The sequence below is a fragment of the Coturnix japonica genome, chromosome 2 (assembly GCF_001577835.2).
Source record: "Coturnix japonica isolate 7356 chromosome 2, Coturnix japonica 2.1, whole genome shotgun sequence".
NCBI lineage: Eukaryota > Metazoa > Chordata > Aves > Galliformes > Phasianidae > Coturnix > Coturnix japonica.
The window spans coordinates 43,984,201-44,128,379 of NC_029517.1; the positions used below are offsets into that span (position 1 = coordinate 43,984,201).

At 36.0% G+C, this 144,179-nt stretch overlaps 1 protein-coding gene across 1 annotated transcript in view; it reads right to left on the reverse strand.

The window, feature by feature from the left end:
- Positions 1–142,308: 142,308 nt before the first annotated feature.
- Positions 142,309–144,179, reverse strand: part of IRX1 (iroquois homeobox 1) — a 5,245-nt gene continuing 3,374 nt past the window's right edge. Inside the window, exons 2-4 of the mRNA XM_015854286.2 lie at positions 143,897–144,179; positions 143,185–143,251; positions 142,309–142,763 (exon numbers count right to left, since the gene is read on the reverse strand). The exon at positions 143,897–144,179 is cut by the window's right edge and continues 732 nt beyond it. Coding sequence (XP_015709772.1) covers positions 142,706–142,763; positions 143,185–143,251; positions 143,897–144,179 — 408 coding nt within the window. The 3' untranslated portion in view covers positions 142,309–142,705. The remainder of the gene's footprint in view (positions 142,764–143,184; positions 143,252–143,896) is intronic.

The following is a 144,179-nucleotide window of genomic DNA, read 5'->3' on the forward strand; positions in this document are numbered from 1 at the left end:
CAGTCTGAAAGCATTCACATAAATCTTTGCTTCATACTGAATTATTATAGACAAATTCAGCCAAAACAATTTTGGCAAATGATATAGGGCAAAATATGTTGTTTTGCCTGTGCAGAGAACTCTTATGACCTTTCCTTAATTCATTGTGTATTGCAGTAAATATAGTCCTTTGAAAAGAGAAAACTTGATGGAAGGCAGACCACTTGGCAGACAGTTAGCTTTCACCAGTTTTTGATAAAAAGAAGCAATTGTGACATGAATATCTAATTAAATAAATGTGTAATAATATGCATATACTAGACGGTAAGATTAAGGCTATAAATAAACACTGACATTTTCCTAGCTGTGATAATGTTATCTCTGAAATTATATATGAAATAATCTCAAAAATGTTTTGTGTGTTTATATATCAGATTTGGGGCAACTGCTCTGAAAGTGCTTCTGAAAAAATTCCATGCAGTAGAACAATCATCCTTAGGCGTGCAAGTAGATATAGTGCTAAGATATGTGTACAATCATATGTCTTCTAGTTTTCATCCTGTTCAACTGCTCAAGACTTAAAGCTGTTCTAATCTACCTGAGATGACCTTGATGAGAATCTTTTTCCACTGTCAAATACAATCTTATAATCAGGTAAAGAATACTGTTTCTCAACTGTAATTCTTCAGTTTCTTGAGTAACAGAAAGTCTGATTGCTGAAGAACCTTATGGCAAAATCCTCAGGATGCATCAAATAAATCATATTACTCACTATAATAATAGTAATAGTACTACTACTACTACTAATAATAATAATAATAATAGTATAGAAGCATTGGGAAGGTGCTTTGCAGGAGCAAGCAGTCAAAGATGAGGAGTGCCCAAAACAGGAGTTTCCAAAACACACCATTTTATTTTTATTATTTCATGGGCATCACACTTTTCTGATTATTATAATCAAACCATGTAAGGGAAGAGTTGTTACTCAGTCTCAGTTTCTCCAGCTCTACAGGCAGTCAGACAGCACAGGAAAGGGAACTGAGAAGACTTCTTCACAGCAGCTGAAAAAGGTGTGCCATTGACTTCCTCCATATGGAAAAAAAAAATGGCATCCATTGTCATTGACTGACACTTGCTGAATATTTATTGAGAACGAACAGTGGATATGAGCACAGTCTGTGTTGAAAAATTGTGTTTTGTAGCTGAGAATTTCTGGCGTTATTGTGTTCTTTGTTGTAGTTCCCATAGAAATAAATAGGAGGCATTACTTTTGGAGTGACCTATGTATTTGTGTCCCAAGAGCACTTTCGAAACTGTATTGATTTCACACTTAATTAATAACTTGGTAATGATTAATGACAGTTGATGCATGTCAATTTTTTTAAAATGTCAAATGTTGTTTATATATATTAAAGTTATTTACTTGTACAAAAATATTTTTTTAATATCTACTAAATTGACATTGAGAATATTATTGTACTTTTGGCTAGTAAATTTTTTGCAGGAGATATGAGAAGGCAACTTTTCTTTGCCATTAGCAGCCCTTGAGATCTTCATATTTTACTTTCCTGGCAGGTAGATGTATGAGCTGTTACAGAGGACAGGGGGTTGAGCTATATGACATTGACTACACAGAAGACAGACTGCTCTGTCTCATTTTTTGTCACCAGTACAACTGTATGATTTGCCTTCCTAACACTTGACTTTGTGTCAGAGTTGAAGGAAAATTAATTGGCAGAGAACCAACTCAGATAAAGCAGTAGCATGAGGAAGGGACACAAATGCCTAGTAAGAGTGTTTCTTGCCATGTACGATGAGCAGATCTTTTCCATCTTTGTTCAACATATTATAACCATGGAAATCTGGCACACTAGACTTCTGATGGAATCTACATAAAGTCCAAACACATATATGGTTGTGGCCATATAATATATGATCCCACATATACCACTCTTTCTTTCAGGTTTTGCATTTTAAATTAGTGGAAATTAGCCACTTCAGTATTGCTTGCAAGGCACTAATACAACTTACTGCCACAAGAGAGCATTTACACTTAGAACACATTGTATTTAAAGAAACATTTCCTCATTTAAATGGAAATGAAAACAGTCATTTTTACTATGCAGACTTGAAGTGCAGACAGACTGCTTCTGCAAGAAGGCAGTACAAATCTCTCTGAATCAGGGTATAAATCTACATTTCCACCAGCTAGACATTGCTGTTGTAGGTTGAATTATCAAATCTGTTCTACACTAAGACCACTTGAAACAGCTGGCTTGTCACATGGGTGCTTCAATATTAGTCATATTATACTATCCCAGATCTCTCTCTGAAAACTGTGGTGCTTTTTTTGTTGTTGTTGTTGTTTTTTTTTTTCCAGGCACAACTGATTGTTTTGTTATTTTAACTGTATTCTCAGAACTGGCTTCTTATGTGTCACCTACTTTGTCTACCTTATTTGTGTTCCCATATGGAGAAGATCCTCTGCAAATGAATTCACCCCAATAAAGGTTAAGTAAGTGGACATTCACAGACGGTGCAGTCAATTCGTCCATGCAGTCTTTAGAATGAATTGGTTTTGAGGTTTCTGTGTGTGTTTTTATTGAAAACTAAATGTTCTCCTTGCAGAAAATAGACTCATATCTCCCAACAAGCCCCCTGCAAGCTAGCTCACTCTGCAGATACCTTGTGTTACCCACTACCCAGTACATACCAGCACTGCCCTCAGCATTTATGTATATCATTGTCCACCAGCAATGCCAGAGTTGATAGACTCATTGTCTATTTTTACCAAAGTTAGTATGCATTTTCATGCTCCTGCTTGTTATGGAATATCCTTTCAAGTTTGCAGTTTACAGTCTAATCTCAACAGAAATTCAGTTCCATTATCCCAAATAATTTTGGGATATTTTGGACAAACGTATAGACACTACTTTTGAAAGTTTGCCTTATCTCTTGTTAACTGTAGGATATAAATAAGTTTTTAATTAGTTTATGTCTTTATTTCTCTAAGGTTACACAGGAGGAAACTAGGAGGAGTTCTTATGCAACTCTGAGCTTAAATGTACTCATTGCTAGGCTGCATTTCAAATCACAAGATATCCTCTATTTCTCTCCGTTCTTGCTGCCTGTTTCCCTGCTTCTCTATTCAAATCTACCTTATCATCATTTCACATGAAAGGAAGTATCCCTTTTAGCACAGGGCTCATAAAAATAAAAGATAATACAGTGTATGAATATCACTGAGAGCCAATTTTTCCCAGCTAAGCTTTAATGCAAGTTCAGGCTACCTAGAGTGTGCTGTGACAGAAGACAGAAATAAGACTTCAGACAGCTTCCTAAAGAATGAAAAATCATTCCTCACTTGCTGTATTGTTGTTGCAAAGGGCCAGCAGGTTAATGGTAAAGGAGCTTTATAACATACAGAATGCACTGGCTTCAGAGGGCAGAGAGCCAAATGGCCTGGGATGTAGCCTATGTGCTGGTGTTAAATGTCCACAGCTGTGTTATTCTGCAGCAGAGAGTAGTGGCAGGTGTTGGTGCTAGTCTGTGCTGGAATATCACAGTATTTTGCCTCCAATAGTGGCTGTGACCAGATGTGAATTTGCTTGGCAGTTTTGGAGGAGTTTTTGTAAATTTTAGCTGTCTTTTTCTCTCTAAATTATAATACTGGATTACAGTAAAAAATAAGTCCAAAGGCTGCTACCTAATTGATTTTTATATTAGATCCAATCAATTTGTTTTTAGGTACACTAGTAAAAATTCATAACTATTACAAGCTGCCAAGTGGATATCTATTCCTCAGCACAGAATTTGTTTCATTTATTCTATTTACTCAGTGTCTTTCATAAAGAGGTATCATAGCCTCTGACTCTTCATACATACATTTTTATTTTTTTTTACTATGAATTGCAACCTGAGCCAATACCACTTTGATTTTACTCTTATCTTTCATTTCAGTGAACATTCTCACAACCTTTACCTCTCATCACACATAGCCGGGTACTCTGAGGCATGGTGTCAATCATTAGACAAAAAAAAAAAAAAAAAAAAAAAGTGCCAGTTATTTTAAAGCTGGAATATTTGTTGCAGGTTCAAAAGACAGAGATCTAATGACTTACCAGGGGCTTTGATCATAAACACGCACCTATGCTATACTCAGGGCTTGGTATTATTATTATTATTTTTATTTTTTCCATTCTCACACTTAAAGCACAAACACATTTTTTCCTAGAATATGCTGACAGCATGTCTTGGTATCTCAAGGCAGAAAGGTTGCTTTCCCCCAGGCAGTGTGCAGGCAACTTTCACATGGACACACATGACTGAGCTGCCTATAGGCACCCTTGCTTTCACTGTTTCCATAATTCAGTATGTTTAAAAACAGCCATGCTAACAAACACCAGCAAAAAGGAGTAGGAAGTGAAACTCTATGGAAGTGAACTTCAGCAATGTAGCACAGATAACTGAAGAAGGTGTTCAGAGTGAAAATACGAGAGGGATTTGTTATGCAAGAGTAAGACCTCATCTGAAGCTGAAAAATTACTACATGAAATAAAAAAGGGAAAAGTTGTGCATAACATAATAAAACAGTGATTATACTAACAATCTTTAACATGTTGTTTGAAAGAAAATTTTTAATAAATTACATATTATCACAGATAATTCACTGATTACAACCTTTTGCTTCGTCTTATTAATCCATTCTTTACCACATGTGAAAGCACTCCTGAGTGAGCTACCATAATTATTTTAAAACATTTTCTGAGCCTAAAATATGTAGCAAAATTATCTTATCTCTTAAACTAGTTTGGTCTACACGAAAAACACAAAAATAATTACACATTTCCAACCTACAAAAAGTGAAATTCAGGAAAAATTACATATATTGAAATAGTACATCCTCCTGCTTATGACAAACAAAAATTTGGACCTTGCTGTGGGAGAAAAAGTCATAATAAATATGGCACAATTCTTTTTTTTTTTTTTTTTTTTTTTTTGGTACTAACTATATTTTTTATTACTGTTTTCTTTATAGTTAGACAAGCTTTTAAAGTAAGTAAATGAACAAAGGTCAACAAAGAACATTAAGGGTCTAGAGAGCCAAATGTATGGGGAGCAGCTGAGACCCCTTGGTCAACTCAGAGCAGAGGATGCTTAGCGGGAGGCCTTGTAGTAGCCTAGAGGTCCTCATGAGGAGAGTGGAGGGACAGCACTGAGCTCTGTTCTCTGGTGAAAGTGGCAGGACCCAAGGGAACAGCACTGAACTATGTCACATGGAGGTCAGGTTTTGGGTTAGAAAAAGGTTCTTCACAAAAGTGTGGTGGGCATGGAACAGGCTGCCCAGGGCAATGGTCACAGTACCAGGCCTGCTACAGTGAAAGGAGTTCTTAGGCAAAACTCTCAGACATGGTTTGAATTTTGGATCCTATGTGGAGCCAGAAGATGAACTCAATCATCTGTGAGGGTTCCTTCCAACCTGGGATATTCCTTGATTCTATGACTATAAGTACACATTTTTAAAAGCTAGCCAAAGTCCTGTGAGATGAAAAGTGTATGGGCATAGTTCTGTACAACTCCTCAACCACTTATGAATGGACAGAGGATATGATAACACAGTGATGAACAGAGATGCAGAGACATTAGAAGCCCCTTTTTAGTATTCAGCAAGAAATGCTACCAATCCCTGAGGTGGTTTTTAAATGATTAATGATGCAGAATGGTAAAGTAAGCCATAGGAAAGTGGTGCTCCCTCTCACAATATACTTGGGTGAAGGGCCAAAGAAAATAAAAAGTTGTAGGAGATGTGAATCTTCACATATGCTTTTACTTCCACAAGACTAATACTTTTAATACCTTTTGAATGAATATGTAATATGTAGATGACCTGAACTTGAATGGACTTGCATCCAGTTTTCCTGTATCTGTATTGTTTTGCTTATAGGCAAATGTTTGAAGGCACAACAGAATCGCATTCTGGAACAATTGCAAAATTTGAGCCCAGGTTGAAAGTTGCAGCTGATTATTTATTTTATTGCAAGAGAACTTGTTCTTTTTCTTCATTGTTTGCCTGTGCAGAACATGATACTAAGACTTGACAGCCTTTCAGAGAGCTCCGTTCATCCACTGAGAAGATGAAAGATCACTAGTGTCTGTGGAATGTACTTTTCCAGAATCAACATAGAATCATAGAATTACTCAAGTTGGAAAAGACCTCAAAGATCATCAAGTCCAACCACAGCCTAACCATAGTACCCTAACTCTAACAACCCTCTGCTAAATCACATCTCTGAGCATCACATCCAAACGGCTCTTAAATACATCCAGGGACAGTGACTCAACCACCTCCCTGGGGAGCCTATTCCAGTGTTGAACTACCCTTTCTGTAAAGAAATGTTTCCTAATGTCCAACTTAAACTTATTTTGGCGCAACTTGACAATACAGATTTCTTGTTAACGTCTTAGAAAATGCAAATGGAGGAGGTCACGGAGGTTATGTACAGTGCTTTAGAACTAGCTTAACATACAGATTAATTGAAAATTGCTGTATTTTGTGAAATAACTTGAAAAAATGACTACATGGAATAACCAGTAGTATTGCTTCAGTAGGCGCTTACTGTGACAAACTCTTCTAAAATTATTTGCATTCTAGGTGAACTTAATGTAGGATATCTTATAAAAATGTCATTATAACATTAAATTTGCTGTTAAGTCTTAGTTATAATTATATATTTTGATTAAAATCTTGGTATTTTCAGAGAAAAACTGAAAAGTAGAAAGTATACATATAAATTGCATAGTAATTAAAACAAAACAAGTGACCATGAATATTTCAGACTTCCCACATCTGTACTATTTCACCATGGCTTTGCTGAGAAAGACTTATTACTGAAGACACTAATTTTTCTAAGTAAAACTTAAATATCTTAGATGCACCAAATCATTATTTCCAATGGTGAAGCAGCACTACGTGATTATAATTTTATGCATTTTTTTTCTTTGCTATCATGGAAAAAAAAATAAATTAAAAAGCTTGATAAAAAATGAACATGGTTTAGCACATAAAGTTTTAAATATAGTTTTAAACGTATCTACAGGAAATAGTAATTTATGGGAATTACAATTTGAATAGTGCAAACACCATAAACTGTAAAAAACAACACTGGTCTTGCTGTTTCTTTTGAATGACAGTTGAAAACAGGTCAGCTATGAAGAAATTTTGAGCAGTAATTATGGTATGCAAACTTTGAAGACATCATCTCATTTTTCCTGTGTAACAGCTCATTGTAGTGAGGAGAAGCTTTCAGTCGTTAGATGAGCTCAAAGTGTAACACATTTTGACTTCACTCTGCACTAGTATCAAATGTATGGATATTGTAATTTTTAGCGTGTTTGCTTGCTTTTCTCTTGGCACAGAATGTATCTAGTGATAAACAGCCCTTATATATTACTAATATACTCTAGTATAACACCAGGAGAGCATAAGACAATATTCTTTCTAATTGTTTTGATCAAACATGACATAGACTTTGTACTCACACTAGACATATTTCTGTAAGTTATAGCTTTCACAGTACCTGCTTTCATTTTTTCTGTAATCCTGTCTGTTTCAAACCCTAAAGAATGCAGCACCACTATTTCAGTTTTCAACTTGTCAAGACTCTGCACAAATGATTTGTCAAGAAAAAGTCTAATTATGTCTGGCTTAAGGCTTCCATGTTAAACAGGAACAATTGTGGTGACTGAAAGAACCGCCTCCTGGCGCTTAAGCAAACTGTGAAAGCAGCATGATTGTCCTGCCTTGTTTCTTTCCATCAACACCCTGTGGTCAGAAAAAGAAACCACCAAATACTTCACTTCCATTTCTATCAGTTTCTTGTGATTGGCAGCACCCTAGCATTTGCCTTTTACTGTATGTGAGTCATACTGTTAGAGCAACAAGAAAGCCTGTTGAATACAAAGTTTGAAGCTAAGCAGACATCTTGCCAAGAGCTGCTAGCACAGGAATCAAGCAGATTAGTTTAAGTAATTCCATTGAGCATATTTAAGCTCAAAATTAATGAGGATATTTGGAGGGAAAATATAAATCAGGCCAAGTGTAAGTGACCTAGCACTGTGAAATAGTTTATAAATACATCAATTATACTATAGATATTTTTCAAACGTTCCAACATTATCAGTAACTACTTGCCTTACTTTTTTTTTTTTTTTTCCATTTCAGAAATATATATTTTCTTTCCAGTAGGATCTACAAACAACAATGAAAATTTTATTCTTTACTGAGGACCCAATCCAACTTTTTAGTGGTGTCATTAGTATCAGTGGAAGGCTTCCAGAAACACTGTGGCCATTTGTTTTGAGGTAAAAATCCTGTAAAACAATGCTGACACATAGCAAGTAAGGAAATACATGGCAAAAACAACAACTGAGGAAGTAACAAGCAATGTTCAGACAAGTTGTACCAAACTAATAATGATATCAGTACTTGGCTTCTGTATCATCTATGCAGAACAACGAGGCTAATCATGATTAAAAAGCTAATAAAAGTCTGCATTAGTCTTTCAGTGTTATGAGTTGGTGTCTGGTGACAGATGAATAGATTTGTATGCAACCACATATATTATCCAGAAAATTTAGAAACAACCTTCATCACTGTAGCATTCTTGTTACATAATGACCAGCAAGCATGTTTGTTTCTCACCAGACCTGTTCTTCCATTTCTCTGGCTATGTATCAATTTTATTACTATGGTAAATCTGAATCGTAATCTCATTTACCCATTTAGAACACATGATAGAGCCTTCACCTAAGAGTTTCAAACCATCCTGGATAGAAATTGGTTTTGAATTAAATGGCTTTGATCTTACCTTAGGGAATTAAGATTCTGGGTTTAGATGGACCTGAGTTATTGTTTGAGGTCTAATGCATTTATGCAAAGTGCTTGACTGAAGCTCTGCTTCAGGTGATAAAGATGCAGATACATCAAATTCAGTTCTGTGCTTAGCTGCTCAAGATAAACCATTCCTAGTGTTTATTTTAGGAATAAGATAATTTGTAGTCAAGAAAGGTATCGACTTACATTGAATAAATTAATCAACATTTCCAAGTTGATTATTCACTGTGTAAAATCCACTTTAAGACTTTGTAGAATGTATTTGGTGGACTTCTTTACCTGATGTACTCTACTAATTTCCTCATGCAAGTAAGCCCTTGGGGTATAAACAGAAATAATTATTCTGGCATCAGACCTACAGTGATATCAAGGAAACATATAGATTCACATGCTGAAGATGAAGTATATATGGTAATGGCTCAGGAGAATGTTGGCTTCTTGGAAAACGAAGCAAGCAAAGCCTGTGATGGACAGGTCAATGACTGTGAAGCTACCAAGTAAAGTTCTTTGCAAGTTTGGTGTGTTAGTCAGGTATACATAGAGGGAGAAGAGTGAAGTTCATCTCTGTCTTCTGGAAAGGAAACAAGAACACTGGAATCACTGAAAGAGAACTACTGTACCTTGTTACATCTGAAGGACTGCTGAAACAAATACACTTACTACACTCAAGTCACAGTAACTAATAAAAAATCAAGATTTATTTTCTCAGAAACATTCATTCCCTTTCTAAATTTAAGTTGCAAATAGTACTGTAGTTTTTTACAGAAAAAAAGGGTTTTCCAATTTCCAGATGACTTTCAGCAAAAGTAATGTGGAGGCCCATTTATTTCCACCCCATTTAAAGACAATTTCAGGTTATTTGGCATTTTATCCATACATATAACTGAAAGTATATATATGTATAGAGAGAGATTTTTTTAATTAAAGATTATGAGTTTCTTATCTACAGTATCTTACATGATAATCATTAAAGCACATTATTTTTCATCTTTCTTTACTAAAGTGCAAACATTTAATTTTTTAAAGTTCTTGAGGGTGTTTTAGTTAAAAAAAATGGTACCTTCATGTTTAATTCAGAATTACTGGGGCTAGTAACATCATCCTTAAGAAGAAAATGTAGATGTTCTGAATTATTTCAGACTATTTGCTTGTCTCTTGATATGTTAGACTAAATAGTTGAAATAAACATAGGAACTCCTAGGAAAGAAAACCTAAAGTTCACCGAATTAATTGTGTATTTTACTTCAATTATTTTTCTCTTCTCCTACTTATGTAATAAATTAAATATATTTTAGCAACAGGAAAGACTGATAGGGGATTCACCACTGCATAGATACTAGAAAGAATGAGAGACAAACATCACAGGACACAAATCCTGATAATTATTTTATGCAGAGAAGGCAACTGCATACTGTTACTTCTCAAGTTATTCTAGGGAGCATGGGAATTTACATAGTGTGTCTTTTTAAAGCAATGTTTGTTATGAAGCATGACTTGTCTAATATGAAAAGAAAGAGAAATTGAGTTTCATATTTATTTGTGTGTTTTGTTCTTTTTTTTTTTTTAATTAATCTTGATCTATATCAAATTCCACTCTGCTCTGAATTTTCTCCCCACTGTTATGGATCTCTGGAACAGAAGGTTTGCATGCCTTTGATGTACTATTGTAACTATTCGATATCCAGAAAAGCTGATCACACTCAAAAAAAGTACTCTAAAACTAAAAAATGTTCAAATGTATATTTGAATATAATATACATCATGAAAACATTATTTTATGTGAAAATATTTAAAATTAAAATGGGAATAATTAAACTAGAGGGGAACAGTGTCTGAAGGGATAAAAAAGAATATATTATATTTTATACTGTAGGTAGTAATGTTTATCTGAATATAAATGATATTTCATGCCTAAGTAGAAGAAGAAAGTTTGGGAATTTTTTCTTAGATTTCTCATCGTTCAAGATTTATGGCCAGTTTCAAATTCACATTGCTCAGAACCTCCACTTGCAAGACCTACGAAGCTTGTGTAACATCTTCTGACCAAGATCATAAAACACAGTATTTTAATGGAATAAAATATGTTTCTTAACCTGTCATTGCATGACGGTGCCCTCAACTTTGACTTAGTTATATAAAATGTCTAAAAACATTGGAGTGAAAATGGCAAACAAGACACAACGGAAGTGGGCATAACAAGTTCCAAGGTGCAGATGTTTATCTTGGAAATGTAGTTATCTGAAAAGGTTCTTCTTAGCAACTGAAAAGATAAATGATCTTACTTGAGAGCTTTCTAGCCATTTATCATTTAGATAGTATTAGTCACCTTTTTTGAGTGAAATGAACAGCTCATGAGCATATGGTGCAGAGTCCTCAATTAAACGAGGAACTTAAGGACTTGCTTAGCTTTCAGGGTGTGAATGAAGCAAAAGATAGAGATGGCCTCTGACAAAACACACAGTTTGATCATTCTTCTTTGTCCATTGTGCATGATTCTGGTTATAATCAGAGAAGAGAGATTTAAACACTGAATTCAGTCTTACAGATGAATCAGCTATGGACGTAAGCAGTACACAGAAGTGTGGGCTCTGCAAATTTGCTCTCTTTACAATATTTCACCAAAGGTAAAAGCAGTCAATGACATTAGAAAATTTTCCCAAGACAGGGACTGCCCTTATCTATTCCCTCAAATGTGGTCTTGCCTAAGCAATGTATTTTCAAAAAGAAAACAGGCTTAATGTAGCAAAATTGTTCATGTCTCAGAAATTTTAGGCCACTGCACACTACACTCCAGTGCAATATCACTGGAGTGGCCTTGCACTCTACAGTAAGGGCTGAAGACAATTGAGAAACCTCTAAACATAGATGGGAATGGATCAGCCTAAGAATATCTTGTCCTTCAGTGTAGCATGCTGACATGTAATTTTATCAGTTTTATTGTGGATTACAATGTTACTGCATTTCAGTTGGCAAAACACAACAGTATCACAGATTTGTCCTTTGGAGAGATCCTAAGAGACTTAAAAACGACAACTAAAATTTTCCCACTGACTTCATTGCTCTGTGCAAGTTAGTGAGTTTTGACTGTGGAAAAGCTAGGATAAAATTGGGTAACCACATGAAAATTTGATTTTTATTTATTTTTTTTTTTAGTAACTACTTCATTTTGTATAACATAGACTTACATAAAGACTTGAGGTGTTACACAGAAAACACACAGTTTAAGTCAGGATAACAAAATCTGTGAAAAGCCTTGCTAGCATATATCTCTCATTCAATATTATAAAGTTTAATTATTAACTCATAATGATTTGCAAGGGAAGCCGAAGCAATTCATACTCTAAAAAATAATTTCTTTACTAACCATACATTTGTACGTAAGATATGTTTGTGTTCAGTTGATCAGTGAAAAGAAATACTGTTTGATGATGAATGTACATGTGATGATGAATGAACATGTAGAAATACTAATAACGCATTTTTAAGACTGTGCAAAACATACATCTCCATTGCTGGAGGAACTCAGCTATTGACTGTCTGCTCTGGTCCAAAATGTATACATAATATTGATATGGTCAGGACTGGATATGGAAGTGCATATGAAGAAAAGGTGTGGAAGTGAATTCCTTCTTGTGGAAAAAATTGTTCTCCTTTACCTTCATCAGTGCTTGCTGAATTTTTATGGAGACCAAACAGTGGATATGAGTATGGTTAAACATTGGGTGGTGTGTTTCAGCAGTGGTGACAGCAACGCGAAAGACAAACCATGTTCCAGATGGCCATGCAGATTTTTATGAGCATGGAATGCAGGCTTTTGTTCATCTCTGGCAAAAATGCATAGCTAATGGTGATGACTATGTTAAAAAAGTGTTTTTCAGCTGCGAATTTATCAAATATTTTGTTATTTGTATTTGTTGTAATTTCCACGGAAGTAAATAGAAGGCATTACTTTCGGAGCAACTTATGCATATATTTTTAATTTCTTCCAGGTATTCTATAAATTTCACACTCCTTGAGCACTACATTTTACTTTAAATATTGCTCTGCTGTCCCACAAAAGAACAAATATCTGTGTCAATCTGGGAAATACTGTTATTACAGCAGGAAGAAAGGTGATTTTCATTTCAATATGTATGTATTTAATGGTGGTGTTCCTTGTAATGTGGCAGTTTGGTTTCTCCTGAGATGACCAGTGTGCTGAGCCTTAGCATGCTGAAAAGCATTTTTATCATTGTGTATCTCTATTGGGATACAACATTTTTTTTAATTTTATTTTTTTATCTCCAGCTATCCTTCTCAGTAATTTGGTGAGAAAGAGGACGTTTGTGCTTAGACCTCCTTGTGTACCCATGGGGTACTGCTTGCTACAGTGGGAGCTGAGATAATATTGTCTATGAGAAATTAATTTTCAAAAATATACAATTAGAAAAGCATATTCTTTTTTGTATACTTTCTTACCAGGATCCCAATATCGTTATTTATGTTTCAGGCAGAACATACACTCTGTATTTGCTTTCTCTCTGCAGGGCAACATCCTGTGTACTTTTCTTTTTCCTTAATAGTTTAGCCCTTTGGTATCAACATCTTATGACAACATAAGAAGAAAAGAAAAGCTGATTCCTGTACAACGCAAGCTTAGCTACAATCTCCTCACCTTTGTGTAGATGTCCCTGAAGACTGCTCCATATTTGAGATATAGACATTGAAAGGAGGTTTCTCAACACACTGCATTTAATCCAGTGCTTTCCAATCAGTGTTGTTCCTTGTTTTCAGCACTTTCTTTTTGCTTCTATTGTACGTTCCAGCTCATTCCTTTTCTACCAGGTTAAATCCTTCAAAGTAGAAAAAAATAATTTTTAAGAAAGGTATTTAAACGTACATGGGAGTTTACAGCAGTAAAGGACAAATCAGTGACACATTTTATATTAATTCATGTAGCAGTCCTTAGGTCCTATCTTGCTTGTCCTGTTTGGATAACAAAGGAATTAAATACAACCCATTTTTCTGAATATTTAAGCAGAATTAGTGGTGAGCACCAACGTAAAATTACAGTCCTGAAAAAAAAAAATTTTCTTTGTAATCAGTGTGGGGGACATCATTTTATTATATCATTGTTAGCAGTCCTTAGGTCCTATTCTGTGCTTGTTCCTGTTTGGATGTAAAGACAAAGGAATTAAATACAACCCATTTCTGAATATTAAGCAGAAATTAGTGGTGAGCAACCACGTAAAATACCAGTCTGAAAAAAAAAATTCTTTGCACCACCTTTTGCATACATACATAGTGAGTTAAAATTCCCCTGGTTTTGCTTTCAGTAATATTGTGTATTTTGATCTCACTTACAATACCATGCAGTAGCAATCATTGTGATCTTTTTCATACTTAGTCATTTTTTTTTTTCATATGCTTTGAATTTCTGAACCATTTTGTCCATCATCCTTTGCTGTAATTATCATGACATACTACTGAAGCTGGCTTGGTTGCTTAGGAGAAGAATCTAATTGTTTTGCTTATCAAGAAAGTGGATATTCTTAAAAGCTGGGAAATTTCATACCTCTATGATTACTTCTAGCACTCGTATTCTTATTAAAGGAGGGAAGACCTAGTTTTGTCATCACTGGTAGGTGACCTAAAATTTGCAGACTGACTGCATCCTCAATTTATTACTTTTTTTTTTTTTTTTTTTTAATTTGTATGGAACTATGTATGTTGCAATAGTCCTCAGAATACTTTCAGGATTTCTTCTCCTGTGAGTATGTGTGAAGTGTGTCATTGTTAGTCTGTGCCTTACTTCCCTTTTAGTACCTAGGAATCATGTGCACACTATCTAAATAATCATTCTGGGTTACCTGTTGTATTTAGAAGGCCATGTTCATACCAGCCTGAGTTATATCTTTACATTGAGTTACTGGAGATATATTCCACACTCTTGATAATTCAATCAAATTCCTCAAAGTGGCGGTTTTCATGATGTCAGCTGAAACTTTCTCATAACTTAAGAGATAATGGTAATTTTGGCAAAATCAGTGCCATAACAAGAATTCATTAAAAACATATGCATGCTTTTCTGTGGTAATTCATTGAGGAAATGTAACAACAATGGGATCATTAATTTCACTATTTCATCAAACTCAGTCTAAATCATCCTGGAAGATTTGGCAGATTCTGTAAGACTTTGACATCCCCAATGTAGAATGGAAGAAATAATTGTTATGTTGCTTCTGGCACAAAAATTAATATACTTGAGAATAATTAGAACACAAAATTTCAACTTAACTTATCTTGTAATATTCTGGAATAGTAAGAGCAGTAAAGACTGAAAAAGCATAAGAACTTTTAACCAAGGAATCAAACAACTTCTGCAGTTTGAAAGTGCCTCCTGAGCTCATACAACACCTACTCAACTACTCAAAAAGGGTCAGCTTGAGCAGGTTACTCAGTCAGATTCTAAATATCTCAGAGGATATTTAGATGGGTGGACACACCACAGTCTCTCTGGACAATGTTCAGTATTTGACCACCTCAGTTAGCACATCAGTGAAAAGTTTCTGGGAAACTTATCCAAAACTATGAAGCTTTAGCCTGCTTTGAGAGAGAATTCAGGACATGACTGACTGGATATACAGATCTAAAGAGTCATTTCCAGTCCTACCTTCCTCTATCATCTAGTCTACTTGCTCATTTCTGGAGCTAAAGGACTGCTTATTTATTGTCTTCCTATTGTCCTGTCAACTTTCTGGTATTGTTGCCTGGGGCCTCCATCTGTCATTCACTCCTAGTGTGAATGAATGAATGAAACCCCTGATAAGTTTTTCAAAGAAGGGCAACAAGGTTTGTGAAGGGTTTGGAGAATATGCATATGCCCTACAAGGTGTGACTGAAGGAACTGTGGCTGTTTAGTCTGGGGAAAAGGAGGCTGAGGGGAGACCTTATTGATCTTGTCAAATGCCTGAAAGGTGACCACAGCGAGAGTAGGGCTGTTTTCTTCTCTCTGATGACAGGTGACAAGAAAGAGGGAAATGGGCTCAAGTTGCACCCGGGGAAGTTTAGGTTGGATATCAGGAAAAACTTGTTTACAGAAAGGATTGTTAAACACTGGAATAGTCTCCCCTGGGAGGTGGTTGAATTACTGTCCCTGGATGTGTTTAAAAACTGTTTGGATGCAGTGCTCATGATTTAGCAGAGGGTTGTTAGAGTTAGGGTAGTATGGTTAGACTGCAGCTGGACTTGATGATCTTTAAGGTCTTTTCCTATTTGAGCAATTCTATGATTCAGTGGTCATCTACCATGCAGTGGTTCCTCTTGTAATTTTCTACCACAAATGCATGGCACCATGCCAGACTTAATTTATCTGGGATTTTATTGATTTTCTGCTAAGTAGACTTTTGGCTCTTGAACTGATCTTTTTCTTAAGGTTTATGTTTTTCAACAGTTAGATAAAAAGTAGAAGCAAAAGATTTTGTAGTAAGAAAACTTTCATTAAGTAAGCTAGCAATTAGTTTCATCTGTACTCTTTCTATGAAAAATAAACTTACTCAAACTAGAATAACAGCTGAGAAAGTCCCTGAAAAGTTAAAGACTTCAGAACATAGGATGAGGTCTTCCTCTTTAACTCATTTTTGCAACTTTTGGATTCTGCTAAACACTAAACTATATTTTGATAACAAGTTATGGATTTCGACTATTTTGGTATTTATGTATGGAAATATTCCCCAGAGGATGAATCACTTGCTGATAAACCATTCTGAACAAGAACTGACATTCCAGTTGTTAGTCCAGTCCAGAATGTTCTTGCGTCCAAGTCTTGCCTAGATTGTCCACATAGCCTAAGTTCAGTTCACACAACTGTCAGTGGCCTAGTCTTGGTCACACAACCACATTTGTTTACAGCCTTATAATGCAGTAATTATAAAATATATTATGTTCGATATAAACACATGATTTTGCATGCACATAGGTGCATGTCTCCTGGACAAAATTTGGCAGCACACTTAGTGCAAGGATTGCAAAAGTACAGAAATAAATCTCAGAGAAGGAATACAGATGTGAGAAACTAGTATCAGAATAATAAAAATGCTACCATGGTGGTGGCAATGGAGGGTAGATAAGAAATAACTAGTTACTTTTTCTTGCTTTCTAATAATCGTATTGTCTTTCCTAGTGCATCTGTAGCCCTCTAGCAAACTTCCAAACTTTCAAGTTCTTTAGCTTGCTACCTTAATATCTCTCAAGCCCTATAAACCCTTTGGGCATTTTTGCAGTTCTTCCTTTCCTCAAGTAGTTGTGGTGCATTTGAAGATTTTTAAAAGATTTTAGAATTGGGCAAAAAAAAATCTGCTTCCAAAAGAAATCCCATCATTTCAGATGATCATTTTGATCATTTTGCTTTCTTCCTTTCCCCTCTTTCTACTTCTGCATGTGCACAGTACACAGTACCTAAAAAAAAAAAAAAAAAAAAAAAAAAAAAAAAGTCAATCCTTCAACACTGAGACATTGCTTTGAAAAAGAAGCCAGATGTGGCTGTTTGAAGACAAAGCAATGAGCATCTGCTATACTTTGGAGGACACTGGATCTGTAGACCTATATTATATCCAATTATCATCAAAGAGCTTGAGAACATATTATTTTTCTTTCATACACAAAATGGAGACAAATTTCTGAGAGAAGCTCAGTCTTTCCCACCTACATTTAATTGGCCAAAACATTTAACAAGTACTGAGCCTGTAGGCAGTAGTGCCATGCTTAGTATTTTCTTCTTTGGTCCTCAAGATAAAGGCCAAGCTCTGCACTTTTGAAAAGCAAACGAAAGAAATGGAAATACCTTCCCTTTCCAAAGATCTGCAGGTTTTAAAGGATACTGGGATTAAAAAAAAAAAAAAAAAATCCTCAAAGCTGTCTGCATGGTGGCTAAACAAGATTAGGTAAAACACATCCTCTCCAATGCACACACAGAATATAAAACATCTTAATCCCTCTCCAGTAGGGGTAGCATAAGCAGTTACTATGCAGAAGAAACCTGCATACAGTAAACAGGCCAACAAATGCATCCCCATTGGTCAGGCTTTTTTGCTCTAAAAGTGAATTGCTGGACTCCTAAAGGAACTATGTAAGACCACTGTTAACAGAATTACAGAAAGGAAAGTAGTTTACTCCTTATTCTGCTAAAATTAACATAGTCAAGAGACTTCAACTGATATCTTGTTATTAAAATGCAGATATCAGTGAGGACAGATTATATCCATCATATAATGGTAAAGATTTTCCTTTTTACCAAAGTAGCTACAAATTTTTTACCAAACTAGTTTTTAAAGAAAAAAGCCTTGGATGATGTAAACACTAAAGCTTTTGTGAAGTGAAGGAACCTGGCCAAGCCTCTTCCCAAATATGCCTGCCTCCCTATCAGCTGAATTAACAAGAGAGCTAAATCCCTTCACTGCAAGCTACCACTGTTAGTTCCCAGTGAGTACATCATTTACATGTATCACCCTGCTCTTTCTTTTATTGTGTTCTTGTTTTGGTTCACTGTTCCCCTTAATTTGAAAAGCCACTTTCCCTTGCTGTACATTTGGAGGTATTTGGTAGCAAGACAGAAAAGGCTTGTTATTGAAGTTGAATTAACCTAACAAAGAGAAAGAAAAAAAAAAAAAATAAGAGCCGCACACAGAGCCACTAAACTTCGACCACAAATTCAGTATTTAAACACCATAAACATAGAGATGCATAAGGCTTCTTTAACTTATTTGTTATTTTCCTCTGTGTACAGCATACATATGTATCTGTGGAATGGATATGTTATAGATATATGGATATTGAATGGATTAAGTTATTACAAATGTATAAAACATGTTATGAAATATTAAATTACATATTATTCTGGTTTCTTATTGCTAACTAGAAATTTGTTCTTCTATGCCTGAAAAGGCCGTTACTATCACTGTAAGGATACATCTACATTACTCCAAGTGCAAGGCTCAAATTTTACAGATTCTGCATATACAGTACGGTATTTGTTTCTTCAAAACCCACCGGGATTTCAAGTCACCAAGCACTTATTATGCTGAAACAGTCCTTTAAAATGGATTATTTTGAAAGCTTACAAGGAAGAGCTCCTCCATCTCTATTAGCAAGCTGTGGACTGGTTCCCTTTGTGAGAAGCTGCAGGGGATGGAAATACTTGGCATCACATTGCAGTTTGCTCAGGAAAATGTTCAATATCCTAGTACAAAATGCAATAAGAGAGCTATTTACTATGGTGACTATCACAATATCTGTTCAGAATCGCCAAAAAACAAGACTCTTACAACAGAGATAACAAAATAGCCAGGAAGACAAAAATCTACTCAACGCTTGGTTTAGAGAATTTCTGTGGGAATCTGTGGTTCATGCTAGAGGTTACAATGCTTCTTGTTTAACATAGTTAATGTCCATTGACTATTCTGTGCACCACTACAGTTACACACATATTGTACACAGAAATGGGACTCAAACACTGTGGATTACCACCTATGGTTTTATTAACTGAAGAATAGATTAGTGGTGAAATATAATAAAGGCTTCTGCTAGCCCACATAAATGGACTTTTTAAGAGCAGTGAGGCAAAATGAGAAGCCCTGGCACTGCAAGGTGTTACAGAAACTTAATGCATTCTGGAAAAAGAAAGTGACAATTTTCATTAGGGATCAGTTTTGTTTCCTGAAGATTAAAAACTAAAAGGAGGCAAATCTCTTAATCGTCTCATATACCAAGTTCTTTTTAAGGCTTAGTATAAGAGGTCTGAGATACCCCATCTTCAGAGCACCAACACAAGGAAATACTCCATCCCTCCCTTCCACAGACTCTCATTTAACATACATCTCCCTGTTCTTAAAATTCTGGCTTTAGTAGCAATATTTTGGAGTGAAATCAAATGGAAAGTAAATTAAAAAAATAATCCAGGTATCATTTTTTGGGATGGTGAAGAAAAATTTTGAAATATGCCCACCTCATCTTTCACATCCTCAAAAGTTGAATAAGATGGGAACTAATGCTAATACTTAATGATGGATATTTGAACATATATTGTTTGTTTCTGCATGTACCTTTTATCTTTTTTAAGAGGAGTTATCATTATCTTTCAAAAGCTCTGAGAACTCCAGCATAATAAAATGTCTTTCAGAGATTTAAGATATTTCAGGAATCATTCTATGGGAAAGGTCTCATTAGACTCACAGTTTGTACTGTGTTCTTCAGTGTTATCAAAACACCAACTGAGGTTGTGGACATTCTCATAATAGAAAATAATTAATCTAATTCCAGCTCCTCTGCTATGAACAGGCTTATAGATCTCTACATAAGGCTGCCCAGGATCCCATCCACCTCACCTTGAATGCCTTCAGATATGGAGCAGTCACAACATATTTAGGCAGTTCTTCAACGCTTCAAACCTTCTGAGCAAAAAAACTTCTTCCTAACATCTAACTAAAATTTCTTCTCTTTTAGTCTAAAGTCACTCCCTCTTATCCTGTCACTATCAGACCACGTAAAGGGTTGATGAAGGACTCGGCATAATCTCCACAAGCATATTACATCTGCTTTTGCAAGAGAAAATTCTGCTCTACTTAAAAACTTCTGTAAGCATTGTTGTGCATTATCTTCATTTGTATAATTTTATCAAATTCCTTGATTTCTATCTTCTTTTACTTTGTAGGAGCTCTCAAATGTTTCTTTTATCCTTTTCCACATATAATCAGTAAGGTAGAACTAAACTGCTTCACAGTGAATGGGCTAAACCCAGCACATATTCTGTATGACCTTACTATATATAATCCAGCTAAAGAACTTAGAAAAAAGCCAGACTCATTATTATTTAGTAGTTTGTACAAATTAGAAAGACAGGAGGTACTTCAAACTAAATTTCAAGTGATGTCTTGTAACACAAATCATTTAGTCCTGCTTATGAGTTAGTCACTACACATCTTTCTATAAAATATATGATACAGTGCAGCTCTTTGTTGTTTTTGCAGATATCTGTAGTTGATCAAAACATAGATTTTTTACAAATAAAGGCATGAAATCTATATAAAATACAAGTAATAATGGATATATTGCTCTCATGCTCTTCACCCTAGTATGTGTATAAAAATCTTCCATTTATGAATGCAAACACAACTGCCTCAGAATTCAAGCTAATGCTCAGTTTTGCCAATGAGATTTGCTACTTTAGCAACATTTGTAGCAGCCTTAAAGAAATGAATAAAACTTGAGTAGTATAAATATCTTACAGATGTGCTGTTCTCTGAGATTATATTCATCTCTTGAAGATAAGGTTTCACTCCAGTTGTCACATAAACAAAGAAGCAATTATTGTTTGTTTAAATAAAATGTATTAGCCTGAAGAATTACCTGTAAACATCACAACCTGTTAATACTGCAGTGGGCCTTGTCTTGTAGTTTTTCTTTCTGGTGATGTATAATACTGAGACATAAATAATAGTTGTAGACTGTTATAGACCGTTGTAGATGTTGTAGAATAACATGCATATTTTGTTCAGAAACACAGTCTGCAGAAATACTTTTCCCATTATATGAAAAAAAGAGTCTTCATTAGGATTATAGAAACTTTTTTCCAAGGGTCTTTGAGCATAACATCATAGTTCCCAACAAGTTTATTTTTCCTTTTCTGCTATTCTCAGTTATTCTGTGGTGTACTAAAGCTGAAGACTCTAAGCACTGTTGTGACCCATGAAATACTGATACTTCAGTTTGTCTTCCAAAGGGAAGAATTTCAGTGTTTGGGAGACAGTTACCCTAGAATTATCACCCTTTATATCACACAGAACCATCTAACCAACTTGTGAAAGCTGGGCAAATGTGAGAAATGAGGGCAAGACTCCAAAGACAAAAATATACAAATATCAGTCTTCATCTGATACAGCTTCCATTCAAGAATGGTACATCACTAGGGTCTTGGCAGATTAACTAAAAGGAAAGGTGCTCAAACTGTGTAATTTAAAAAAATTAAGGAAAAAAAAAAAAAGTGTCCCACTGTAGAAGCATGGCAGTAAACGCTGAAGTCTACCATTTCATCTTCCCTTAGTGACTACCAAGGAGCTGTCAGAAACCGGGTAGTAAATTAACAGAGCTAACCTCTATATCTTCATCTGTCTTTCACTTGTATAACGTTATATAGTCAGACTTTTAAGAATTCATGAATCACAAATATCCTAAATTGAAAAGAACACATAAAGATCATTGAATCTAACTCCTGGCTCAAAAGAGGACCACCCAAAATCATACCAAATGACTGGGAGCATTGTCCAGACACTTCTTCTTGAAATCCATCAGGCTCAGTACCATGACCACTGTCCTGGGGAGCCTGTTCTATTGCCTGACCACCCTCTGGTGAAGAACATTTTCCTGATATCCAGCCTGAGCTGGATAAAAAGTTGTGAACTGAGGAGCAGAGGTGAATCTTTTATATGTGCCAATACACAGAACTGTTTACACATAGGCTTTAGAAGTTGCTTTCCAGAGTATATATAACATAAATAGTATTTTTCTTCACTATCATTTGATTTTTTTCTCACTTCTATCAACTTTTTTAATTTTAGTTTTCCTATTTCACCTTAATTAGACATGGGCATTAGACGTTAAATTCAAACTAATCTGCCAAAGCAGTCATGACCGTACTTCCTTAACATCAGGCCAAATATACATAGAATTTTTAGTAGGTGATCAGCTTGATGTATTTAATAAAGTACATAATTATTTTGTCTTCAGGATAAATTTCAGTGAAGAATTTCAAAAAATGAGATGCAACTTTAAAATATATATATATATGCAACTGTGTTGCACTATAATTCCTATATACTTTACCTGCTGGAGAAAATCTAGGAGATAATAATTCATGAACAATATTCAGGCATGATTCAGAGACAGGCAAGGTTTCTTCAACAGAATTTGTGATGCTGCTATCAAATTATTTTCTATAGAATCTGTCATTTGTAAGCTGTTTAAAGTACACCTAAAGCTATCATTGTGGTAACAGATTATATACCATAGGTCTCTACATCTTTAATGAGGAAGGGTTTATTTTTTGTTAAAAAATAAATTCAAAAGGGGGCAGTGTGCTTTAATTAAATATACACAGTGGAGATTTTATTTTCATGGTCTCTGCAGTAAAACACACAGTGATAAAGCCACATGTGCGTGTCTTGTTTCCCCCTCCAGATTCCAGTGATAGCAAAAGTTTTTGCCCTTGATCATGCAGTTTTAGACATGAAAGGCTTCAAATCTATCCAAGCTCAAGATGAACACAGAATGCTAATTTGGGTTCACATGAAGAGCTGGACAAGTTTCCCTGTATTTGAAGTTTAAAATATTAACTGATAGAAGAAGGTATATGCTTTTACATGTGTATATTTTACTTTTCCTATCTTCTTGCAACTTTGAACTGTTAAAAAATAATTTTATACAGAACAATATAGATGAATATAACGTAAAAGGCATAACATCAAAATATAACAATATAAACCATAATTGGACAAATCTCCAAAACACATCAACTTGAAAAGGGGTATTTTGCAGAACACTGATGAAGAGAGCAAAAGGGGCCTTTGCTTAATTTATGATCTCATAAGCAACATTATATGAAGTGTTTCATAAAGTCCAAGATGAGGCATTAATTTTATTCTACATAATAGATAGGTTTACTGACAGAAGATTGATATGGTGATAATAATTTTTAAAAAGAAAATAATTTTTAAAAAATAAGTAAATAAATAAAAAGCAAACAGTGCCAGGTGAATCTCTCCAGGTCTCTAGGCAGAAAAATATCATTATTTCAATTTCAGTAACTGAGGATGTGTTGCAGGCAATTACTTCATATCTCACTGGAACACAGAGACTCTATCAGGTTTTTGTAGTGGTTCAAAACCACTGACTTTGTAAGGCAAAAAATTAACTTACTACTGCCATCTGTGAATGCTGCTCTTTTTCACCACTGAACTATTGTAAGCATGTTTGGGGAGCAAAGTAGTAAGAGGAGAGGAAGAATTAATAAAATTATTAATACTACAAGAGATCACATTTTACTATAGACTGGCTGACTTTTCTCTGCTATGTGGAAGAGAATTATTTCAACCCTTTACATGGTTGACCTCTAAATCTGGCTAGGTAAGTCTGCTTCTGAAACTGTTTCAGCCTCAAGTGAACAGAAACAAGTCTCTTTGATGCAACTGTAATTGCTCTTGCTGTTAAGCGTTGCTGATTTTGGAATCAAAAATTATTTGTTAGCTGTAGAAGGGAATGAATGGATGAATAGAAATCCAGTCCATTCAAAATGACAAAGAATGAAGGCAAGAACTGTGTCTTAGACCTTCCTGAATTCTTTGTGTGTGTGTGTGTGTGTAATTTATGAAGTTTAGTTTCCTTCGAGTATTTTGATTTTTTCCTCTTTCCTGGTGTCTCGCTCCAATTTAGGAGTGAGGCAAAGGTTCTTTTGATATGTTATGCCCGGCGTGAGATTAAGAAGAAGAGCATTCAAATGTTGATCCGACCAGTTTATTAGAAGTGATAGACAATTGAGGGGATGGGGAAGGGAGAGCGGCGAATGCCAAAATTAGGGTGATGGGGAAGGGAAAGTAGGCGATAGAAAAAGGTAGAAAAGAGCAAGAATTACGTTAAAGCGGGGAATAGTCACCTCCTGAATGCAGCAGCGTCCCGTAGCACGTTGTTAACGTTGATCCGGGGCAAAATAAGCGTAGGGGAGAGCAGCAGCGAAGTAGCAGGCCACAGATCGATGAAACGCAGAGAAGATGGTCAGAATAGCGAGGTCTCAGGAAGTGGAGTCTCGGGCAGCGAGGTCCCTCGGAGCAGAGTCTCGAGCAGCAATCCCAGAAGAGATAATAGGCAGCAGTAGGACAACGGTGGAGGAATCTGAGGTCAGATACCTAGATGCCCACAAAGGTTCTTCAGCATGCAGGCATCTTCTTCAGCATGCAGGCGCTCACGTAGAGAGGCATCTGATGACAGAAAACCTCCTTGTTTCCGTGGTGAGGCATCTGGTGTCAGAAAACCTCCCAAATTCGGGGTTTGTACGTGCCCTTTTTATCCTTCTTTCCAGCCTTCGAGAGATTTCGGGACGGCTCGGGTCAGAGTCTTGTGATTTCCTCAGAGATGTCAATCTTCCTTGAGATGGGCCAACAGGAAAGGCCACTTAAGGGCCATTAGTCCTCAGAGATGGCCATCTTCCTTGAGACAGGCCAACACAAAAGACCATTTAAGGGCCATTGATCAGTATCTTATCTCCCTTTCGTAGCTCCTGGACTTGTCCATCTCCTAAACAAAGGGATTTCTCGAACCTTGGTTCCTGTGTGTCTCAGACAAAGGGAGTCCTGGAACCTTGGCCAGGACTTGCCTGAACTTGTCCATTTCAGCAAACTTTGAGACAGTAATGTAAAAAGCATGGCCTCTTACACCTGGAAACCAGTTTAACAGGAATTTAGCACTGATGAATTATGACCTTTCAGTAACAATAAAATATCATCTCCATGTGCCCATATTACTAGCAGAAAACATAGATGGAAGTGGTATTAGAAAGTTTAAAAAAAAAAAAAAAATCAGTATCCTAACAAAAAAAAACACAAATAAAAAAAACCAACTAGAAAATGAGATTTATCCTAGACACAACTTTTTTCTGCAGCAATTCCAAATTATCATACAAAAAAAAATAAAGTCAATTAATCTGGAGAATAGAATACTGCAGTAGCTTTCATTACAGATGACAAGTCTTTTTACTTTTTCATCTACCACCCTCTATAAACTACGAAATGCCCTCCAGTGTTAATTGAATCTTTTGCACATCCTTAGAAGCTATATATTGAAGAATAGAAAAATGATCATTCAAATTTGATAACAGACATAGAAATATAATGGTAATAAACATGTAATGCATGAATCCAGTAGAAAAGAAAAAATTCCCAATAAGGATTTTGAGCAAAAGCTTTTGTTCACTCCAGCACTTTGTGAAAGCTTGTGAAACAGTCTGTAAGCAAGCCACACAATAAAACAAACCACTTTTCTTAAGGTGTCTTCAAAATATCATAAAGTCATACTAAGAAAAGATTAGGTTAATTATTTATATCATGTCTTAGAGATCTTGCCCTCAGCTTCCTTCCAAATACAAAATGAAACTGTATACTATTCTTCTAGTATGTAGCAAGATCAAGGAAAACCTGACTCATTGCTCTTATGCCACTGTCATAGTTTTATGATCATCAGTACTCCACATCATCACATCATGTAGTGTACTGGGGACTAAAGTGTTAATGCTCCAGGTCCACACAGCAAAGAGAAGAAACTACGTTGCCCAGAAGACTGTTTGCTGTGCTGATATCATCCCTGCACAGGGGGAACACATATAAGGTGGTGTTGGGTCATCTGACTCTCTCTTGCTTCCCTTCAGCTTTGCTCTTCGCCACTCTTCTGCTTCACTGCTGCACGGCTTCTATTCAGATCGTTGCTGCTGTTTTTTTCCTAATTATTTTGGGGTCCCCTGTTTTCCCTTCTCTGGAGGCGTGGGTTTTGTGAAATCCCTCGGCCCCACTAGTCACAGAACCGGGCCAAACCAACCTGTAAACCGTTAACAGCCACTGAACTAACTAACTTCAGTGCAGGCAAAAGTAAGTGACGGAACAAGCCCTAGGCTGGAGATGTCCTAGCACTTACTGCATCAACAGCAAATTTGATTCCAACTATTGAACAACAAACAGCCATAACCATTAAGCCAGTTTTACTATGATGAACTTTCAAAACCTGAAGGTAGTAATCCACCACCAAATACCATCTACTGCTAAAATGTGCATTTAGACACCTTACTACATTCTCTGCTTAACCAAGCCATGTAACAATATTTCACTAAAAATGCTTCCTTATTAAAAAAAAACAAAACAAAACAAAAAAAAAAAAAAAAACCCTTCACGTAACACTTTTAGTAATGTTGAGAGAGTGTTAAGGAGGAAAAAAATAGCATTATAGAACCAGGATAATGTTACACTTTCTTTACTTCTTTATACACTATACTATATCAAATATATATCATATACTAATGATTATATATATATATATACACATATATATCATATACTAATGACAGTCTTTAAATAATTTTTCTTTTTTTTAAAAATTTTAAGAATAATATTTTAAAGCACATTGTTAATGAATTTTGGTTAATTTCAAAGATAAAGAATCTCTTTTCATCTCATGCAAGAAGACTACAATAATCCAACAGTCCCCTACTTCTACATTCAACCAATCAAAACTACTTTAGTCAGGTATAAACTTATCACTGAAGGAATGCTATATGGTATGGTGGCCCCTAAACAATTTTTATTCTAGTAAAATTCAATGCATTGTTTATCATCTTGCTGTTTTTCCCCTAGCAAGATAGTGTGTCTATTATGTGTTTAATCATCATAGCTTCATATGCAGTTTCATTTAGCTGTATATCATGAAAGCACCTAGAAATGGAAAATTTCTTGACATCTTCACTGCCAATCAAAAGTCTATCACTTCAGCACCAATACTACCACTTGCTGAGGAATCTCACCACTCTTTCCTCATGGACAAAAATACCCTCATCAGATTCTGACTTGCTACAGAAACATCCAGTGTACAGATTCCATCTGCAAAAGTGCTGTTTCTGTTGATAAATGTGGTTAACAACTCTTGTTCTGTACCTATCTGTCAGCAGCATGATTAGCAACATGATCTAGAACCACCTCTGAAATCACCAGGTCTAAGATGATATTGTTACTTATTTTGCTTCTCCCATCACTATTATCATATCTGTACAAAACTTGTTGCCCACAAACCTATTTTACACACACAAACCAGAAAGACAATTCATGCTCCAGAAAATGTATGGGCCTACTACAATATGAAAGAATGAGTGAAAACAGAATGCTAACATGTTATAAATAAATAGTGAGACATGGATGCATTACCAAGTCCTTCAAAAGTATTCTAGCAAAAATATATCATCATGAGAAATCAAAAGATATTGATTTTTGTTGAAAATGTAGATGTTTTAAATTTTTTACTTTTTTTTTTTTTTAACAGAGAATTATGAGGACTTACATAGTAAAAAGCACAAACAAGTACTTTAAAATCTTAAAAATGGATGGTAAAGACTTGTCCAAGTGAAAATAAGTTTTAACTGTGAGCACTCCTTCCACAGTGTACACACAGATTTTTTTGACCAGGGGGGAGGAAAAGAAAAGTTTTTAAAAAAGTTTGAGGATGAGGAAGGAAGAAAAAATTTAGAATTTTATCCCCAGCAGGTGGACCTGGAGCTGGCAGGTTGTAGATAACAAGAAGATAGCAGAGAGGTAAGCCAGTACTTATTCTGGTCATAAGGAAACAGGGGTTGCTTGTCAAACATATATTGCATAATTGCTTTTTGGTTTTGGGTCTGTGGACTAGAACATCTGTAAAAGGAGAAGCGTTAGCATCCCTATCAAATCCTGTATTTATTGCTTCCACTTCATTTCCATTCCTCACTGGGATGTAACTCACAGGATGTCAAATCCCTGGGATGCACAATCAAAAAGAGCCTACACTGCCATTGAGAAAAGCAGATATTTCCCTCAGCTACCATTACTGCCACTGAAAAGCAAACAGAAGACAAGGCTCAACCATACCCTCAAAAATCTGTAGGAGGTGATAAAAACTATTCAGTTAGGAGAAGACCAATAAAAAGGGAAAATGAAAGCCAGGATAAAAATGAACTCCTGTTTTGATGCAACCTGGGATAACGTTGGCCTTCTGGGCTGCAAGAGCATGCCTGAGCCAGCAGTTCTCTCTCACAGGCCAGAAGGCCAACAGTATCCCAGGCTACATCAAAAAAAGATTGACCAGCATGGAAAGAGGGATGATTATCCTATCTATTCTGTCCTTGTGAGGTCCCATCTGGAGTTCTGTGTCGAAACTTGAGACAATTAGTGCAGGAAGGATGTTGAGCTGTTGGAGCAGGTCCAGAGGAGGTCATGAAGACAATGAAAAGGCTGGCGCACCTTTACTATGAAGATAAGTTGAAGAAGTTGGACTTCTTGGAAAAAAGATAGCTCTGGGAAGACCTCTTTATGGCTTTCCAGTAATTGAAAGGAGCTTACGAATAGAAGGAGAAGTGACTTTTTACATAGTCTGATAGTGACAGATCAAGAGGGAATAGCTTTAATGTAAAAGAGAGGTGATTTTTGTTAGCTATTAGAAGGAAATTTTTTACTCAGAGGGTGATGAGGCACTGGAACAGGTTGCCTAGAGAGCTATCCCATCTCTGGAGAAATTCAAGGCCAGGCTGAGCAGCCTGATCTAGTGACTGGCAGCCCTGTCCATGACAGGGAGGCTGGAACTAGAGGAACTTTAAGGCCCCCTCCAACCTGAGCCATTCTATGATTTCATGATAAAGCAAGGGAAGACCTGCTCGCAAAAAGAAGAAAATCAGCTAGTTCCATCAAGACAAAATGATAAACTTGTAAATATATAGTACTGCAGAATTTGGGATTAGAGAAGGCATTTAGTGAAGCAGTGTGATACCATATTGTAAAATACAACCATGGGAGGAAAAGAGAGAGAATACAGGGACTGTGTAGGAACCAGTAAGAATGAAAGGATATGACAAATGGTGTGAACATGGCTCAGGTTATTCATGTAGGTCCAGTTCTATCGGATAAGACTCCTTCATTTAGGGCAAATACAGACCTGTGAAGCAGGAGGGAGAAGAAAGATGAGTGCTTGTAAGAAGTCACAGAACAGCTGAAGATGATAGACTAAGAAAAACATTATATTAAAGATCATGTGAGTGCATCACAAAACAGTGAAGGAGAAATTAGAGGAACTGGACTTGATCAAGACCAAATCAAGTAAATAATACATGTAGGTACTGGCAAAGCTGAACCATCATTAAGGGACAACTGAAATGGAGTAATAAAAAGTCCAGCTAAGCTATCAGATGAATAAACAAATATACCCCAGTTACTGATTCCATTAAGTACAGCTAAACACCTCAGTAATGATCTGTGAATATCAGTCCTTAAAATATACATCAAATAAATATATTTAGAGTACATTTCTGATCATTCGAAGCTTACATGGAGACATATTTAAGCAAGCTAGTTTCATCCTACAATAACTATGAAAGATGCTGAAAGCATTTTAAATGGTAATTTTTTTTATTGGTGCCAATGCTGGCAATTCCATTTGTATTTACACCTCTCCCCTGTATGAGAGGGGAAAAAAAAGAAAAAAAAAAAAACAAAACAAAACAGATTAAATAGAAAAATATATAAATAAAATCATTTTGAAAGAGTATTCGAAGATTTACGGTACTGTACTTGAGTAGGAGTGATTGGCAGCACATTAAATAGAGCTTTGTGTCAGCTGCAGAGTGGACTCTGCAAAGACAGGATGTCAAGTTACGAACTGCAGACTTTGTGACTCCAACTTAACTCCTTGTTACATTTTGCGATATTAGTTGGGAGAAAGTTTATATCTACAGTGCTGGAGAAATTAAACACACACACATTGTCATGTTAGCCAAGCAAAATTTTTTACTAAAATATTAGTGAAACAAAACTAGAAAGAGAAACAAAACAATCCTGGCATTTTTTAAGTAGGTTATTTCAACAAGAACTAGATAGCTTGCCGGGGCCCTACACTAAGCTGTAACTTTGTATTTGAAATAAAACTATTAACTCTCCCTGTAGGACAGGGCCTCTTTAGTTTGACAAAATTTACTTACTTGGTTTCTAAAGATTTCTCAACAATCTGGTACTTCAGCTTTTTTCTCCATTACTGTTTGTGATTCCACAGTTACCTTATAACATCATCATTACAGATAGAAAGATCTGGTTTATATACAACTAGTCAAGTTCATTTTATTTTTCCTTACTCATTTAAAAGATTTTCCTAGGAAATACCTACTGAGATATAATTGCTCTCTGCAAACATATGGGAGCCTAAAAGATATGGACACAGAAACTAGTCACAGATATTCCCTACTGGCGAAAATAAATACCTTTAAATGCTGTGTTCCTTTTAGTGAGGATCTCAAAGTGTTTTGCAAATACTAATCACAAATTCTACATTCACAGTGGCCCCATGAGAAAAGCAAGAAGCATTTTGAGGCTGCTGTCTACAGCCTTTTTTCCACTTTTCTGGTCATAATTGTTACTATTTCTTCCAAAAACTACAGGTTTCAAGCAGACCTATACATATCTTTTAGTGTCAAATACTTATAAAAATGATTTTCAGAAGAAAGTGACTGCACTAGAGAGTTATGTTATACATGCTATTACTGCCACATGTATGGTGTAACACTTTGAAATCACATAGGGCTTTCTTTACTTTTGCTTTTGTATGCTGAATACAAATCGAGACTGCAGATAAGAACAATTTTGTCTGGGGGATTCTGTGGGAGAAAAACTTTAATATTTTCACAACACAATCTCTATACTAGTTACGTTATCCAAGATCTGACTCCTCTAAAGAAACAAAACTAATAAACTATCTGTATCAAAGTTAGCCAGTTCTCTTCAACAATCTCCCCACAAATCAGCAGAACTATTTATTTCAAACTTTACTTTGCAAAATATTTCATTATTGCTTGAAAAAGACAAATGAAGTCACACACATTTGGTACCTCTGAAGATCAGATTCTAGCATTTTTAAATGAGTGGAATGAAAAGCAATATAGATTTTCTGTCAACCTCTTCACATTATATTTTACACTGAATTTCTCATTTTCTTGTATGATTTTGCCAGCTATAGGAACAACATCTATGTTCTGCCCAGCACTGACCCCATCTTCACCATCCAACAAACACTGAGAACTAGATTTGTAGCATTAAATGTGTCCTGAAGACAATAACTCAGAGCATGAAAATAATAGAAATTTGAAAGATTACTGTTGAAATTAATAGATCAAGAGATTTTTCTACACTGAGGGGGAAAGAAAAAATAAAAAATCACTGCACAACTCTTGACTTGATATTTCATTTTTTATTTGATGTGAAGCAAAAGAAATTTTAATTAAAATTTTGATCTTCCTTCTTGTCAGTTATTTCTCTTGTTTACATCATATAATGCCTAAATATACTGACAATAGCACATCTTCATGAACATTGCAACAGTCAATGTTCAACTAAATGCATGTCTGCACATTTCTGAATATGCTAATCTATTTATTAATCTCAGACCAGTACTCAACAATGGATGTTGCCAATAAACTGTATGATACTTATTAGCATCTATCTAAAAGGAATGTCAAATATAAATGTCAATCAAATTATTGGTTGTAAACATATGACTGCTGAGACAGGCTGAGATTAGATCTCTGTAATGTTCCAAATCTCCAGTAGTTCTCCAAAAAACAAACATCTAAAAGTTATTCTTAACCATAGTATCCATATAACAACATCACATCCAATCCACAGCTGCCATTTTTCTTGTTTTTTACTTCTCATTAAATGCTCTAAAGAGTCAAATTGGTTTTTTGGCTTTGTTCTTTTTTTTTTTTTTTTTTTTTTTTTTTGTTTGTTTATAAAAAGGACAATCTTCTTTCAATTACCAAAAAGCTATTCATTACAAGTATTCATTGAGGGAATTTTACCTTCACTTTTTTTACTGAAAATTGGGTTTATGAAACCAGTTCATACCTTCTCCCACATCTTTAATACTTCAGATTATTTCAACTGTCACTTTTTTAGAGAAGAATATCTATAATATTTAACATTTTGACTAGAAGACATTTTATTCATAAGAGCAGGGTTTATACTTATATACCTATGTATATATACTTTATACACCTGGTATAATCAGGAGATCACTACAGAAAAGAATCTCCACAGAGGGTCTTTCATAGGCTATAGTCCCCTAGAATCAGGTGTGCCTTGACCTCTACAAACCACAGCTCCCACAGACAGATAATCTTCTTGCAGAAAGCACATCATCCTAAGAGTAACCCTCCAGGCATGTCCCTCATAATGCTGCCTTCAACACAACTCCTCCATTTTGTTTCTCCAAATAAATCTCTTCACATTTGCTCTGCTCACAAAGAAGGAAAATTGATTCTGAGATGTTTTTAGCACTATCAGTCAAAGTATTTGCAAGTAGACCAATAGCTGTATACAGAAAGAAGATTTGAACTTTCCCAGCTTTCTGAATATGCAGCACTCCTACTCAGGAAGCAGCCTAGGTCCAAGAGATGCTCTCTCCCTTCAGTGGCTAGATCTTATATGTGCCCAGAGTGGCTCCACTCTTCTGGTCATGTGGAGAGAAAAAATTTGCCAGTACTCTCTGGACTAACTACACCCCTTCACTAGGTGATCAGTCAGCATTTCAAGCCATGACCTAGCAGCTCCCCTACAATATTTATCTTCAAATATATCCGCTTGAGTCTCTACTTATATCTCTTTCTCGTGTCTCCTTACATCCTCATCTGACTCCTCCTTTGTTTCTTCTTATAATTCCTTTTTTACCTCTTCCTAGCCATGCAGCTTCAATTCTCTAAAATAGTTTTAGTGCCTAATGAACTGCTCCCATCCATGGCCAAGCTATGTGGAGCTGGCTGTGACTGGTGCAGGGAAGTTCCATAACCCTATCCCACAAGGTTGGTCAGGCAGGATCTGCCTGTTGGTACATTATATCAGTTTGACAGTAAGAGTCCTCAGAAGTTCTAAGTGTTCTGCAGCTGAAAATGCCAGAGATACTAAAGGTGAACTGACAGTTTCAGTCAGTGGAAATGCCTGTTATACCTACAACTATGACCGGAAATATAGAACCCTGGAGTTAACATAGTTACTCAAAATCACATATATTTTCCTATGAAAATATATTGCATTTATCTGATACAGCAGTCTCCACTTCAGGTATCACCCAAGAGCACAACCCCAACCCATCTTAATAAAGTAGTTTGCAGTTAACCCCATCCAGAGTGAACATGGCTTTTTTTTTGCTGCAAGCATTTGGACTGATATTTTCTCTGCTTCATGTGGCACCCCTGTAGCTTGGATGACATAAATATTTCAGTGTGGTGATTTGACTGTTCAAAGTGCCTGAAACAAACTGAAGTCTGTGTAGCATCTTGCTAGACTAGTATTATTACAATTAGACACAAACCTCACTATGCTATAGCCATAACACATTTTCTAGGCCATAGAATGAAAAATTTAGAGTTCATAGACTGCATAGGTTTGATAGAGTCAAAACAATCAAGCTTTGTGATGCAGCCTCTGAGTAGAGTGTAGAGTAGCACTTGTAAAAATCTGCACTGGTGAAGGCGACCCATTGCTTTACAGCTGTAGTGATGATGAGTAGCCCACACAGTCCATCTTTCATTGGCTTGAGCAGACACAGCTTTGTGTCAGAAGACACAAAATCTGCTACTGTTACTGTGTTGCAAGAGACCATGGTCTTCTTCACTGCCCTGACTCTGGAAGTTGGAGCCATCAGGCTTCTCAGTGTCTCAACATAGCAGGAAGAGTTGATAACTTGCCCAGCTTTCAGGAAACCTAGGAGGGTCACCCCTTTCCTACCCAAAAAACAGTGTTCACTTGCTGCATTTTGACCATATTCTTTGATGGATAATTCACATCATCACTCCACGGACTGTTGTTTTGACTCTGGCTCACAATGATGACACCACTCCATTCAGTATTAAAGAATGAGCATGAACATGAACAAATGCATTACAAATTAAGAACTAGAATGGAGGATGGAGTTGTGATTCAGCTCCATCTCAGTTCAGCAATGAGGGAAAGTTTAGATTACCATTTAAGTGATGTTCAACTGCACACCTTACTTAGTAGTCCCTGCAGTATATGCAAAACATGGATGTCAAATGTACACCGTTCTTTTGTGCTGAGAGAAGCTTTTAATCAGGTTCTTGGCAGAAGTGGGTGTATAACATGTCTGCCTTTGCTGTATCACAGAATCACAGAATAGCTGAGGTTGAAAGAGACCTCTGACAGTCATCTTGTCCAACTTCTTGCTAAAGTTTGAATATCTAGAGTATGTCGCTCATCAAGATTTTGAAAACTTCCAATGAAGGGGATGCCACAAACTCTTTGGAAGCCAGTATTCCACCGCCTGCACAGTGAAGAAGTACTTCCTGATATTCAGATAGAACCTTCTGTGTTCCAGCATTTGTCCATTGTCTCTTGTCCTGGCACTGGACACTACTGAAAAGAGTATGGTTCTGTCTTCTTTTCACTTTCCTTTCTGATATTTATACACATTGATTATATCTTTTCTAAGTTTCCTCTTCTCTGTTGAACGCTTTCAGTTCTCTCAGACTCTCCTCAAAAGAGAGGTGCTTCAGTGCCTTGATCATCTTGACTGTACTCTTTCCACTTTTGGAGCAGGCAGGAGCAGAACTGGATGCAGTACTTCAGGTATAGCCTCACCAAAATCTCCAATTTCTTTTCGAACTGTCAACCTCCAGACCTGCTAGATGTTTCCTTTCATAAGCCTAAAATTTAAATTTTAAAAGATGTTAAAAATAACATAAAACTCATTTAATATGTCTATTTTGTTTTCCCTTATGTATCACTAACAAGATTTTGTAATAGGATATTTTTCAGAATATTGGGAATTCACAACTTCCCTTTTTGCACATAATTGTTTAAAATTTCATTTATAAGTGCTTACTGTCTATTTTACACTAGGCATATAACATTTTTGTAATTTTGGAAGAAGAATTATGTGTGGTAACTCAATCTTTATCTAAATGATTGAAAATGTACATGATCAACTGCCACAACCTTTGTCAGATCCTATTACCATGCTAAATTCAATTGTTAGGATAATTAGTTTAATGTGCATGTATTGATCTTTTTTTAATGAGAAGAAAATAGCTTTCAGAATTTTGTACTTTGATAGATTGTTCAGGTTATTTCTGTTTTTGCTATATCTGTAAAATTCAATTGAACTCACAATCTTTCTGTAGAAGAAATATAAAAATAATACTATTTCCAAGCTGGATAAAAACATGAGAATGACTGTCATGGACAGGTACAGAAGTAAGAAGACATTCATTGGGTTCACTCTGATTTATAATCAATATTAACTGCATAATATACTGTGAAGCACAATACTCAGAGAAAAAGCATGTTTGGGACTGTTCTTTTATCCTATGAAGGTCACAATAAGATGGGTGCAATGACAAGAAAAATAGATGGAAAATAGTTTAAAGAACAATGGGAAAAAAAAAATGTTATGATGAATTCCCTCCAGAGTTCTTGCAAAAGGACTGACCTCCGCTGTAAATTTGCTTGAGAACTAGAATGGAAAGTTCAAATGAGATCTTTAGTGATTTCTGGCCTCACTGAAAGCTGCAAAATGACAATTACTCAATTTAAGAGTCTCTCTGTCTCAGAAAGGTAGGAAAAGGGCAACTTGATGGCTCAACAGAACAATGCTAGACTATGGACCCTCTAGCTTCCAAGAACTGGTGTTTTAAACACTGGTAATCATGTCAACACATTTGTTTCTTGTGTCAAGTAATGGAAGGCTTTGTGAATTGATCTTGATTTAAGTTGAAGAGGAAAGTAGGGAGAAATGTTGATAAAATTCCCTGAGGAATTTCCAGGTAGATGTATATAGGTAATTTCACCAAGTAAAATTCCCACAGAAGCTCTAATGTGCCATAATGTTTCCTCTTGTTTTTGCTCTCCTCTTTAAATGATCCCCTGTAGATTTTCTTTTGGATCAGTTTTGAAATACTCTAAGCCAAGGAAAGGCCAGTACTATTAACTTCATCATACATTTCTCAGTAGGCCATGGAAGCAAACAACACTACAGATTATCTTTATTGTTATTCTCTTTGCTATTTACTATTCTACTACTATGTGAAAATTTGTTTTCTGAAAAGTGTTGCCTCTCTTAGTTGAATGCTACTATAGCAAATATTTCTTTGTCATTCACCATGAAGCGTTCTATGCAAATTAGAGAAACATAACATTGTCCTAGTCATTTATAAAGCCAGCACTAAAAGAAGGTGGAAATATTCTTGTGTAAAGTATAAATTAAAAAAACAATACCTATTTATTTATAATTTCCAGGTGATGATTTCACAGCAAGGTGAAAGTTTCATGAAGCCCAGGTTCACAGAGAGATAAGACTACAAGCTCTCTCTGTTTTTGTTGTTTTGGTTTGTTGTTTTTTTTTTTTAAACAGGCCCCCTCTCTAGATTTTTCCTTGCTTCATAGGTTAGTTATCATTAAAATGGGTTATTCCTCTTTCCTGCCTTCTAATCTTCTTAAAATAGAATTATCAGTATTGCCTTCTCCTGCCACTCCCAAAGCATCAGTGTAGCTTCCATTACAATTTGAAATGAATCTAGACTGAAGACACAAGGAAACATGAATGATCACAGTTTGCATAATAAAGGTATCTTCTAAAACCCAATACCAAATGCTTAAAATAAAATACCAGAAATACTGTGAAATACTGCCTCTTTTCCTGCTAGAATTTATTTTAAAGATAACCTCTGGGAGCAGGTTCCCCAGGGCTCACCAAGTGATTATTTCCTTGAAAGGTCACAGTATTACTGAATAATAATTAAGAAGAAATAACAATCAACAGTAACAAGGATTTATAAAGAATCCAATCCAGTTTTTCTTTGAATACAGTTTGCATATACCTTGGAGGCAAATTCTCATAAGCATCAAACTATAAGAGGCTAGAGAAGATTATATGCTCATGTCAATTAGAAAGAAGGGTGTAAACTTCACTGGGACAGTGAAACACAATGTAGCAGCCACTTATCTTAAATTCTAATTGCTTCTATTTCCTGGTGCAGCCTAACTCTAAAAACTGCTTGTTTGAATTAAATACATTGTCTTAGCTTCATCTGGGTTGGAATTATTTTCTTTACTGTGTCTCATATGATGCTGTGTTTTGGTTCTAGGGGAAAAACAGTGTTGATAACACACCAATGGTTGCTGCTAAGCAGCGTTATACAGAGCCAATGCCATTCTCAGTGAAAAGCCTAAGGAGTTGGGAAAGAATAGAATTAGGACAACTGATTTAAACTGACCAAAGGGATATTCCATACCATATGACGTCAAGTGGAAGGGGTTTTGAAGGAGATGGGAGTTCATCTTACCCTATTCTGCTGATTGGGGATCCAGATGGGCATCAGTCAACCAGTAGTGAGCAATTGCTTCTGCATTACTTGTCATATACATTCATAGATATATCTACATGTATAGTCATGACTGTTTTACTTTTCTCTATTGTAGTAAATAGTTTTATCTCAACCCACAAGTTCTACTTTTTTTTTTTTTTCCACCAATCCTCTCCCCCATTCCACTTGGAAGAAGTAAGTGAATAACCGTGTGGTATTGAGCCAACTGTCAGGATAAATCACAACATACTTCTTGGTTTCATGCAGCCTCTTTCTTCCCTTCCTTCTTTCTTGTTTCTCCCAACTCATTTAGGTTGCATTGTTCACCTGCACTTCATATTCAAATGTAGGTGCTCAGAAAAGGAGAAGAGAGTAAATATAGCAAATGGTCTTGGACAGGTGTGTAATAATTCTCATTCAGCATTAATTTATTCAACAGGTTTTGCAAATTAAAAACTGTTGCATTTTGAAAACAAATCTTATTTCCATTGTTTTGTTTTCATATTTGGATATTAAAATACCAATCCTTTCTGCATTTTTTTTCTTATTTGTTTTCTCAAGAAAGCTTTTCATAAATTCAAATTAAACCATAAAATGAACAATGACAACAAAAATTCCACAGAAATTAACTAAATACACTAAAACTCTGGAAAATTGTTATTTCACAGCTTTGTTGCAACTCATCCTCATTTAATTTGAATGCAGCTCTAGAGCATCCAAAATGGGGTTATGGGAGCCATCAAACATCAAAAGTGTCCCAGTTGTTAGAGCTTTCTTCCCGTAGAACCAAATTTTCTGTTTGGACAACAGGTTCACAAAAACTTGTCACAAAAAAAGCAAAGAAACAACAATGACAACAGCAACAAATAAACACTGAAATGCAATGGACACATATACAAGATGTTTTCTTTTCTTTGGTACAAAAGTTTTAATGACAATTCAAGCATTTTAAATCAATAGCATAATATTTTCCATGTGTTTAGTCACTTTCCACATCATTTTCTATAGTTGTATTTACACATCTTAAATGCTTAGAAAGTTTGTTTTCAAAGTTTGCTTAAAACCATCCTTGCATCTGAGTTTCAGAGGAAATGGATTTGAGCTCAAGCACTAATTTCCATCTGTTCTATGACACTGCAACTTCAGAATGCATTTGGCACAGAACATTGAAAACATTATTCAGCAACACCCTTTATGCAACAAAAATATGCTACCAATCCAACTGTAAAGAGCCACATAGCGTCTGTCTGTGTTCCTGTAAATTACATAGCTTAGCTCTCAGAAAGGAAGATATTCAGCATTTGATCAAAATGAACTAGCAGTCTTAGTAATTCAAAGATACTTATTTTGCCTTTATGTAGCAATGACTTTTTAAGATCCAGAATTTTACAAGGCAAGATCAGCAGGTCCAAAAGAGAACATTCTTAAGATCCACTTCTCAATGACAAATCCCCACACAACACTGTCCACTTAAAAATCATAGTGTCATTTTTATGCCATTAGAAGCTCTAAAAATCTAAGAATATCATTTTCAAACTACTTTCCTAAATAGCCTTTTTAAAGGAGAATTTGTGTCCACCATACTTGCATTATTAGAGTTCATATAATACCAGATTCCTTTAACTAAATTCTAAAAAGGTGTCATACTTCCCCTCAGAATTGTATAATGTTTACTTCTTGGTGTTCTTTATCATACCTCCTGACCCAAATCTGAAAGATTGGGTTCTCTTAGAAAAAAGGAATTTAAAAGTTTTGATAAGAAAGACATAGAACAAAGCTCCTGCTGAAAAGATGTTAACCCGTTGGCAGGGCTTAATATAATTCTTCTTAGACTTCAGGTTGATAGCAAGACACTGCCCTACAACATTGTCTGCTAGCAGAGGTCACATGTCATGCAGATATACTCCCTTGTATTGAGTGGCTTTTTAATTGTCTGTCAGTTCTGTCTGCGGTCCCACCCCTGTATGCTCCAAATGCAAATACAAAAAAGCATGAAAGGTGGAGCAGAGCCTGTACTTTCATCTGTGCATCACTTTTCAGAATAACTGAAGCTAGCCTGTCATTATATTATGGCCCATGCATTAGGCACTCTTGTTACACAGTAGCACAAATCATAGTGGGAATAGGGGCCAATCTGTCAAGCAAGGCTTCCAGGCAAATTCTTTTTCAGCACAATGGGAAATAGTACAAAATTCCTTTCTTCAACCTCTCAGTAAAAAAGGTTGCAGGACCTCTACCAGTGCTGACAGTCTGGCTGAACATAATGCCCTGATGGCTCATACTATGGTGCCTGACACCATCTCAAGGACAACCTCTAAGAATTTTTTGTTTAATTTTGTAAAGGACTTTGCCCTTTGTCATTTTGCAATGTCATAAGCATAAATTGCTTTTCCATCAGTTCCATCTTTAAAAATATCTAATTGACTTTCAACTCTTAGTGCTTTTCATACATCCTCAGTAAGAAATGACAAGAGGTGATTTTTACATAGCTAAATCAATCTGTTAAGCATGCAAAAAACAAAGCAGTCCAATGCCTACCCTGTTTCATTTCTTACTCAGGGATACATCTCTACACAGCCTCCTGGAAAGAGGCTGCAAGCATGGGTGTCTGGGGAAGTATCCTGGGGGCAACAGATCATGGTAGTCTGTGCCACTACTGCTTGGTACAGGAGACACTGTTCATGAATATTCCCACTGAGGTTGAACCTGTGTATTTCAGAACTCAGTCCTATACAGGCAGCATGTGACTGTATTTGTAACCACAAAATATCACTTCACTTCTAATAGGCAGTTTTAAGCATTAATGAACAAGAAGTTACCCTTTCACTTGAAAATCTTGAGTTTGAGTAGGTTTTCTGATTACATATGCTGAAATTAAAAGAAAATAAAGCTCCGGAAGTTGTCACTTGCGACCTTTGTCTGCCCTTTTAAAAAGTGATAAAGTGAGTGTGTGTGTTTAGATTCCTCCTAATAGTACACAGATCTCTGCCATGTGAACAACTGAATGATTTCTGTGGGTAGAAATTGCTAACATGTGTGTTCACATACTCCACTATGTCTAATGAACAGCATTGTGTGATAAATATAGCTACTGATGTGTAAATTTATATATATATGCAGTCAGTATTAGGCTGCATGATAATGAACAGTTCACTTGACAAATTGTTTGGAACAAGCATTCACAAAACCATTGTCTAATGAATTTTTGTGGGTTGAACCACGTCTCCTTTTTCACTCTACTTGTTGCTAATAACTTATGTCTTTGGACTATGAATTTTGTACTTGGTTCATATCACTAAGAGGAGTCTGTCTGTTGAACTAAAATGGAAACAGCAGGACCAAGTTCTGCAGCCTTTTTTCTGCCAAACACCACAGTTATTTTAAAGGCGTTTGCCAAACCACTTATGAAAATTTCCATACAGGAAAGAAAGGATCTAGTATAGTGGTAAATCACAAGGCAAACATTCTTCATTTGACAACTTTGGTCTTCTTGTGGTCTGTAAGAGAGCAATGAGAGGTTGAAAGAAGGCATGATGGTTTGACTTTTCATTGTTCAAATCAGTTCACTGGCAGTCAAAAAATTTTCAGGAAGCTGACATTGATACATGTACAAATTCCTTTCAAATTTATGGAAAACTATCAATTAAAGAACTTTCCCATGGCTTCTCTGGGTCTAAGAATCTCCACATCCATTGCAGCATCATTATTGGTCACTTTTTGTCAATAGTTTGTGTACCTCAGCTTACCTACTAGATGGTTAATGAATTCATTCAAATAACAGTAACTTTAAAGAATGGAGGTAGTTTATCAGAATGATGATGAGAAATTACATACTGGACTAAATCAAATAGCAGTGGCTTTTAGTTTCCACAAACAGTGAACTCAGTCACTGAATGACATATTTAGAGCACATCACAAATCTTCTTGAGCATAGCACAGTTTCTAAAGAATAGACGTACAACATTCACTTACATATTTTGTTTCAGATGATAGCCTTCTGATATAAATTGAAGATGATCATAATTTTCCTTAGAAAAGGCAAGCTTGCCATCAAACATCCACCTAGCAAATTCCTCATTGGAAAGTTCCCTTATCAAGACTGTATGCAAGGGACAGAGTTGTTTTGAAAGTCAATGGTTTAAAGCTCTATTTTCCGTGTGTGTTTTTAGATGCAACCTTCAAACTGTCAGAGTTTTGTTATTGTTGATAAAACTGGCCAGGGATTGATGCCCAGAGGGGGGTCTGTGTTGAAATTATGAGTCAAAGCTTGAATTTAATTCTCTTGGTAGGACAAGCAAAGACAGTAGTGAATACAACCCTTGCTGTCTTAATAATGGCTCATCTATGATGACTGTTGGTTTCTGAATAGCATCACTTTTTAATTTAAAAGATGTGTACTCTGTTTTACAGCACAACTATAACCTTATTAGTATTTTTCATTTAGAAAAGCAACTATCAAATACAGAATGCATAATTCCTATGTCCTAAAACTTCATACTATATTCTGAGTAGAAATGGTTTCAAAAGTAAATGTTACATCATTTTGAATAGTTATTTAAAATACATTAGTATTCATTCACATATAAAATATATGTGAAATGGGTTCGTTATATTCACATTTCAAACTGATTGCAACAGAAAAAATCCTTGACAATTAGTCTTCAAAATCTCTAGGGGTGTAAAAGACACACCCTGAAAAGGTCAGAATAAATGAACTATGCCTGGACTTTCCTACAGAAAAATTTCTATAGAAAAAATACTGTGTTTCTCAGAAATGTGGACTACTCATTTATTTCGATGTGTCTTCACACATACCGTATAGGGCAGAAAAGCAGCTTCTTGGAACCAGAACCAACTGAAATGTTTTGTATTAAATGTGGCAGTTCATTGTGATGATTTCATCATGATTTTTCATTGTAAAAATATTGTGATACCTCTTCTAAAGACATGTCACAGGTTCAAACACTATGACCTCCCTGTAGAACTTGATGAGTGTTTCTTTGTCTCGGGTTATTGATCTTCCACAACAAAAATGAGCACAAATACTGAGTGAAGATCACTTCTAAAACTTTATTTTTAAAATTCCATATTTTCCAGCATTTTCAACCTCCAATTAATGTATAAAATTCCAGATCAGCTTGTACACAGCCATCTTATACTTCAGCAATTCCCCCCACATACATAAGTAGTCAGATAACGGCCTTCCTCTATTTGAGATGAGATGTGAAATTACTGAGGGAAAAAGGAAAGGAGAAATTATTTTGCCATCATACCAGCAAAGTCTTGTTCAGTGTGTACACATGAAAAGATATGCAGTATCACAGTCTGTTTTGAGAGATCAAAAGCTGGCACTCTAAAACATATAGAAGAGGAATTTTTTTGCCCAAAGTAAAATCCATCCCCAACATCCCCTGTGCTAATGTGACTCCAGCCAAAGAAAAGTTTTCATGAATAGCATAGCACTCAGTGACACTACTCATATAGATCAGTCTTCTGTTGCTTTTGGTACTGTATAAACATGCATAGAAATTGCTACACATAAATAATTTATATGTAAAATAGAAATGTCTGTGGAACAGAAGGGCCTATGTAAAACAGAGTTCATGCAAAATAGTCTCATTTTTTTTTAAAGTAATGAAAAAGCTGATATTTGGGAGCAATGGCTTCAAACCTTCAAATGCTAGGAAAAGCTAAAAATGCCCATGTAAGGAGCTTCTAATAACAAAGAATATTATAGCAACAGTGTAATTTGTTTTCTGTCTAACTAACTGGACAGCATTATCTCAGTCTTTCTAGTCAGTCAGCTAACTCAGTAGAAAAATTTACCCTCGTCATTTATGTGAGAGTAAGTATTTGAGGACTGAAAGTCAAGAGGGAACACCAAGGGCTACTACAGACCAGTTTGTTGTACACACTTTTAGATAATAGTGAAGCTCCTGAAGCCAAAGTTATGAGTAGATGGAGGTCCCAAGTGATTCTAGTCAGGCTCATTAAAGCCTTCTAGTGCAGTCATTGTCTTAAAAAGGCTACTTAGCATTCTTCACACTGGTAACTAAGAGATTACTTCCCTCCAAAAAGTCAAATACATGAGATATAAAATGGCAAAAATCTAGCCAACATTAACTTTTCAGTGATTGACTTAATCTGCATTACACATATATTTAAGATGCTAATCAAAACCACTGGATAGGGTTTATTCCAACATATGTATAAATATTGTATACACTTGATTTGTTTTCATTCATACTAAATTTATGTAATTTTCAAGAGCAAGAAATTTTATCAAAATCTCATGACTGGATTTCTAAGTATGAAATAAAAAATGAAAATAAATAAAAATATAAGAGTCTGGTACCCATTACTGTAGGATTTAATGTCACAGTTTCACTGTAACAGAGCTTACACACACAGCCAAAGATAACTGGGTGGAAATGATTTTCAAAATGTAAACAGAAAAGACTTGGTTTGTGGTTTAGTTTTTGCTCATTTGCTTATGACTTTTATTTATCTGTGTTTCTCTACAAGGGTTTAGAAAGACAGAGAAATATGAAATAAAACTCTCTTGTTTTTTAATAATTTCTAATTCCTTCTCCTGCATTTTATACACAGGAGTAAGCTCTGTCATTAGGGTAAGGACTGAGAGTTAATCAAGATTGTGTTGCGACACTCCATTATTGTAGAAAAATGTTTATTAATTTTAATAGAGGTTTAAAACACAGAAAAAGATTTGTTATATACTGAAAAATATTTTGAGATTAAAATAGTTCTACTAAACCATATGTGAATGATTAAAAGCAAAGTTTAAGACTTACTAAAATTACAAGGGAGAAATATTTTATCAGAAATAAAATCCTTAATTTGTATGTTGTTTCTATAATACTGAACTTTTGCTATTTCAGCTCCCCCTCACAATTTATAATAAGGAATTCATTTCTTTTGTAGAATATCTAATAACTTACTTATATAATTAATTTCATTAAAAAACACTCTTCTTAATTTTTACTGCATTCTTATGCTTCAACTGTCTTCAAAATGGGACATGCATTCTTTCACTTGCACAGTTGGCCAAGAAGGCCAATGGCATCCTGGCCTGTTTAAGAAATAGTGTGGCCAGCAGGAGCCGAGAGGAAATCACCCCCCTGTACTCAGCCCTGATGAGGCTGCATATCAAGTATTGTGTTCAGTTTTGGGTTCCTCACTACAAGAAAGATATTGAGGCCCTAGAACACTTCCAGAGAAGGGCAACAAAACTGATGAGGGGTCTGGAGCACAAGTCTTATGAGGAGTGGCTCAGGGAGCTTGGATTGTTTAGCCTGGAGAAGAGGAGGCTCAGGGGAGACCTCATTGCACTCTGCAACTTCCTGAAGGGAGGTTGTGATGAGGCGGGGCTTGGCCTCTTCTCCAAAGCGACAAACAGAACCCAAGTAAAAGGTCACAAGTTGTACCAGAAGAGGTTTAGATTGGATATAAGAAGGAACTTTTTTTTCTCAGACAGTGGTCAGGTACTAGAATGGCTGCCCAGGGAGGTGGTTGAGTCGCTGTCCCTGGCACTGTTCAAGAGGCGTCTGGATGAGGAGCTACGAGATATAGTTTAGTGGTTTGCTGTAGCTACAGCAATGGGAGGACAGTTGGACTAGATGATCTTGTAGGTCCTTTCCAATGTTGTGATTCTATGATTCTTTGATACTTAACTAACTTAAATTTGTTTGAATGAAAGTAAGCTACTGCAAATGGATTTTATAACAGATTTTTTGAATGACTACAAATAACAAAGTAAATTTTGTGTTTGCTAGGCATGTAAATGGTTGGAATAGAAAAGAAGTGACTTTATTAAAATATGAAGGAAAATGTGCCATGTCCTTACTACCTGAAAGTTATTTTTTTTTTTATTCTTATTCACTGAATGCTTTTGTAGAGTATTTTCTAATTACGATTGACACCATAAGATATCATGTCATAAAGTGATAATCCCAGAAATTTAATAAAAGGAAGAAAAAATCAATATCAAAATATACACAGAAGGCCTTCCTGTGGAGCTCAATTTGATGTGAGGATACACATAAGGATACACATTGGACAGCCAAGGTCCTTCCTCAGATTTCAGTGGTAGTCTCAAAGCATTGAGACATTTTATGCATCAGTTCTACAAAGTTCGAAAAGATATTTCATCCTTCACTTTAAGATTTTATAGAATTGTTCCTGCTTTCGCATTTAAGAAAATAATTCATAGGGTATTAGGAGCTTTTAATAAAATACTTTGCAGTGTAAAATTAGCAGGGTGATGGAAATTACTGAGGCAAAGAGTGAGACAATTCAGATTTCACTACTACTCTTAGCATGCTTGTTTACTCAAAGTGCAAATGGACTGTCTTGGTCATGGATGAGCGGTGGAATCTAAAATGTCTTTGGTTTATAGCAAAACAAAGTGGAACACTTTGCTTACCTGCATCTAAAGGCATCTGAAGAGCAGAACACTGGTAAATTTATTGGATTTAATGAATTAGTTTAACTTCTACCAAATTAGACACCTTACCCAATGTTTAGTAGAAGTGCTGGAGGCTCTAAACTAAAGGAGTAAGAGATCATTTCCTTACAAAAAGTTTTTATTTACCATTTCAGTGACCTCAATTAACATGTGGGCTATTTAATATGTTACAATCATGAAACTGTTCCTATTTTTAAAAACATGTCACCAGCATTTTGAATACCATAGCTAAGTTTTAGCAAAATATATCATACTGTTTGAAAATACAAAATTAGATAACTTAATATAAAAATGAGCAACCACATGAAGTTAAAACCTGCAAACTTTGAAGAGTTATCATACTATGTAAAATGGACCTTTTTATGGAAACCAAGAGCTGAGACAGGAAGTACAATGAAAAATGAAATTTAAGCAAAAAACCTAAATGAACTAAGAAATCTTTCCCTGTCTTTGTCAGAATGATCTTTAATAAAATTTTGTCCTCAAGTCATATAATGACTCCTAATTTGAAAATTTTTTTCTATAAAAGCTTAGGAAAGGTTTACCTTCCAAAAGTAGCTTTACTAGTAGAATGATCTAGAAACTATTCCAAAGTCCTTAAGTAACAAAGAATTTAGTATGCTTGTGAAGCCATCTGTGGAAGTACCATCGTGTTCTGGCTTTAATCATCTTATTATAAACATTCTTTTTACACTATTCAAATGCTACTAACCATTGTGTTTGTTATCCCATTGTGATAAGGGCACTATTCCTGTACATATAATCATGTTTTTATTTGCTTTCGGATTTTGAGGTTCCTATTTAAGTAGAAGTATTTATGAAGGTTATAGTTTAAAGCACTGTACTACTGTTTCTTCAAACAACGCTAATCAGTATATAGATTTAGCCCTTTAAAATGAATACAGCATTTTTCATGTGCAAATACTCTGCCATGTTTTAACCTTGGCAATTGATACAGCATAGTAACAAAGCTGGTGCATAAAATCTGGGATTTAAAACAACAAATATTTACTGTAGTTTCTTCAAACCTTTTTGTAAAGGGCTGACAATTACAATTTCACTTTGATGTTTTCCTAATATGATCTGAAACTTCATGCTAAAATAGTTACTCTGAAATAGAGAGACTAGTTTGTGTAAATTTACAGCAGGCAGTACAGACTGTTGAGAAACTAGAGTCATTATGACCATTCAGACAGCTTTGTATTCTGTAATTATAAATTCTATTCTTAATAACTTGAGTTCCAGTCTAGTAAAGATCTCGAGTTAAGTGTGTGTTTAGCTTTAGCTATGGATGTAGTGCTTTTCATCAACTACCTGCAGGATGGAAGTTAAAAGTGCATAAAATGATTTGCTGGATCAGGGCCATATCTATCAATCATGCAGCTCCAGGGCTACTGTCATTGAAACTTGAGGAATTTTCTATTTTTATGTCTCTACGTGATTATTTTGTAAACATTATTGTACAAATATTATAAGATCAAAGGAGAAATTTTTTTCCATCCATAGTGGTCACTCCCTATATTCACAGAAGAATAACCCAGTCTTCCAGACGTAACAGGACTTCTACATGGGCATACTGAAAAAGTTGTAGTGACATGCATTCAATTTACTAGTTTACCTTACTAATCAGTTTGGTCTTTGTATCTTGGATAGTTTACACTTAGAACTCCTGTATTCTTCATATGCTTCTCTACTATGCCTGAGCAGTCACCACTAGAGAACCAGTGTCTTTTGCTCCCGGCATAAATTAGTGGTTTCCTGCAATTAATCAAGCTTTCACTTACTTAAACAATGAACAAAATATTCAAAACAGAAGTTTACTTCCAAATAAATTTTAATTAGCTAAATACGCCTAATAATTTTTAGAGGTGCTCAAGTTCTCTCTGTATCAGTGGGAAAAACAGAATTGTACCATAGAACTCTATTGGAAATGTATCATAGAATCATAGGATGGCCTGGGTTGAAAAGGACCATAGTAATCATGTAGTTTCAACCCCCCTGCTATATGCAGGGTTGCCCACCACTAGACCAGGCTGCCCAGAGCCACATCCAGCCTGACCTGGAATACCTTCAGGAATGAGGTATCCACAACCTCCTTGGGCAACCTGTTCCAGTGCATCACCACCCTTTGTGTGAAAAAGTTCCTCCTATTACCTAATCTAGACCTCCCTGTCTTAGACTGAAACAATTAACTAAATGCAATTATATGTAATGTGAAACTAAAACCAGATGTTTTTTTCCAAAATATTTGCATAACTGTCCTTTCCAAAAAGTGTGTTCTACTTCATTAGTCAGAAAGCAGATCTTCACTGATTTATTCTGTAGAATAGGTTGACAAACACAGTTCATCAGATATTGAAGCATAATTATCACTCAATGTTTGTTTAATATTTGGCAGGAGAATATACTAAAATGTCTGAGATAAATGTTAATGAGTTTTACAGAGGAGTCATTTCCAAGAATCATAAAATGTCTTCAGTTGGAAGGGACCTCAAGGATCACTAAGTTCTAGCCTCCCTGCTACAGGCAGGGCTACCAGCCTCCAGATACGGTAATGGACAAGTTTGTCCAGGGCCCTGTTCAACCTGTCCTTGATCATTTGCAGGGACAGAACATCAACAACCTCTCTGGGCAGTCTGTTCCAGTACCTCACCACTGTTTCCACAAAAAACTTCCCCTTGACATCCATTTTTCCTTTGGGAATGTGTAACATAGTGTTTTTAAAAAAATAAATAAATAAAAAATGACAAGTTTATTTCTCTTTCCATTTGTACAAAAAGAGCATATACACATTTAGCCACAGATAGCTTGTCTAAATGAGTTCACCCAGAAAGGTGCTGAGTTCCTGTGGTCCTTGCTTAAGCTAAGTCAATGAGAATTACAGATTCTCCCTGGATTGAGCCCAGAGTATAAGAAGGAGTAACAGTGTTGTGTTTTTTTTTCCAGAAGAAAAATGAAACTGTTTGAAAGATGTACAGTAATGACACATGCCAGGCCTAAAAATCTATTCAAGTACCAGGAAATTCAGGTCTTTTTTGTGTGCTTTAAGAGTATCATGATATCAATTTCTTTTGGCAAGAAATACCTAATGGTAATCTTTTCCTGCATTCCATGAGAGTTATTAGTCAAAGTAATCGTTTATTTTTTCATCAGAAAAATAAACTATAATGCACTCAGAACTGCAGTTCACCAAACCATAATTCTGCTTTGTTTGACTTACAAAGTGCTCTATATTTTGAAAAATTGTTCCATAATGGGTGAGGGATCTGTAAAAAGTTCTACTCCACAACATTAATTTTCCAGCTCTACCAGAATTGCCACTGAATGAGACCACCAAGAGTTATCTTCCAAAACTGTACCATTGATGACATAGAATAATGTATGAAAGAATACATACTGCTTGCTTGGCTAATCATTAGTTTCAGTATGCAAGCAATACTTAGTTATAAATAAGTCTTACATAGAAATTATAGATCCTCCATTTAGTGGAAATCTGTAATGAGATACATAAGAAAGAACTGTAATCGGTTACATTTAATAGAATGTAAATAAATGTTAATAAAAGTTAAGTTTCCAAAAGGAGATATATTATGCTGTTATACAAACAAGATGGCATTCAAAACCCACCATGTTTGACATTATTAGTTGTGGCACAGATAAGAATTTAATTCAATTTGTGTAAAAATTAAGTAATGAAAGCTTTAGGGAAAAGGCAGAAGTGTATTTATGGCATGTATTATGTACACCAAAAGGCTAAACATCATATGCATTACATAGGACCTTAACTGAATGCTATTTTTTCTATTCTCAAGAGAAGAACTTTTCATTTTTGCCCTCTTAAAGGACATTAATATGCATATATTTAATTTCCAAATCCAAGGAAATAACATATTTGCACACATTTATTTATTAGGACTCAGTATAGAATTAAGCATTCTGTGTTTCTCTTTAAATTACTTTTAATAAATTCACCTTTAAGAAAATTCACTGCTTCTAAATATAATAATGTTCTTGAGGAAAATGAGGTTCAGAATTGCAAGAGCATGAAATGATCTTTGTCCTGTTAAGAACCAAGAAAAATTTCCTTTTTTCTTTTGATTTTGAAATTATATTTTCAGTTGTGTTGGTTAGTGAACTGTACCAATCTTTTAACATTTTGGTTCTCATAAATTCTGTTACTGGTCTAGAAGCAAGTTTCTTAGGTCTTTACTCTTCTTTGGGTATAGAACCTTATATACAAGAACAGAACAGAAAAAAAGAGTATATGCCTCTAGAGAAGGGGTTCTAAATAGCACCTATTTGAAATTTGTATGAGAGTAAAGTGTTAGATTAAGTTTCAAAAGGGGTGTTGGTGAGAAGGAAGCAGGTGCTGTGATCACAGATGTGTGAACACATTGTATGGCTCTGCAATTTACTGTACAAATGTTTCTACATAAGTGGTGCATAAAACAGAGAAACACCACCTCTTCTTTCACCACCAAAGACAAACAAAAACTAAACCCACTTATGTTAAAAGAATGTTGCTTAAATTGTGAAATGAAGCACTTGAAAGTCAGGAAATGCCAGAAGGCAAGTTATCCATGCAACATTAAATATGGCCTCCCACAAAATATGCTTTATAAAATACAGCTTCAGAAGTACATAGATGTCTTTTTAGCCAGACTTTCAATGTCTTTTTTTACTTCTATTTTTAACTCAGAAGCATAAGCCAGAGTTGATAAAGATTTCATCACCAATCTTCACTAAGTGTATATTATCTTATTAGTCTTACTGGATAGTAAGGCTAGCCAGAGCACAGTATTTACATGAGATCATACAAAAACTGTTTTCATCCATAGGGTGACATTTTCTTTTTGTAGCAAGTTAATCCTTGCCAAAATAAAGCACTCATTCTCCTGGTTCTCCTATTGCTATAAATGTAAAAATAAAAGCCTCCTCTTCACTTTCTGAAAGTATGACCCACTATGAAACTTAACATACTGTCAGCATCAGTTTCACTCCAAGAATTCCTAACATATTTCCAAAAGCTACCTTATTTATGCCATTCTCACCACCACCACCACAAAAATAATATAAAATAATAATAATAATAAAAAAACAAGCATGCATTGAGACAAATAAAGAAACAGTAGTATACCTAGAAGACTGGTTTTGTCTTTAAACTGTAAAGCTATACCAATACCTGAAATTTCATAACAATGTGAGTTAATTCTATGGTCAGAAGATTTCATAGTCAGCTGTGGTTCTTTTTTTTTCTTTTTTTCTTCTCTGTACCTGTACTCTTGAAGAAGATTGACTTGTCTCCTGTTTAGCAGCAGATTAAAAATTCACTGCAACTGCCAGAACTGTCTGAACACAAGTGCTTAGATTTGTTTAGACCAGAATTACAGCAATGTCTTCAGAGGTAAACACAGATACCAAAGTCCTTGTCTGCTTTCCAGAATGTCAAATACATACTTTAATTACCTGTTATTTTGAAAATATTATTGCTATTCACAATTATTCAGCACAGCTTGTGATACCTTCTGCTCTGCAAGACTGGATACCACTGTGGAATCAGGCTGAATGCTCTGTTAATGCTTGGATAAACTGTTCAAAGAGATGGTAGATTCAGGTACTTTGCTTCACAATATGAAACAAACCATCTGATATTTGTCTGTCCCTAGTTAAAATTCTGTTCAGACACTTCTCTTTCAACCTCTCATCTCAGCTGCTTGAGCATGCTTGGCAGGATCTGTGACAAAGAGACACTGACAAAATTTCAATAAAATATGAGTGAATCATAAAAGAGATGAAAGAATGAAGTTGTACCTTGTGAAGCATATATTTGAATGGAAAAAGAACAAGCTTGCCTCTTGTATCACTCAAACTGTTTTTAAATATATCTAGCCACAATCACCTACGGAAGAAAGAAACATGCTGAAAGAAGGTTACATGTAAAAACTTTGCTTCAAGTTTTTACTACCATTATCTCTTCTGAATATCTCTTAAGAAAAGTGTATAATTTAGAATTTTTCTGACCACTTTCTTTATTTAAAAAAAAAAAAAAGAAAAAGTCAAATAATTTAGATTTTGGTTTTTTTTTTCCTTTTTATTTTTGTGTTTTTTTTCCCAGACAGTTGATAAAAAAGAAGGCACTCAGCAGTGCCAGAAGATTATTGGAAACATAACCTCTGTATCCCATTTGCTGAAGTCAAGTAATGAGAGGGGGACAAACATTTCCTTGGATGTATCCATTTCAGAATGCAACAAACTTTGCTTCAGTGTAGTATAAATGCTTCTATGCCAGAATTTTTTTGTCCATATGTCATTTTCTCAATGCTTTTAGTCAGAAAAGTGTTACAGAGCACTACTGTACTATTTAGGCAATGTTGCAAACTTTAACAGGTCAGAGTTTCTAGAGGACTAAGCCTGTTTGAATCCTAAGCAATACAATGAAAACAGGTCTTAGAAAGTAGGAAAATTTCACCCAGGAATTGGAGCTGAAAGAATTAACCTCACGTAAGGTGATGTAATGGTCACATTGTGCACAAGATATTTTTTTGCCTCTTCTTTTCCATTTTGCCTCCTCAGTCTCCCAGTCACAGAAAGGTCAAATGGAAAGTCCCTTACCTTCTGGAAACCAGTGAAATCTTAGTATTCAGTCATAATAGTTTTACTTACAGGGCAAGTCCCTTCTCACTGTTAACAGCTGACAGGACGAGAGGAAATGGCCTCAGGTTGCGCTAGGGTAAGCTTAGGTTGGATGTTAGGAAACACTTCTTTACAGAAAGGGTAGTTAAAAACTGGAATAAGCTCCCCAGAGAGGTGGTCAAGTCACCATCCCTGGATGTGTTTAAGAGCAGTTTGGATGTGGTGCTCAGAGATATGATTTAGCAGAGGGTTGTTANCACTCGAATGGGCTCTCCAGGAATGTGGTTGAGTCACCATCCCTGGATGTGTTTAAGAGCCGTTTGGATGTGGTGCTCAGGGATATGATTTAGAAGAGGGTTGTTAGAGTTAGGGTACTATGGTTAGGCTGTGGTTGGACTTGATGATCTTTGAGGTCTTTTCCAACCTGAGAAATCCTGTGATTCTACTTTTGACTATAACCTTTTATTTTTAAAATTGTACAGGTCACATCTGAATCCAACCTCATTCACAAATCAGATAGATTAAGTTCAGAAACAATAATCAATATATCTCTGTACTGTCAGAGGAAAAAAAAAAAAAAAAAAAGTTTGTCAAAAAACATACAGGAATTGCAACAGCATGTATAACTTATTTTAACAATTTATGCAGTTTAACTAAGTATTTTCTTATCATTCCTGAAAATGAACTTTTAGGTGAATCAAAAGCATTCTTTAATTACAGGAGCACTGCATACGTTGTTCATCATCCCATTGGATACTATGAATTACTGTTTAATTTATTTTATGCTTTCAAACAAGATCTTGTTAAAGAAAAGTAGCAAATGTCTTGTATGAATCAGTCAGCATACATGAGGTGTTTGAGAACCTCCCTGGAACACTTTGGTGGCTGGTGCGCAGGGCACATTCCTGTCTTTTGAACATTGTTGAAAACATGACCTGCTTTCTCAAGACTTTGACCAGCATCTGTCAGCCTCCAAGCTCTCAGATACATTTTATTTTAAATCATTACATTATTATACTAAAATCCATTATTATACCAACCTGCAAATCACTTTAGACACCATAACTGAATGCAGAAACAAACACACACATAATGGAAATGAACATGTAGGTTCTTTCTGCTCTCTCTGATAACTGAAAGTATATCCAAAGTAACCTGCCAGCAATGCTTTAATAATGAAGGCAGTTACTTTCCGATCAGTTTTTCTCAGTATACCACAATTTCTTTTCACAACAGACACATAAAAGGAAATCATAATTGGATGAAATAATACTGCTAAGAAACTGTGGAGTAAAACAACCGAAGAAATGTCAATTAAGCAAGATCCACAGATGACATTCAGTCTGACTTTCCTGTGCTTATGAATATTTTCCCCATGACAAGATACTTTGGTCCTTTTCCATTTCTCATAGCCCTAGGAAAATAAATAAATGAATAAATAGATAAATAACAATATAAGCAAACAAAAGTGCAGTTGCTTTATATATTTGAGAAGCCAAATAAATAAAATTTTGTATTTTCCCAGTCATTAATGAAATTGTTTTCAGAAGTGAAGTTTGCACAGGCACACACACATAGCTTAGTCTGTGCCTTCTTAATCATATTAATGTGTAAACTTAAAACTTTATAAAGCAATACATACTCCCTTACAAATAAAATCCACATGGAAAACTTAAATCCTGAGGCACTTACACTTTTAACAAAATCTTTATCTGAAAGTCTCTTATTGAAATCAAAGGAAATGTGCCAGAGTAAAGCATTTAGGATTTACTCAACAGTATGAGCTAATCTGAATACACAGATAGCGCAAAGATTAATTATATAACCTACAGTAAGATTCCATAGTCTGTATATTTCATTTGCAGTTCATGTAAACATCCATATCTTTTGCATACTATCTATTGAGAGTTATTTATAATAATGTAACCTACAATGTAGATTACAGAGGTCACTTCAAAATAATACCTACTATTTATTTCCTTTGAAACTACAATAGATAGAAAGAGACTAATAACACTATTTGATAGAGCAAATTCTCAACTACAAAACACTATTTTTCAATGCAGTTACTACCATTAACAGTACATTTTCTCCTGTGATTATCAAGAACCTGCATGCCACGCTTATAAAACTGCACCAGCTAAATTGCTATTGCCACTGCTGAAATGCAGCAGCCACTGCCTCACTGAGCTCACATCCACTGTCTTGTCCCCATTCATTCAACAAGTGCCCATGAATCTCAGTGAGTGCATATTCTTCTGATTGGAGGAATCAGACACACCTTTGTTTCATAGTCATGTCCATGTCAGACATTCTGTCACACTTCCCCTCTGCTGCCATCTGTTGCATGGCAACAAAATGTAATTGAATATTGGTGAGAAGGTTCAACCTCTACTGTCATACCACCAACATTCATCTCTGATGTTGTAGGCCAGCCTGGTAAAATAGTAGGCATTGCTTTCAAACCAGGCTTCACGTGTTGCTGGAGCTAATAATAAACAAAAGTAGATACTAAGAAGTAACATTTTAGGATGAATATTTGGTTCTAAGTTCCTATTGTTGATGGACCACAGGCCTGTAAATTTTGCCCACCCCACTTCCCCCCTCCCCGACAAGTGGGTATGGTAGTTTGTCATAGAGAAGAGGAAAATCCTGACACATTTTTGCCATGGATGTATCCTAGGAGTGTGGACAGCTTGGATACAATCACAGTTCATATTCCTGGCTAAGTGACATGTGCAGGAAGGCAGGCTGTGCTGGTGTGTTTGTTCTTCTGTCCCCCTCCTACTACCACCACATGTATTCCCAGTCAAGGGAAGATCATGAACATGGAACGGAGAAGAAGGAAGCTAAGTATCATATATTGCTTATTACTAAGAAAAATACTTAGAGTGACAGAGACATCCAGCATCATCTGTACTTGGCCCTCAGCAAAACTAGGCATCTCCCTCTCAGAGCTTCTCTCACAAAGCATACTTGTGATGTTCAGAAACCTTTGTCACATGCAAACGCATGATGCAAAGCTTACCACAGATCACTACAGCTCTTCAGTTCCAATGGGTTTCATCATCTTTTCTTTAAATTATTTATCACTTGATAAGGTTAATAAACTCTCAAGATTCAACAGCTATTTTAAAACTCATTTTGGCCCTTGTGGAACCACACATCTTCCTGGATTCTAACTATATACTCTGTCTGAAGGTCTTCCATCTGAAGATGTTTTCTTGTGCAATTTTGATATATATATTTTTAATCCACTGATATTTTTCAGAACAACTTTCTTGGCGATGTAATATATGAGAAGTGGACAAAAAAATAGGCTTAGAGAAAGAAAAAAAAATCAACATAGTTACATCTGGATGTTTTAGCATGTCCCACACTCATGTTTAAAACGTAGACCCCAAGTGTTGTTATCATCCGCAGTCATATATGTAACACCACATATGTTTCTAAACCGAGAACTAGGCTATTTGTTGTCTCAAATAAATAATTTGATCTCTGTCTTATGTGAGGAAACATGACTTTGAAGTAGATAATGCTGCCTGTCTGTGTAACGGTAGAACATATCTGGAGCACCTCGTACTATTTTGCTGTGAAAAGAAAATTAATGATAAGCAATTTGAATATATTACAAATATTTATTGGTTCCTGCATTCTTAAAATAGGGCAGGTGCTACAAAGAATAATGAGGCTTATAATTCTCCCTATCCTTTTTTCTACATCAGGTGGCACTGCACTGTCTCAATGAGACACTTGTACTCAGAAAAGAGAGAATGGGGAAGAAACAAGGATGAGCTCAGGCTGTTCACAAAGAACCATCTGTAGTCCACCAAGCCTAGAAGCGTGATCTGATGTTGTCAACATTCAGTTCCACATTAAATGAATGATACTCAGCAGATTACTCTGATATTGCTACTGAAAATATGTGTAGGTCAGTGAATTGATATATACATAAAATACATTCACTCACGGATACACCAACTAGAAAGATTGTAGAGATATGTACTATCAACCTAAATTATCAGTCTTCTAATAGAGTATATTCTATCTTTATGTGTACTAAAGTCTTAAACATCAGCATATCTGGAACAGCATCAAAACTGTCATGTTACAGAGTTTAGTGATATATATTTAGGATCTGATGTAAACTGTTGCACTCAATTGGGGATAAAAACTGAAAAGTCAGAAATCAGTTAGGAGAAATCTAAGTACAACAGTTCTTGGATCATCACATGATAGTAGTAGCATTTATGTAAATAGCTAGAGAAGAGGGAAAAAAAAAGAAAAAAATAATTAGAGTCAAAGAAATGGAGCAAAATAGGGGGGAAAAAAGAAAAGAAAAAAAAAAGAAAAAACAAAAACAAAAACAAAAACCAAACAACAATAACAAAAAAACAGGGTTTTCACAAGCTGTAAAAGAGAAAGTTTACTTGACAGTTCCACATAAGTAAATGTATCATATAACTAAAGCATTTTTTCCAATATTGTTCACAAGAGAAAGAAGAAAGTAAGCAAAGCTTTTAATTTTGCTCGCCAGCTTGGACAGTGCAGATTTTATTGGCAATTAGAGAAATAGAATCTTGGAATGTGGCTTCTCCCCTGTTCTGGCTTATCTTCACATAGCAACAAAGCACGAACAAAGCTGTTCAATTAAAAGAATGTACATTAAAAAATACAATAACTGATTTGCATCATCCTAGTGATCTGGGATTGATGTCTTGTACCTTTTAATAGCACAGCTTGATTATTCAGTCCTCACTGGGTCTCTTGCCAGTCATCAGCCTTTTCCAACTGCAGACTGTGGTCATTTACAGACTTTTATAAACACTGAAGAGGTCTGTCTGAAGGATAAGAAAACGCAAATTAGCCTTTGCAGATTGGCCTCAGTCAATGCTGGCTTTGTGCTACAATATCCTCATTCAAGCAGTTGGATAGATCACTTTAGGCACGTTGTGTCTAAGAATTATACAGAAAATGAGTAGAAGGATGGTTTTCCTTTGTATGTTATTGTGGTTTTGATGCTTTTGAAGACTTCTGAACATCTTTGAAATGCAACATTATATGTATATGTTGCAAGAGGAAGCAGAAGCCAAGTCAAGAATTTTAGGTCAGATATTTTGCAAAGAAATTACAAAGAAATTACAAAAGGCCACTCATCTTCTCATTATTTGCTAAAGCAAAAAGGGAAAGACTCCTTCTTAGTATATTTCTTCTTTTATGTGAAAGAACTGAGAATGCAGATGATTTGTTTCCATTACATAGCCATTTTCTAAACCGTATGTTTTAAGGGGGAATTACAAAATCTTTGGCTTGATTCAACTTTCTTTTTAATAAAAATGACATCAGCATTCCTTTTTCTCACAGAATAGTGAATTTTAAAAAATATTTTCATAACTGCAATATCTGTACATATGGCGAGGATGCCTATAAATTTTGCTGTGTTTTTAATTCAAGAAGTCACAATTTGACATCTATTTTTTGTTCATTAGTTACATACTCCATTTGAATAAGACAAAGGACTATTTCTTTATTTCTCTGAGTAGCCATTAAGATGTGAAATCTGCCTTTCATGTGATCTATAGAGCAAGAATATTTATCTGAATATAGCACATAGATATATGTATAGCTTCAACATGTACAGCTTAAATATTTCCTTTTTTTTTTCCCCCCATAGGAAATGTTCCACTCAGAACTTGGCGTTCATTGTCTAAATAATTCATTACAACCTATTCGCTCAGCTTTGTTATTATTAACATTATTTTCTTTGAAACAGTTGAAAATCCTATGGATTTTATTTTAGTTAGAGGTTTTAGAAGTGTCTGCATTTATGTTCATATTTGACAGTCTTAATACTGTTTTTTGTTTGTTTGTTTGTTTGTTTTTGTTTTTGTTTTGTTTTGTTTTGTTTTTTTGTTTTTATTATTTTCTTGTGGAATCAAACAAATGATTCTTTGCTCTAAGGGTGGTGACAAACATGGCTAACCTCCAAAACATTTGTTCTTCTAGAGTATTAATTTGCATGTTCAATATATCTTGCAGACTGGATCTGAAAGTCATTTTTGTCTTCTTTAAACCATCTCCCATTCTCTAGCTCGAAATAAAAGGGGAACACTGAAGTGAGGGCTGTAATTCGCACATGGATTGTTAAATTTTATTCATAATGTATTGAGTGAGTTGTGATAGTTTAAAGAAAACACTGTTTGTAAATGGTTGCTTACATCTACTAAGTTTAAAAAATGTTGATTTTATGGAATGTAATTAAGACCCCATTTCCATTGCTGGCAAACCCTGTGGTTAACTAAACCCTGCACAGAAAAGACAAATAAAATGTGTTATTTAGGGATGCTTCTTTCAGCTGAGGCATAATTACAGACAGTGCCCTGACCTTGCTTGCTTTGTCCAACTCCTGACTACTTATAAAAACCATACATCTCTCTGGAAAAGGACTTGACAAATGTGTTTTAGTAATATGTAGCTTTATATTCTGATGAACTTTTGACTCAGTTAGACACCTACTACTATTCTGAGATATTTTGTGCTAATACTCCAGCATAAAAACTAGATAAAAGTCAATGTAAATACAAATATTCATCTGTTTCTGTACTCAAAAAAACTTAAGAATTTTTTCTGTGTGGACCAAGAATGTGTCTTCTGAAGCATCCTCTATCGAGTTTTCATTTGTTTACCTGGATTTTTTCCTTATCATGAAGAGAAGTCCCATTATTCTGCAGATCAAAGTAATGTTGATTTATTGAGTCATTTCCTGGCATCAGAGGTTAGAATTCACTGTCAAATGAAGAGGGGCAGGGTTATTTAGAAATACAAAATATGGAAGTGTAGGATGGAGTGGCAATACTAAAGAGGCATTCAACATTCCTATTAGCTGTAGTAGGTTAAATATGTAACGACTGTGGTCATTAGAGTAAATGAAGAAGAAAATCAATCATACATTGCTTAGTGAAACGTTTTTGGTTTTTTTTTCTTTCTGAAGACATCTCATTTTTAAGTACTAGTCAGATATGGGAGTTTAATACTATATATTTACGGAGTGTTAGCACTCCGTAAATTTGTTAATTTGTTAATTTTAAGGTAAAGTCATATTTTCTACAAAACTTGTGCTGAGTAAACTGTAAGTAAGAAAGAGTACCAATTTTTCAGTATGTATAGTTAAGTGATTATATTAAAAAATAAATAAATAATAAGAATATAAACAAAAAAAAAAAAAAAAAAACGAAAAAAAAGAAAAAGAAAAAGAAAAGCAGTAAACACAAGATAAACATCTAAAAGGAAAATTCCAGAGACAGCCAATGACTGACATCAGGATTTATGTTGGAATAAGCTGGATTCTGGTATAAATGTACGCTTCCAAGATTTTATGTATTCTTTAATGTAAAATTGCAGTCTGACTATGGTATTACAAATGTTCAAATAAATGCACATACTATTTGCAGTCAGCCAAAGATTAAAACTTCTACTTTCTTATTCTGAAGGGCATGCTTTAACATTTAGACCCTACTTTTTCCATCTCCTTTTGTTGTTATACATTTTCTCCCAGCAATGAGAAACGCTAGCAAGGATAAAACAAAGCAACCATAATTAATCTACAAAGAGCAAAGTCATTTATAATCTTTTTCTCTCAAAAATATTGTTCAAATGCATAGTAGTTTTCGGTTAGAAACTCTCTTTCAGTGAGAAACACAATTCATAGAATCATAGAATCATAGAATGGTTTGTGTTGGAAGGGACCTTTTAAGATCATCTTGTTCCAAACCCCTGCTGTAGACAGGGACACCTCCCTCTAAACAAGGTTGCTCAAAGCCCCACCCAGCCTGGCCTTGAAGGCTTTCAGGGAGGGGGTGTCCACAATCTCACTGGGCAACCTGTTCCAGTGTCTCACCACTCCCACAGTAAAGAATTTCTTCCTGATATCTAGTCTAAATCTATTCCAGTTTAAAACCATTTCCTATCATCCTGTCACAACCTGCCCTTATAAAAAGGCACTCCACAACTTTCCTGGAGGCCCCTTCAGGTAATGGGAGGCTGCTAAACGGTCCCCCAAGAGCCTTCTCATCTCTGTCATGAAGAGCCCCAGATATCTCAGCCTGTCCTTGTAGAGGAAGTGCTCCAGCTCTCTGATTATCTTTGTGGCCCTCCTCTGGACCCGCCCCAACAGCTCCTTGTTCTTCTTGAGTTGGAGGCCCCAGTACTGGACACAGTACTCCAGATGGGATCTCATGAAAGCAGAGTAGAGGGCAGAATCACCTTCTTCATCCTGCTGGTCACTCCTCCCTTGATGCAACCCAGGATACGGTTGGCCTTTTGGGCTACAAGTGTAGAACGTCAGCTTGTGTTGAGTCTTTCATCAACAAATACTCTCAAATTCTTAGTACTTAATTAGTATTAAACAGTATAAAGCAACTTGTTTTGCACTAGACATATCTAAATTCTACTCTCACTTCAGAGTTTTTAGTCAGTTTGACAAACTGTAATACGGACCTTATAACTACTTTCCCTCAGGTGACTATACAAGTTCTGCTAAAAGAATTTTGCAATTGTGTTTAGTAGATACTGAAAATTATAAGGTAGGATAACTGATGCAATGATTGTCAATTTAAATGCCCTTGTCTTAGTGGGATTAATAATGTAAGATATTCATCCAAGTACCTGAATACCAATTTGAGATTTCCTCTATAGATTTTTGCATAGTGCCAAACTCTTTCTTACAAGCTTCTTGTGCATTGGAAATGCAGAGGAATCTCTAGTTATATAGTCCCTAGTAAAAGAAGCATTTTTCAATTATATTTCATCTGTTATTTCCTTCTGTATTGTAGTTCTGATATATTATCTTCATAATCTATATATATATATATATATAAATAGAAAATATTGCTTCAGAAAATGCCATTAAATATATATAAAATATTTTTATAAAGGAGCCTTGGAAGTTTAAGTTTTATCCAGATGCAATTTTTGTACTGGTGTTGTAAATTGTTGTTATAATCTCTTACAGGTTTTTAAAAAAAAAATAAAGTAAGACCAGGTTAAGAATCAGAAATTCTGTCTTATTAATGAGTTATAGGCAAGTTCTATGGAAAACAGGCGTTTCTGTTCTAATTTGCATAACATATGCTGTAGATTGCTAAGCAAGTTATGTGGAGCTTGGTCTGAAAGTAATTAGGAAAATATTTTGTGGTAAATAAAAATTCCAAATAAATAATTTGCTTCTCTGCCTTACAAATAAAATTATTAGCATGCTCAACAATGAAAAGGTCAGAGAGTATCTGATAGGCAGTGGACTGCCAAAAAGAAAAGGGGATAATTTTAATTATTTCTGATGTTCCTTTCACTATTCCTTATGTATATTGGAAATGTAGCAGTCCAGCAACATTTGACTAATACAACTGTTCACATCATTATGAACAAGTCACACCTCCGGAACTGAAAATCCACTAAAAGTTCCAGAAAATAAATAAATAGATAAATAGATAAATAGATAGATAGATAGATAGATAGATAGATAGATAGATAGATAGATAGATAGATAGATAGATAGATAGATAGATAGATGATAGATAAATCTATTCTGTTGATTTTCAGTACTGCCTAACTTTGTAATATCTGAGCTCACTAGGCACTCAAGATTAAAATCCTGCAAGCCCTTTGTGTCTATACAGAAACATTCAGATAAGCTGTAATCCTCATCTAAAACATTCTTGTCATCTAGAAACAAAGAGATAATTGACTCAACTCCATGCATGTACTAAATTTGATCTAGAAAGCCAGGAAGCTCTAGGTTCTAGGTTTTACTTGAAGTAGACTTGCACTGAGCACTACTTGTTGAGAGCACCTCCTTCAGAAGGCCAAGGAATGTCTCCTGCTGGAAGGTCAGAATAAGGATCTGGAAATAGAAGAAACTTGTCCATCAAAGATGAGAAGCTGCAAAGCCATATACTTGGACCCATAGTAACCAGAAACTCTTGAGAACTGAGAGGACTAAGGAGCAATGTCTGGGACAACTAAACACCATAAACAGTGCAGTTTACAGCACATAAATAGAACAGAGTTAATGATATAATAAAGAGTGCATGCCAGGTTTATAAACAGTAACATTCAAGTACAGTAACCAACCTTCCTTAAATCTGGCCAAATTTAAGGGAACTTTTTGGAGGGATAAATGACCTCATAAATTGTAGTTAAGTTAAATGAAGTTGATTTCCTTGATGCTGTCTCCTCCTGTAAGTCACTACACATGGGATCTTTTTCAGCATTGGTTCCCAGGTTTAGAGAATCCCTTTATATCACATGACCCTAGAAGGCTTTTACTATTAATATGCGATACTTTATAATTGATAGAGAGGATATATATATATATATATATATATATATATATATATATATAAAGAAAGACAAAATACACTGATGGTAGTCATCTGCTCCTTCGTTACTCCTGAACACAGTCAGTATTCAATCAGGAAAAAATAGGTAAAAGCACCTAGTCCTGTTAAGCTCTTCTGTGAAGCAGTGGGCCCTAGGACCACTGCACATTTTCATCTCCTGGTCCATATTCAGATGCATAAAGCTTTATCCAAGCAAATACAGACATTCCTATGATAGGAGGCCATGATGCATTATTTATCAAGAGGAAAAGCTATCCAGAAAATGAATGTCTAAACAGAAAATAAGTAAGTTAATTTGCACTATACAAGGGCCTGAAAAGATAGGTTTTTGACACAGGACGTTTTTTCAGAAATCTATGTTATTTTATGTCACCTTCAGATGGTAATTTGTAACATCACACAATTTACTTTGGGTGTTTAGGATCTAGTGATTGTACTGAGTTTGCACATTCAGAGGGAACATTTGATTGTTCCCCGAAGTTCTTAAAAGAACACATCTGATATAAAATTAAGTACAAATTATAAATTAATACTGATATTAAGGAATATTTCTGAAAATCAGAAATGATAAAATAATAACACTGCATACAAATTATAATACTGAATCTATTAAATGCCTGGATAAAGTTATGTAAGAGTTTATAACACTATAAAATTCTTAATATTTAGTTATTAACAAAATAATGAGAAAATGGAAAAGGAAAAAATTAATTTAAAAAATGATCTTATGCCTTCTACAATCCTTAAGAATTTTCAAACAATTGTCAAAATGTTAAAATAATTTAAATCTATAAGATTAAATCTGTAAGAATAAGCCAAATGAGTTCTTTTCTTATAGCAAATATAAAAACATATCAAATATAATACAAATTTAAAAAATGGTGAGTTGTATGAAGTTCTAGTTAAGTCCTAGTTAGGTATCTGTCGCATTTCAATGGATCTCAAGCTTTGGATATGAGTAAGGTTGAAGAATAGATACATATATATCTGTACACTGAGAGTTTGAGCTGTTTTACAGGGAAGTAGTGATGATAAAATGAATTTAACAAATGTTTAAAAAAAAAAAAGTCTTAATAAATTAATAAATTAAACATGCTTCAAATTAAGTATAAACTTTGATGTTAGCCTTAATAAGGATTAATTACATTGCTAAGGAGTATACAAAGACCTGAATACAATTATTATGAAAATCTGCACAAATGTATCATCAGTAAAAGCATCTGCATGATTCAAACAGACCTTTACTGAATGCACACCAAATGGTTTTAGGTCACACAGTGCATGAAATGTCTAAGATGCCTCAGACATCTGAAAAATTACATTCAGGATTCAGCATTTGGAACTCTCATGTTCAAATGTTTGCAGGACTGGATCCACGCATATTCCTAAAATTTCTTTCTAGACTATCAATATGTCTTCATTGGTTGAAAAAAAAAAAAAAAAAAAAAAAGCAGTCTTCCATTTCTGACAAAGTATAAACTGTAATATGGTAAGTATTCCGTAATGCAAATTATTTAGTATATAAAACAGTTTTCAGTGAAGGGAGTTGATATAATAATAGGTATAATATGAGGTTCAGATTTTAAAGCTACAGATTTATTTTAGCATGGGCAATAGCTGTTGTGGTTCTGATACATCTAATGAAAGGCTGCAGACTGAAATATTGTAAAGTAAACCAAGCACAAACAAAGCGATACAGAATCCTATAAAATACAAATAAATAAATAAAATAAAATAAAATAAAATAAAATAAAATAAAATAAAATAAAATAAACAAAAAGGGAGAGAGAAGGAGATTGAAAATGAGGTATCCCTTGAGCTGATCTGGGTTGCCTAGAATTAGATGATATACTGTTTGTAGATTTTACAGCATGAACAATTTGAACTGCTCCACTCCCATCAGCCAATAAGTAGATCTAAAAATATTGGGAATCATCCAAAATACTCTGATGAATTTTTAAGCTGAAGGAAAGGAAAAGGAAAGAATTCCTATATTTCAGTTTATAAGGGTCTTGGATAGAATTAAACTTTTATCTCATTTGCTACGCTTTTGAAAAGAAATTAAAGAATATTAGTAACAAGTGAAGAGATTAAGTTGCAATTTGCTCTCAGTTACTTCAATGGAAAATAAGTACAACTACACTCATTTCAGAAATGTTATTTGAATCTTCATGGGCTTCACTGATAGCATATTTTCCTTACTGCACTCGCATTTGCATTTAATGAATGTGAGCACTGGAAAAATAATCTTGTGTGCTGATTTTTCTCTTATTTGAAAGGACTAAATTGCAGAACCATATGTGTATCAGGAATAGTTTTGTATCTGTAATGGCTCTGAGACAATACATCTCAACTTGGGGATACTAAAATACCCAAAAGATATAAATATTCTGAGGGGGGGGGGGGGGCGGGAAACAACAAACAAACAAACAAAAACAAAAAACTTTATTTCAGTTTATGGTAACCTCCTTCTATACATTCCTTGGTAAGTTTTACAGAAGCAACTTTTTGTTTTTGTAACAGTGATGTTACAGTGTGGCAATATATGCATATGAACCAGTAGGATGCACAGCTAGGAATTTGAACAGATGTCTGAGCACCAAATGCTGAAACAGTCCACTCATAACCCTTTGCATCTAACATGAAGGATTAATTAAGTATCAGCAACAGCTTTCAGACAACCATAGCTGAAAAACTGAGAATTCACTGAATCAGTGTAAGTTACAGTTAGTAAAAACAAAACAAAACAAAACCCTAATTAAATCTAAATTACAAAAAAAGAAAAAAAGAAGCTTAGGGGGAATTACAGTAAAATAAATTTTCCAATCCTACCTATTGCAGGGATGCAGATAGCATTCAAATTCTGCTCCATGTTCTTTGGTACTTGAAGTAACTACAAAAGAAGGAAATGAATGCTTCTGACTGCAATAAGACAGTGAACTAGGGAACACGTTTTGTCTCAAAAGTTGTTGGATAAAGATGTTGGAAAGTAAAATGGTTACAAAGCTAACCTGAAAGCCCGACTGACCCAAATTTAAGCCTCTAAGTCTCACTTGTCTCACTCAGGACAGTCCAAACAAGACTTAATAGATTTATTTATTTATTTGTTTACCTCAGACCTAGCTATTACTCAAAAGTGCAGTGGCTTATCAGTCTAATGAAATGTTAGGCATCACATATGAATGCAGCGAATGACAGAGTTCTATTCCTGGAGGCCCATGTAGCGGTTGTTTTGAGGGCACTAACACTTGGTACATGGGAATAGTAGGACTTCACTTGTTATTCATACTCTTGTGGAATGAATGATCCTCCCTATGTAGAAGACATCAAATATTAAAGTAGGGGAGGTCTCCTAGTAGACCCTTTTGAAAAATCTTCACTGGCTGGAGGATTCAAAGCAAATTATATTAATGTAATCAAAACAAAGCTCTTCAATCCAGGAAAATTATGTATTATGTTCATAAGTTTTAATACAAGAGGCACATTCATTCAGGTCTGAGTACTTGATCTTTGGAAGTGAACCTGATTAGTATTCTCACAAGAATCTCTTAATATGAAAAAAGGCAATGTTGCACCAGAGGAGGTTCAGGTTGGATATTAGAAGAAATTTATCCTCCAAAAGAGTGGTGAGGCAGTGGCACAGGCTGTTCAGGGAGGTGGTAAAGTCACTGTCCCTGGAGGTGTTCAAGAACTATGTGTATGTGGCACTGAATGACAAGGTTAATGGGTAGCGGGCATAGTGCAGATATGCTGGGGGTTAGACTAGATGCTCCTGATCATTTTTCCAACTGCTATGATTCTATGAATCTGGCAATATCTTCGTTTATATGAAAATTAACGATTAGCAAAGAAATCAAAAGGTGATATTTGTTTAAGTTGGTGATAGATGTTACTGCCTGTGCTTACATGCTCTAAACACAAGAGAAGATAGTCCAAGTCTCAGAAGAGCTTGAATTTTTTATTACTGTGAACTATTTACCCATATTCTTTGTTATTGTTAGCCATGGTAAATAGATGAAGTAAGCACATGCATAATAAACCTTTATCTTGCTGTGCAGTCCTATTCCAAAAACTTACATGCACAGGGCAGGACATTTGTGGGTACACTTCTTTATAAGACATGAATCCTGCTAATGTTGGATAAGATCATATATTTTTTTTACACTCTCTGTTGGCACAGTGTCTCGGCTTGAGCTCTCCTTACTACTACTGATGAATTTTGAGTAAGAGGATATTATTGAAGGACTGTGACTTCTCCTTTGCAGATGATGGTCATAACATAAAAATAAATGCTCTCATTCTTTGTTCTACATCTTCACGGAGTATTTCCACAGAAAAAAGAAGCATTGGAATAACATGCATTTTACTGAATCAAAAGTGATCTTTGAAAACATACCAGATTTCAAACACAAAGTTTTGGGCCAAAAGGAAGAGACATTAAAAAACTTATTTGCCTTTAAAAAATTGCATCTTGACATATTCAGAAGTTTTAATAATATTTCATGCTCTGACATAGACAAAAAAAAAAAAAAAAAAAAAAAAAAAAAAAAAAAGTATTATAAGTGGATTGCTAAGTCATACCTTATTCCTTATTCAAATATGTGCATGACATTGTGAACAAGGTAGTCCCTTCCAAATGTGTTGAGATTGTAAGAACAGAGAGAGTTAAACAACATCTCTACAGGACCAAAATCTTTGTCTGGATGCTTCCCTTCTCATCATGTTGCCCTTCTCATCATGTTCAGATCCAAAGCTTCTCTCTCAGCATTAAAATCCCAGAGCTACTTCGCTACATCTCCTATACAGTGGTAGAATAGATGTGTTCTCTCAGTAACTCAGCAGGCAGAAAATATTTTTGTACAACCAATTTGGATGAAAAAAGTATTCAAAACAGAGACATCTTCAGCACAGCCTGACAAGAGAGAAAGTATTCCATTCCCTTGAGAACAGAGAATATGAGCAGTTGCCTTCTCAGGAGGAGCAGGAATGGTTTGAGTTGTACAATGTGCCTGATGCTTGTCCCTGCTGGGAAGATAGCTACTAAATCCCCATAACATCAAAAGTAGTATTAGTTTCATATATGTGTCTGTGTCTGTATTATTGAGCATGCCTATCTGCATGTGTAAAAGAACCAAGGACTTTGAACATATTAAGAGGATAATTACAGCCAATCCTATCACAGGCTTTTTTTTTTCTTTGCAAAAATAAACTCCACATCTGGATTTAAAGTTCGCTAACACTGATAACATCACGAATTAAAAGCAAGTTATAAAAATTTAGTGGTTATATTACATTTTCTTGAACAGTTTCTGGACCACAGAAAGGCTCCCTGCAAAGAGAGAAGTATCCAGACCTCAGACCTCCCACATGAGAACCCTCATCAGGAGGCACCAAAGCCTGGCTTCCTTTCTCTGTACCCTAAATGAATACTGGATTCTTGTCTGTGATTTTCTTTTAAATCTCTTTGGTGTAAGGAAATGCAGAGGATAAGACTGTGCTTTTTTTACTGTATCTTGAACAAGATTTGGAAAAGGGAACAGTTTTCAAGAGCAAAAGTCCTCACTCTTGTAACCCAGAATAACACACAATGTTTCAATTTTTTGTAAAAAACATGTAAAAAAAAGAAGGAAAAAAAAGATAAAAAGATATTTAAATTACAATTTAAAATGAAAAAAAGAAAAAAAAAGAAAAAAAATCTTAATAATTATTTCAATAGTACTAATCAGGAATTTGAGTCCTAATTCTCCTGGAGCTGATAGAGAATCCATTTAATATCTGTCATTTTTTTTCAATTGTTTTTGCAAGTGCTGATCAGAAGCTGGTGATTTTAACTCCTTCTTTCAGCAGCAGGTGAAGATCCCGGGGAGGTTATGGAAAGGATAATCTCGAGTATCATCATGGAACAACTAAACGTCAAACAAGGGATCAGGACTAGTCAGCATGGGTGTCTGAACAGTAGATCCTGCCTGACTAACCTGATTTCATTCTATGACAAGGTGACCCACTTGGTAGATGAAGGTAAGGCTGTTGATGTGGTCTACCTGGACTTCAGTAAGGCCTTTGACACTGTCCCCCATAACATTTTGATAGAGAAGCTTACTGCCTGTGGTTTGGATGGGTGCACGCTCCGCTGGGTGAAGAGCTGGCTGAATGGCCAGGCCCAGAGAGTTGTGATCAATGGAGTAGAATCCAGTTGGTGGCCAGTCATGAGCAACGTCCCCCAGGGCTCTGTGCTTGGGCCGCTTCTCTTTAACATCTTCATGGATGATCTGGATGAGGGAATTGACTGCACCCTCAGCAAATTTGCAGACAACACTAAGTTGGGAGGGAGTGTTGATCTGCCTGAGGGGAGAAGGGCACTACAGAGGGACCTGGATAGACTTGATCGATGGGCCAAGGTTAACGGCATGAGTTTCAATAGGGCCAAGTATCGGGTCCTGGATTTTGGTCACAACAACCCCAGGCAACCCTACAGGCCTGGGGAGGTGTGGCTGGAAAGCTGCCTGATGGAAAGGGACCTTGGTGTGCTGATGGACAGTTGGCTGAATATGAGCCAGCAGTGTGCCCAGGTGGCCAAGAGGGCCAATGGCATCCTGGCTTGTATCAAGAATGGTGTGGTGAGCAGGACTAGGGAAGTCATCCTGCCCCTGTACTCGGCATTGGTGAGGCCTCACCTTGAGTACTGTGTTCAGTTTTGGGCACCTCAGCACAGGAAAGACATGGAGGTACTGGAGCAGGTCCAGAGAAGGGCAACGAGGCTCACAAAGGGCTTGGAGAATCAGCCCTACTAGGAGAGGCTATATAAGCTGGGGCTGTTTAGTCTGGGGAAAAGGAGGCTGAGGTGAGACCTTATCGCCCTCTTCCAGTACCTGAAAGGTTCTTACAGTGAGAGTGGGGCAGGTCTCTTCTCATTAGTGACAAGTGACAGGATGAGGGGAAATGGCCTCAAGTTGCACCAGGGCAAGTTTAGGTTGGATATTAGGATGAACTTCTTTACAGAAAGGGTAGTTAGGTACTGGAATAGGCTCCCCGGGGAGGTGGTTGAATCACCATCCCTGGTTGTGTTTAAGAGCCATTTGTATGCGGTACTTAGGGATATGATTTAGTGTAAGGTTTTTAGAGTTAGGGTACTGGTTAGGCTGCGGTTGGACTTGATGATCTTCAAGGTCTTTTCCAACCTGGGTAATTCTATGATTCTATGATCTCATGGAAGAAACAAAGAACTCCTTACTGACATTCACAAAAGTGTGTTCCTTGCTGTAACTACTGTAAATGAGTCACTGACTATGCTGATGCATAATGTAATATGTCTGGAGCTGAAGTACAAGACTAGGAGTTGGAGTTTAGAAGATTAAAGTGAAAATACATCTTACTTTTCAGCACTTACCAAATAATTTGTGACTTTTTAAAGAGTTTTACAAGGTTAAACAAAAGCTGCACAGTGTATTATTACCTCTAAGAATTACCTCACCCTTTTAGAAATCTTGATACTTCATGGCACTTTACAGTGTTATTGTCAAAAGAGCTGGAAAAATACAATCAATAGCTGTTAGAAACTACACAGCATCAAAAGACTGAGGAAAATAAAGCCCACAGGTGCACTGAATGCAACACTATTGCAGTGAGCACTGAATAATTTTAGTAGACTGTTTTGTGAATCAAAATTCAGATTTTCTACTGGCTGTGTTACTTAAAGCTTTCCTCAGCCTATGCCACTGGACACTTCTATGTCCAGTTATGAATTTCATTGACTACAATACCACATACTTTTTCTTAATGTCTATAACATTTTTTACTTTTATTACATTCACCAGTTCAGGGCCAAGTACTACATGATGTATTAAATGAGTGTTTTCAAGCAGTTCCCACCATACCCATCTTACTGGTGGAGGTGTGTCCAGTAAGACAGAAAAGGAAATCACAGAATCAAACAGAATCACAGAATTGTAGGGGTTGGAAGGGACCTCTAGAGATCATCGAGTGCAACCCCCCTGCCAAAGCAGGCTCCCTACACCATGTCACACAGGTAGGCGTCCAGGCGGGTCTTGAATATCTCCAGAGAAGGAGACTCCACCACCTCCCTGGGCAGCCTGGGAATATTATGGCTTTGTTATAACACACTTGTCAGCTTCTCCTTCCCTTTGGAAGGCAGTCATTTTTGCACATAGCAGAAGGTAAGAGTCCATTTATATGAACAGTAAACTTTTCTATCTCAATTGTTCCTGACATGTTGCAGTTGTCATAGAAAGTTGTGAGTCAGGTGTACTGAAAAATTCAAAAATAACCTTTTTTTTTTTTAAAGCCCACAAGGACCACACTTCACATAACATCACAGTGGAGATTCCTGTAATTCATTGATGATGATGACTGTAACTCTTGATGCTCCTGTGCATAGGAAAACAAAATGGTACCTAAACTCACAGAGTTTAGTGGCATCCACAGGTATTTAAGAAGGAAAGAATAAAATAGTAATAGTAATAGTCTCGTGCGGATTGGAAGGGACCTTAGAGATCATCAAGTCCAACCCCCGGGATCCGAGCCTCTGTGCTGCAGAGCGGCACTTCTACCACTTGCACCACAGAGGGGATTCGACCCCGGGGCCTGGTGTTGCAAGGCAGCATTCCTACCACTTGCGCCACCGGGGCACTTCCTTCTCCACTGACTGCAGCCCATCAACTGTATGAATTCTGCACAGTATGCTGAAAGACCAGAGATAAGATAATTTCTCTCCCAGCACTAATTACATTTGTAATATCTCAGAAATTTTCAGTTATTAATCAAAAAGACCACTTGTTGAAAAGGGATTTAAAAATCACTGTTTTATTGATAAAGGTTATGCAACAATGACATGTATTAAAAAAAAAAAAAAAAAAAAAAAAAAAAAAGATCAGAAAAGCCCTATATTTTATCAGAATACTACTCACCTTTTACTGTTTTGTTTCCTTCTTCCCATTCCCATTGCCGCAGACTATTTGTACAGGAAATTCTGCAGAGAATGGATTAAGGAGTCAGAAAAAGCTGCACATTTCCACATTATCTTTGAAAATGAGTAAGTGTTTAATAATCTTTGGGGATTATGGGAAACTTTTTTACCAGCAAGTGTAGCACCACAAAGACTTGCCCAGGACTCCAGAGATCTGCATCCCAGATAAACTGAGACTCTCAGCTCACACTGACACAGAATTTGCAGGTACTTATTCACTACTAACTTTATTGTAGCCAAACCAAATGCTTCTCAGCATCTCATCTCTAAGCATACACATTTAATCTTTTTGAATTTCTCAGAAAATACAATCCTGCCATACTTTGCTTTGTTTTTAATTTTGTTTGTTATTAATTTTTAATATTTTGTTCTATCGCAAAACTGGGAGTAATCTATAGCAACATATACTTATTGCAACCAGAATAGCCTTCAAAAGAAAGTGTGTTTATTCCATGAATATGCAGGTTCACTAAAAGGAATATGGGTGTTCTTGGCAAGTTTCTACAAAAATTTCCAGTGCTATGCCAAATGATACTATTTCTGGAAATAAACATTAAGTATTTCAATAATCTTGTCTCCACGTATTCTGTAATAATAACATTTCACTTGATAATAATATCTTTTTTGGACTTCTATTATTTTTTATTTTTTTTTAATACTGCCTGATGTCAGCATGCTGCTTGGGTAATAAAAAGTCTACTTCTATCTGCTGCAATACATTTCTCCCCCTTGAAATGAAAAGAACGCAAGGCCTAAAGCAAGGCTTAGAAACAATCATTTAAATATTCCAGTTCCAACCACACTGCTTATAAAAGGAGTCCTGAATAAAGAATTTCCCTTCTCCCAGGAGTTGCTTTTAACTTTCAAATGAAGCATGACTAAATTGTAGCAAAACAGATCTGTTGTTTCCAGTCAGCACAGAGAACTGAAAATAGTTGTGATGTTATCAGGCAGTGGATGATGTGAATGGGATCCACATACTGACATTGCCCATATTCTGGTAATTAACTCAGAAAAGACATAAAAATGACTTAATAAAGTAATTGTGCATTCTGTTTTTTAGTTATTCTTCTTCTTATATTTTCCAAAGAACTGTTGCTTATAATGAAGCATCCATATTTTATTGTTTGGTGATATTTTTGGCAGCCAAATTGTAGATCATGAATAATAATCTGCCTTAAAACAGGAAGCCTTCATAACATTTTCACCCAGGGCCTTATCCAGCTTTCTCAGGGGAAAAAATAAATAAAGAAAGAAAGAAAGAAGAGGAGACTTTTCCGGTTTTGTGTCTTTTTCTCAGTTGGCTGTAACTTGAGCATAAGCAATAATATTAACTGAGGCCATTGTCTTATGGAGCTGAATCTTTGCATTAAGCACAAACACTGCTAATGGAGGCAAACATGACAAGCTAGAGTCTTATACTTTTCCTAACATTGGAAAATGTTATGCTACTGATGAGTTATTCTCTCTTCAAATTATGTTTCATAACATAAATGACCACAATGTGTGCTGTGATGTAAGAACCTTTTGTTCACATGCTGTATTATTGTTACTGTATTATCATTGGCTCTAGACTATGGCTTTTTTGTAATTATTATTATTTCCTCCTATTCTCTGTTTATTTTTACAGCTAGTTAAAAACAGGCTCATCTTGGACATACAGCATGGATTAAGTGAACAAAGCCTTTTTCAAGTCAATAAACTAGTTGTCTAGCAGCTGGGGTTTGGTCAAGGAAATAGATCTTACAAGCTGAGTGCAAAATGAAGAGGCAGCATTAACATTTTTTGTGGATATATTTTTATTAAATTCTAGTATAAACATGAAGGACAAAATATGGAACATAACTTTTGAATAAAACACACATGTTTTCCTGGGTTTCCTTTTCTACAGAAAGCATTACAACGTTTTCTTCTGCATATGTGACTGCTTGCTGAAGCTGTTCTGGTTTCTGTCCTAAGAAATCAGGCGGCGACGCTTTTTTTCCAGAGCTATACTAAATCTAATAGGATTGGATGGTGAGAAAGAAAACTTAATTTGGTAAAAACTTTGTCTTACTCAAGCATTCAAATCAGTACCTACCGTAATGGTGCATGTTTTAGAATAAACAGAATTCTATAAATTATTTCTTCTTCCAAGAGAAATTGCTTTAGAAATATTACCATTGCAGAATAAAGAAAATAGCTTTCCAGAAATACTTTTGTTGCTTACAGATGACATCAGAAGTCAATCTCAGTTTCTGGTGGAAAATTTATCTTATTCTGAGTGTGGAAATCATATTTAAATCAGTGGTAGAATCTATGGGCCTTTGGGGAGGCCTAGCAGCAATTTGTTTTTGAGACTTAACTGACATTATTTTGCCAGGAAAGTTTTCACAAAGTATTTTAGAAAAAGACAGTGCCTTCTCAAGAATTGAATATGATATGGGAATTACCACATCATAGAATACATTTTACTAGTGCCTTTTTATCCAACACTTGTTTTAAAAAAAAAAATAATGATTTTGTTTTCATTTTGATTTTTTTTTTTCCTTTTTGGGTTTATGGAAAAAAAAAAAAATAGTTTTCTTCTAAGAAAATGTCAGTGTTTCCTAAATGTGAAACCAGTTTTAGCAAATAATTGCAAAAGACCTAGCAAATATCAGACTTATCCCTTGAATTTAGTAATAGAAGCTGATATTATCCTCCAGTTTTCCCAGCACGTTCTGAGTTCTTTCTCCTGTGATAGATAGCTTCTCCTATTCACTGGCTAAGTCTGCAAAATAAGATGAGGAAGACCAGTTTCTTTGAGATACAGATTTCTCCAAAATATGGCAGACCTCTATCTACATCTATAATACTACAGTGTGCAAACACCATCCTTGCTCTAGCTAAAAGGACAAAAATGGAAGAAGCATGGACTATATAGAGAACAGCTCTCCCCTGTGCCAAGGCATGGAGCTTAACGCCACTTCAAAGATGGGTTTGTCAAATGAAATAGTAAGAAAGATGGCAAGTCTGAAAAGGAAACTAGAAGAAGGCAAGTGGGGATCATTCTCCATTCCTAATGTTTGTGCCACTGTGCTCAGTATGTATCTCCATGTATGAGGCTTTTTCTGCTCAAGATGAAATACTTCTCAAACTGCTCATTCAGTGATTAACAATAAAAAGTCCTGAACCACCACTGTATTTGTTGGAGACTCAGGTATGGCTGCACACTAATTCTGAAAATAGCGATGATCACAGTTAATTGCTTCCATGCTTAGTCAGATTGCAGATGTGACAGGCAGTGTGCCTGACCACAAATTATTAAAGAAAAACATTAGCTAGTATAAGTCTTGTTCATGAAAAATTGCCAGTGGAAAAAGTCACAGAGTCATGGTCTCCTGCTACTACACAGATGCCAAGGAAAAGCATATCAATAGCACATAAAGTATGCTGTGCTTTTTTGGATAATAGGGGTTCTGACTGCATTAATCTAAATTATTGTTATTTAAACACTAAATAACATGCAGATCTCCAGCAAGCTGACTGATTGCTGGATTTTTCATTTGGAAGTTTACAAAACTACTCCATTAGATGTTATTTAATGATTGGCTGTCTACAAACACAACTTACACCACTGGCACAACTAAACCAAGTTTCAAATAGGTAGGCAACAAATTTTTTTTCACATCTTTTTGCAAGGATCTTGATCTGCATGCCAGAATTCAAGAGAGAAATTCTTTAGCAGTGAACCAGCTAATTCTGTCAACATACTGCCCTATCTGAGAGACTCAAATAGCACTTTTATTTCCATAGCAAAACAAATGCCCTTTATTGAGCCATGAGAAGATTTCCCAACGAAGTATAGAGTACTTAGTGCCCTTCCCATCTTCCAGAACCTTCCCTTTATGGCTGATCTCAGTACAATTGCACCTAGTAGTAGCTAGCTAAGGAAATGACCTGTCAGAAGACTGAGTCCATTTCCTTGCAATGGTAGAACATAGCCCCATGGGAGGTAATGTATCAGATATTAAAGTGATTTCACATTTGATCTTAGCCAAGAGGTCAGACCTAATATTTATTGTACATGGCAGTTCTATGAGTTTGGCTGCTTGGTCATTTTGCAGTAAACAGGCAAATCCTGCACAGTGTGCACATGCTTGCTGCCTTGTTTGAGGCAATGAATCCTGCAAACTGACCCTAGTTGAAACAGCTTTGATTTTTAGATTTGATCCTGGGAATCAAAACTAGGAGTCATTCAGAACATGGTTAGAAAAAAAGAAAAAGAAAAAAAAAAAAAAGCTCCCAAAAGTATTGACAAGGGGTCCCAGACTTAAAACACTGTGTACACCAGAAAAATCACCCCTAGCATAGAACAGTTCTGACATCATTACCCATACACACAGGAATTTGGTGCCAGAAAAGGGGCATCCTCTAATAAAATCCTAACATAATATATTCAATAAAAAGCCTGTCTAGAAAGAAATTAAAAACAAAACACAGTGAATTAAAAGCCACTATGTAGAAAAATAAAGAATGGAATAATGAAAACAATTTTCAGCCATGAAATGTTTTTATCTTTTGATAACTTGCAAATGGTAAAGCCATGAATTTATGCATAAGATACAATACACAACAAAGAGATAATTCATATTCAAATCTCATGGTCTTCCATCACACATCCCTCTGTTTATATGTAGATAGTCTTATGAGAAAATGACACCAGGCACAACCAAAATTATGAGACAGCAAGTCAAGCCTGAAGATAATTACTTAGTTCACAGAGGCACAGTGAAATTCTTCAGCTCACTGTCTTGGTGGCCTGCAGTAGCAAATGCATCATGTGAAAGTAGTAAATTAGAAGGACAATCTTTACTTTTTTTTTTTTCTGTTTTTTGTTTTTTTCCTTTTTCCTGTAACACTTAATGAACTAATAACTGCTTGGCAAATGCATGGCCAGTATTCGAGATGGAAGGGGAGACAGGGGACAGGTTGAGAACGGCAACAGCTAAAATATATTCTCCTATACATAAGGATAAATTTTGAGTAAGTCCATTGACTTTAGCTGAGTTACTCTGTTTACCAAGTAATGTAAAGCTTGGGAGGAAAAAAATGGAGAAAAGGAACAAATTTTACTATGGGAAGGCATTTGCTTCTAAGTGAAATGCGCACGTTACAAACTACAAGGAGTACTCAGTGTCCTAGTTAAAGGTAATGTGATAAAATAAAGCAATGAAAAATTAATCTAATCTCATAAAATAAAAGCATTAGAAAAACTTATTTACAACATTTTCCCCTTGATAAAAGGGACTATTTATCATTTTGTCAAGATGCTTAGATATTCAAGGTCTTCGTTAGACTAGCCTATTGAGATATATTTAGCAGTTTACACAAGAAATGCCTTAGTATTCTCTTCTTACTGAGAAAAGTTTGACTATTTACAGTTTCATCAAGACTCAGATTTTCCTTTTCTTCGGCTTGAAACAGACAACAGAGCAATTAATTATGACATTTCTCTCAAGATGACTACAGGTAGGAAAGTGTGCAAAGCATCTGTTTAATATAACGATGCATTTAAACTTCCTAATTGCTAGAATCATGATATACAACAGTCTTTTCTCATGGAAATTGTGATTAAATAGTTATAGGTTGTCTAAGAATAAAGTATTTCTGGCACTTCTGTAAAATAAATTTAATGTCAAGATTTTGTTCTAATGAGTCCTAAAGCAGCAACACATTACCTTTAAAAAATACCAATGCATAATTTTGCCTCAGGATTTTTTAATGTGAATATTTCTATTCATTCTCCAAGTATTTTTTTTTTCTCCTTCTCCATTTTCCTCACTGACTTATAAAATTCTCAGTCATTCATCCTGCTTCCCACTACTGATGTAGATGTATTTGTAACAATCTTCTAATTGTTCTGGTCAAGTTCACTGCAAATTATTTGTTAAGGATATATTGTATTGTAACATTATGAGTCCAAACATGCATTCACAATTTGCTTAATGAAAACCAAGAACCACATATCCACCAAGTTTCAAAACAGAGATACATCTTTTTGATGGGCTTTAAATGTGTGTCTGGTGGGATGGACTGCATGCTACCGGATTCAAGGCTTTGCTCATGAACCTGAGAGGACTAAATGTAGCTGATGAATACAAGCAAGTAAATTCTAAGACTCTGCTGAGCTGAGTTACAGTGGCAAAATGTGAATACTAACTATGTGAATATTAACTATGGTAATAGGTAAACACAAAAGCACTTAAAAATCTGAACATATAGAAAATTCATTAACATCTGTTTAAAAGATAATTATCTTAATTTGTCAGTTTTTTAACAGAACTTGTTTGAACATGTGCTGAAATTATAGACTTCATTTGGAGAAGCTGGCTGCCCTGAAAAAATGAATTTGAACAGATTATTTTCTTTTGAGATCTTTTACAGGATATTTGAATCTCATTTTAGAAATCTGTGTTCATGGAAACTGGATAAATTGTTGGTAAAATTTCTGTAAAATAATAGCAAAAAAATACCAAAAATAATTATGTACAATTTTGCATTTTCAGGTATGTATGTAAATGTATTGGACTGTTTCTGCAGCAGAAAGCATATGGAAGTTCAGAATAATACTATACACTTAAAATCTTAGCTCATATGTTGCATCCAATTCTGTGAGAAATGTTAATTTACTAACATTGTGCCAATTACAAGCTTCTTAATTTTTTTCATTTTATTTCATGGAAAATAGCTGTAATCTACTGTAAGAGATTATTCTTTTGTACCACTGACTCAAAGCTTCCTGAAGGACACAGATGAACAAGTCCAAGCAAGTCCTGGTCAAAGGTTGGTGAGACATCTACTATACGACTAATAAATTTTATGGTCATAAATCTATAGAATAATTTAAGAGTAGCAAGACAACCATTTGATATTAATATGTCATAACAAAGATTACAATCCTCAGACAGTTGAAGAAAACCAGTTCAATTCTCTAATTCATATTATAATAAATATCTAATAAAGGTGAATTGGTAATTCAAAACTAATATTTGATTTATTCCATCCCTTTTATTTCTGTTCATAAATTGTCTTAGAACATATTATTCTTCAGATATCAAATTATTTGAATTACAGATTTATTCTTCAAAAATCTACCGATAATTTATTAGATAGCTACTACTTTGGTGCAGTTTATTATAATATTTAATTTAAAAATCAGATTATTTAAATTAGCTACACTGTTCATGTTTGCTCTTAAACTAGATAAGCTTTGCCATTAAACTTCAGGTGCCTGATGCAAATTATTTGATTACATTTCAGCAAGTTTTCTTCAAATAATATTATCCACTGTAGTATTTTACAGAACATGAACATACATATGCATAACAATGTATGTATTAAAACAATTTGTCTAAAATTTCCATGATTTCACAGTTTCCAAGCCCTTTGTTATAGGAGGCCCAGAGTAGTTGTAGATGCCCCATACCAGGAGGCATTCAAGGCACAGCTGGATGTGGCTCTGGGCAGCCTGGTCTAGAGACCCTGCACATATCAGTGTCATGGTTTTGTAATGTTGTTGTCAATATTCCACATCATAACATCATGTGCAGTATAGATCATTAAAAAAGTTCATACTCCGGTTCCGTGAAATAACAGCATCCTGAATACTCAGCTCTCAGAAGAAAACGTATACCAGAGGACTTTGCGGTCAGAGAGAAGTCACGGGAGGAGAACATATACAATCTCGCTCCCAGGCTGGAGTTCTCTCTCTCAGACTCTCGGAGAGTGGGGAGCATTCCAGACGTGTCAGTAGGTTCACAGTAGGCCTCTCAATTTCTGGGTACTCCCTCTCTCTGTTTTGTTCGATTATTAGCCTCAATCATATTGTATCATATTGTGTTATCTTGTATTCCGATATCATATTTGGTAAAATAAGTTTTCCTCCTTAGACTGCTGCCACTGTTCTCTTTTCCCATTCCCCTTTTCCCTTCCTTTTTGGGCCAGGGGCCCTATGGGGCGGCTGCCCTCTGTCATGGGAACAGGTAAATCTAGGTAACCAATGACAATCGGGGGGGTTTAAACTAGATGATCTTTGAGGTCCTTTTTGAGCCAGGCCATTCTGTGATTCTATGATTCTATGATTCTATGATTCTATGATAATATTTGCATAGGAAGGGATTTACTCATTTCTTCAGTGTCAAAAATTAACTCCATAGATCTTTCTAATGTTTACTATCTAAATACGCAGCTAAAAATTTGTGTATTACAGCAGCATAGCTACCACAACAAACTGTAAGTACTGGATAAAAGGCTGTTTGAGCAGACAACAAAATCTCAAGTCAGAGCCCATGTGACATTAATGCATTACATTGTCTAAATGAGAAGGAAAGCAGAAAAAAAAAGATGTAAGCATCATTTCTTCTTCCCCTTACATCCTTTTTCTCAATTAATGCAGCTGTTTAATAATCTTTTTTTTTTTTTTTTTTTTTCCCCTGGAAACAGTCTTCCTTTTTTGAAGAAAATATTCTCAGACTTCATTTTCTTATCCAGTGTGAGGATCTCCTCTGCAATCCTACTCTCTCTGGAATCCCAATGATGTCAAAGGCAGATCTGCATGCAGAGCAAGTGCAGAGTAAGCACTTGGGATCCATCCTGTGGTTAATTAGAAGAAATCCTACTTTCTTACAGGATAACAGACTCAAAAGACTTATGGATTTCAGTGATTTAACTGTTCACAGCCACTGTAGCAGAGAACAATTCATTAACAAAGATTAATGCAGAAAAATATCAAAGCTAACTTCTTCAGCAACGTTATTTCTTCGATGCTCACAGTACAGGCGAGCCTTAGATTAATCATTAGGAAAAGTTAACAAATAATATACGAAATCACTCCCTTTCCACACCCTGTGGGCTTTCTATAAAATACTAGCACCATCAGAAGTGTTAAAAAGTTCAAAGAAAGCAATTTGCAAACATTCTTAAAGACCATGTTTTAGAAAACCACCCAATCCCACAAGATGCATATAACTTAATTTACTTTTGATGTTGCTTTTGTTTTCCTAATGTTGTCTGTATGACCAGGACTTTCAAAATTCATTTTAGATGTCTTTTTAAATAATGTTATTAGAAGACTGTGAAATTATATGACAAAGGTAATGGCTGCTTATCATGGCCTCATAGTGATGAATGATCTGAAAGGCATTTTATCGTCACAGATTTTTAAGCTCTATGACATTTTCTTTAAATGTTTTCCCCTTAAAAGTATGATTCCTTTATTTTCAAATTTATTTGAATTAGAATGACTATGCAACATAAATTAATGCAGCCAAACACTTGAACTGTGAGCACTGCTCACTTAAGGAGTGCTAACTTGAAGGGTTTCTGAAATACCACAGTGGGTTATTATGTGGTTTGCGTTCCAACAGTTTCTCTGTCAAATGTGATGATTAAAGCATTGCAGCTCTCACACAGTCCTCTGGTCTGATATTCATTAGAGTAACTATACTTGAACCTCAGTGGCCTGGATTCTTGTCTAATTATGGGTCTGAGTCTTTTGTCGCTCTAAATCCTGTACACATATAGTGCTGTACAAGTGTTGCTCTGAAAATAATGCCTCTCATTTTATCATGTTGGCCCATGACATACAAGGTGGACGTTGATGGTGTAACAGTAAAGGCTGAACCTTCCCATCAATATCGTATTACATTTCTTTGCCAAGTGACAGATGGCAGCAGAGGGGCAGTCTGACACAATGGTGTCTGACATGGAGGTACATATGAAGCAAAGGTGTTTCACTGAATTTCTCCGCACATCTCCTACTGGCATTCATTGATGTTTGCTGAACACTGATGGAGACCAAGCAGTGGATGTGAGCGCAGTGACGCAGTGGGTGGCGCATTTCAGCAGTGGGAGTGGTGGCAGTAGGTCACCTCTGCTGTGACAAGTGCAGTATTGCTGGTGAAAATGCACTGTTTCTGGTAGTAATGATGTTGGAAAATAGTGTTTTGTAGCTGAGAATTTTCTCTATCAATTTGCACTCTTTGTATGTGTTGTAGTTTCCATGGAAATAAATAGAAGATATTACTTTTGGAGCTACCTACATAGTTCAACGGTAATAATCAATTTGTTCATTTCAGTGACAAGCTACTCTCCACTCCCTCATTTCTATACCTTTCTGTAGTCTAACATCAAAGCACCAGACTATTTATTTATTCACTCTTTTTAGCTGTTCTAGAATATGAGACAGCCAGTCACATAAACCCTAGGTAAGTAAATATAAAGAAATAGTGGACAAGTTTGAGCTGAGTATGCAATTTCTGTACTTCAGAATCTGTGTCATTGCCTTCCAAGAAGCCCTGTTGTGCATAGCTATCCTTACAGAACAGAGAACCATATTGGTCTGTACCTCCTGTGTTTGAATTTGCTAGCAAGGAATCTGTTCTTTACTAGCCTGTGCTGCAGATGTGTTGAACTTCAAAACATTCCTAACGAAAAACTGCAGTCTTTTAAGCAAAATATAGTTAGCAATAGTGACAATGACAGTGGTATTAATAGCTTTTATTGTTAGTTATACAGTCAAAGCAGAAAAAAAATAGAAATGTTTTACACATCTATTCTTGTCAATCTATTTGTTCTATGGAAATATAATGTATCAAAGATGTATTCTCACAGTAGTACTTGCAGAGCAGAATGCCATTCTTAAATGAGCATGAGTTATTAGATGATGTGGGACAGAAGTAAATTAAAATAACCTAGTGGAACATTACTTTCTATTTCAGTTTCCTGCAAGTACTGATGATAGTACTACTATTAACAAATACAAAATTCTATGACATATCAGGGCTACACTGTGCTAAAACATACATATGTGTATATATATACACACATCTGTAGGAATATATATAGATATATAGAAACATACATATATATATATATATATATGTATGTATAGAAACAGTAGTTGATTCTTCCCTCAAATTTACTATGAAATGAATAAGGAAGACAAAAAATACATCCGATTTGAAAAAGATCACACATTAGACACACTACTGAGAAGTAGTATCTCAAATCACAGCCCACTACCTGGTTCCATACACAGTAAGAAATACTGACTTTCAAATTCTGTAGTATTTTTTAAAGGTTAAAATTTTGCACAGTCTACAGCAGATGTAATTTTTAATAGTCCATCTTGATTTTATGAATTTATGGATGGAGTTTTTCTGTGTATTTCACAAACAATTTATCTTTTTAATTTTACCAAAAAAAATAAGTATTAAAAAAAAAATAAAAAAATGTAGCTTTACTTTTGTTGTATATTTTAGCTAGCATTTTAAATGTCTGGAGCATTTCAAAGTCCTCCAGAAAATAAAATCCTTTCCCCTGTGGACTTCATATCATCATATATGAACTCCAATACATAAGGTATGCAGATACCATCACTGTCAGCATCAGCATAAGAAAACTTTGACATAAACATTTGAAAGGAAAAGGAATGTCAGAAGTCTGGGGAATTGGGAGGAAGACAATGGGCATATGAATCTGATATGGCAGAAAAACAGCATCTGAAGGATAACTTTCCAGTGTGTTTGTAAAACAAGTCATGGGAAAAAGTAGGCAAAGTTATTTAGTAGTAAAATTTGACTCTTGTAACAGAGTAACAGCTTGGATTCAAGCATACAGAAGAACAAGACAATTGCTGCAGTAATAGTAGATGAAGATGGTAATCTTAGATAACGCATTGAAGAAGCTAAATTAGTGAAAATTAGAAAGAGAATTACAAGTACTGGCTTAGAGGAAATCAAGATGAGCACTATAGTGTCAGAAGTAATAATGGCAAACAACACAGCACAGCTTGCATTATGATTACTCAATGCAAAAATAGAATCTCCTAAATACATGGAAGTATTTTAAAAGCTTCTGAGAATCCAATGACAGTTTATTTCAATGATGGCTACTACATATTAATCACTCTGGGGAATCAGGAAACTTTCAGATTGCATTAGTGACATTCAGACCTTAAACACTGACTTTAATTCTAGAAAATAAATCCAGAAATTTGGACACAAATTTCAACTCCAAGTCCGAGTAAGGGAGGATAAAGAGAATCTAGAAAGTTTCAGGCAGAAAGTACATCAGTTGTGATACACTATCCAGTACAGTTTTTACATATGTTTGGCCTAGTTTTGTTTTGTTTTCTTTGTTTTTAATATGTGGTTTTGTTACTAGCCTCTCACCATATTTTCTCTGAGCATGAACAACTGCCAGTCTTTGTTTGAGTTACATCTCACTTCATTTTTCTTCAGTTCATTCAACATGAAAGAACATTTGAAATACCCATATAATATATTTTTTGCAAAGTTTGGATCTTGGATCTAGTAGCTTGCAAAATATTTGGCCACTTTATCAAATTAGCAGTACAATCACAGCTCCATATGGCAACAAAGTTCAGTTAGTATTGTGCTGGTCTGTTATAAATGTGTCCATGATGAATTTAGAAAACAAGGGAGGACAAATGTAATTGCTACTATTGGTGGCATTTCATCTTTTTCTACTATATTGATTGTTCTGCTTGAACCTCCACTCTGGCAGGGACTTATTCAGTTTACGAGTATTTTTCACAACTGAAATCTCTGAATGAGAACTACTCACAAATTCTTTAGAATCACAAAGTAATCAAGTCAAGAATGGAGAGTGTGAGTGGAAAATTTTTCCTTAATACCAGCCCTATCTTACTGAGGAGACAATGCTGCCAAAAACAAGTTTCACATTTTGCAAAATCATTCACACCAAAACTTAATATATAAAACATTCTTGCATGCTGTTAAAGTTAAAGCAAATCAATTTTCTTAAATCAATTTAATTTCTTAATTTGCTTTCTTAAAGCAAATCAAGAATTTTCTTGAGTGTACAAGATTATAAGAAAAGTTATAGTTAGTTATTGGCTTCCAAAATTCAGGTCAAGCTTCTTAGAGAAGATGAGCTCAGAAAAAATAATTGCACCTGCAGGTAAGTTCTGTCACATCAAAAACAGGAGTATTTGTTAAATTAAGGACTAAAAGTAGAATGATGTTTTCTGCATATTTTAACTATTAAGAAAATGAAAGCATGGTTCTGTAAACCATGCAGTAGCTGGGGATATTAGGACAACTTCACTGTCCTTCCTACTGCTCTTGAACAGTAGAAAGTTTCTGTAACAGATTTGTGTTTTGGGATATATCTCAACTCCACCTCATTTCTGCCCCCTCTGCAAAACAAGATACCAGCAGTTCCCATTTGAGTTCAGGCCTCACTTTACATGAGGTAAAATGATTTAGACTGCAGCTGCCTTTCTGCTCTTGGGACATGATGGACTTTTTTAGAGACAAACCCTATACACCTCTGAAAGGTGAGGGAGGATTAGTGTGTACTTTCAGTGCTGCAAGAGGCCTGACTATGTGAAAGCAAATCACATTTTAGGCATAAAGGAAATCTGAAGGATTGTCTTGTTTCTACAACTAAAATCACAAAGACGGAAGAATCGTTATCAAGAATTCACTATTAAACTCGAATGTGAACAAATTAAGAAATCTGCAACAGATTAACAAGTTAATTTTTTTATTATTATTTAGAATCTACCTGCCATTATCTTTAATTTATAATCATCTACTTTAATAATTGACAACTGAGCAAAAAATCTGCAGAACACAAATCTCAGCTGTCAAATCTGAAAGAACTTTGTGTCCAGAAAACCCTGCATCGCTAGATTGCATTTGTTATGATTCAAATGCATCGCACATAACCTAAAACAAGTTCAGAAATGAAGCCATTGTCATTTTAATTTGCAGTGTACCTTCAGCACTAGAACTAACATTATAATTGCAGTTGCCACAGTTAGTGAGAGAGATTATACGTCTTCTAGACTAAAACATCTAGGCACTCAATTTGCGGTTAAGAAAATAACCATCAGAAATACCTGGTTTTATTGCTTATCATTCTTAAGTGACATTGCAGTAAAATGACTAGATCAGTAATCCTTTGGTTATATAGATGCTATATTACTAGCAAATAACATAAATGATATTCCATACAGAAATATGTGAGTATTCAATATTTAAATGTTTCTTAACATATTTATTGAATATTTAGTGTGCAATAAATTGAAAAGCAAAAATAATCAGAATTCCAGAAATATTAGCAACTATAGATCTTAGTCAGATACCTTTATATCAAAAGGAAGGAAGGAGATCAGATAGATAAAAAGCAATATTAAAAAAAAAGGTTATTGAATGTGTTATTTTATCTGCATACCAGCATCTCCATCAAAGGTTAGAATATTGTCTATCTTAATCTAATGTAGAAGGATTCAAATTACTCCTATTTTTTTTATTATTTATTTATTTTTTAATAAAGACAGCACAGATCATTTTTCTCCATAACAATATCACAGCCAGAGACTCACTCATATGAAGGCCTGGAGAGAGACAGACAGAAAGGATGCTGCAGATGTCAGTGTACACATGGACTGTGTACAAATTGCAGAAAGGTACCAGATACAGAGTAACAAAATTCTTGCATAAATCAATGAATTATGGGAGTCATAATTCTGAGATTGTCTGATCTCTTTTTATAATTCTAACGTTCTGTTTGACAGATAATTGGAAATAATATCTTAAATATATTCCTGAGGAATAAAAAGAAAAGCACCTCTAGGGAAATAATAATAATAATGTACCAAAAAACAAAAACAAAAACAAAAAAAAAAAAACAAAACAACACCACAGTGTGAGGTATGACTTTAGAAAAAATCTGTTTCCAGAAGTTGTATTAATTTTAATAAAACAGCATATCACATTGTATAGTTCATAGTTTTTCTTTGTGCGTTTCTAATATTATAAACTTTTGTTGCAAAACAATTATAAGGATTAAATATTAGGATACATTCAAGTGATATTAAACAATCAGAAAATTTCATCCAAAAGCTTCTCTGAATTTTAGATTCTAGAAATTAAACCCTTTGTAAGCTAGTCATTGTATTACAGGAAATTCCTTGTGCTTTTTCACCACCCACAAAACACACACATGGAGGTGTTTTTTTTTTTATTTCTCACATAGTTTGTGTTGCATTATGGCTACTGAAGACTGAAACAGCTGATATGGGATACAGTACTTATCAACTGCATACTTTCTTCACTCTTTTTTCTTTATTCTTTCTCACAGTCAAGGATGTTCTTAATTTATTATTCTGAACAATTATTTTAAAAAGATTTAATTAACCACTTCTTATTAAAATGAAACAGAAGAGTGGAAAACAGAGACAAACACACAGAAATCTGTAGCCATTACAAAAGGAATTAATATACCGTTTGGAGCCAGCAAATAGGAGAGAAAGTCAGAACACTGTTTGGGGAGAAAATACCAAAACATTCCATGTTTGACAAAATCAAATACACATGACATTTATTTGATTCCAGCACTATACTAGTCATGGACTGAGGAGAAGATATATTTATTAGTTTCTATAGCCTTCATTTGAAGACTGGCATCTGGCTATCATAGCTTAAGAAAATAACAAGACTACTTAGAAATCTATTTTATGTAAGTTATAAAAATAGAGTAGGGAAACTAGGTCCTAAATACCTTTTCTGAAAATAGCCTAGGAGTAAAAGAGTTTGAAAAATTACTATTAAGGGCAAGAGGCTATCAGGAGGCTCTCTGTCCCAGGTGCAGCAGAGTGCTATGACAAATATTGCCTTTTCTTCCAGGTTCAGTGCAGTAGGGAAGCAGGGAGCATCTCTCCACCCAGACAGTCACTTGTGGAAGCACATGAGCATAAAGAGCAGGGAACAGCTCCAGACTCTGTTCATTACCACTTTTCTTCTTGTCTCTCCCTCCACAGTGTCTAGTGAAATTGCTTAAGAGGAAACCCTAGCACGTACTGCTGTCATGCTGGTGATTTACTTCCATGCAGACATCTGCAAAGTCCTGAATACAGCAGCTCTCATAAACTCGCGTAAGTCCCTTCAGAGTAATGCTTCAAGGAAATAGCCCAGTAGCGTCTCCTTACTTTCACATCCGCATGCAACTTTCACCAGCCTCTCCTCAAATTAATGAGTTAGTAGATATTACACATAAAATAATTAAAGAGATAGATAAATATGAAATTTTGATAGATAAAAGCTTACAATTAATACTTAGTCAATAGAAGCAGAGCATGCTGAAAATCACAATAGTTAAATGGAGGCATATAGAAAATTTGTTTCTTTAGCTACTAATCTCCTGACAGTCTATTTGCTGTGCATTGATCACATCAGTACATGTTCCTAAATTATGCTAAAAATACCTCTCCTTCTCATTTTAAAGTTACACTTAAGATGTGCTAATGCACAATACATTACAACTGTTAATTGTATACAGCTGATTTTCCTTTGTGTCCTTTATCTTAAATCAGTTTTATCTCAGCTAACATTGTAACAGAAGTAGATCTACCTTTGAGTTCCAGTTATAACCCCAAGCATAAAAAGCACACTTAGAGGGAACAGATCTTTTTGTAATCAAGAATAAACATGAAAACTAGTGGACTTTGACTCCAGCAAAGTTAAAAATACCTGCTTAGCAGTAAGTACAGTAGTTGCTGCCTTTCAGGAGTTGAGAAGATTAAGATGAATTCCATGAGCAGTGAGCACAGAATCAGTGACAAATCAAAATGATTAGCAAATTCTGCTTGACAGTGGAGCTCTAAAACAGTATTAAAAGGAAAGACTGCATGCATGATGTTGAGAAATGAAGAAAATTAATCTTCAGTCAACTGGAAAGCCAAATCACCTACTTAATTCACCAGAATTAGCCAATGCAGCCTGTTTGTAGAAGAAGTAGAACAAATTTAAAAAAAAAAAAAAAAAAATTGAGTCAGAAGATATGATTTAGGTAAGCTCATGCTTTATGACTGAATAGCTGCTTCTAACCTCAGACGAGTACCATCCTTCATGTTGTACCTGTTCTCTCCTTTGTTCTCCATCAATTCATTTTTATGGTTTATGTTTATTTTTTCATTTTCTAAATTTTAATTACATTTCCTTTGAATTTGTGATAAGAACTCCTCTAGAGAATGTGCTGCAAATTTTTGGTATTTGGGGGAAGATTACTGTTGTTAAAACATGCCTTGAAGAAGTTGGCCGCCTTTTGGTATTCAGAATTGGTTAGGCAGTCACTATCATAAACAACTTTTTTTCTGTATTTCTTGAACTTTGCTGTTGTTAAATATCAAAAACTAGTCATGCCTTCTTTCACTAATCTTCAGCCTTCCCCTAAACCAGGCTACATTCACTAACTAAATGGGTGTAAAAAGCTGTACATAGAGTGGATTTTATTCAGCACATCTTTGTTTCTTGTTTCTGATGTCCCTAAAGACCTGATAACTACAAAGCAACCCTGAATAACAGGAATGTAGGAACAGATGTTATTTGTTCATTTTCACATAATAAAGACTTCTAAGTATCCCCTATGCCCAATTATCTAAATACTTATTCTTAACTTTCCATCCAACTCATGATGAATTTAGTCTATTTTAGCTGAATTCAAAAAGAAAGCAGTTAGTGTGGAAGTGATGTCTATCAAAATAGACACATAAATGAACTTAGTAACACTATCTTACAAAGCATACATAACATAATCAGATAGGTAATTTAAATAAGACCAGTGCATCCTGTAATAATTGCACAAATGCCATGTGTAAAGAGGGTAATTACTATCTTGTTATTTTTCAATTATTTTGGATGCTAGAGCATTGCCATACACAGTATATTACTATTATAAAAATCACACAGTCTTTTTTAATCTACAACCTCGGAATAAAATTAAAACCATAGAAACACAAAATACCAAGAAAATCTATTTTCATTTGGAAGATCTTCACTTTCACCATTGTTACGTCCTGTGAAGGAGTACAACAGTGTATGTTTGTGGTGCATCTGAGGTGGGAAACTCATCAATTCCATTTTTGGATTTTTTTTTTTTTTAATTTTCTATGATGTTTGGTTATTATTGACAAATTATATCAATAGCTTTTGCCACGTTCATAAGTTAACCCTGCCAATTTTGTTAGTTTGTTGTTTTCTTTAATCAGGATAGCTAGAATCTAGACTGTGCTGGGGGAGGCAGTATCATTCTTATGTTAAAATTCATCTTCAGTCTCAACTTCTTAATATGCTGCTGTCACTTAGAGTACAGTTCTAAGAAGAACTTATGCACACAAAACCCTAATGCTGTAGGGATTTTCCTTTGTAATATACATGAACTCAATACAAAGCAATATGGATTATTTTCAATACACTTGTATCTTCCAGGCATGTGAAGTCCAAATAAGGACAGAGAGAAGAGGGATAAAATCAAATATGAATAAATGTTCTTTCATGAAGGAAAAACAAAGAGTATTTCAAACATTGAGCATGTACATTCAAATCACCTTGAAACAGGTCTAATATATGCAACAAACACTGTTGAGACAGGGGAGACACTAAAAAGGTAAGAGTTTCATTTGAAGTAACTTTGAAGGATCTAGTCAAGAGTACATTACTGTTCACTTTTTCTAGTGTAAAAAGCAAAAAAGCAACCATTTCCAGGCAATTTGTGTCTTCCTTTGCACAAGTTTGCCATCTTGTATATTAACAGACTATCAGAGTTGTTTTTTTAAGGTTTGGATTTTGTAGGATGCTTGCTTCCAAAACATGTCATAAACAGTACTTCAGTTATTCAGGTCAGTAGTGTAACTGAATTTAGTTCTCTTTGTTAGTAACATCCTTCACTTTTCACTTCTGAGTGGACAGCATCACAACAAAACAAAGTGTTAAATCCAGATTTTAAAGTACATGTAGAGAAAACGTGCTAAGGCACCTTTGGTAACAGTACAAAGTGAAGTAACAAACTGCTCAGCATCATTTACTAAAAGTTATTTATTGCCAACCACTACAGAAAGTGACCCAGTTCACCAGACTGGACTGTTAAAAGTAAGCTCCAGATTACTTTAATCTAGCCTGCAGCAAGAAGCCCAAATCCACACAGGAAAAATCAATAATGAAAAGCAAGGACTGTCTTAGGAGTAAGAAGTATGTTACCTAACAAGCCTACTCAGTTGAGAATTTTGTATCAAAATCCCTTTAGCTACATGCAAAGCAAAGTTCTCTACCATATCACCAATTTTAACTCACCCTTACTACTTACGAAGTGTCTAGACACATTAATGGAAGTATCTCCATACAGATCCTACACAAAAAAAAATGGCTTAATTTTCCATGATAAACAGATGAGCTTTTTATATCATTGAAACAAATGTTTACTATTCAGACAGAAAATAAAGGAAGAGGGAAGAGTGTGCAATAGTGAATTTTGATATCTTAAAATATAGGTTAAGACACATATGCAATTAAACCTCCAAAGCATGCATACCTTAACAGTCAGTAGATAAGTACTTTCTCAATTGTTGTCTGTCAGGTGTGTAGTATGCTTCTTTACTCATGCTTTGGGTAATCTAGACGCTTCTGTTTTTTATCCAAGTCCTTATTTTTTATTATTCTTATTATCATTTTTTTTTTACAAACATGCAACCAACTAGGTGATGATGATGGCAAAGAGTGAGAAGAGATGAAGAACAGCTGGACACAGTCAGGAAATTCTGCATCCAAGCCAATAAAACTTCAGTTATATGGTTTTGCACTGATAATGATAAATGACATTGAACAGGAATGTATCTAAGGTACAACTTTTTTTTATAATATGTAGGATTTAAAAGGATTTTCGGTATGAGAAGATCCTGCCCATCCCAGTCTTCTGACAGCTGCAATGAAAGCAAACAAAGCCAATTTAAAGTGATTTTGATAACTATCACCATGTCATGAAGATTGCCTTGTATCCAGATTTTTGGGGTTTTACATAGAGAAACTGAGGAATTTATTTAAATTCTGCAATGATTATTGAAATATTGCAGTTACTGCAATTACCAAACCATGACAAGCCTAGAACATTTTATTCAGATGATGCCATTATTTTCTCAAGAACTTTGTCCAGCAAAGGAGAAACAAAATCACATTATGGCTAGAGTTCAGTAATTTATACTTAAGCAGTTTTTAGGTTATTGTGTCTTCTACAGTGTTCCACAGTATTTGGGGCATTAATGTCACCAAGATCTTCCCTCATAATAATGGGGGACACTCTATGCTGCTTTTTACTTTCCTTATTAAAACACATAATACAAGAGGACAAGTGTCAAAAAAAAAAAAGTCCCAAAGCAGATCAACCATGATCAGTCCCAAGCAAAACTTGTATATTTCCATCTTAGTGTAGACAAGCACAAATCAGTAGAATAAGTTGTCTGAATTTTAGTTATTTTAAAATTGGTTCTTTGCTTCATATGTAAATTCTACCTGTTAAAAAGTTCTATTCTCTGAAAATTCTGAATAACATTTCACCTGAAACATGAATTAAAGCAGAAAAACAAGTTATAATAATAAGTATTGATGTGATCTGATAGATTTATTTTCACAAAACAGCATGTTGCAATATTTGATTCTTGATGCGAGCTCTACCTCTCACTTTTTCAGGAACAACCAAACACTGTAATAAAGCATCTGTAATGGATGATAATATTTTTCATTTCTCATTTTTCTTTTCTGCTTTGTAAAAGAATGAAAGAAAAATAAAAAAAAAAAGAAGAAAAAAGAAAAAAATACTCCTTTAATCCTTCCCTGACTGGCAGACTGGAATGCTCTAAATTATTNATATCAGCAGGCCAATAGAATGAAAGAAAAATAAAAAAAAAAAGAAGAAAAAAGAAAAAAATACTCCTTTAATCCTTCCCTGACTGGCAGACTGGAATGCTCTAAATTATTTAACAAAAGACATAACTTCTAACAGCATAGAAGTGACACATAGAGAGGAAACCTTCAAACAGGTGAGAAAGCACACAATGAAAAGTGAAAACCACATTCAACTGTATCCCCTTCGTCCCAAGCAGCACTTCATTTCCTCACTATTGAGTTCCTTCTGTCACAAAGCTTCTGTACTTTGTGGCCATGGTTACAAACGATAAAGCATTTCACTTCCATAATTTTAAGTGTTAAGAGTGAAGGTGTTTGAAGAAGGTTGACTAATACCAAAAGTGAAAACAACTATTCTTTGTCACTAAAATTCTGGCAACCAAATGCAACTGAGGCATGACAGGCAATACATTTCCAGCAAAAAACAAAAACAAAAACAAAAACCATTTCTGTATAACAAATTAACAACAAAAAAAACTATTGCAGATCTCTGAAAAAATTTCTGTGACCCTTCTTTCCAACTGGTAATCGGATTTATTTATTTATTTATTTTTACTGAAATAGAAAAACCTGTATTTTGTTATAGCTTTCATTTTTCAATGAAAAAAAAATCTTTCCAAGGTTTGGATCATAAACCAAGTTACAGTTTTCTAAGGAAAAAGTACCGATGAAAATATCTTTCCTTGCCTCTATTGCCTAGGGTTTCCATCAGTAAAAACTAAGCAGAGCCATAAAATTTTAGGAAATGCACCAGTAAAGCCAGTAATCACCTATTCCCCCCACAGAAATGGAGGCTGACAGGATGATTTGAGAAGTTCCATGATTGAGGGGTTCAGAATCTTGGAACTACCTAGTCCTCAAAAGGCAGTCTTGTGTATTTGGACTCTCAGAAGGTGAGAGTGCATCAGTGCATCTGGTCAGCTATACTGTCAGAACATTTTTTTCAAGTAGACACCTCTGTTGAAATTTTCATTGTTCATCACAGTTTGCTTTCAGTTTTTCCATAACAAAGTTCCAAACAATAACCATAGAAGTTCCCAATTCATCTTTTTGGGTGGTTCAGCTCAGTATAATACACACAGAGTTGCTTAGAAACCTGTGGGAAATTTAACTACATCTCTCTTAAGGCCACATTTTTCCCCATGTAATCCCACTACATGCAGCGCAATTAGAGTTGCCTCTGACAGTAACTGAGATCTCAATCTCATAAAACACATATAATTAAAAACTATATTTGTACCCTCAAGATGAATGGACAGCCAAGGAGAAGAAAGCATATATTGCAGAGCTGTGATACACTGTCCTCAGTTACTTACTTCTAGTCTTTACCATACCTGGGACACAGATTGGCTAGTCTGCCTAATAATCTGCAGCTATAGAAGTCCATACGGCAATGAGCCAGTGTTGTACGTGGCTGAATGTCTGTATGACAGACAGAGAGCTATGGAAGCCCAGGGGAATAAAAAGAAGTCTCAGTAGCAGGCATTAAGATCAAATTTAAGTACTCTGTAATCCACAGGTTAACTCAATTTATTTCTGGATTTCAAGAAACTATAATAAATCATTACCACAAAACTTGAAATCAAATTTGGACTGTTTTCACCTTCACAGCCTTGCCTACAACCCATCTATTACTTTTGTTGAGAATATACTTGAGATACGTGCAGCAATGGTACATTTTTCCATACAAAGCTGAACCCAACTTTCTGCTTGAGTACACGCCCATATATAACTAACAACCACACGCACTGCTGAACTCAAAGATAATTTTGATCTGATGACCAGCCAGCACTGTAGACTGTGTTGTGCTTACTCCTACGTAGGTTGAGAGGGCCGGTCCACTCTTCTGATTCTGAGCCGTCCTGTATGAATGCAAACTGTGGGCTCTCATTAGAAGCAGCAACAGCAAACTCTGAAAGACACAACATACACATAGCTGCCTTCAAAGTAAAGGAAAGCACCAATGAACTATGATGTAGATCAAATGAACATTTAGCTAAATTTTATAACCAACATATGTACAAATAGTCTGAAATTCATACCACAAATTGTTTATCTTCATTTTTCCCTTTATCAACTGTTAAAATGTAGGAATAGCTCATCCAAATTATATTCTATATATAATTAATATCTTGAGTACAGTTTGGAAATATTGCTTGACTTATTCAAGTTAATTGGTGACCCTGGTCATTACAGCTATATAATAAACATTAAGTACTGCCATTAACCTTCAATTTGATTGTATATTTTAAAAAATACTTTAACCAATTACCTATGCACGTTTAAGTGAAGACACAGTTCGACTACACATATACATTGGGAGGTGATTACTTTTTGAAATTCAACAGTGTTTTTCCAAATGAATACAGAGTCTCTTTGCCAATTTAGACTTAGCTAACAAGCACAACCAACAGAGACAATGGTCAAAGAACTTTATGAATTTTCAGGAAGGGAAATATTTATGAAAACATACTGTATGGTTAATGATAGTATGCATGGAGAAAGAATCCTGTAATATATAAAAACAATAAAGTTGGGTTAGTGTATCTAAGGTTGTTTGGACAAGATTCAGTTCCATTTTCAAAAGACTTCAATTTCCTTTCACATAAACACTGTGAAATACTTTATGTGACATGTTTATGACTGGCTGTTTTTATGAATGTTATAATTGCAGACTCTTATGAAGGCTGGGAACAGTGTTGCCCCTTCAACAAGCTAAAAAGCAAACAGATGAACAAGGAAATTATTAGTTATAGTAGAAGAGACAAAAATCCCAGACCTCAATTACATTGCTCAAGATCATAGCATTATGTAATATATCCTATAAAACTTGAACTGCTTTGTACTTCCGAGTAACTTAAACAGGAGGTATACTTAAGATCAAGACATGGAAATAGGCATGAAATTTAGAATTTCTCTCTGATTCACTAGGTTTGTTTTACCTGCACATTCCACAGTAACACTTCAAAAGCCAATTATCAGATTTACAGTTCATATGTTGTTAATTTCTGCTTAAATTGTTCTTAAGAAAATCTTATAATATGTTTCAGAGAACTATTACTTCTCTTCCCCTGTGATGTGCCTGTTTGACTCTGTGACTTAGATAACTCAGGTTATTTAAGCACTAGATGCTATAATCTCATCCTGAACACGTACTTTTATTGACGAGCTATTAACAAAGGGAAACAGTCTAACACTACACAGACATTTTAAGGTAGAAGAAAAAATCTACATCATCAATACATACAATGCGAGAAACCTAGATCATCTACTTTTATATCATAAACAAGTAAGTAAGGCATCAGTAGAGACTGCTTGAAACCCATAAATTGAACTAAACCATATGTACAACTTTAACAGACACATTATGGACAATGACTTAGACAACAAAGAAATATGATGGAATCAAACAGTAAGACTCTTCAAGCTTTTATAGACTTCTAAAGCCCAATATCCCTTGGGAATATCACAAGATACATGTTTGTTCCTTTCTAGCAAGTTTTCATTCATAAAACCAGAGAAAAAGTCGGTTGGGAGTACTTGCAGAGGTCACCTAGCTCTGTCTTCTTGATGAACTTGAAAATCAGGATGAACTTCAAAATTAAATCAGGCTGTTCAGAATCTTATTGCAACTTGTGACTGTTGCATCCTGGTGTCCTACTGTGCATGAGTGCAACACAACTGAAAAACACCACTGAAAATTTCTGTGTGCTGCCTGTGTATTTCATGACTGTTATATGTACCACAGATTCATCAGCATATATACTTCATGACATTTTTCTCCTCTGGATTGCAATGGTCTTTATTGTAACCAACACCGTCTGCACTGTGTTATAAATTCATACAAAATAATACTTAAGTATGATCCTAAACAGTATTCTATTTCTACCTTCACTTGAAATTAATTAAAAGTTCTTCCCTGACTCACTAAGAATTTTTAACTCTAAACGATTTTTATGTCCTTCAAAAACCCATTTTAATGCTTATATCCTGCACCCTGTCCTTCAATAACAAGCAGTAAAATTAGTTTCTCCCTCCTCATAATAATTGCTTCTATAATCTAGATAACTACAGAAAGAGAGCAGAAGCAGCTGAAAAAAAGTGAAATGTTGAAACAGTATATAGGGAATTTCACTTATGCCACATTTGCTAATTCACATTATATGTAGCATTAATTCATGCAAGAAATATACCCTCCTATAACTTTTTATTTCTTCTATGTGTTTGTAACAGATTAAAATAGCTGGAATTTACTTTACAATTTATACCACACACTCCTTGACCCAGAAAGAAATCCCTTAACTAAGACATAAAGGCATGTATATTTATAGTCCAAGCGTAATAACTGTATTTTTACACATATGCAATTTATATGGCCTCTACATCACACTGTCTAGAAAAACAAGTTAGCATAACATTAAGATTACACAGTCAACTGCTGAAGTTTTGAGATGTCAGTATCAAAGTTGCCAATAAAATTGTAATTCAGAGCTCTTATATGTGATATTTTGCATTCTTCTTTAGTTAAATGTGCACTGGTCTCTGAAGAAGACCACCAGTTCATTCAGCATAAAGAACATTTGGCATTGTGCTCCTGAGGAAATGTTTACTACTTTGTTTTCTTCAGTTTGTGCCTCTTGGCTTTTATTTTAACTCTTCCAATCCCACTCAGACCAGTCTTTCATTTTTCTCCATGGGTGTTTTCCAGTGTCACCATAATATAAGAAAAGGCACTGTAAAGTAGACAGAGGTAACTGTCTTTACAATATGCTGATGCATACTGACACTAAGGTCAGAAGTTTCATTTGGTGTATCCAGCCTGAGATGCCTTACAGAAGTAGTTTTCAGAAATATGACGCAGAGTTGCTTTCATTTAAACTCACCATCCACTGGTTTCACCCTTCAGTGCAGCTCTTCTCAGTGCAGTGCAATAAGGTCAAATCAGGCATATAGCAAATGAAACTTGTACAATTAGCGATACCATGTGAAAACTTTGGCATGAGAAGCTTGCTAGATATCTTGACATAAGGATTAAGAATTTGTTCCTCCAGAGTAGAGCAAAGCAATAGCAAAACAGTATCACCCCTCTTTATTGGCTGTAATTATATGCTGCATTCACTAATACCTTCTCATTTTTGGACATATACAAAGATGAAGGAGACAGCAACCTCAATAATGATAGTGTTCATTAAACCCTGTTCTGTATCACAAGCAAAGTTGTTTAATGTAAAATATTATCAACAATCACATAGTGAAAGAATTAACCAAAATAAATCACTGTACTTCAGCACTCAGTTCAGAACTTGGAGTTTAGATTCCTGCCTCCAAAATTACAAAATCTGGGAAGCCAATGTAAGCCACCCACTAATTCTGGAGCTACTTAAGTTTTCAATATCACATTTATTTTAATCGTTCTTATCTTCAGAGCTTTAGAAGCATCTAAACCAAAATATGCCAAGTGTTTACAGCCCAGACAACCCAGCAACCAGGCTGTGCATTGAAGCTCTTGTCAGTACTTGGAAGAAATGCTTTTGTCTGCTAATGTCTCCAAAGGCTATTCCCTCATTCACTGTTCTCAAAATACATTTAGTATGCTCCAGAATTATCATCTTCAAGAAAAGTCATTCTCCAGTCAGAAGGAGTGCCTTCCCTGGCTGATTTTAAAAAGCATTGACTGTTTTTTTCTTTGTTAATAGCTAATAGCCTTTCTCCCTAAGCAGGTTCTATGTTGTGCATTCTAAACTTACAGAAATACATCATTTCCCTCCTAATAATGCAGATAAACTTCAGGAATTAAGAAGCCCCTGTCTTCTGACCTATTTCTACTTCTTAGCTCCAAGCAACGATGAGCTAATTGGGCTGTCCTGTTCGGCATGCAAACATTTTGAATCTCATTCTGAAGTACACTATGTTCTTACTGGCTGATTAATGAGAGGCCACCATCTCTGCTTCTGACATTAATCTTTATGTACATTCTCACTACCAGTGTAACATTCTTTTAATTTCTGTAGCACTGCTTGATAATTGACTTCTTCTTGATCATTTTAATGGAAAATTTTTCAGCAAATCTAACATCATGGACTTAATAATATTTTTTAAAAATCCAGCATTTCTCACTTTTCTCTATAGCTCCATTTACTTTCATAAAAAGTTCAAATTCTTATTTTAATCTCTTTCAGATGAGTGTTGTGTGTCTGTAAAGTTTAATTTGCAATGGGATATTCAGTTGTTTCTTCACCATTTTATCAACTCTTTCAAGAGTTTTCTTCACGTCTTTTACTTATAGAATGAGGTTAAACTTTACATCTGGTAATGAATAATTGTTTCTTTGTCCTAACTGTTGCAAAATATGTAGAAAATCTTCAAAAGGAAGAGATAGAGCTATGTAGGAATAGATTCATAAATGCTGGAATATCTCCAAGTACAAGCAAAATCAGAGCCAATACTATCATATAATGATACATACATATTCACAGACACATGCATATATTCAGCTTTCACTAAGCACTCAAAGGAGATTGATGTTAGATGACAAAGCAAAGATCAACGCACCTAAATTTTTGTTACCTAAGTGCTTTGCTAGTTCTGTGTCAGATTGCATGTAGATGTAAGATAAATAGCTTAGGACAGGTGGTTGCAACAGCTCCAAGTGTGGCACTTCCTAACTGTTTAGTGCTTGACTTCACGACACTAATTTTTTTTTCAGCATCATTTTAGACCAGTGTGGAAACAAGGACTTCTGTCTGTAATTTTCTATTTTTTTCAAAATGTGTAGTGACTCCCCCACCTCTGTTATCCTACAGCATTATTTTGATGTTTTTGTTGTCCCCATAGTGCTAATAAACTGGCCTACCCTATGCACAAGATTATGCAAAGAGAGCTTACAGTCATTCGTGGAAACTTCTGTAGCTCCATCCATAAATTAGAGTAGAATGTTTTGTCAGAAGATTTCATAGGTATTAGCCAGCAGGAAAAAACAGATCATTTCAGTATTTTTAAAAAATAGCATGAGCAAATTTTAATGGGATTGGCAAAAGTATAAATCCAACCGTTATCTGTTTTTGCCAAATTTTATGTCTTTGCTCCAAGAAAAGTGGGCTGCAGATGAAGAAGTGATGACAGAAAGAAGCATCAAATTCATTTTTTAGCAGATGAAAACAGAAAGGTTTTTTTTTTTTTTTCTCTAATGACAAGACATAGCTTGACTTTCAAGGGGGGCTGATTTCTCAGTTCTGTACTCATTTTTTGCTTCATCTTACTTTGTCACCTTACTTTTGTCCAACTCCCTAACAAAAACAAAACAACACAACACAAAACCAAACAAAAACAGGTAATCTTGGAGGCTCAGAATGTAAAAATGCCATACCAATGGTTAAATCTGTGAAGTAACAAACCAAGTCTTACAGTGCCTTTTTTATAATTTCAAGCAAATGTAATATGAATACAAAAGCCTATTAAAGGACAGAAAGGTCTATTCTAGTTCTGTTTTAAAAGAGCTAAAAATTTTCTTTTTTATTTTGCTATATTTCTACTTCAGTCTGCAACAAGTAACTGAAGCTCAAATAAGGCGGAATACCAATGGAGATTAAAACAAAAAGATATCTTTATTTCTATACAGTGACACCAAGCTAAACATACAGAGACATGGAAAATTTCTGTGACTGTAGTTGTTTCTATTTCTATATGAATGAATTGTTCCTAGGACAAATAATCACATGCACATATTTAAATACAGTTATATGAAAATTAATTTAAAAATCAGATTATTTAGTATCAGACTGTTAACACAGAGGGTTAATCAAACCCTATGAGCTCCTTTGCAGTTCAATACTTCTTATTATCTTTTCCTCAACTGAAAACACTTTCACAGTAGATCAACATATGCAGTTATGTGTGAACTTTCTTCAGAAAATATATTATTTGGAGGCCCTGATATAACTGGTATCTAAATTACTACTTTTGCCTAAGATTTTCCTTTCTGCACCATGGAGAAGCATTGCATGGATGAGGTCAAACACTTTTTTATTGCCCTTTCATCTTGACAGATGCAATGCAGAGGCACATAAGTGGCACCTACTGAGAACAGTAAGTGACTTATTTCCTGCATTTTAAGTCTTGACAGAGCATTTGGAATCTGGACTCAGATGAAGACCATGAAAAATGCGCAAATCCAGACATCTTACTCAGAAAGGTAATAATGATAAAGAAATCACTTGCCAAGCATCTTTTAAATAGTTTACCTGCATTTCTTGCTTCAAAGAATTAAGCACCTCATTTTAATAATTCTAAGTGACTGGGAAAAGGAGAGCTCCTTTTATTGCAGTCTATACTTGTTAGGCTAACATTATGAAACTGGTTTGGGCCAGCGTGTAATCATTAAATACACTGAAATTGGTCAGTGTATAATTATGAAGTCAATTACTTGAGACTGTCCTCTTCTTGTACACCCATGGCATAAAACAGATGTATTCAGTTTTGCAGTGCAGATTTGTGTCTCTATAGGTGGCTTTCATAGGGAGAAAAAAAAAAAAAATAAAAAAAAATCTGTCAAGTGATTGACTTGAACATTTCTGAGATTCTGTGATTTCATAGTGAACTTCCCTATGAAAAGCAGTTTACTCAATTCTGGTAAAATCATGCCTGGATGGGGTAGCATTTGATAAGTGTTGACTGGGTAAGGGAGCCTCTCACTCACAAATGTTTCCTCCCTGCGCACTCTCATACCCTTACCAGGCTTAAGAGGTTTTGTTTTGGTACAAGATGGTAATCACTGTGAGAATGAGATTCACAGAAAGAGCTGGGTAGTGAGGGAGAAACAGGGGACATGAGAAGAGATATAGGAAGGATGATGTCTAACTTCAGATTTGGTGAGTAGTTTGTTTCAAAGTAGCTCCGTAGACAATCTTGGAGGCCCTTTTACTGAATCTTTGTTGTAATCTTTTGGTAACTGACTCAGAATGAGTGTAGAAATAAAAGAAGATGAGAGCAGGGGATGTTCTCATTTCCATGCTAACCCTCCAGGGAACCTATGGTTGGTGCATGAGTCAAGGAATCAGAGAATCACTGTGGTACTGCATTAAGAATGCAGTTAGTGACAGTGCTAGAACAGGAGGTCAAAGGAGATTGCAGAGGAAGCCAAAGTCCTGGACATCTCACAGTAACCCTGTTCACAACCAAGACAGTGGAGTAGGACGATGTTCCTGTAATACACTGGATCCTGTCTTGCAAGTGTCATCTATACATCTCTTCAGTGCTCAGGTAGGAATCAAGCAGAAGTAAAAAATTTGGGATCATTTCATTATTATGTCATTATTTCATCATTATCAACTTTGACTATCTTTTATCATAAAAGGAAAATATCGCTCTCATTTACAAGAAAGGGAAGAGAATGAAGGAAGACCTGCGGAACTACAGACCAGTGATCCTCACCTCTGTGCCTCAAAAGATCATGGAACAGATCTTCCTGGAAGATATGTAGAGGCACATAGGGGACAAAAGCAGTTAGTACAAGACAGCCAGCCTAGCTTCATAATTGTCAGGTCATGTTAAGGGACATGAGGGGTAAGCAAGTGATCATCCAGCATGGCTTCACCAAGGGAAGGTTGCGCCTGATCAATCTGGTGGCCTTCTATGATGGAGTGACAGCACCAAAGATAAAGGCAACTGATGTCATATACCTGAATTTCTGCAAGGCCTTTGACATAGTCCCAAACTACATCCCTATCTCTAAACTGGAGAAAGATGGATTTGAAAGATAGACTATTCAGTAGGTAATAAATTGGTTGGAATAGTGTGGACAGAGGACTGTGGTCAGTGACTCTATGTTCAGGAGGAGGCCAGTAACAACTGGTGTTCTCCAGGTGTCTGTCTTGGGACCAGTACTCTTTACCTTCTTTATCAGTGAGATAGATGATGGGATCGAGTGCACCCTCAGCAATTTTGCTGATGACAGCAAACTGAGTGGTGCAGTTGATACAACAGAAGCAAGAGAGACTGTGATAAACTCAAAAGGTGGGCCCTTGTAAACCTAATGAGATTCAATAAAGCAAAGTACAAGGTTTAACACCTGATCAAAATAAAACCAGATATACGTACAAACTGGGAGAACAAATCCTTGAGAGTAGCCCTGCTGCGAAGGACTTGGGGATCCTAGTTGATGAAAAACTTAACATGCGCTAACAGTGTGTACTTGCAGCCCAGAAAGCAAATTGTATTCTGGATTCCATCAGAAGAGGGATGGCCAGAAGGGCAAGGGATGTCACTGTCACACTCAGTTCTGCCCTTGTGAGGCCCATGCTGGAGTACTCCATACAAGTCCAGGGCTCCCAATACAGGAAAGATGTGAAGCTTTTGGAGAGGGTGCAGAAGAGTGCCATGAAGATGATTCAATGGGTGAACCACCTCTCCTATGAAGATAATCTAATCCTAATTTAGAATTTATCCATAAGAATTAATGTATAAGGAAAGCCAGTGTAATGCAAAATTGTCTAATTCTCCTGTGAGAAAGCGGTAGTACGTTGGCATGCTTAACATCTATGTAAATTACAGCTATCAATATTTCCTTTATAAATATTTCCTGTGTCATTCTGCCTTGACGAAAGTGAATATAGAAGTCTGGGTTTGAAGTACAAAAGGGAACGGGTAAAATTTAGCCAGCTGAACTTTTGAAAGATGACTGACGCTGCTCAAAATTTCAGATTATATATTTGAGAAAATCTTATGTTTCTCTATATGTAACTTTAATAATTTAATTTTAAAAAAAAAAAAGTAGATGCTCAGAGCAATCATGACTCATGAAGAGCTGAGAGAACTATTCATAGTAAGTAAACTATGATGAATTGTTCCTTTTCTATAGTAAATTTTTGTGAACAGCCCATGATTTTCTTATATTTATTTTAAATCAATCAACTATTCACATTAGGCTTGCAAAGGGCCTGGATTATATACCCTACCAGGAGCAACTAAAGGAACTGGGGCTGTGTAGTCTGGGGAAAGGGAGGCTGAGGGGAGACCTTATTGCTCTCTTTCAATACCTGAAAAGTACTTAGAACGGGAGAGTTGGTCTCTTCTCGCTGGTGACAGGTGACAGGATGAGAGGAAATGGCCTCAAGTTGTGCCAGGGGAAGTTTAGGTTGGATATCAGGAAAACCTTATTTACAGAAAGGGTTGTTAAGCACAGGAATGGCTCCCCAGGGAGGTGGCTGAGTCACTGTCCGTAGATGTGTTTAAGAACCGTTTGGAAGTGGTACTCAGGGACATGATTTACCAGAGGGTTGTTGGAGTTAGGGTAGTATGGTTAGATTGCAGTTGGACTTGATGATCTTTAAGGTCTTTTCCAACCTGAGCAATTCTATGTTTCTGTGTGATTCATTCATAACTGTACCTCATTCTGAAAGAATTGGAAATTGGTAGTAATAGTGAACTATGGGTCAATGACTGTTCACATCTATCACTGAGTTTACTTCTGTTCTATGGTCAGCTGAATAAAATTCAGCTCTAGTTTCCAGATATTCATGTCTGTGAATTTCATACTTGTTTGTACATTTAATGTATCACTGAACACTGCCATTAGTAAATCTTTCTACTAAACTATCTGTAAAATTCAAATACAACAAGGGAAATAAAAAGGCTGAGTAAACACTTAAGGAATATTTTCTAGAAAATTATGCTAAAATGAACATTTTATGCCAAAACAATTTGAATAAGCTTTGTTCATTCCCGATAATTTCACAAGAATGAACTATTAAATGTTATTTATGTTTGGTAAGGTAGCATACATATTTATTATACTGTGTTTCCTGATAAAATGACAAGTATTTTGGAGCAATGTGGTCAGAGTGAATGAAGCTACACTTGTGATAATTTCAGTGTTGAGTACTATAAGTCCCTGGCTGATACTTAACATTCATTGAAAGATAAGTTAAAGTCGAGGAAAGATACAAGAAAGAGCAACTTTAATGGTTTTAAGCACTAAGTTATTGTCTTGTAGGAAAAAAAAAAAAAAAAGAAAAAAAGAAAAAAAAAACATTAAAAAGCAACTTCATTTAGGAGATGAGAAGTTTGAAGAGAAAAACAATTAAGTTTTATCATTATGAAAACATAGTAAGATCAGTGAGGTTTATCTAGTAAATTCCTAAAATCTAGAATTTCAGAGCTGACATTGAATCTAGTGGGAGATAATCTGAAACAAATGAGAAAATATTTTTACTGAATAGGTAGTAAATCTTTGAAAATTGCTGTCATAGGAAATTATGCAAATAGATTGTATCAGCTGTTTCAAAAGGACAATAACTCCATAAGCAGATATTGGAGACAATATGCAGGGATGTATTCTTAGTCCCATAACATTCATATGCATCAGGTATGGAAGAAGGCAGGTGGACAAAATCACAGATTCTAGCTAAATAGCATTATCCAGAGTCACTGTTAGGGAAAAGTTATGGTGTAGGCCACTGGATGTGATAACATCCCTCAGTAGAATGTTTATCATGTTCTTGTTGTACAAGAATTTCTTAATATGCCTACTTCCAGTTCGTACACTTCTAGTTCCTTATATAGAATCAATCAATTTCTTGTGATCAGGTAGCATGAGGCAGATATTATGAAAATATTGAGATTGTGACAGAGTAAATTGTTATATCTGCATATTTGCTTCACAGGTTTACTAGAAAAAATTCATTTCACAACCCCTTTCCTCATACTGTCTCTCATTCTCCCAAGACTGGATCCCTTGCTGTTAATCCTTGATGTTTGTGAAAGATCAAGTGCAAATCCAGCATGAATTCTCTTTCTTGAGCAGTGTCTCTCTTCAAGGACTGTCTCATTCTCAACTTTCATTGTTGGACTTGGAAACTGTAAATGAACAAGTACTACACAAAGTTATTGCAATGATGTAGCTCATTTTGTAGTAGAAATGAGAACAGACCAGAGAAATTCTGAACAAAATATTCAGAAATAAATGAAATTGTCATTATTGAAATGCATCTTAAAAACATAGTTAGGTCACCTGCAAGCTCCTTGCAAGAAAAGAAAGAAGAATAAAGAAAATGTAGAAATATTTTTTAAGATCACAAGGATCAGATCAAGCTTCGTTATGTAAGCTCTTGTAAAACAAAAAGTATTTCCAGGCTCCAAAGCTGATATTCTGTGATTCTGCCTCATAGCTGACAGAAAGAGAGAAGAACACTAAACTTCCTTTCATGACCTATAATTTCTTCCTCATGGCTTAATCAGGGAATGCCAGAAAATTTTCAGCAACCCATTTCCCTCGTGGTAGCAGAGGGAAAAGAAGAGTGATTCAGAGTGTCACTCTTCTACAGATGTATGATATAGAAATGAAAATATGAAACGTTTCTGAACAAAAAAATAAAAAAAAAAAAAAAATTAAAAAAGTTCTTTACCTAGCAGTGAGGAGCTGATTAAACCACTCTGCTTTTGACCTGTAAAAAGCATTAAGGACATTGCTACTAAGGCTGCAAGAAAAACAGTTTCTTTCCTTCCTCAGCCAGGTGTAACATTATCATGTTTGTGGTGGTGAAGCCCTGAATGCAAAACTCCAACAATAAAACCTGATCCATGCAGTTACATAGATTTTCTTTCTTGTCACAGAGATGTTTTAAGTTTAAGGCATACATTTAGGCTATGTAGCAACAGAGATGATCTCTCTGTGTTTATATTTCTTCAGAGAGATATTATAACAAACTTTCAGTACAGAGGTCAAGCTTCAAAGGCAGTTCCAGGTTGTTGGGATTCATTTTTCTTCTGGGTACAAAAGAGAGCTCTTACTTACTTTGAACATGGAAGAGCTGAAGCAGAGTTTAAATCAGCCTACGTTAGAGGTTAGTTCAAACAGCATGATAGAAATGATAGCACAATAAAACTGGTCTACAAATTGAGGGAACTACATAAAGGCAGCAAATAGTAATAGAGTGTCTGGGGAAATGTTTCCTCAAGTGAAAGAAAAAATTCAAAACAACCAAAACTTTTACTCAAAATGTAAATAAACATATGAAGCACAAAACAAATTTCTACTTCAAAAATATTAGCTGAATTAGCAGAAAGCCTTTCTACAATCGTACTAACATGAGAATAAAAAATGGAGAGGGATATTTACTATTAGTGTGTTAATCAGAAGTTGAAATACATAGGTCACTCTGCAAGTAATATCTCCTACTTATTTGCATGGAAACTACAACAGGTATAAAGAGCATAATAGCACTACTTGATGGGGAAAAAAAAAACAAAAACTCAGCTACATAACAGCCTTTTTCAGCACAGTCGCAACCAATAGCAATGTATTTTTACTAGCAATGAAAAAGTACTACTGTTGCTATCATCACTGTGGAAATGCACCAACCACTGCCTCACTGTGCTCACATCTACTGTTTGGTTTCCACAAACATTCAACAAGCAACAACAAATATCAACGGGTGTCATTTTTCCACATTAAAGAATTCAGTGACACACCATTACTTCATACACACTTCCATGACAAATTGCATTTTGTGAGACTGTCCCTTTGCTGCTGTCTGTCACACAGCAACAAAATGTAATGGAGTATTGGTGGGAAGGTTCAGCCTCTACTGCCATGTCACCAACATCCACCTCTGACACTGCAAGCCAACAAAAATAGGTGGCACTACCTTTGGAGGAGCCCTCACATATGAAAAGATGCAGTGAAAGGAGAAGTTAAAGAATTGATTAGCCTATGCCTACAGAAGAGAACATAAATCCCTTCACTGTCTCTGTTTCTCCCAGCAATTTGCTTACTTATCATTGTCAAGACAGATCTGGGGCAGAGCAATAGAAACAGGACCATAGTTACCATTCATTGAAACTAAGATAAATAACTTGCTCTGACCATAAAGTTCAGGAATACCTGCATATCTGTGGCTCTACAGCTGCGACTGTTCTGCTCACAAAAAAAAAACAAAATTGCATCTGACAGGTTCTTGGCAATACCAGGGAAAGTATTCACAGGTAGGCCAACAATCATATACAGAAAGAAGAGCTGAACTCACCCAACTGGTGAAGGGTGCATGACTGTTCCTGTATGAATAAGTTCCACCTTCACTTATCTCTCCCACAGCATAACACAGATTTATATGGGGAACACATTTTTGCTAGTATATTCTTGTTTATGTGTTTATTGTCAACACATACAATTTTTTATGTCCTCACACAGGATTTTTGTGTAATATATGTCCACATAGCAGGTATTTTTTGTTCATAAAAATACATTTTGTCCTCCTGTTGACTATATGACAGTAGAGTTTTAATTTAACCAGCTCAGGTATCATGAATGAAGTGCTGGTGACATGAGATTGGCATTTTATGGAATAAATAACCTGTAAGTGCCCCTCTCCTCCATTACACACTCATAGCCAGTCATTTTGGATCCAAAGTTCACTGCACCATTCTACCAGCCTGTTTATCTCACCTGACAGAAAAAATAAGCATGAAGAAAAACAAAACAGCTGGAGAGCATCTTCTAGGCTACAGAATACACCTCAATCATAAGCCAAAAAATGCTGCAGCCGGTTTAATAAAGGAGGACTATGTCCATATTGGCTAGAATCAGGAGAGGTAGAAAGGAAGAGTGAAAAGGTGGAGAACAAGAAGAAGGAGAAAACAGAGCAATATCACCCACATCTGTCAGCCCCAAGGGTCTGCTACTTGTAAGACCACAGCTTGGGTACATGAACTGCCCAACATCATTATGAGGTCTGCTGCAGAATTTTCACAGCTGTTAGTCAAGAAAAACAACTTAGGTTGCAGATATAGCTTTCACATTTTATGTAGGTGCTGTCCAAAATGGAACCTATAAGGTCCATACTCAGTGAGTCAGCAGAGTGTGACTCTGTTCAGTATGACACTTCTGAGATTTCATGAATAACAGTCAGTATTTTTTCTAGACATACTATATTCCTGTTTTTTGAGCTCAGAAACAGTTTATCTGATGAATTATCCAACATTTTGTGAATTTAGTAATGTTTGTTGTTGTACTTGAACACCTGCTACAAATCATAAGAAAATACAGCAACTATTTGCTGATCTATGGAGTATGCTACAATCTAAAGAAATGACGTCTTGTTTTGGAAAAAAATGGTAGAAGACTATAACTGATGGCTCAAGACAAATTTGCAAAGAGCAAGAGCAGATGAGTCAAAAACTCTGAGTAACAGAATCGCAGTTCACAGAATGGTTGAGGTTAGAAGGGGTATCTGGAGTTAATCTGCTCACACTCCCTTCTTCAAACAGTGATATGTCGAGGTGGGGTACTAAAGACCACAACCAGGAAGCTTCTGAAGATCTCCAAGGAGACTCCACAGGCTCTATGGGAATCCAGCTCCACAGTTACAGTATATCACAGTACAGAAGTTCTTTCTGATGTTCACATGGAATATTTTATGCTCCAATTCATTTCAGCAACATTAGAGGAAGATATGTGAATGAAGTAAGCATTTCATAACATAGTTTGGGCCAACACTAAAATGTGTCCACCAGAAAATATGAAAGGGTCTTGCACATTCATTGGAATGATGAACTACATAGAAATGTCCATTCTCTTTGAACCAATGGCCAGAAAATTACAGTGAGAAAATGAACTCCTAATGATGTGTTAGATGAGCTGGAAGGACAGTGAAATAGCTTAATGAAGTGGTTCTATGATAGTAAATGAGAATGGAATTGTCCCATATGTAAGAAGAGTACAGACAAATCAAAAATAAATTTTCACTGTCTAACGGTAGAGTACTGGATAGGAAAAGGAAACCCACAGACCTCTGGAGTAGCTCAAGACACCCATAATCATAATACTGAATTATTTTTTCTTAACAGTCTGGTTTTACATATTTGAAACATTCCAGAAACGCAACATAACTTGTAAACTGTTACTATTTTTGCATTTGATTAGGAATAGAAGAAGTAAATGGCTGGACCTTTAAGAGGTCTTAGCAAGAATTTGGAGTTGACTACCATGTCATGCTGAGGCTCCTGCATATGACACTGATGGTTTAGGAAAGAAAGACCCCCCATTAGCCTCCTCAGCTAAAAAAGATTTCAGAACAAACATAGTTTTCCCATATGGAACGATGGTTTAAAAATAAAAATATGTATTTACTGCATACATTTTTTCTGTGAATGAAGTAGTGATATAAAACACAGTAGCTGTTGGCTTATTTAAAACTAATTTCTTAACACAGACTCTCTACTCAGTGTGACAGAACACTGTTAACTGCTGAGCAGTAAATTTTTTTTAAAAATCCATGTATACAGAAAAAAAGGAAATTTGAAGCATTTTGAAAATTAAACTCACAATTATTCCAAGCAAATGACTGCTTTTAACAATTACTTACTATATTTTATAGCATAATGTTAACCTAAGCTATAAAACATAATGACTTGGACTGCAAAAGTGGCAGCATGGTTTAATTTTCATTCCAAAAATACTAATACATACCGTGTTTAACTTTTTTTTTTTTTTTTTTTTTTTTAGTGCTTTGCATTTAATGTCCAGGAATTTGTTATAAATTGCTATAAAAATTCAAATTAATTTCTTAAACAAAATAAAAAGAATTATTTCCTTCTGACCCCCTCAATCATCTACCGGACTCATAAAAGTGTTTCTTTTATTAAAGTATTAGTGAAAAAATATGTAGTCTTTTTCCAGAGCAAAGTTCTCTGTAGTGATGTGCCAAGTGATCTGATCATAATGAGGGAACTGGGTAACCATGGAGTTTGTTTTCCATCTACTTTATAATTACATCACTTATAGTTCATGTTTTTAGCCTGCAGCTACCATGAAACCTTTTTCAAAGTGTTTGACAGCCAAATCAGGTTTTCTATACTTGGCCTCCACAGCAGCAGTGGTTGGTTGTAGCCTTTCTGATAGGTATCTAAGTGGTCTCAGGCACAACACCTTGTGCCTAATTGAAGCTAAAGTACTGTACAAGGTGAAAATCAATGTGTGGAGGGAAGAGAGAGCAGTAGAAGCTGTAAATACCATTTCTGACAAGTACTTTGGGCACTAAAGGAAACACAGGCCTCTCACAAGATGGAAAATTGTAGCCCCTAGTATTTGTTTATTAGATAGTCTCATTTTCAATCTTCAGGAAAATTAAGTAATTAAATCTGTTTATTTATTTTTAACAATGAGCAGTGTCACCTAATGATTTGATAGAGACAGTGGCCTTTATTCAGACATCTGTTGAGAAAAGAATCAAGTAAAACCTAAACACCTCACAGCTTCTTGGAATGTGTTGACAATTTTTTATTTATTTTTTTTTTTTGTACAAACAGTGGAGCGAACAAGAGGCAGGGAGAGAGGACTTTCTAGATTCACTTCTAATCAGCAGGGAAGAACTAGTTGAAAATCTGAAGATGAAAGGCAACAGCAATGAGATGGGCAACAACATGACAAAATTCATTATTTTTTAGGAAGAAAGGGAGAAGGAACAGAAAATTAAAGCAATAAATGGTATGAAAGCAGATTGATCAACTGAAAGCTTTATAAGCTTGCTTTTATGAAAAATAAATCCAATTGAGAAAAAATAGTGTTCTGGAAAGTTAGTAATTGCTTTAAAAATTATATCAAGGCATGAGTGTGAATTACAGTGTAGCAGATGAAGAATGGAAAGTGAAATTTGTGATAATATGGTTTTCAACTACTTAAAACTTAAGAATGAACAACAGAGAAGCACAAGTTAGATAATTTACAGATGAGCATACAAAAATAGTTGCAGAGTGAGGAAAAAACAAAGAAGTCAATAGTTTTGCTGGCAAGAGACATGATAAGTAATACCAACAAAAGAGCCCAATGGAGAAGAAAGACATCAGCATATACTATCATAAAGCTGAAAGTAAATTTAATGTCTTTTTTTGCCCCAGTCTTTACTAAAAATGTGAGCTTCAGTCAGAGCCAAGGCAGTTCACGTTTATGATGGAGAAATGAAGAATCAGACTGAGAGTAAGAGCAAGTTTGAGATTGCTTAAATTACTTACATGATTTTAAGTCAGATGGACATATCCATTTCCACTCTAAGATACACAGATTTCACTACTGTCACAGGCATTAGATGGTTGTCTGGAAAACTTGTGACAACCAATGACATTCCAGAAGAGTAATACAAGACAAATACTGTCCATCTTTAGAAATGCAGAGGAAACAGGAATTACATCTAGGGAACTTAGCATTATAAAAACGAGTTTCAAAACATGTAAAAAGAAAAAAATAATACAGTAACAAATGAAAGGCAAAATGATTGTCAAACTGGTCTCATTTTCTTCTATAATAAGACAATAAACTTTTCTGTTTGGAGAAGACATAATGTCTCGATGCCTTGGTATTATATATTGACAAATAAACTACACATGGTCACAATACAGAAAACCAGATACTAGAATGTTCTGAAAGATTTTGGAAAACTGTATTTTCACTAGTACTCTAGAAGACAGATATTAAATTGTCAGTTTCCAAAAAGATGAACAGCACACAAGGGGATGTCAGTAAAAGTTTTTTTCTAAGAACATACAAAGTCTCATCTGGAGGGGTCATTTCTCTCATATGAGACATCATTCAACCAAAGCTTATGCAGAAAACAAAGAAAATTAACAGATCTGAGAGACAGTTCTTGCAAAGTACATTTGTTGTTTGATTTGAAGAAAATATAAGGAATAATAAGTAGGATGTACAAATTTGACCAAGGAGTAAGTTGCTCTCTGCAGTAAGTGTGGGTAGGGAAGAAATAAAAGCTTTAAAACTGGTCCAGTAGAGCTCAGCAGGGAATAAAACTTCCTGGTGGGAAGAAGACTTAAGAGCAGGAAGGGGACTCCCAGACAGACAGTTGAATTCTTAGTTTTCAAAACAAGACTGGGAAAACATTTTCCACATGATAACTTAATGTAACCAAATTTAAGATTAACTAAATGAGCTGGCTAACATCCACAGTTTTCCTCTAAATCTATCTGTCTGACGTGAAGGGAATGCAGGAGAGGATGACCAAACCAGTTTAAGGTGAAAGATCTTACTGAATTATAAGACTGTATAAAATTAATCTCTGTGCTTGCTTCAATGAGCAATCCAGAAAGTGAACTGTTTGAAGACCATTAAAAACAGTTAATTTTTGAATACTTTGAGGTTTGGGGTATTGTTTTAACTCTTCTCCCTATGTAAGTGTTTGCTTTTGGGAAAATTCCTTCCAATTTGAAATCACTGCTATTTCAGAACACAACTAAGTACAAAAGTTGTAACACAATAGAAATTGTTTTCTATCATTTTGTGAATTACATAACCTGTATCTTCTTTTTCCAATCTGAATCTGATTTTGAAAGCCAACATGCTTTTAATCTGATCCAAATGTCATTCATGTCTATTGTCAAACATTCCATATCTTTAATTTGAGCTAAAGAAAACAACAGTTCACATAAAAAAACATATTTCATGAAATAACTGTATGGCTCAAACTTAATTGTTTTATCTTGACATTTTTCAAAAATATCCTCATACTTTTAAATTACTGAATTGTTCTTGCTAAATTGTTAGCATTTTTTGCTATATTCTTTCAACATAGTTTTGCTGGAGCATGGAGAAACTGAAAGTAACATCACAACATTAGAGAAATGAAACTCATGATAAAATGCATCTACAATGTGAATTAAACATGTTAAATGTTGTGTGTCTTCTACTTCTGAATCCATCCCTCAACAATATGATGTGTGTGACTTTTGACTAGTAATATATGAGAAAATATAACGAAAAATAATATTATTTTTGTTATAAATTGTTTTAAAACAATTCATAGCATACTGTCATTACAGACAATGCATAGTTTAAGTTTATATTATTCAAAGATCACAGGTTTTCATGTTACACTGGCAATTCAGACTTTCTACAGTGTACTGTACCTGTATTTATGGTATTCACATGTGTCTCACATGTATGTTGTTTTTCTCTTATCCTTCTCTCCATTCCTTTTGGAACCATCAGCCTGAAATTTTGCGGTGTTCTAAATGGCTACTTACTGTTTGTTTCTGATACTTCTTTTCTCAGCCTTAATGTTTTCCCTGCTATCTTCTAAAATTAGGGATTAGGTGATCATTATATCTATCCTGAGCCCAGTTACTTCTATTTGGATTTGTGCCTATTCATATTCTCCTTAACTTGATGAACCTGACTCAGCGTACTGCTTACATTAAGTTTGTTTTAGCCTGCTTTGTTACACAAACATGCGCTGATGCATTTGCATAACCCTGTGTGTCTTAATGATATATTGAAGATGGATATGTGAGCACAATTAAAATGTAATTTTAAATGAAATAACTTTCTCACTTCTTTTTACCACTTTTCAATTGTGTCTGTCTATGAAACAAAATCTACCAAAAAAGCCACAATGAGAGGTATGCGGATTCACAGAGACCTTGAATTAAACTCAGTAACACAACAGAAAATATGACCATTCTCCAGTGCTTCTCCTTGGTTTGCTTATTAGTAATATTATAATAATTATTAATAATAATATAATTATTATTATATAACTATATATAATTATATAATTATTATTATATAATTAGTAATAATTATATATTCTGAAGTAAAAGTATTTTGGAAAAATAGAAAACATTTCAATTGTTGCCATTTCTGTTTAACACTGGAGGAAAATATATCTATATATATTTCACATTGATTGAAAGCTTAACATTAACATTAACATAATTATCATTGTGCCCAGGTGGCCAAGAAGGCCAATGGCATCCTGGCTTGTATAAGGAATGGTGTGGTGAGCAGGAGTAGGGAAGTCATCCTGCCCCTGTACTCAGCAATGGTGAAGCCTCACTTCAAGCACTTTGTTCTGTTTGGGGCACCTCAGTAGATAAAGAACGTGGATGTACTGGTGCAGGTCCAGAGAAGGGCAACAAGGCTTGTGAAGGGCTTGGAAAATCAGCCCTATGAGGAGAGGCTGAAGGAGATGGAGCTGCTTAATCTGGGGAAAAGGAGGCAGAGAGGAGACCTTATCACTCTCTACCAATACCTGAAAGGTGCTTACAGTGAGAGCGGGACAGGTCTCTTCTCACTGGTGACAAGTGATAGGATGAGGGGAAATGGCCTCAAGTTGTGCCAGGGTAAGTTTAGGTTGGACGTTAGGAAACACTTCTTTACAGAAAGGGTAGTTAAGTACTGGAATAGGCTCCCCAGAGAGGTGGTCAAGTCACCATCCCTGGATGTGTTTAAGAGCAGTTTGGATGTGGTGCTCAGAGATATGATTTAGCAGAGGGTTGTTAGAGTTAGGGTACTATGGTTAGGCTGTGGTTGGACTTGATGATCTTTAAGGTCTTTTCCAAGCTAAGTAATTCTATGATTCTATGATGTACAATAATTGGTTGCCATTCAGTTACATACTTGAAAATTTGACCAAGTCTTATTTTTATAACCTGTCTTATAAAATGAGTTTTCTTCATTTTATATAGTAATTTATACACATGTATACATTACTGTGTATTATGTAATATAATTTTATAATGTACAATAGTTTTAGATTTAAATGTGCGTGTTATTAGTTTGCAAGATAGTTTACAAGAAACACTACTATTACTATTTACTTGGTTTAAGTATAAAAAGATACCACCACGGAGTTACATGGCATAAAATTTGTCTGTACATTACAGCAATTAAAAAAGATATAATGTAGTTGCTTTCCTTATGCAGAGGAGAACTGAGATTGCCTTGAGATGATTTAAATACACCCATAAATCAGATAAACTAAACAAAGTAAACTTTGCTTTGCATAGATGTGACAGGCAGATGTGGCTCTGCTTTTTATTTCATAGCTGTAATCTGTACTGGATTTAAGTTATTTCCTGAAAAACAAGTCATGCACTCAAAGCTGAAACATCACTAGTAGCTTCAGATCAGTGCCTGCTTTTAGCAGGGATCATGTCTCTGTTTAGATTCCTTTTCTCTGGGGAAGAAGAAGAATATAAATTGTTGTTTCAGGGCTTTTTCTTAAGGGATCTTAAGAGAGGCCAGTAGATATCAAGGCATTCAGATAGAAGGATCATTCTGTTGATATATGTTTGTTTAAAAGTTTCATTGGAATTATTAGATAGTTTTTGGCAAGGGGCACAAAATGTTTTCATTGTAGTGGCTTTGTTTCTATACCATGTTAATCTATTGCTCTTTTAAGGCATAATTGATATATATACCAGGGTAATTACATTATATTGTAGAGAAAGTACACTATTAGTAGGGTCTTTTGATTAAACAGGAAGCTTTTATGGGTTTTAGTTTTCAATTTTTTCACTCTGCATGATTGGTAATGACTTATTAGAATTAAGAGACCAAGCTTATCCTTGGTATTCATACTCTTCCAATTAAAGGTAATGGGTGAAATGTCATACTCAGTTATGTGAGCATGATCTCTAACAACTTCCTAGTAATTTTTATACAAGCTATGAACACAAAATCTAACACCACAGCTGAGATCACTATGAAGTCCTTATTCTTGTTCCCTTGTAAATGAATACTCCATATGCATGAAAGCCCTTCTTAATAGATGGCTCAAAATCTAATGAATGAGCCAAAAACACCAAAGTGTTTGACAGGAGGAAACCACAACACTGCTGCCTTTACAGTCATGACAGTAGATAAACACCTGCTACAAGCAGGTGGATGAGGCAAAGATGGCATTAACATAAATCATGCTTCATATTTCCCTAAGATTTCATACTCATCTGCTTTCTTTTGGGTTCTATCTAAACACTGTTTTTCCTGGATTGCATGGTAGCTACTAGTCAGACCGCACTTCTGAACCTGTCTGTTCTGTCTTGCTGTAAAGCTATGTTCTGAGATTATGAGTGAAAACTGTATTGAATTGGACTCTGCTCAGCAGGGGTTAGGCACCCTAGAAGACCTCTGGTGATAGCACACAAATAACTCTGTGGACTCCTTACAGTCCTTCTCATATTTGGCATGTTCAAAACAAATGCTTCGCTTGGTATTATTTTTTGAGGTTATTAACTTATTTTCTACAAAAAGAGACATGTAATTCACTTAGAATGTCAGGAGGTTATTAAGAAAACATCATTCATGTGGGACTGTGTTCAATGACTCAATTTTAATTTAAAACTAGACTTAGATTGTGATTAGACTGGCCTGAAAGCCTATATTGCTTTTACAGTGCCATTCCAAAAAGTGTAAAAGGCAGCCCATGATACACCCTTGCTAGGACAATACCCTGGTATACTAAGTCCATTAGTTTGTTATGATAAAGTCTACATGGCATTTTTAATTTGTTTATTAAATTTATAATCTTAGGTTCATTTTGACAAGTCTGCTTAGGTGTCACATAAATTGGCAGCAAAACAACTGGAAACTTCCCTGTGCTATTCCTCTACTTAGTACTAATGGTTTTTGCTTCAGTCCATCACTCTTGCATTCATTAGATTATTCTGACCAACCCTCTCCATCCAACATCTCATCATTCAAAACCTTGAACTTTTAAAGTATATTTCAACACCAGAATTTCTTTTTCTTTTTACAGATGACAGTCCTGGATGCCAATGAATATTTTGATCTGGGTTTTATGCACAAAATGCAGAATTTCATAATATAAACTTCAGAGAAAGGATCTGACTGGCTAGGAAAAATAAATAAATAAATAAAAAAAAAAAAGGTGTGCTTTAAATACAGAATGTGGTTGTTTTAAGTCACAGTATTTTTGAGAAAGACTACATGAGCCCTCTGTAGATGTCTTTATAATGAGCTTCCACATTAATTTTAAGAAATCAGTATGATGTGCTGCTTGCAGATTATAATGTAATTCTGTAATACAAATTAGATCAGCTTTGAATGTCTTTGAAATGTAGTGTGTTAAAAATGGTATGTACAGGTTAAAAGATACAGATTCAGAACACCGGGATTTACATGAAATTATCACACATGCTTTGATAGAGTCCTAGACTGATTCAAAAGAGCAAGATTCATATGAAGCTGTCTCATTTTCTTTGATAGCCACCTTGATCTTTATGCAGTCATCTATTAATTATATTACAGATAAGGTAAATAAAAGTGTTGAAATATTGAGATCACAGTCTCCTTTTTTCTTGTGAAGACTAAAGGTATGCTTCTGTGAAGTCAGTGAGCAATGGGAGATGATAAAGGTATTCTTTAGCTGTCAGACCATATTTATTTTGACACGTGACTGAAAGATCTAGAGTTCAATAGCTAAGAGCATAACTGAAAGGGTAAAACTTATATGTGATCTAGACCAAAGGTACTATAAGACATAGTACAGATTTTCCAGGACCAATGCAATGGATAGCACTGTGAGGGTTCTCATGTTAGTAGTATATTTCATTATGTTTACAAAAGGTTGTGCTCTGAACCCAGTCAGTCAATGCACTGATCACATCATAAAATTGCCATTAATATTACTGTTAATACTATTGTTCTGTATGTTTTAGTCGCAGTCTTTAAAGACTTTATTTTCCAAACATGTATATCATTCCTACCACCACTGACAATATTTATGCTATAAATATATGAAGAGGAAAAACAGTGCTTATGCTTTTAAAAGTAGTTTTTATAAATACTGTAATAATAAAATTATTCGGAATCCTGTCCAGTATTTTTTGTACTAAAATTCTTTTGTAAACTCACTTTGTAGTCAAGATAGATGAGTTTTTTGTAAGTTTATTTTTTGCAAACTAAGGAATACAATTAGGTGACTTTTATCTAAATCTTAAATCTGCTGACCTGCTCTTAAAGTTTTGGAAAATGAGTAAGCAGGCAATGGCTGCAGCAACAGTCTCTTGCACTGAAATCCTATAGGTAGTTATTCCTAATTTTGACTCTTGCTAGATACATTTATTATATGGGAAAATTGCATAATATGCACAATGATTATATATACTCTGAAGAGAACATAGAGAATGAGAGTGAAGACTGTTGTAACACAGTTCCTTGCAGAAAAATATGTGGAAATGTATAAAAAAGAAATCTCATGTGATGACCAGGATGAATAGTCTCTGCTATATATAGGTTGTTCTCACTTGGGACAATGTGATGATTTGAATGTTAAAATTATTTTTGGTAGGAAGGAAGGAAGGAAGGAAGGAAGGAAGGAAGGAAGGAAGGAAGGAAGGAAGGAAGGAAGGAAAGGAAGGAAAGGGAAGGAGATGAAGGAAGGCAAGGAAGGAAGAAGGAAGGAGAGTGAAGGAAGAAGGAAGGAAGGAAGGAAGAAGAAGGAAGGAAGAAGGAAGGAAGGAAGGAAGGAAAGGAAGGAAGGAAGGAAGGAAGGAAGAAGGAAAGGAAGGAAGGAAGAAGGCAAGGAGGAAGGAAGGAAGGAAGAAAAGAAGAAAGAAAGAAAAGGAAAGAAAGAAAGAAAGAAAGAAAGAAAGAAAGAAAGAAAGAAAGAAAGAAAGAAAGAAAGAAAGAAAGAAAGAAAGAAAGAAAGAAAGAAAAAGGATTATTATAATGTAGCAATGTCCAAATATAAGAAAAGGAGATTATATGATAAGTATGCATTTTTTCTTTAAAATGAGACTGAAGGATTGCCAGCTTGTGATGTGCTGATTGTCCTCTAAGAATGTAGCTTCAACAGGTTTCCTTTCCTAAGCCTAGATAGCTGTAAAACACATCTAGTGGGCATGAATGTCCATTGATATTTTGGATTTTGGCTGATCGCGTGATGCATGATTGATATTTTTGAAAATAACCCCCAAAACTACATATTAGACAGCATTATATATGTCTATGTGGACAAATTCACCAGGACCTTGCTATGCAGATTTACCCCCTTAGATTTTTTGCTTTGTTTTATGATTCATTTGGTTTTTTACTTTCCAGATTATCTCCAAATGATTCTGGATTGTAGTCTAACATAATGCAGAATCTCACACTATAAAAGCCATGATAGTTGTCACGGTTTTGTAATTTTTGCTACCGGTATTCCACATCACAACATCATGTGGAGTACAGAGAAGAAGAACTACAAATCCAAGAGGACCTCATGGTCAGAGAGGAAAATATGTCATGGAAGTGATGTTGGCTCTCTCTCTCACTGCCTGGCAGTTGGTACGGTTGTGTTTCCAAGTTGTGTGCTTTCAACTTCAAAGTAGGCTTCTCGGTATTCAGAAAACTCTTTTTCTTATTTTACTTGATTTATTAGCCTCAGTTTCAATTAGATTGAATTATATTGCGTTAACTTGCATTCCAGTATCATAGTTAGTAAAATAAGTTTTCTTCCTTAGATCATTGCTGCTGCTCTGTTTGTTTCCTTGAGCCCACCTCCCATCTCCCTACACCTTTCCCTTTTCCTTTCCAATTTTTTAGGGCCAGGGGGCCCACAGGCCTACTGCTTTCCTGCCACAGACATAGACTGATCTAGATAACTCCGTGACAATAGAAAACGTGATTCACAAACTATGTAAGATCACCGGACTTGTAGTCACAAATGTCTTCTGATGTTCTAAATTGATTCTTGCTCTCTCTGCAGCTGCAAAAGTGGCTCAGGCACGCAACTTTTTGATGTGAACAGAACTAATCTTGTGATATCACTATGAGAATCAGCAGAGGGGGATGATATCAACTGACCACTTCTAGGTGGTGAAAAAAAAATCAAGTAGGACAGGTGCCTTCAGGGACAAATAGCAGATTTGCAAGAGGGGTACTTTTTTTTTCCCAGATCAGGGTTCTTATTTAAGAACCCCTTTCCTATCTTTTCATTCCAGTTCTTCCATCTCTTTAGAAGATGTCTTTATAAAAAGTCTTTAAAAAAAAATAAACAAAATCCACTAATTTTCTTTTTTTTTTTTTTTTTTAATTTACTATGGCTGAGCCCCTAGAAGTAGAATGCTTCTGTATTTTTTTAGTTTTAGTATTGAGTTTTTTCTCTACTAGAGCTTTTACTCAAGGTACCTCATTGTTTCGGTGTTTAATATATGTACCTTTGTTTGAGAATGAAAATAAGTGTTTTCTTGTGGGAAAAAGCTATATTCATGGGATAACAAGACAAAGAGAGATACAATATCTGAGATCAGCTGTGGAATTCTGAGACAATAGTGTATTGACAGATTATTAGAAGACCTTGACTTATCATATTTTTTGAAAGGTCACTTCCTTATGACAACAAAGACTGGAACTTCAGATGGCAGTCTCCTCTTCCAGCTACAAAGCATCTGACAAAACCCAGCGGTATAGCACAGCAGAGACTACTCAACAGATGACTGTAACTGGTGTCCTCAGATCAAACTTCATCTATTTTTGACGTACTGTACTCCAAAGCACTTGTGTTTGTATTTACATATAGCGTGTTCAACAATAACATTTCTGTACATGCTTTTCAGTACAAAAAGAAGCTTCAAATGGAATATAAATATGTCTCACAATGCATATATGTCTGTAACATATAAAGAATGTGGGAAACTGCCCATCTTTCTACTTTTCTGCCAAAATGTGCAGAATGCCATCTAATACAAAAACAACTGTTCTGTGAGTTATAGATATATCTAGAAGGCAAAAAATGATGTTCATAACCACCCATATCATTTAAGCCTTTTTTATTGTATTTCATTCTTGTCCTTATTTTCCCGCAAGCTAGCCATGGGATGCCTTTGCAACACCCATTGTAGCATTAATATAAGGCATTCTGACAGTGTCTTTCTCTAAAAATACACTTGAACTAGCTGAACTTCCTGATCTACTTCTCTCCCCAAAATAAACAACGAATAAGAATTGCTTATGTTTTAGAAGAAGCTGCTGTGAAAGCCATTTAAGTGACTCTGTAGACACATGTTTAACTGCATATAATAAGTTTTTTATTATACACGATTCCAGATATGAAAACCACAAAGGATTTAATTGGAACATAAAAAGAGCAATGTACTTAATCTGATATTTTAAGATTTAGTAATTGCATTTAATATTTTAAAATGTATGAAAATCATGAATTGCAATAGATTATTTTGGAAAAGGTCCCATGTTATTTGTTCCCTAATAGCCCCAGAGATGCTACTATTTTTTTTTCTTTTTCTTTCTTTTTTTAATAAGAGAAATATAAATTTTATTTTAAAAGCTTGAGAACGTTGCTGTATATATGTATAGAGATAGGTTACTTTCCTTTTCATCTTTTTTTTTATCCAAATTCTGATTTCTTTGCCTTTGTCAGTTTAAATTAGGCTTTTAGTGTTATTTTAACATTTAATATTTAATATGCACTGAAAAGGGTCCAGGCCTAATGTTAGCACAGCTGTGAAATTTGATTTTTATCCTTCTTGCTAAAAGACTTGCGGGAGTATAAAGATTTTTATAGTAGTGCTTCCTAAGGAGGCAAAAATAATCAGTATAATATGACTTTTAAAAAGTAGATAATTTGCACAGTACTCCTAAACATAGTAGTGATTAAATAAACACCAGGTAGGGTCACCTGCTGCTTGTAAGCTGGTAAGTATAACTTAAGCATTACCATCCACTCCTGCTTTTTATGTATCAAATTCTGGCACTGTGACAGCTCTGCTAACATATTCCATAGAGTCCTAAAATCATTTTGTGGAAAGAACCTCTGGAGGTGATCTAGTCCAACAAGGCCAACTGGAATCAGGTTGCTCGAGGATTTGCCTGGCTGATTTTTGAGTATCTCAACAGACAAAGTATTCCAAAAATCCCTGTCATTTCCCATGTTTGAAAATACTTGTAAAAAAAGAAAAAAGAAAAAATATTCATTGCCTAACTTATATTGGCTGGGAAATCCAAGTGGACACAGTCCTCCCCAGTGCTGTGCAGAAGAGTACTAATACTTCATTTCACCTGTAACTGCCCTAGTCAGCTTACCACTTCCCTTTGTCTAGAAATTCTCTTCAGTTTTCTTCAGAAGCATTTTGGTTGTAGCATAATTGGCCACAGCTGGAAGTACGCTGCCTGCTCCAGCATGGGACAAAAATGACCATGTGGATGCACACAGAGGTTGTTTCAATTTGTGATTAGGTTTAATTCTCCTCATCCTACACTCCTAGATGGAATTTGGCCTTGTTTGTCTTGACTAAAGTAGGCACTTGGAGCTATCAGTTTCTCCAGGATGATAAATGCCTTTTGTTATCTCCCTTCAGAAACAGAAGTCTTAAGCTGGAAAGAATCCACAGGGCTTGAAATAATGGGATAGAATTTGTATCACAGGGAGACAATGCTCAGTTTGACAAGCCTAGTACCAGTGTTTCCTACCTCCAAGGTACCTCTGTGTCCTCCATCCCAACTACCCACTTGCAGCTGTCTAAGCCACTTTGCACTACTTCAAGGGACAAGACCCCAGCAAAGTCAGATTGTGAGCTACAGGTGCTTCCAGTGCCTGTAAGAGACTGGAAGTAATGAAGTTTGCCTTTCTGCAACAAATGTTATGCCTATTTCTCTAGATAAATTCAGCAAGGGTCAGGTACATAGGCAGAAAATGCACCTCTTGGAGTCCCCTCAGCATCTCCTACAGTCATATCATCCTCCCATATGTCTAGGCCCCAGTGGCCTAGTGCAGGAAAGCTGTTTTGCCCCACGGTTTCCCCATGTTTCCTCCATATCCTTCCTCCTTCAGTCCTTTTCCTTTCCAGGTATCCAGGCTTGATAGGCAGTTAGATGAGTTGCAATCACTTTTCTAGGAAGTGTTTGAAGCCTACTGCTGCATAGCAGGGCCATTCTCCCGCTTCTGGTGCAGTTGTTACGGACACTAATTAAGCAGTTTTTGGAAAGACTTGATTAATGGGTTAGAAAACAGCCACTCTTTCCTGAGCTGGGCTGATCTCTGGGAAATTTTTTATTCTTCAAAAAGTTGATGCAAAGTTCTTCACACTCCAATCTCACAACTGCTCCCTTTTCCCCCTCTTACAATCCTGCCTACTCCAAGATCACTCAGTGATCACAGGGATGACACATTCAGCAAGCTGAGGGGTGAGTCATGAATGCAGCTTTCCTTTGGGGGCTGTAGAATAATGGGTTACCCAATGTGGGTTGTCAGGAGACCAGTGACAACAAGAGCAGAGATGGAGCACCTCTATTTCCTGCCTCAAGGATTTGAGTTCTCTGTTGAAGACACTCACTGAATGGGTATATGGTCAAAAACAGGACACTGAAGAAAAAGATATTTTACAATCATATTTTCAACAGTTCTGCGTTTAATTAATGTCACTTTGTTTTATAATGTATTGTTATCTATTTATGATGGTGTGTTTTTTTCTCAGTAAGAAAATACCTATTACTCATGATCAAGATTTCTACATTTTTATTTCTCATTTTGTACTGGTAATTTACAAATCCTCAACGTAAGGCAGACCAAATTTCTAAATGTATTTTAATTTTTGTTTTTGCTTTTGTTTTTGTTTTTATATTAGAGTGTACTGTATTTAACTAGCAATGTTACTTAAATCAGTAATATCCAAAACATATCTGGCATCTAAAATATTTCATATCATTGACAGAAACTTCTTGAAAATAATGCTGGATAGTAATAGTCTGTTTCATGTAATAGTAAAAGCACATCCTAATGAATTGCAATATATTATGTTCTAAATTAATATGCCACCCTCCTAGATTAACTGCATAAGAGAGTATAACACAACAAGACCCCGACTTCTAAAATGATAACCTTACAAAACTGTACTTTAAATAAGATAGAATAGTGGAATGATATATTTTCTATCACTACTAAGAAGCAGGAGATTAAAAAAAAAAAAAATCAGTTTTTTATAAACATACAAAGAAACTTAGGCAATAAATTTGTTGCAATAACAATAGGAAAATATACTTTAGTTATTATAACTGTACATTTACTTATTGCCATGGGATTTAAAATAAATGGATTTTTAAAAATATATAGATAGGAGGTTATTACTGCAACTTTTGGTAAATTAAACTTTCATTCTATTATCTGATCTTTTAGTTAGTGTAAGTAGATAGTTGTCAGTAGCACTCCAGATTGTTTTTTTGATAGAATTAAGATACACTTTTACTAAAACCACCTTAGCCAAGCTTATATCAAGAACTAGCTCTTCCATGTTGCTATAAAACCAACTTATTACCTGTCTGCATCAGTTAGTGATGTCAGATATTTCACAAGCAACACTGTTTAATATTTTGCAACTAGTAACAGCAGTTTGAACATGATCTCTATATTCATTGGTCTTGACTTTAGAGGAAAAAAGGATGTCTGCTTATGTGTAAGCTGGTATGTAAAGCAGATTTTGCATATTATGTATTTGGGGTAGTTGGAAAAAATAATAATAATAAAAAAAAAAGATTGAAAAAAACATCCTAAAAATATTTTTGATCAATTATTTTTGAGAAGTTTTAGCTGAGGAACAAAGAATGGGCACTTTTGTGAGCTCATCTTCTGTAATCCATTGATTTTTATGACTTTCTGCGTGGAAAATGAAGGGTTGAACAGAAAGAATAAGTTGCCTGAAAGAACATGGTAGAAGACCTAATAAGAAGACCAAATTTAATTCAAGAGGCAGGAGGAACTCAATTGAAGTTTTACAGTCCATCCTTCACAGTCAAAGAATTTTCACAGCTCTTCACGATTATTCCTGCTGATATTACAGCAACTGTGAAGGTAAGCACATCAGAGTAACAGTTAACGAAACTAAAATACGCATAGCCTTTCTTCATTACAATCAGTTATTACCGTAAGAAAACCTGAACCAATATGATAGATCTCTTCTTCCTCTGCTTTGACAAACCATAGAGAGCTCTAAGACTCTACCAAAGGAATCTCCTTATACAAGCATAAAAAAGATATACACTTAATATAACTGGAAGGGTTTCTTGAACAAATAAAGACACACAGTATTGCCTCTTATTCCACCTCATTTTCAGCACTGAGTTTCTTCAGCTTTGAAATGAGAATTTATTTTCCGGACTAAAGAGAAATTATATTGAAATGGAAAGGAAAACTATTGACATACACCTTTGCTTTCATATGCTCAGAAATTTCTGAATGGAATGCACTTTTAAAAACAGGGAACGATCCTCTTTCTTATTTAAGTAGTGACTGTTAAGACACATCTCTCAGAATACAGCAGGGATTCTGTATGTAAAGGGATTTTGAAGTATATCTGAAGAAATATGTTTTCCCCATTTATACATTTTGAAGGCAAAGAGGAGAGATCTGGAATTTACTCTCTCAACAAAAGCAAGCCATTTTTAACATCAGGGGAATAACTGTTCATGACTACCAATTAACAAACATTTTAATGTGATCTTACCATCAGCATACACTTAGTCAGATATATATTATCGAGTTAAATCTCCAGAAAAGGTAAGAAGTCTATCTCTCTAAGACTTGTGAATCAATGTTTGAAACCCTTGAGCTTAAAAATGTATGTAGTGTGAGTACACTACTCCAGTTTTACACAGAATAAATTTCATTGATTTCTGGAGAAAGTACTGTAACAAGAAATCAGATTTCTGCATTTCTTGCAGGTCTAACATTGTTTTCTAAGGCAAATTTGGGAAACAAACAAACAAGCAGACAGAAGAACATAAAATCAAAACTGTTTCACAATGAAAAAAAATACAAAGGATTTTTTTCATATTCCATACCGATTTTAAAATGTATCTCTTGAACACATCATGAACGTGGAAAAGAAATAAAAGTTCTACTTATTTTGTAGTGACCTGAATTTAGCATCAGATGTTAAAATCGAGACATGAAATTTTGGTAAAGAGATAAAAGTCAGAACAGAGACCTGACCACATGCCGGATGATATTAGTGGCAGATGTGATCGTCAGAAGTGTGATGGCATTTCCTCTGAATAGGCGAATGTACTCTTCAAACTTTGATGTTAACATGATTAGCAATGAAAGTATGCTTTGTTCCTTTGCCTTCACATGGTCTCAATATTGGCAGTTATCGTTTACTTGTATTTTTAAATCAAATATTATCCTGCCCTGTATTCATGTGCAGATGCTTTGCACAATGCCGCTTTTTCTGTTGGACCTAAAAGAAAACTGTGAACCACTGTACTGAACAGAGGCTAAATAGATATACATAGTGTTTTTCTTTTTTACTTGAAACAAGTATTCATATTTCATAGTTTTATACTGGAAGTCCCACTACCATACTTTCCACTTTGCAACAGTATCACTAAAATTTTGTCCATTGTTCCCCAGACAGCTGTTAATTGACTACAAGCACAACTATACTGCAAGATTATTTCCACTTTATTAAGCAACAGGATTTGCAGGCAATAGTATAATCAATATAACATTAATATATCACTTAATCAAGTAAGATTACAAGCACTGCCTGTGGCCTGAAAATATACATCATTTTGTCCAGCAATAGCAGTTGCAGAAAAAAGATACAGATCATAATGTCTGACAAGCGAATTTGCATATTTTATCTGAAACTTTGGTAAGATGTCCTGTTTATTCCACATGCATCACCATCAGCTGCCTAAAAATTCTCCTTTATCTGTCTTAAGATATAAGAGTTGTGGAAGAATGATCCTATGCTGAAATTTAAAATAGCAAGACATGCTCTTGAGTGCATACTGGGATTGGTTCTTCTATTCAAACTTCTGTGAATGCTCCTGAAAGTCAATGACACTTGCTATATCTGACATGTTACTTGTATGAGTAACGATGGCATGACTGAACTCAGAGTGACTGTGAGTGACTAATAAGTGAAATATGAAAAAGAACGTCAAATGTTTCACTAGACTGCAAGAACAAAATAGATAAACTGCTGTTAAGTCTTGCACTTTAGAACACCACTGAATGTCTTTCAGCTGCAGCAATAAATCTGTGTGTACTTACCAAGTTCTGTGAACCTAAAATAGCATTTACTATTTCCATGAACTTTATCTGTACTTTAATGAATGACACTTGAGATGACAAAATCTATTCAAATAGTATAGATGTTGAAATGCCCTTGAACATTTCTCAAAAAACTTGCACAGATAGTCTCTGATATTCTTCTGTGGCTTCTTTTCTTAGAAAAACATTTTTTATTCTTAACTGTAGTAGAGCCTTGCCAACCTGGAAAGCTGTCTGCTCTATCCTGTTGTAATTCGGTTCTCTAGGCAACCTTAAGGACAAATTCCCTGACCAAATTCCCTCACTGCTTCTATCATGATGCATCCTTCTTTTGGAATGCCCTCTGATGCATGATACATAGGCTGTAGCTGCAAAAGGAAATGGCTGGGAGAAAACCATGAGTGTCCATTGCCTCTAGTACATCCCCCTATACACCTTCAATACCTGTGCACTGTACTGACCTTCCTGAAAAGCCTACCTACACCTCCCTCCGAAGACTTTGCAGCGCAATACCATAAGACCTACATTCCATACCCATCCCATTTTTTCTTTCTCCACACAATATATGTCTTCAAAAAGTCATAATATACATAGGCCTTTTATCTGTAGATATAGAACACAAGGAAATGATAGTATGTTACCTCTGGAAAATAAATAAATCAGAATAAAATCTGGGGAGATTTAGTTTAGGAGTATGGTCCAGAAAAGTCAATTACAACAGATGTAATTTTTTGGAGAGCACTGACTTTTCTGGACCAAGACAACTTAATGTAAAGTGGAAAGCAGTAATGCAATAAATAAGAAAAGCTGACAGAGGTCTAATACCAAAACAAAGACTGTAATTTTTTGGAAAGGAGCAAAACATAAGGATGTCCATCATTATAGATTACTGTGCAGATCCATTTTGGGGATGGAAGAGGTGAAAACAGATCTCCAAACTTGTAACAAAAAACATGAAGGAGGAAAGTAGGGCAGAAGATGATATTTGCAAAAGAAAGATACTTTCAGACACAAAGTAAGACGCTGTCATGCACACAAGCCTATGAGTGACCTCGTGCCACAGCTTCCGACCAGTAGTTTCATAGCTACTTCCAGCCAAGCAAAGCATCTCTTACAGTAGTCACAAAGATACTCATCCAGCAATACACTTCCACTGTGGCAACCTATTCTCTCATGCTCATGTAAGATATCCTTCCTCCAATTTATCAGAGGGCACTATCATTACTGACAACTGACCCTGGGCCAGACCCCATCCAGAATGGACCCCATCTGGAGAGACACACAAACATGGATGCCATGGAGCCTGCTCTTGCTTTACTGCTGCATCACATGTCTTATATACCAGCAATGGCTTCCACGCAGGCTCATCCCATACACCCAATAATGCAACCCCATGCGTGCATGCCCCTTCCCACTCCCAGAGTCCTCCCTTGCATAAATCATGTCATCACAGGGCACTCAGCAAGGCACTTTATCACATCCCATTCTGTGGTTCCACTTCAGCTGCTTTGGCTGTTGTTATCTAGCAGTTCTTGTGCAATTGCTCAGGCCCGTCCCCTGGTTGACCTTGTTCCACAACATGACACTATTCAAAAACCAGACATGAGTTATTCTCTGAGACTGTTCCACTACACATACAGTCATCTGAAAAACCCATGTCGCAAACTTTCTCAATATCTCTAGAGAAGTAAGATGATCAAATCTTTAAGGAAGGGAATGGAGTCTTAGCGTAGAAAATCACAAGATAGTGCCCATTATGCACAAAAGAAGGCAGAGGGAAGGATCTAGTTTACTTTCAGACCAGACTTCACTCAATTTCCTCATCCTTCAGAGGTACTTTTGATGTACACATACCACACTTCCAGAACTAGCTCTGTCCCTGCTGACTGAACATGAGGATGAACATGGATGTAAGCCCAGAATTTACTCTGGCAAAGAACTGTGGATTATCAAACTCAACGAGAAACAACCAGATCAAGATCTGTGTCCCAGGAGACTCTCACAACCTTATCCATTCTGGACACTTTCTTATGAATAACTGGGCAAACTGCCCAAAGCCTGATCTGGTTAGAATTGCACATCGGGTTTATACATTTGACAACAATAAAATATTTTTCTGCTTTCCAACATATGTTTGTTCTCTGGCCTTGAGGTCCTTTGGGACTACTCTTAACTCTGCTGCAGTTTTCCCTGACTTCCCTGTGAGATATGCATGTACATGCTATGATCGTAGGAGATGAGAACTTCTGCACATTCAGGTTTGTGAATGGTCTCTCAGAGACAACCTGTGAGCCTCATGTCTAATTCCAAGGACAGATTAGAAAGAGGTGGCAGTCAAGTGCAACAGAAGTTCTCTCTAGGATCAGGGATATTAGAAGCTGTGCTTCCTTCAGCTGGGAGGAGGAAAGACAACATCTTTCTGCCAGGTTCTGGAATGGTGTAATGAGCCAATTCTTTTATTTTTCTGCATGGATCAAGACTAGCAACAAACTTTCAAAGCTGACAGACTTGCAGTGATGGTTTGGGAGCAGAATCCTATTAGTTGCCCTCTTCCAAAGATTCCATCAAATGACATTCATATACCCTCAATAGTTAAAGAGTATATTTCCTGATGTAGAGGGATAATGGAGGCCAGCACTCAGTGGAGATTTTTTTTTTTTTTTCTTGTTGATTCAAATAAAGTTTTAAAACACTGTTTGTTTCAAGAGAGGAAAGTAGAGACTGTTTTTAGTTTGGAGCAGGGAAAGAACAGTAGGGGCATGTAGACATGAAGACCTGGTGTAGAGAACAGAATGCTCTTCTTACAGTAACAATGGAAAACCTTCTCTCTGCTGAAAGGATGCAAAGGAGGGGTAGGTAGAAAATGAGAGTATTATCTGAAAGGGAAGGTGAATGAGGAGAAAACTGAGATTATCTCAGAAGTCTTGAAGCTAGGAACAGGCCCTGAAGAAAGGTAGTGATGTTGATCAATAAACACTTATACAAACAGTCTTTAGCCACAGTTCTTGCATTTCAGGAGAGCTACTGAAGCAACATCCAAGGTCAATGAATGTAAAAATTTGAATATTTATTGTCAGGAGACATCGAAGCAGATTGTAACTTTGAAGGTAAGAGTCAATGCCAATGATACAAATGAGAAACCTTGCATTATATGTGGGTGACTGTACCCAAGACCCAAAGGACCTGAGTTGCAGGCATAGATATCATATACTATCCAAGGGTTCTTTCTTCAGAGATGTGATGAAACTTCATTGTTTTCTCAAAGCTTATAAGTTTATCAAACAACTGTAGATAAACACAATACTATAAGCCAAAATATTAATTTATAAAGAAAAAACAAACAAAAAACCACAAAACCAACATGCAGTAGTGAGAATGAGAATAAACACACACCCCGCTTATAAGGTGAAAGCAATCAACAGAAACAGATTTGTTAGTAAGAACAGCATTTCTCATACCTTTTTCTGGCCCTATATATAGTTTGCAAAACCTAGTAAGGGGCAGGCCTAGGCAGACTGTCAGCCTTACTCTGCCTAAGAATGGCACATTTGAGCATTCTGAGGAGCTCACCAATCCTGCTTTCACACTGCTTCTGAGACAATCTTCATATCCAGACAGCAGCCACACAAAATGTAAGGCCTGAACAGGCTTTGTGAGCTTCCTGGTGGATTTACCACAGATTACCAGAAATATACAAATTTCCTGTGTTCACAGTAAATCATCTCCTCTTACCTCTTGTTCACATGTAATCACTTAGACTCGCAGTTAAGTTCTTCTGAGCAAGACCTGAGGGAATAATTTTCCTCTCAAACATACACATATACAACAGTAGAAGACTACATAAATTTAAAAAAAAAATAAAGTTGGTGGCATGGATCAGTTTTTGTTTCCTGTTCTGTTTTACTCTTTTCATTTCTTGTAAGGTTGGTATACAGAGAAAATGGAACTTGAGAAGGAATGTATATGTGCCCTCCAGTTACTACTCTCCAAATAAGGATGCTGAATGAAAGTATCACTATGCCCTTCAGGTTCTAAGATGTAAGCCACAGAAGACACAGAGGTTGTACATGTCCATAACCAATTCCTTTCAAAAGATGTTAATCTCTTCCTTTAGCATTCCACTATATTAATTCTACCTTAAGGCATCTTCTCTGCTAATGTCTTCACTGTATCTCACTCTCATTTTCGAAATGACACCCTGTTTTATTCTCTTTTGTTCTTAAATTTTCTTTCTGACAAAAAAGAAAAGGGGGGAAGGAGGGTGGGGGAGAGGGGAAGTTGTGTTCTGTTAAATTTATCAGTATTATTTAATGAATTTTCTTAAGCAGATTTCAAACTGCTGACAATCTGAGAAATAGTGATTTTTTTTATATCCTCCTAAACCTCCCTCGTCACACAACCTAAAACATGCCTAGCTCAAATGAAAAAAGTATCCATTTTCCCTTTTCCTCCATATGTATAGGAATATCATGTGTGGACATAATTATCATAACCTCACTTGGCAACAGGATTTTTTTAAAAGGTTTAAAATCTCTTCTAAAACAAGCTTTCAGTTTTCTAAAATGATCTTACTTTACACACAGCTTTGCATGTGAAATAGCAAATTATTTTTACTTTTATTCAAAAACCAGGAGGAATTGTTTGTCATGCACAGAAAATTGTTCACTAAAAAACGTGTTTATATTTTTTTAAAAGTACAACTGCATCAGCTTTTAGATTTTATTTTCACCCAATATACAACACAATTTTCAATAATGAGACCCACTGTAGTTTTCTTGATCCATTCATGATCACTGAAATACATACAGTAATTTCAAAAGCATTCTTGAAAACAATCCAAAAAGAGTAAACAACTTGATCATAAGACCTAAGCCTAAAGGAAGTGCCTCACACTGATTTCAGTGACAATAATCATAATTAGTAAATATCAGATTGCTTTTACTCACATCAGTTAAAATGTTTGAAGCTATTTTTTGGGAGCTGATGACACTGTGGTGAATACATTACAATGCTGTGGGTTCAGTTTAAGTGTACTGATTCTGGCTCCACCAGACAGCTGCAGCCCCTGCAAATCCTTGAAACATCCCCTGAGTACCTGAGTCTCTGAGGACTGAAAATCCTAATTCTCAGACTCAGATCCTCATTTCTGCCATAAACAAATGGGGTAACTTGAGGAAACCACTTCTCTACCTCTGTGCCCCTGCCTTCTGCTAGTATCACAGAGCCAGTATTTCTTTGCTATGTTTTGTGCAGATCTCATCTTACAGAATTTCTCCTCTTCTAGGACAGCAAATTTCTTCTATGCCATTTTTAAGCAGATTCCAGGTACTGTTGTTGCAAGACACAGCAAAATACTAATAATTCCCCCTGGGATTGTGTGTCAGAGCTGTTTGATCTTTGATAGCCTAAAAAAAAAAAAAAAAAAAAAAGAAGTACAATGAAGTACAATGTTTGGGGAAAGTGCTACTGTTATAGCATAACCAAAAACTGGTTGTTGAGAATGAAAAATAATGGGGGAAAGAACAAAAGAACAAAAGAGAGAGAGAGAAGAAAAAAAAAATTTTAAAAAAAAGGAAGAAAGAAAAAGAAGATCCTTAATTTAAAAATAAAACATTGTGGGGTAGTTTATGCGGTACATCTTGTCTTTTGTTCTGAAAGAACTGGTATAAGACCCTACGAAATGCAGTGTGGTAAAACTGATTCACAGTGTGCAATCATGCAACTTGCATATTCTCACTGTTGTCTGCAGTTAACATACAGCTTTTCTTGAAATCATGCTTAACAGATATATTTTTAAGGCCTTCAGCTACTGTATTTCGATCAGACAGACAATAATCTGAATTTGAATAGCAGAACTGCTTGTTATTTATTTTTTATCATTATTTTCATTTTACTTTATAGCACCTAGAATTAATACATACCAGAATCCCCTTTGCAGTCACAGACAATGAGTGCAAACATTTCTTTCTAGCCAAGTGCCACAGTTCCTACACTATATTATTCTAAATGGATGTTCACTCTTGCGACTGCTGTGAGGTGAATTGCTAATATTTGATTATCAATAGTGATGTCACTAGGCAAATGCAACTGTATCAGAGGGATCAGCCCAAAGTCAAAACTGAAGTTTACAAGGAATGAGATGAAAGAAATCGATCTGAATAAAGAGAGGGCAGTACTATGAGGCTCTGCTGTGGTGGACTCGCTAACCCTAAACCCTTCCACCTGAATTCTAACAAGTAAATCAAAGCACTTGTATCTGGATCAAGGCACTTTCCAGCTTTGCTTTAGTGACAGGGGAATGGGCATTACCCAGAAGCTGCAGGGTGATGTTCAGACGCGGCTAACAAACCACCAGCTCAGCTTTTCTTTTCCACAGGGCAAGCACTCTAAATGCTCCTCCTCCCCTTAACTTGCTGAAACTTGCAGCTGTGATTCACAACCTGACCAACAGTGATAGATAACAAACCACTGACCTTGAGGGCGGCTTTGTGTGTCAGCCTTCTTATTGCATTGAGTCACCGCACTCCTCGTGTGTGTTATTTTAAGTAGCACATTTATCAGCCAGTACCAAACGGAATACGTGGCCATGTGTATTTTATTAGTAGATTTTGAGTATTCGGTGTGGAGGGGGGGAACAGAAAAAAATCAATTTTTTTTTTCAAAAAAGGCTTGAAGGTTCTGACACACTTTAAAAATCTCCTTGTTTTCAGCTACAACATAAGGAATCTATATGGATGCTAATATGTTTGCATTTGTAGCTTTTCCAGACTTTCTTTTTTTTCTCCCAACACACTGCAGTATAGCAATGTCAGAAATATACCATTCCCCATAACAGGACACATCTGTGGTGAATCTGCACAGAAGCAATTAATTTCCTTGTGGTATTTTTACACTGGAGGCTTAATGCAAGTCCCCATTATACAAACAAAAAGCTCTAGACAGCTCCTGCTGCCTGATAAAAAAAAAATAAAAAAATAAAAAAAAAAATCAGATTGAGAAGGGCTGTTTGGCCTAGGACTGCTACAGGCAATGACTTGTAATGAGGCATCCCAACACTAATTATGAAGCTTATTAAAGAGAATTGTCTAAGTTGTACTAAAGCGCATGCTATAATCGTGTTAAGGAAGACATGCAGACCGAACTGGGGTCCTCCAGTTTCTTCACTTAGACAAGTGGACCCACTGCTTAATGAAGCCAGTTTGGGTCTCCGTTTATCACAGCAGCGTTATTGTGCTTGGCAGTCTGGTCAAGATGAATTTGATGGAGAGGCAGGTGAGAATCCCAGCAGCTGGGTGATAATTCACACATCATAGCCTTCCCGACTAACTAACATCTGCGAGGGAGTGGGCCAAGGGACTGTCAAAAACAAATACTTCCAAACCAGGATTTTATTATTAAACTTCTCCCAAATCTTCACTAAGGTTGAAAAACCAATATTTCAGTGTACTGTTTCAGGAAAAAAAAAAAAAAAAAAAAAAAAAGAAAGAAAAAAAAAAAAAAAAAAAGGGGAAAAAAAAAAAAAAAAAAAAGATTAATAAAGATGTTAGGAGGCTGAACTGCTGTGAGATTTGTTTAATTATTCCCCACAGTACTGCCCCAGCAATCTGCTGACATTTAGCCCCGACCTTGCAAATCCTCAGTAAATATTAATATATCAACTCAAACAGGGACCGTTGTTTTATTGGTTCACGGAGCTCAGAGAGATTCGCCACAGCAGTGAAAAATAATGTGCAGAACTGAGGAAGAACGGCTCCTTTGATATCACCTTCTGCTGCACACATGTGCTGGGAGCATCAACAAAATGGAAATTCTGTTACTTTGCCACAGCTGTAGAGTGACACTTCAGATGCCTTTGCTTCCCTTTGTACAGCCTGCTGGAATAATCCCAAAACCACAGTGGCAAGAGATTAGAAAACACACACGCGCGCGCACACACACACATAGGAAGACAGAGAGAGAGAGGGAATGAGTGAGAGAAAGATCACATTTTATTATCTGACACAGTGGAAATTTTAATAATGGTAAGCTCCCATCTTAAAACCTAATAAGCTTTGCTCAGAACAATGAGTGCACGAATATGAGCCAACGAGAGCTAGGCACAATCCACTGGCATCTGTTTACTGTGGCAACTTTGCTATTTGCCTCCATGAGTGCCACGTAAACTTCTTTTTCTCCAAACAGTTGCCTCCTTTGACTGCCTCCTAATGTACTTTACGTGCCTACCAGTCCTCACAAACCCTGACAAAATACTCCCAATTTATTTTCTCCCTTTTATTTGCTCGCCTCAAATGTAAATGCACATTATTAAAGTATCTTCTCATAACAACACTGCCATTACCAATTGGCAAGTGTTTGATGTGGGTCAACACTGCATCCAGAATTCTTGGGTTTAGGGGAAAGGGCTGCTGTGCAACATTTGGCATTCAGATGTATTGAGCTGCAGAGTTAATGCGTGATTAATTTTATTCATAAAAATGTTAATCACTTCATTGTGAGATCTTTTTAACATTCTGCGCACCAAGCACCTTTTAACTTCTTTTTCACACAAGCCCACAAATGTATTTAATATTTTCAAACATTCTGTTATTACCAATAACACTGCTAATTAAACATACATTTAAAATGTTATAAAAAGCTGGCAAATAACGGCACAACACTAAACACAAATGGAGGCCCGCTGCCCGCTGCCTCCCCTGTGCCCCCTCCCCTTTGGCAGCAACTGACCAGTTTCTTTAATGTGCACTTGTTTGCACAGTCCCTGAGGCTTTTTTTTTTCCACAAGCATGCTTCAGCCTCCACTGACACAGCCGAATATCATAAAAATAATTCAAGCCCATAGCATGCTATAGACAGCACTAAAAATACCTCTGTACTAAGGCAGGGTGGAACCATAGGGTTGGGTGCGTTGCAGCAAGTTTGGCAGCTGTTTTGGGCTGAGATGGGTGTTTTTTGAGACAAGCTCTTGAGTCTCATCTGGGAGTGGTGTCAGGCATTGGTGGGTGTGCCGGCTGCGCTCACTGACTTCTTGTTTCCAGCTGGGCAAGGCTATTGTGAACGTATTCAGCCAATGCACTCATGAAACTGGATAAATGGATTAGTGGATCAGAGACACTATCGGCATCTTCAAAAGAAAAACAGCAGCCTGCAAAAAGACTGACATTTGTGCACTGGGGCAGAGGGTGTGTGAATGCTCTGCCTCTTCCAAAGGGACAAGACAGTGATAAACTTTCCATACTGACCACCTCACTTTGTGCTACAATTGACCAACAAAATAAATGGATTGCTTCATTGTTTTTGAACCGTAGGCAGCACAGGGAAAGCGCTACTTGCACAGCAACAAAGGACAATGTATTGTGTGGGGCCAACAGCTCAAAATAAAACCTTTAATTATCTACGGGTCAGCCATAAATCTGGAATAAAAATAAATGTTACTTTTTAAACTCGCCTTCAATTCTGCAAGGAGTTTACGCTGGCTCTTTCTCTTCTCTCCGGAGAGGTAAGACCAGTGTTCAGTGTGTGCCTGAGTGTTCATTTTTGCACTAGCTTGATTCCAAATTAATATGTTGGGAAACAAGTTCTGCTGTCAAACATGAAGGATGTCTGTAATGCTAGTTAAAGTAAGCAAAAACAGATAAAAGATGTGGGTTTTTTCCACTTTTTTTTTTCTTTTTTTTTTTTCTTTTTAACAAACACTTATGCATGTATTCTCTCCATATACACAAAAGAGAAGCCAAAACTAATATTAATAATGGTGACAGGACTCAAGTAAATTAATTCCACACAGAAGTACATTGTTTAGTTTTAAGAGCTCATATTTTCTGAGTCTTAAATTTTGAATACCTATTTCTGTGGGGTTCTCAGTCTCCTGGTACTTCCAGAGACTCCTGCCCACATGGCCAGTTTTATGGGCAAGCTATGAACGAAACTGCATGGTGGCACCACACAATTGGGAACACCAACCTCGCCAGGAGTCATTTATGTTACTTTTCACTGGCAAACATGTCACGCAGGCCATGTTTATTACATGTTCCACTGTTTTACTTGATTTGTTAGTCTCAGGTAAAATTTACTGCTGAAACGTAAAACTTTGCAGCTCTAAACCTGGAATTGGGCCTCACATGCCTCCTCGCCAGGTCCCCATGGCCGCTCCTGGTGGGGACAGGGAATGTGGCCTGGCATGCCTGTGTCCACCTGGCATTCCATGCAGGGACACCAGGATGTGCTCAGGCCATTTTGGGCCATGATGACTTTATTCAGGGAGGACAGTAAAGTGGCACAGAATCATAGAATCAGTAAGGTTGTAAAATATCTCTAAGATCACTTGATCCATGTTAGCCCACCCCCACCATGCCCATTAACCATGCCCCTTAGTGCCACATCTACACATATATTGAGCACCTCCAAGGGCAGTGACTCCACCACCTCCCTGGGCAGTCCATTCCAATGCCAGTGACTCACCACACTTTCAGAGAATATTTTTTTCCCAGTATCCAACTTGAGGGGGCATAAATGGGCCTAGTAGCTCCCCTCTGATCTCAGCATTGCAAGTGGGATGGTGGGAAGGCAAGTGGTTCAAAATGTGAGATTTGAGAGTGAAATCATAGGGTGGCTCCATCCCCAAAGTCTGGCCAGTGAAGAGGGGGACCATGCAAGGCACTTGGAGGTTCATGTTCAGACAATCCCTTTTCAAAGCACTCGTTAGTTCTCTCCCGGTGATGTCTGAGTGCCTGCAGCCTTTCCAGCATGTCTCTGCCAGCTCCTTTACACCTTGCCTTTTAAGGACATTTGGGAATTAAAAAATAAAAATACCGATATATAAATATATAGAGAGAACAAGACTAGAACTAAAGTCTCTCTTTTAACGCCTTATCCCCCGAGACGCAGAGGGGACCCGACCTCCAGGTCCTGGCCCTGACCACTTCGGGAAAGCCCTGCCCCTTCCCCAGGCCTGTAGGAGCCCACCGAATCTGGCCCGCCCTGTGCCCCGAGAACGGGAGGCTGTCTAACACCGGGCAACGGCACAGAGCCATTTTCTCCTCTCCACCGCCTCCCCGCCCCCTCGGCTTCGCACTCTTTGTAATAGTCTCATCCGCAAGGACGATTGAAACTTTATAGTGCATGATTCATAGAGAGGGTCTACACTCGGAGCCGCGGTGCATATTACATTAATCAGTGTCAGGCCACTAAAACAGAGATATGAATATGAATTCTCCATATTGCAGGGGAGATAAATGTGCTTCTGAATAATTGATCGGCGCCCATGAAAAGGGGGGAAGGGGCGGGGGGGCAGGAAAACACAGTGAAACTTATCGGGCGATCTAACGATGAGGACTCGGCTCGGCCCGGCTCGGAGCGGCGTGAGGCTTCGTCCGAGACCCCACGGGCCCGGGCAGCCGCACCACGGAGCGTTTCCACGGGAGCGCCTTGCGGTTGTCGGCAGCAGCTCCGTGTCCCCGGGGCTGCTCGAATTTCGGAGCGAGCACGTCAAAAACTCGACGAAAGCAACAAAAGGGATGACAGGAACCGTGAACGATAACGATCTGAGGGCTTAGGCACACGCACACTGCTAATTTTCTTTCCCTTTCTCCAGGTTGGTTGTTTTTTTGTTTTGTTTTTGGTATTTTTTTTCCTCCTAGTTAAAAATAGACTTCTTTTCAAAATAAAATCGAAAAAGAATAAGAAATGAGGCACGTATACCAACGAGCACGTTCCCTAACTATGTCTGTGTGACAAAGCTAAATCCCGGTAAAGCTCCCGTTTGCTTTCAGCGTGTTCTGGCAGCTGCTAATTGCAGTTTGCTGAACTCGGGATTCTATCAACTTTTCGGCGTTGTTTCCTCGCAGATGTCTGTCGTTCTTCTGCTAAGGCGAAATGACGAATAACAGCAAGAAAGCCAGCGTGTTTTCACTGGCGGAGGATGGAGGATTGTGCAAACGTATGAAAAATGCCTTCTGCCGCCCGTTTAAATAGCGAGAAAATGTATCCTGGCGCTTGGTGCTTGTTCTAAAAGAAGTATTACCCATCCAATTCCTATTGACTTTGTGATCAGATTCGGCCCCGTCATGGCGGGGAAAGGAATAAAAAAAAAAAAAAAAAGGAAAAAAAGGAAGTAGAACCGAGGACCAATTTACTCTTATCAGCTCGACGCATTCCCAATTAAGGCAATTCGTTTAGCTTAAGCTCTCCCTTTATTATTCTCCCAACCCCGTGGTATTCGCTGGTGTGCGGCTGCCAGGGCGGATCTCGATGAAAGTGGAAAATATGACCGAAAAACTACAAATTATTTTCCTGCCAAGGTGACGTCAACGATCATTCCTCGAGTCGCTCACATGACGCGAGAAAGCCGAAAAACGCGGATCCCTCCCCCCCCCCGGATCCCCCTCTCGTTTTCAACCGGGCCGCGGGGCCGCCCGGGCGCACACCTGCGGAGGGGCAGAGCCGGGGGCTGCGCTAAACCGGGGGCACCGCGGCCGCCCCGCACCGGGCGAGGGGACACCGCCGCCCGAAGCCCACAGAGGGCGCTGCGAACCCGCCCAAAATCCGAAGGCCGGAGCTCGGCCCCTCGCGGTAACACCCGGCGTGCACCCACCAAGTCCTTTCTTACGTTAATGTGCCGCGAAGGAATCGCCTCTCCTCTCCCCTCAAGCCAATTTGGCACCTCCGTGTTTGCTCGGCCTCACAGAGAGCCACGGTGTGCTCTTTCGTTTCGCCCTCCGGACGGAAGGTGCCCGTCGAGGGCTCTAAAGGGGCCCGATCCCATCCGCGGCTCTGGGCCGGGGTTGGGGAAGGGCTCCAGGGAGACGCGGGGGCTGCTCTGTAAATAATAGGAAAGAGAGAGCGCTTCGGTCACGTTCACACCAGTACGGATCCGACGCGTGTTTCAGAGTTACGGACGTAAAATCTGTTTTTCTTTTCTTCATATTTATTTATTTATTTTAAGGCATCTTCTCTCTTCCTTCTCCCACTGTAAGCCTCGTTATTGCTGTTTGCTTAAAACTGCACTCTGTTATTTTGTTGGTACCGTTACCACCTTAAAAGCTACCTGTGATTTAGGGCAAACAGGTCTCGTACAGAAAGCGAAGCAGCTGACGCTGTGCTGTCAAACGGGACCTCCGCAGAACGACAGCGCTGAGCATCTCAGCCCTCTCCGTACAAATCCCTCTGCTCTATGCCCCTATCTGTGTGGAAAACGCGATAGCAGAAGTCCACCGCTTTGCCGACAGATCCCGCAGTGATAGCTCACCAACACCCGTCCGTACTTGCGAGGGCTGGGAAGCTAAATCGAGATCGATATTCAGATCTCCGAGACGAATTTTATTAATGCTTTATTCGACAATCTCATCTTGTTTCCGACAAGCCCTGGTTTGAGGTTGGTTCGGTTGGGTTAGGGCGTCACCACATTATTTCTTAATGACTTTCCCAGCTGCTTCTTTCCATTTTCCACCATCAACAACCATCTGGTATCTTATTAGCACCTCAATGCTCATTTAGTGTTCTCATTTAGAAGGGAAAAGAAAGAAGGAAACACTCAAAATATTACACATTTTAACGGACCGGCCTTGGAAGATTAATGCCTTTATAAACCGATAGATTGTCTCAGCCTCTTTTTAACCGACAGATCGGAATCCGAGAACTTTCTTCTAGGAAGTGCCAGAGCTGCCACTTCTCTGTGCTACGATTGTGCTTCATCTCGCAGGGAAAGATCTTTCACCATCACATTTCCTCTGTATTTATGTAATGAGTAAATCGTTACAAATTATGCCCTAATCTATTATTTTACGGCTTCGATCAGAATCTGTGCTGCAGCACTAAAGCTCTTCATCCAGTACAGAAAAGGGTCTGGACAGCAAAGTTTTATATGTAGGGAACTGTGAGAAGCCTTCTCCCTTTCATTTTCAAGAACGTGTTTTACAGTATAAGTGGAAGCAGGGTCCATTTATATCCAAAAAAAATGGATAGTGTGGAACACGCCCGATTCGTCATAATGGACAAAACAACTAAATTGACTACTCAGGGGTCAGCTTTACTCTGCTTAGATTTACGTGGGTGAAAAAGGAACTTGCAGTTTGATGTGTATAGGATAGTTGGGGGGGGGGGGGGGGTCCTACCAACAGATGGGACTTGGCATACTGAGTTTCAGCTACCCGAAGGCAAAATGTCACGAGTTTTAAGAAAGCAAGTTATAAATGTTTGACTAGATTTGTAATATATTTTCAAGAATACATACCTGAAAGAGCTCATAATTTCATTTAGTTTATTAGACAAAAATATATGATTTAGACAAGTTTTGCTGACGCGCTATTTACAATCTGAAATCACTCTATATACAGAAAAAAACACAAACACGTGGGGAACATTTACCAAACAAATAATCCAAGAATGGTTAGAATAACACGATCTGAAATGGTACAATGAAGGAGGGGATCCATCTACAGAACTGTTTAATCTCCTTTATGGATTTGCACCACCTTATTGCAAAAAAGAGATGGATGAGGGTCGTTTATATAGTTTCCTTTTTTTTTTTCTTTCTTTTTTTTTTCTTTTCTTTTTTTTTTCCCCTTTTTCTTTTGTTTTCCTGTCCTTAAGACCAGTCTCTGTTATATTTTGTTTTTTCAGCAAACCATTTAATCAAGCGGAAGGGAGAGCTGTTAAAATTCTCGGTGTTCCCTCTTGCTGAGGCAAAGAGCTGCAAGGGGAGTGGAGGGGGGGGAAGGGGAAAGGGAGGAAAGAAAAAAATAAAAAAAGACGTAATAATCTTTCAGTAAAAATAATTCAATAAAAATAATAATAAAAATTTTTTTCCTATAACCACCTGTCTATTTGCTATAGCATCCTTCTGTTAGTTAACTGAACAGAAATCTTTCTCATTAGTGTCATTAACATGAGCTCTTTTGAGGTCTGTTAAGTTCCAGAAAAGTTACAGGCTGGCTAATGTACAATTGTAATTTAGCCTGACTTTGAAAAGATTACAGCAACTTCTCTGCTGCTCTTGTTCTCTGTATGTATTATTCTGGCGCTGATTAGGTGCTATAATTAGTCTTTATTATTCAAACGCTCTGTTTCGCATAAGTAACATTCCTGCAGTGAAAACAAACAAACAAACTCACTTGTCACGGACAGGCTGGAAGGGTGATTTGAGTGGCTGAGGTGGGGAATCGGTTCTTGGGACATTTTCTGGAAGGAGAAAGAAAACAAAACACACACACACAATAAAAATAGGAGAACCGGTTGAGCATCAAACTAATAAACATCAGCATAGTGTGCAGAAAATCAGTACAGTGTGCAGGGTGCACCTCCCTCTGCCCCCCTTGTTCAGACACGTGTAGGTGTGTGCATGCAACACAGGTACACAGGTGTGCCCAATTAATTTCAATATTTAAGGAGCATGCAAGCTTTTTTTGCCACATTTTGGACTATCACGGATAAGTCATTGGCATGACTTGGAGATGAGGGTCAGGAAGGACCCTCATCATGTGCACTGATGGTCTGTAATGTCCCTTTCAACAGATGCCTTTCTGTGATTCTAAGATTCTGTGAGGGAGGGAAGGAAAGCAAAGCTTAAAGAATATGTTTGGCAGCACTGTTCTGGCATTCTTAAGTTGTCTGATGGACATGCAGGGTGAGAATGTAATAGCCCACATGAAATAGGCTTAATGCATACCATCTATGTGCTGCAGGAAAAATTGAACGCTAGGCTAAACCCTCTGCAAGGCTGTTAAAGCAATCAGTTGCACCAGGGCTGCCTCTTACTCTGTCCCTCAAGGAGAAGTTTGTGTGCGTGTGGTGGGGAAGAGGGGAGTTGGCTGCCAGGGGCATTACCTATGTGTTTGGGACTGGTCCTCTCTGAAGGCTTTTCACTGCTTAGGGCTCCCAGGGTGGCTGTTAAAACAGAAGGCTGCTGCTGGGCCTGGAGGTGGTGGTTGTGGTGAGTGGCATGGTGGTGATTTACTCCCAAAAACGACCTCACGTTTAGCAGGGAACTCTGTGTGAGGAAAGCTCCATTTGTCCAGTTGTGGAACTTGCCAATCTGGCATGTGTAGAGTCCATGGCTGGGGAGAAAGGCGGGATGCTGGATCTGTGGTGAAGTGTGGGTGACCTGGGC